This window comes from Oncorhynchus kisutch, linkage group LG17 (assembly GCF_002021735.2).
Source record: "Oncorhynchus kisutch isolate 150728-3 linkage group LG17, Okis_V2, whole genome shotgun sequence".
NCBI classification, from domain to species: domain Eukaryota; kingdom Metazoa; phylum Chordata; class Actinopteri; order Salmoniformes; family Salmonidae; genus Oncorhynchus; species Oncorhynchus kisutch.
Genome location: NC_034190.2, coordinates 18,932,346 through 19,076,524, shown reverse-complemented (window position 1 = coordinate 19,076,524; position 144,179 = coordinate 18,932,346). Strand labels below are relative to the sequence as shown.

Below are 144,179 nucleotides of genomic sequence, written 5' to 3'. Positions count from 1 at the left end.
ATTCACATATGGTGTCGAGGACACAGCTGGGAGCTGAATGTGGTCTATTTCAAGTGGCAGTGGTGAGAGACTTGTTTCCTGAAAGGTGCACTTTTAAAAGTAGAACCTCAAAATGTTTTGGCACAGACCTGGATAGTAAGACAGAACACTGCATGCTATCTCTGCAGTAGATTGCAACTCTGCCCCCTTTGGCAGTTCTATCTTGTCTGAAAATTTTGTAGTTAGGGATGGAAATTTCAGGGTTTTTGGTGGTCTTCCTAAGCCAGGATTCAGACACGGCTAGGACATCCGGGTTGGCAGAGTGTGCTAAAGCAGTGAGTAAAACAAACTTAGGGAGAAGGCTTCTAATATTAACATGCATGAAACCAAGGCTTTTACGATTACAGAAGTCAACAAATGAGAGTGCCTGGTGAATGAGAGTGGAGCTAGGCACGGCAGGGCCTGGATGAACCTTTACATCACCAGAGGAACAGAGGAGGAGTAGGATAAGAGTACGGCTAAAGGCTATAAGAACTGGTCGTCTAGTACGTTCGAAACAGAGAGAAAAAAGATCAGGTTTCTGGGCACGGTCGAATAGATTCAAGGCATAATGTACAGACAAAGGTATGGAAGGATGTGAATACAGTGGAGGTAAACCTATGCATTGAGTAACGATGAGAGAGATATTTTCTCTAGAAACATCCTTTATCCCAGGTGAGGTCACCGCATGTGTGGGAGGTGGAACTAAAGGGTTGGCTAAGGCGTATTATGCAGGGCTAGAGGCTCTACAGTGAAGTAAGGCAATAATAACTAACCAAAACAGCAACGGACAAAGCATATTGACATTAGGGAGAGGCATGCATAGCCGAGTGATCATTGGGTCCAGTGAGTAGCTGGGAGAGCTGGAGACACGGCGATTCAGACAGCTAGCGGGGGTCTAGGCCAATTGGCAAAATAGTCATTGTAGCCCAAGGAGTGGCTGATGGACCTCTTCAGCTAGCTGGGATATGAGCCTACCATAGGTTAGCTCCAGGTTAATATGTGCTTGCTTTGGAACAGAGACGTTAGCCAGGAGAAGCCAATCAGATAGCTGCGACAATCCAGGTGAAGAGGTTCAGAGCTTGCGGTAGGAATCCAGGAATATGGAGAGTAAGAAGTCCGAAACGCTCTGGGTTGAATCGCATTGTGCAGACTGGCAGGAGTTGTATGGACTGGGCTAAAGGTTAGCTGATGACCGCTAGCAGTGGCTAACTGACTACTAGATAGTTAGCTGGCTAGCTTCTGTTGTGGGTTCCGGTTCTGAATGTACTTGTTCTCTTGCTCAGTTGTGCACCGGGGCCTCCCACTCCTCTTTCTTGGCAATTTCTTGCATGGAATAGCCTTCATTTCTCAGAACAAAAATAGACTGACGAGTTTCAGAAGAAAGGTCTTTGTTTGCTGATGCTCTAGCCTAAAGAAGGCCAGTTTTATTATTCTTTAATCAGAACAACAGTTTTCAGCTGTGCTAACATAATTGCAAAAGGGTTTTCTAATGATCAATTAGTATTTTAAAATTATAAACTTGGATTAGCTAACACAATGTGCCATCGGAACACAGGAGTGATGGTTGTTGATAATGGGCCTCTGTACACCTATGTAGATATTCCATAGAAAATCTACCGTTTCCATCTACAATAATCATTTACAACATTAACAATGTTTTTCTGATCAATTTTATGTTATTTTAATGGACAAAAAATGTGCTTTTCCTTCAAAAACAAGGACATTTTCAAGTGACCCCAAACTTTTGAACGTTAGTGTGTATATCATGAGTTAATAAAGCCGCATACAAACATCTATTTTTTGTTTTCTTGAGTAAGACAGCTCCAAAATGCAGGTGTGTCAGCCTTGCTCAGTGCTTTCTGTGGTGGTGGGGCAAGCCAGCAGAAAATACACAGTGCTGCCCCGTGATTGGCTCAGTGTTCTGTCACTCATGGGGACTTTACTTCACTGCCAAGTGTAATAGGAGACATTGAAAATTCGAGCCCTTCGGCTGCTACCATAGAAGTGCACATCCAAGAAGGCTGATCATGTACTGATCAGGTCAACATCATAGTTTCAAAATGTTAGCTAGCAGTCATCATCATGAATCAAGTCAACAATCTACTGACAAATCCTTGTCATATGACGAGAAATAACGAAGAGAAATTATAGATAAAACGTATCAGGGCTCATCAGGCATTGGAAATAAACATTACACAACAATTTGGAAATCGCAAATTCAACAAGTGGTTTGGAAGGAATCAGTGACAGTGGCTGTGTGGTCACAAATCTGGGATTAAGAGGCTGTTTTCAAGTTTAAAATGATAAACATTTGACATTGTGCCGCGCTCAAACAACTCAACAACAACTGATGGCAGTAGCTAACTACTGTAGGGATAGCATTTCTCGAGCCAAAGAAAACATTGTTTTTCTCAATAATAGCTAGCTGGCTGGTTTTTATGAGGCCAGGCAACACGCTCCTCACATGCTAGGAACACATCTGCTCCAATGTTATAATGAAAAGGTGTTTCGCTCCCAAAACACACGTTTTCTGGAGAGGGCTGATGACGTCGCCTACTCTATGCACTTTCAGTAGCCTGATTGCGTACAGGCTGAGGAGAAATCCACACACAATGCATCCCTGACCACCACCTGAAGTGGCCAGCCAGATCTGAACACAATCAGACCAAAAAGCGACTTTTGTGCGTCTAGACCCATCTTTTCAATGTTATCTTTGTGTTCTGACAGCAGAAGTCACATGTAAGTGTCAAGTGTATGGATGACCTCTATCTCTTCTAAACCTCTGCCCTCCAACAAACACACACACACACACACACACAAATCCCCTGACAACTGAGCTTAATAGTATCTTCTGTTCTGATTTCAGAACTGTACTGTAGCTGAATAGCACTGGCCAATAGAGAGTTCAACGCTCTCATAGCAATACTTCTTGATGACCGAGCCAGGCAAGAGCAGAGCCTAATCAGTCAGGAACTCATGCTGTGCTTTTATACTGCAAATAAAGCCTACACTACCCACACACGCACGCACGCACGCACACACACACACACACACACACACACACACACACACACACACACACACACACACACACACACACACACACACACACACACACACACACACACACACACACACACACACACACACACACACACACACACACACACACACACACACACACACACACACATACACACACACACACACACTCTAAAGTCCTTCTGTTATAAACCCACAGTCAGTGTGATATGAGGCTAGTCTGCCTCCTCAGTCACACTGACAAAGTCGCCCAGTTGCCAACACTATCACCATGGTTACAATAGGCTTGAAGAACAAAGCCTCCCCCCACACACAAACACATGAATGCAAGCATGTAAGTAAGCACGGACGCACACATACTGCTCCACCACATCTCCCACTACTCTTATGTGGGCCCTAAACAGCAAATGAATCACTTTAATTGAAATAGTTGATTGCATCACTTCACGTCGCAGCCCAGTTTAAGTGTGTGTGTGTGTGTGTGTGTGTGTGTGTGTGTGTGCTGTAGACATTAAATCTGCAGTAAAAGTGCACTAAGACTTAATAAATACAACCCTGCTGAAGAGCCATTACTCCGGTCGCTTCAGTGGGAGAACACGTGCAGGCATTATTCATGAGACACACACACATATCCATCTATTGCCACATACGCACACACACACACACTTTGCACCCATTATTAATGAGTCTGCTGACATTAACCAACACCTGAGTGGCGGGTTGTAAAGAAGGGACATTTTTACAGAGTGACGGGGTACGCTCTAAGAAGTACAGACAGACTGTGAGCACACACACACACACAGACACAATTTCCGGCTGTAGTCTGTCTTAAGCGTATGAGGGAGTGAGAGCTTGGTCATTAAAAACCTGAGAGAGAGACCATCACGGCATCATTAGCAATTACCACCAGCACACTGCTGCTAACTTTATTACCCCCGCTTTTTATACATAGACACATTAATTCACTCTCACTACACCACAGGCTGTGGGCTTGGCAGCTAACTCACTCTCTTTCCACACACTCTCCCCACACACTCACTCACTCTCTCATTCACTCTATCCCTCTCCACCTCCTTCCCTTTTCTGGAACAAATCAAGCAAAAGAGGAATTTAAAGTGGCTCTTAATAAATGGGCCCCTCCACCCCTGTGATGATTCATCTTCCTGATCCAAGAACATCTATTCTGGCTTAAGTGACAACAATATATATCTCCAAGCTTGTGCTAATAGTCTGCTAGCCCCAGACATAGATAATTAATAACCATTCACTAGTCTGCTAGCCCCAGACATAGATAATTAATAACCATTCACTAGTCTACTAGCCCCAGCCATAGATAATTAATAACCATTCACTAGTCTGCTAGCCCCAGACATAGATCATTAATAACCATTCACTAGTCTACTAGCCCCAGCCATAGATAATTAATAACCATTCACTAGTCTGCTAGCCCCAGCCATACAGAATGAATAATTATCTACTAGTCTGCTAGCCCCAGCCATACAGAATGAATAATTATCTACTAGTCTGTTAGCCCCAGCCATACAGAATGAATAATTATCTACTAGTCTGTTAGCCCCAGCCATACAGAATTAATAACCATTCACTAGTCTGCTAGCCCCAGCCATACAGAATTAATAACCATTCACTAGTCTGCTAGCCCCAGCCATGGAGAATTAATAACCATTCACTAGTCTGCTAGCCCCAGCCATAGAGAATGAATAACCATTCACTAGTCTGCTAGACCAGCCATAGAGAATGAATAACCATTCACTAGTCTGCTAGCCCCAGCCATAGATCATTAATAACCATTCACTAGTCTGCTAGCCCCAGCCATAGAGAATTAATAACCATTCACTAGTCTGTTAGCCCCAGCCATAGAGAATTTATAACCATTCACTAGTCTGCTAGCCCCAGCCATAGAGAATGAATAACCATTCACTAGTCTGCTAGCCCCAGCCATAGAGAATGAATATCCATTCACTAGTCTGCTAGCACCAGCCATGGATAATTAATAACCATTCACTAGTCTGCTAGCCCCAGCCATAGAGAATTAATAACCATTCACTAGTCTGCTAGCCCCAGCCATAGAGAATTAATAACCATTCACTAGTCTGCTAGCCCCAGCCATAGAGAATTAATAACCATTCACTAGTCTGCTAGCCCCAGCCATAGAGAATTAATAACCATTCACTAGTCTGCTAGCCCCAGCCATAGAGAATTAATAACCATTCACTAGTCTGCTAGCCCCAGCCATAGAGAATGAATAACCATTCACTAGTATGCTAGCCCCAGCCATAGAGAATTAATAACCATTCACTAGTCTGCTAGCCCCAGCCATAGAGAATTAATAACCATTCACTAGTCTGCTAGCCCCAGCCATAGAGAATGAATAACCATTCACTAGTCTGCTAGCCCCAGCCATAGAGAATTAATAACCATTCACTAGTCTGCTAGCCCCAGCCATAGAGAATTAATAACCATTCACTAGTCTACTAGCCCCAGCCATAGAGAATTAATAACCATTCACTAGTCTGCTAGCCCCAGCCATAGAGAATGAATAACCATTCACTAGTCTGCTAGCCCCAGCCATAGAGAATTAATAACCATTCACTAGTCTGCTAGCCCCAGCCATAGAGAATTAATAACCATTCACTAGTCTGCTAGCCCCAGCCATAGAGAATGAATAACCATTCACTAGTCTGCTAGCCCCAGCCATAGAGAATGAATAACCATTCACTAGTCTGCTAGCCCCAGCCATAGAGAATTAATAACCATTCACTAGTCTGCTAGCACCAGCCATAGAGAATTAATAACCATTCACTAGTCTGCTAGCCCCAGCCATAGATCATTAATAACCATTCACTAGTCTGTTAGCCCCAGCCATAGAGAATTAATAACCATTCACTAGTCTACTAGCCCCAGCCATAGAGAATTAATAACCATTCACTAGTCTGCTAGCCCCAGCCATAAATAATTAATAACCATTCACTCGTATGCTAGCCCCGGCCATAGAGAATTAATAACCATTCACTAGAAGCAAAAGAAGAGCAAGGAACCCACACACATATACACGTATGAGCATGTAATACACTTTCACAAGAATATACACAACAAGAATGTTGACTGTCATCATGTGCGTCTCAAATGGCACCCTGTTCCCTATATAGTGCACTAATTTTGACCAGGGCTCACTACAGTATACAGGAAATAGGGTGTCAATTGGGACATAGACATCTTCTTACTGCTCTTTGAGTGTTTAACTCCTTATTGAAATAGTGTCCACCTGGTCAGTGCAAATCTGTAGCTAGAAATTCAGCATGTCCCAGAGGGCCCTCACAGTGTGCTGCAGGAGCACCATCGAGAGCAAATTGTCAGGCTGCATCACAGCCTGGTCCGGCAACTCCACCGCTGCTGACCACAAGGCTTTACGGAGGGTGGTACGCTCAGCCGAGCACACCATTAGGTGCACACTGCCTACCTTCCAGGACACCTACAACACCAGGTGTTGCAAAAAGGCCTAGGGCTGTTCACCCCGCTTCCATTACTCAAATGCAGGCAATATAGGAGCATCATGGCAAAAACTGTAAGTCTGGCCAATAGCTTCCACCCCCAGACCTTTATGCTACTGAATAGCTACCACTAGGCAGCTACCTAACCCCTCCCCTCATGCACCCTGGACTTCCTACACCTACTTCTCCTTTAAGTCCATGCTATATCCCTCTGTGAAGAGGAATGAGCAAGAAAGGGGAATAAGGTTGGATGGACAGAGGGGGAGAGGGGGACAGAGGGAGGAGGGGACGATGAGGGAGTCTGAGATGACAGGATAAAGAGGGGGGGATGAAGACTAGATAGACCAGAAAGTGTCATTAATTAACAAACAACCTCTCAGTAAATATTATCTACACACCAGCTGAACCCAGACTACAGCTTGAAATGTCACATCTTCTCCTCAGCTAACACACACAACACATACTGGAGATCACACCCTCACATACAGTGTTGTGCCTCTGTTGTTAGCTGTGAGATCGTCTTCATCGTTGGGTTGGCTGTGTCTGGGTCTAGATAAATACACCTCTCACAGACACCCTTATCATCCAAGCTAGGCCTTGCTAGCTCTAATCCCCCTGACAACTACCTTTAAACTAACTAATAGCTGCCACCAGCATCATTTAATTGAAAATCTATGGATGCATTTATTTTAGAGCAGAGCTGAGGTGTGAGTCTCTGCTTTTATGTATTATCAAACTGCACACAATCACTAAAGGCAAGACAGCGGCAGATACTTGTGGGCAATACCTTTATCAATACAGGAACATGAAGAGGGAGGAGAGGGATGGAAAGGGACTTTTGCATGGGTGTTTGTGTGTGTCTATATGTGTGTATGTGTGTTTGTGTTAAAGAAAATGAAAGTTTATTAGTTGCGTACACAAATATGCAGATGTTATCGCAGATACAGCAAAATACTTGTGTTTCTAGCTCCAACACGGCAGTAAACCTATAATTAATTTTTAAAACTATATAAACATATGCTGAGACATGACTAGAATACATTATACACAGTAGATATAACGTGGGGAAACAGTATGTAACCATTATTATAGTGACCAGTGTTCAATGACTCTATCTACTGTACATAAGGTAGCAATCTCTAAGGTGTAGGAGTGTAGGATAGAGTAGCAGGTGGTAGCCAGCTAGAACAGTGTCTGAGGTTTAGGGCAGGGTCCTGGGTGGAGGTCAGCTATTGGGGACTATTTAACAGTCTGATGGCCTGGAGATAGAAGCTGTTTATCAGTCTCTCTGTAACGGCAGATTTCCTCCTCTTCATCTGAAGAGGAGTAAGGATCGGACCAAGATGCGGCGTGGTAAGTGATCATGATGAATTTTAATAAGAAAAGCCTGAACACTATGAAATACAAAACAATAAACGATAACATGAAATAAATCCAACCGAAACAGTACCGTGTGGTGAAAAACACAGACACGGAAACAAACACCCACAAACCAACAGTGAAACCCAGGCTACCTAAGTATGATTCTCAATCAGAGACAACTAACGACACCTGCCTCTAATTGAGAACCATACTAGGCCGAAACAGAAACCAACATAGAAACACAAAACATAGACTGCCCACCCCAACTCACGCCCTGACCATACTAAATAAAGACAAAACAAAGGAAAATAAAGGTCAGAACGTGACACTCTCGGTCCCAGCTTTGATGCACCTGGACTGTCTCCGCCTTCTAGATGGTAACGAGGTGAACAGGCAGTGGCTCGGTTGGCTGAGGTCCTTGTTTGTGTGTGTGGGTGTCCAAGGGAAGGGGTTAATCAGAGAAAGGTGTAGTACAGGCTTGTGTCTAACAACAAGAGGATATTCACTTTACTATACTTGTGCACGTGACATTAACACTTGAAACTTGTATCCTTGGGTCAAAAGGAAAGAGCATACAATACCTCTATAGTGTTCAGCTCGTCATCAGTTGGGTATGCTGGCATTGTACTGTCCATTCTAAATGATACAATGGTGAATACAACATGCTTGAATGTGGACTACAAATATGTGCGTTAGCGAGGGATGTCATTATTACAGCATAAGGCAAACATTGCTTCTATCTGAGAGCACAGTGGGCAAATCTGAAATGACAAGTCATTGCCCTGGTTAAAAGTAGGGCACTATATGGGGAAAAGATTGACATTTGAGACACAGGCTGTGTATTTCCCTGGTCTATTGGGGTCTCCATGATAGTTGCAGATACCACCGGCAAGAAGGGCAAGTCTCCTAGGATTAGAGAGTCTATGCTCCAAATGACGCCCTATGGGCCCTGGTTAAAAATAGTACACTACAAAAAGTACAGGGTTACAGGTTTGATCGCAAGTACAGATGTAGGATCTTAATTTGAGACAGTTTTCTACAGCAAGAAAATAATCGTGGTAGCAACCTGAAAAGTGAATTATTATGTGAATAATAATTCATGGACATTTCTGTAGGGGTTGACACATTTTCTGTACGAGAAAATGAAGTCTGAAATGTGTAAGTTGAAATTACAAAATGTAGTTTCTCAGCCTTCCTTCTCTGCAGTATGTGGAGGTGAGACAGGAAGGCTGAGAGTTCTCTGCAGTATGTGGAGGTGAGACAGGAAGGCTGAGAGTTCTCTGCAGTATGTGGAGGTGAGACAGGAAGGCTGAGAGTTCTCTGCAGTATGTGGAGGTGAGACAGGAAGGCTGAGAGTTCTCTGCAGTATGTGGAGGTGAGACAGGAAGGCTGAGAGTTCTCTGCAGTATGAAGATGTGAGAAACAATTTGAGCTTCCTATTCTAAAAATGCATCTTTCCAGAAACAAGTCTTACTGTTGCCGCTTGCTATAGACCACCCTCTGCCCAGAGCTGTGCCCTCGATACCATATGTGAACTTTGCCCCCCATCTCTCTTCTGAGCTCGTGCTACTAGGTGACCTAAACTGGGATATGAACACCCCGGCCATCCTGCAATCCAAGCTTGATGCCCTCAATCTCACACAAATGATCAATGAACCTACCAGGTACAACTCCAAATACGTAAACACGGGCACCCTCATAGATGTCAGCCTAACTAACTCGCCTTCCAAATACACCTATGCTGTTTTCAATCAAGATCTAAGCGATCACTGCCTCATTGCCTGCATCCATAATGAGTCTGCGGCCAAATGACCACCCCTCATCACTGTCAAACAGTCCCTAAAACACTTCTGCGAGCAGGCCTTTTTTATCGACCTGGCCGGGGTATCCTGGAATGATATTGACCTCATCCCATCAGAAGAGGATGCCTGGTTATTCTTTAAAAGTGCCTTCCTCACCATCTTAAATAAGCATGCCCCATTCAAAAAATGTACAACTAGGAATAGATACAGTCCTTGGTTCACTCCAGACCTGTCTGCCCTTGACCAGCACAAAAACCTCCTTTGGCATTCTGCATTAGCATCGAATAGCCCCCGTGTTATGCACATTTTCAGGGAAGTTAGGAACAAATATGCACAGGCAGTTAGGAAAGCTAAGGCTAGCTTTATCAAACAGAAATGTTCATCCTGTAGTACAAACTCAAAAAGTTATGGGACACTGTAAAGTCAATGGAGAATAAGAGCACCTCCTCCCAGCTGCCCCCTGCTCTAAGGCTAGGAAACACTGTTACCACTGATAAATCCACTATTATTGAGAATTTCAGAAAGCATTTCTCTATGACTGGCCATGCTTTCCACCTGGCTACCCCTACCCCGGTCAACTGCCCGGCACCCTCCACAGCAACACGCCAAAGCCCCCACCCTTTCTCCTTCACCCAAATGAAGGTGAAGGATGATCTCAAATGATTGTCTCGCCTGGTTTACCAACTACTTCTCTGATAGAGTTCAGTGTGTCAAATCGGAGGGCCTGTTGTCCGGACCTCTGGCAGTTTCTATGGGGGTGCCACAGGGTTCAAGCCTCGGGCCGACTATACTTCTCTGTATACATCCATGATGTTGCTCTTGCTGCAATGAGGCAAGACTGTTCACACCATGTGGAAGCCATAGAAAAAGGAATCTGGTGTATATCACTTTAAATGGAGGGAAGGCATGCAATGGAACAGAGAGGTTTCAGGAGAAACAGTATTTCCTGGTTGGATTTTCCTCAGGTTTTCGCCTGCAATATCAGTTCTGTTATGCTCACAGACAATATTTTGACAGTTTTGGAAACTTTAGAGTGTTTTCTATCCTGATCTGACAATTATATGCATATTCTAGATTCTGGGCCTGAGAAATAGGCAGTTTCATTTGGGTACGTTTTTCATCCAAACATCAAAATACTGTACCCTACACTCAACAGGTTAACTAACCTCCAGACGAGCTTCAATGCCATACAACCCTCCTTCCGTGGCCTCCAACTGCTATTAAACGCAAGTAAAACGAAATGCATGTTATTCAACCGATCACTGCCTGCACATGCCTGCCCGTCCAGCATCACTACTCTTGAAGGCTCTGACTTAGAATACGTGGACAACTACAAATACCTAGGTGTCTGGTTAGACTGTAAACCCTCCTTCCAGACTCACATTAAGCATCTCCAATCCAAAATTAATTATATAATTGGATTCCTATATCGCAACAAAGCATCCTTCACTCATGCTGCCAAACATACCCTCATAAAACTGACCATCCTACCGATCCTCGACATCGGTGATGTCATCTATAAAATTGCCTTCAACACTCTACTCAACAAACTGGATGCAGTCTATCACAGTGCCATCCGTTTTGTCACTAAAGCCCCATACACTACCCACTATTGCGACCTGTACGCTCTTGTTAGTTGGCCCTCGCTTCATAATCGTCGCCAAAACCACTGGCTACAGGTTATCTACAAGTCTCTGCTAGGTAAAGCCCCACCTTATCTCAACTCACTGGTCACTATAGCAGCACTGTTAGGAATTTTATGAATAATGGCTAAACAATATTTACATTTAAATAGAACTATAATTAATTAAACTCTACCCTGTTTTACAATATCTGATTAATAATGAAAGTTCCTAAGAAAGAGGTGATGTAGCATGGACACGGGGTAATTGGAAATTATAACCATTGTGGAAGGAGGTATGTCTGTGTGACTAAAGTAAGCAAAGAGAATCATTAACCTATGTTTGAACCGACTCAGCTATAACTCTGTGGCGATAAAATAAGACAGCGAGAGCCCCTCCAGGTTTTCCGTATCTGGAACTGTCTGCTAAGTGGTAATAAACTATGGTGAGACTTCAGGAGATAATCCAGATATATTGTGTGTCATGTATGTGCTCTAGTGAGTTGGAATGAACTTTTGAACCTGCTTTGTCCTGGTTGAGAGGAGGAGATACATTTTATAACCTATGACATCATATGTAATATATAAACGGATGTACATGTTACTATGATCAGCGTGCTCTGAGACTAAATACTATTGGCTAATTTTGATAGACTGGTCTCTGTCTATTTCATGCAAATAAGGGTCTTGCAAATTATTAGAAACAGACAGAATGATTTTAATTGAATTGGTTAATGAACACATATAGGAATTGTTCAATTCCTTTGACAAGCACCCACTCGTAGCACGCGCTCCAGCAGGTATATCTCACTGGTCACCCCTAAAGCCAATTCCTCCTTTGGTCGTCTTTCCTTCCAGTTCTCTGCTGCCAATGACTGGAACGAACTGCAAAAATCTCTGAAGCTGGATACTCATATCTCCCTCACTAGCTTTAAGCACCAGCTGTCAGAACAGCTCACAGATCACTGCACCTGTACACAGCCCATCTGTAAACCCCCATCTATCTACCTACCTCATCCCCATACTGTATTTATTTATTTATCATGCTCCCTTGCACCCCAGTATCTCTACTTGCACATTCATCTTCTGCACATCTACCATTCCAGTGTTTTAATTGCTATATTGTCATTTCTTCGCCACCATGCCCTATTTATTGCCTTAACTCCCTTATCTTACCTCATCTTCACTCACTGTATATAGACTTTTTGTTTTCTTTTGTTCTACTGTATTATTGACTAAGTTTTGTTATTCCATGTGTAACTCTGTGTTGTTGTATGTGTCGAATTGCTATACTTTATCTTGGCCAGGTCGCAGTTGCAAATGAGAACTTGTTCTCAACTAGTTTACCTGGTTAAATAATGGTGAAATAAAAAAAAAAATTGGGATGTTTAGAGTATAGAGAAATGCATAATGTTGTGATGCCCCACAGTTGGAATACTGGAACTTATGGAGGTTGTGTCACGTTGGTATAAGGGATTGGGAGAGAGGCGCAGGAATGCGTAACAAGGGTTTTTATTTCCTGAATTACAGTGTGCTGTGTAAAAGTACGGGGACAAAGACCAAACAAACACGTATACAAAACACAGGGTTGAACACAAACAAAAGAGCGAGAAGTACCTCAAATAAATACACAATTGCACAATTCTGAACTTCTTTCGGATCAATCTGTTCATTTTTGGACAATAATTCAACCGCATCCCGCTCTCTTAGAAAGATTACGTTGTGTTTGGTTGGAGTCAATTTTACCCTTAAACAATTTTCCACATCAAAATTCACTTTCTTGGCAAATGTATTTAGTGTGGCATTCTGGACGATGGGACAAAAAGTGGACGCTATATTCTGGACGCTATATTGATGATGTTTGCCTGTTTTGGTCCGGCTCAGAAGATGAACTTATTTCCTTCCACCAATACCTTAACAACATTAACCCTAACATCAAACTAACTATGGGGTACAGCAAGGATAACATTCCTTTTTTGGACCTCGACATTAGTAAAAATGACAAAGGTTGTTTGCACACATCGATCTTTAGGAAGCCTACAGATGGGAATACCATTCTGAGGGCAGACAGCTTTCACCCCAAAAGGCTAAAAGAGAATATTTCATATGGCCAATTCCAAAGAGTCCGCAGAATTTGCGATCAGGAAACAGACTACAGTGTCAAACCTGCTGAATTGGAGAATCGCTTCTTGAATCGGGGCTACAGCGTTCAGGTCCTGAAAGATGCCGGTATAAGGGCTGGATTACTTGACAGAGAGAACTTGTTGCGAAGGGGAGAGCCTCGTGACACATCGGAGAGAGTATTCTGTTACAAAATACAGCACTGAAGCAGAGAGCATTAAAATAATCAGTCAAAATAATTGGGGAATCATCCAAAGTGATACACTACTACGCCAAGTCTTTCCTGAGCCACCAGTCATAAGCTTTAAGAGATGTCCTACCCTAAATGACAAATTAGTCCACAGTTATCTTCCGGGGGACTCTGAAAAAACTTGTCTTGACCACAAACCCAAGGGCTCTTTTAAATGTAACCATTGCAACCATTGCAGTAATATTGCACAGAAGAAGTATTTTGTTGACACAGCTTCCTAAATAGAGTATTATGTCAAGCATTTCATTAACTGTAAAACCTCTCATGTCATCTATAGATTGGAATGTCCACAGTGCAAGGTGTTCTACATTGGACGGACAAAGAGACACCTTCAAGATCACTTAGCGGAACACAAGTAAGCCATACGGGAAGGTAATGAAGACTACCCCATGGCAAGGCACTACAAGTCCCTACACCATGGCAACCCTGCCTCCCTACAAGCTATGGGTATTGATCATATTCCGGCCTCTATTAGAAGAGACCGTCTTAAACAGTTAAACCAAATGGAAGGTTTTGGGATTTACAGGCCACTAAATACCCTGGTTTAAATGAAGAAATGGATTTACAAACTACAGGCCACTAAATACCCTGGTTTAAATGAAGATATGGATTTACAAACTACAGGCAACTAAATACCCTGGTTTAAATGAAGATATGGATTTCTCACCCTTCCTGTAGCGTCATGATGGGTCCATTTGCTGTCATCTAGTGGACATTTTGCTCAATTGCCCTCAGCTATGGTTAGACTGTTGTTGTTCATGTTTCGCTGTGTTCTAGTGTACTATATTTTGCTTTCTTATTCTTGACACTTCTCCCAGTCATATTTAAGGTTAGAACTACCTTTTAGTGTTCTGATACTTCTAGCTTGGAGTTGTATTTTTATGTTAACTTAGCTACAGTATTTCACCTTTTAATGTGTATAGTATTGCTTACTAGGTGTGTCCAATCAACTGTGTAACCACTCCCTGTTCCAATTAGGGCTAATTGAAAAGCAGTTCAAAAGAGCACATTGTATTCCTTTTTTTTTTACTCCCTGACGAAGGCCATGCAGCCGAAACGCGTCGGTTTTTTAAAACTTTGTTTCTATTGAACATGCCATATTAATAAAGGCATTTTAATCAATTATATGAAGAGTGCCTTGGTCCTCCTTTCTTTTAGATGACCAATTTACCCCTTTTACCAAAGAGCACCTTCTATCTACCAAAATGTACTATTGTGTACCTTATTAGCGCTTTCCCTTCATCCTCTTTCTACTAATTTCTAAAGACTGTTGACATCTAGTGGAAGCCATAGGAACTGCAATCTGGGTCCTAATTATTAGACTTTCCCATAGAAAAGCATTTAAAAATCCAATGACATCAAAACAAAACATTCCTGGATGGATTGTCCTCGGGGTTTCACCTGCCAAATCAGTTCTGTTATACTCACAGACATTATTATTATATAGAGTGTTTTCTATCCAATACTACCATGCATATGCATATCCTAGCTTCTGGGCCTGAGTAACAGGCAGTTTACTTTTGGCACCTCAGTCATCCAAACTTCCGAATACTGCCCCCTAGCCTTAAAAAGTTGTGATGAGACTTACTTATTTTCCACCATTATTTGCAAATAAATTAATAAAAAATCCTACAATGTGATTTTCTGGATTTTTTGTCTGTCATAGTTGAAGTGTACCTATGATAAAAATTACAGGCCTCTCTCATCTTTTTAAGTGGGAGAACTTGCACAATTGGTGGCTGACTAAATACTTTTTTGCCCTACTGTATCTGTGTGCAACTGTGTGATTTAAAGCTGTGTGGTTAGGGGCCAATTAATCAGTGGTAGCTGTCACCATGAGGAAGGCTTATGTACGTACAGTATGTGTTCGCCTCTCTCTGGGAGACACCAGCCGGGACATAAAGCTTACCTTCATTAAGGGCAAGGTAAAGGGCCCCCTCCATCCATCTCTTCCTCTCTCCACTTTTCTCCTCCTCTCTCATCTCTTCATCTCTATCTAAGATTAATAGAGTGCTTCTGTAGAAGTAGATAGTAGATAAACCCACACATGGCATAATCACACACAAGACAGTCACAGGAAAAAAGTTTCTGTGTGCCATTGTTGTGGCATTGAAAGAAACACTTGAGAGAGAGAGCGTGGTTTTCTTTTGATAGACCTGTCAGTAGTTGCTATGCCGGTAATACAGTATGTTGATTTGTTAGACTCACATGCCCAAAGTAATTGCCTTTAGAGTTTTTTCAATGGAATTATGCACATCAAACATGTTCCAGACAGAAAGATGGCATGACAAAATGCATTGAATAAACATAAAGAACGTCAGACATTTGTTTCCTTGTCATGGAAGACAATAATTTAGTGTGGCAAAGAAAAACAAATTATACTTCAACCAACCTTGAGAAAACCTCCAGAAAACAAAACATAATTTACAATTTCAGAGTCTCACTGCCATTCTTTACCTTCAATTTCACCTCACCTAACATTCAGTTCACACATCTCAGCACATCCAGCCACCTCATTGGACAACCTTATAACGGCTCCTCTTTATTCTGAAACACGAATTGTCAAAACACTCAAAAGCATCGGCTGCTCCTGCTCTGTTTGGCTCCTAGTGGGATGGATTGACCGTGAGTGATGAATTAGCATAGTAATTGATAATTACTCAAAGATCAGCGGGGCCATTGTTCTCTCTGACGGCTCCGCGTGTTCCCGCTCAGATTTAGGTCAGCTAAAAGGAGATGTATAATTGAGTGCCTTGTGACTTAATTAATGATCTTACACTAATTACAGCAGAATGAATGGAGATGGAGGAGAGAGGGAGGCCCCACACTATGTTGTGATTGTCAGAGCAAGTGTTATCGGGAGCTCACCTGGCCTTGATGGAAATCGCTTTTTCTAGAATCTAAAACATAGGCCCTCTATGCACACAAAAGGGCATGTGTACTGGCACGCGCACACACACACACACACACACACACACACACACACACACACACACACACACACACACCCTATTGGGCTTTGAGTCATAATTTAGATCCATCTCTAAATGCATTTGCTGGTGGTGATTTTGCCTTTTTTCTACTTAATTTCTCTTATCATTGTAGCCTATTTTCTACCTCATTTCTCTTATCATTGTAGCCATTTCTCTACCTCATTTCTCTTATCATTGTAGCCTATTTTCTACCTCATTTCTCTTATCATTGTAGCCTATTTTCTACCTCATTTCTCTTATCATTGTAGCCATTTCTCTACCTCATTTCTCTTATCATTGTAGCCTATTTTCTACCTCATTTCTCTTATCATTGTAGCCATTTTTCTACCTAATTTCTCTTATCATTATAGACTTTTTTCTTCCTAATTTCTCTTATCAATGTAGCCATTTTTTTAAACCTCATTTCTCAGTCTCGTTCTCTACACCCTTCTTTGTACAGTACCTTTTTCACATTGCCTTCCCATCACTAACCTCCCCTCTCTCTCACCCTCTCTCTTCCCTTTTTCTCCATTGATCTGTAATTTTCCTCCTCTGTCCCGCCTGTCAGTGTCTCCTGTCTGTCAACTAATCTGACAATGGCAAGCTAACGACTGACACAGTTTCCACTGCATTTAATGACGAGTAAATCATTCCATCACTTCAACACATGCAACTTCACACCATGACACAAGAAAGACAGAAACCCAGAGAGAGAGAAAGAAGGAAAAAAGGATTCCAGCTGTTTGTTAACTGAGGGCAGGGGGGTATATGTTCTTTTTTCTCCTCCTTTCAGAGTGCGTTCTCTTCATCTGTCCCGGTTCCTCCTATTTCTGTCAAGACGAGTGAGAATTCAGGGAGCAGGATCCTGTGTTGGAGGATGCTCACTGGGGCCCTACCGCACCAACCATTAGCATTTCAAAGCCCTCTCCTTTATGGCTATAATTCCATCTAAAGCAATTAATAAATGAACATTCATAAGTACTGACTAGGACTAAGATCATGTTTTTTTTAAATAAGAGTTGCCTGCATTGGTAATGAAGAGAAGAGAAGATAGGGTGAACGGGATCAAAAGTGTGGTAATTCCTATGGTAAAAAGGATGCGAATTTGAGGGGCCTCTAAATGAAATCGTGTTCGTCACATGCTTCGTAAACAATAAGTGTTTACTAGCCCTTCCCAACAAAGCCGAGAGAAAGAAAATAGAGAAATAATAGAAAAACTACTTCTCTGATAGAGTTCAGTGTGTCAAATCGGAGGGTCTGCTGTCCGGACCTCTGGCAGTCTCTATGGGGGTGCCACAGGGTTCAATTCTTGGACCGACTCTCTTCTCTGTATACATCAATGAGGTCGCTCTTGCTGCTGGTGAGTCCCTGATCCACCTCTACGCAGACGACACCATTCTGTATACTTCCGGCCCTTCTTTGGACACTGTGTCCAACATCACTACTCTGGACAGCTCTGACTTAGAATACGTGGACAACTACAAATACTTAGGTGTCTGGTTAGACTGTAAACTCTCCTTCCAGACCCATATCAAACATCTCCAATCCAAAGTTAAATCTAGAATTGGCTTCCTATTTCGCAACAAAGCATCCTTCACTCATGCTGCCAAACGTACCCTTGTAAAACTGACCATCCTACCAATCCTCGACATTGGCGATGTCATTTACAAAATAGCCTCCAATACCCTACTCAACAAATTGGATGCAGTCTATCACAGTGCAATCCGTTTTATCAGCAAAGCCCCATATACTACCCACCATTGCGACCTGTACGCTCTCGTTGGCTGGCCCTCGCTTCATACTCCTCACCAAACCCACTGGCTCCATGTCATCTACAAGACCCTGCTAGGTAAAGTCCCCCCTTATCTCAGCTCGCTGGTCACCATAGTATCTCCCACCTGTAGCACACGCTCCAGCAGGTATATCTCTCTAGTCACCCCCAAAACCAATTCTTTCTTTGGCCGCCTCTCCTTCCAGTTCTCTGCTGCCAATGACTGGAACGAACTACAAAAATCTCTGAAACTGGAAACACTTATCTCCCTCACTAGCTTTAAGCACCAACTGTCAGAGCAGCTCACAGATTACTGCACCTGTACATAGCCCACCTATAATTTAGCCCAAACAACTACCTCTTTCCCAACTGTATTTCATTTTTATTTATTTATTTATTTTGCTCCTTTGCACCCCATTATTTTTATTTCTACTTTGCACATTCTTCCATTGCAAAACTACCATTCCAGTGTTTTACTTGCTATATTGTATTTACTTTGCCAACATGGCCTCCCTTCTCACCTCATCTCACCTCCCTTCTCACCTCATTTGCTCACATTGTATATAGACTTGTTTATACTGTATTTTGACTGTATGTTTGTTTTACTCCATGTGTAACTCTGTGTCGTTGTATCTGTCGAAATGCTTTGCTTTATCTTGGTCAGGTCGCAATTGTAAATGAGAACTTGTTCTCAACTTGCCGACCTGGTTAAATAAAGGTCAAATAAAATAAATAAATAAATAGAAAAGTAAAACACGTAATGATAAAAGTAATAAGAGAAACACAATGAGTAATGACAACTTGGCTATATACAAGGAGTATCAGTACCGAGTCGATGTGCAGGGGGAGAAGAAGGGGGAGAAGGGGGAGAAGAAGGGGGAGAAGGGGGAGAAGAAGGGGGAGAAGAAGATAGGGGGAGAAGAAGGGGGAGAAGGGGGAGAAGAAGGGGGAGAAGAAGATAGGGGGAGAAGAAGGGGGAGAAGGGGGAGAAGAAGGTAGGGGGAGAAGAAGGTAGGGAGGCGATAGGCCTCACTGGGGGAGAAGGAAAGTGTGGGGATCTGGTGGGAGAGAGGAACCTATGTATAGGGTCTGAGAGAAAAGTGTCAGTTACTCTAGAATATAATTCCGGATCACCTGAGAGATACAAGCCCAGGCGACAAAATTCTCTCAACCAGCTTCATGAGGGAGTCACCTGGAATGCATTTCAATTAACAGGTGTGCCTTGTTAAAAGTTAATTTGTGGAATGTTTTTCCTTCTTAATGTGTTTGAGCCTATCAGTTGTGTTGTGACAAGGTAGGAGTGGTATACAGAAGATAACCCTATTTGGTAAAAGACTATGTCCATATTATGGCAAGAACAGCTCAAATAAGCAAAGAGAAAAGACAGTCATTACTTTAAGACATGAAGGTCAGTCAATCCGGAACATTTCAGGAACTTTGAAAGTTCAAAGTGTCGCAAAAACCATCAAGCGATATGATGAAACTGGCTCTCATGAGGACCGACACAGGAAAGGAAGACCCAGAGTTACCTCTGCTCCAGAGGATAACTTCATTAGAGTTAATTTCACCTCAGATTGCAGCCCTAATAAATGCTTCACAGAATTCAGATAAGACACATCTCAACATCAACTGTTCAGAGAGGACTGCGTGAATCAGGTCAAATTGCTGCAAAGAAACCACTACTAAAGGACACCAATAATAAGAAGAGACTTGCTTGGGCCAAGAAACATGAGGAATGGACATCAGACCAGTGGAAATCTCTCCTTTGGTCTGATGAGTCCAACCATCATATCTTTGTGAGATGCAGAGTTGGTGAAAGGATGATCTTCACGTGTGTGGTTCCCACTGTGAATCATGGAGGAGGAGTTGTGATGGTGTGGTGGTACTTTGCTGGTGACACTGTTGGTGATTTATTTAGAATTCAGGGCACACTTAACCATCATGGGCACACAGCATTCTGCAGCAATAAGCCATCCCATCTGGTTTACCCGTAGTGGGACTATCACTTGTTTTTCAACAGGACAATGATCCAAAACACACCTCCATGCTGTGTAAGGGTTATTTGACCAAGAAAGAGAGTGATGGAGTGCTGCATCAGATGACCTGGCCTCCACAATCACCTGACTTCAACCCAATTGAGATGGTTTGGGATAAGTTGGATCACAAAGTGAAGAAAAAGCAGCCAACAAGTGCTCAGCATATGTGGGAACTCCTTCAACACTGTTGGTAAAGCATACCTCATGAAGCTGGTTGAGAGAATGCCAAATTGTGCAAAGTTGTCATCAGGGCAAAGTGTGGCTACTTTCAATAATCTGAAAAACAAAATATATTTTGATTTGTTCTCAATGTTCATTTTCTTTCTATTCACCTTCCCCTTTTAACTCCACCTCAGTACGTATCCCCCCCCCCCCCCCCCCGGTATCCCTCTTCTCCTTCACTCTTCTGTTCTATTTCATTCTCTAGTTATTGTGAACATCATCATTATTTAATGATAAGACAGTTGCGGAGGGGAACCAAAGGGCCTTGGTCTACAGTTGAAATGAAACTACGAGAATGAAACACTAATACTATAACTTTGACAACTGTAAGGAAGAAGTTTGGTTTTAAGGCAGTCCCTAGCTTTATCTAACAGGTAGAGAAGCAGGCAGCAACCCTTGTCTGGTTTATATATTAATGTACAGTACATTGGAGAACAGCATAAAGGTCATTTGGTGCATGTGTACCTTGCTTTAATGATCATCTAACAGACAAATATATTTCAGAAGTGTCTTTGCAAGGTCAGTGAGTAGACAGAGTATTCACTGAGAGAATATTGTTAGAATATTATTTTGCTTGAAACACTGCAATGTACAGTATACACAGCATCTGGGAAAACGTGCTCTGTAAATATTGAATGCTAAATGTTTTTCACAGAATGGCTGTCAATCAATATCTGTGTAGACATAGACCTTAAAATCTCTTAAGGTATAGGGGGCAGCATTTTCACTTTTGGATAAATAGTGTGCCCAATTTCAACTTCCTGATACTCATGCCAGGAATATAAGATATGCATATTATCCGTAGATTTGGATAGAAAACACTCTGAAGTTTCTAAAACTGTTTGAATCATGTCTGTGAGTATAACAGAACTTATGTTGCAGGCAAAACACAGAGGACTAACTGTTCAGAATAAAAAAAATGGCCTCTGTCTGTTCCCTGAGTGTCATTGGCAAGTGATATTTCCTAGGAACCTGTTTTCAGTTCCTACAGCTACCACTGGATGTCACCAGTCTTTGTAATTTGGTTGAGGTTATTCATTTGTGCAATGAAGAAGAAGGCCATCTAGGAACTGGGTAACACTGTTGAGAGTTGCGCAAGACGTGAAAAGGAGCATGGTTTGTTTTCTTCCTGTATTGAAAACAAATTGCCCCGTCTACAATTTGATCGATTATTAACGTTTAAAAATAGCTAAAGTTGTATAACAAAAGTAGTTTGAAATATTTTGGTAAAGTTTATAGGCAACTTTTGAAATATTTTGTAGTGACGTTGTGTTTTTTGGAAGCAGTTTTTTTTTCTGGATCTAACGCGTCAAATAAATGGACATTTGGATATATATGGACGGAATTAATCGAACAAAATGACCAATTGTGATGTTTATGGGACATATTGGAGTGCCAACAGAAGAAGCTCGTCAAAGGTAAGGCATGATTTATGTTTTATATGTTTTATATTTTATTTCTGTGTTTTGTGTAGCGCCTGCAGGGTTGAAATATGCTACTCTCTTTGTTGACATTGTGCTATCATCAGATAATAGCTTCTTATGCTTCGCCGAAAAGCCTTTTGGCTTTTCACAACGAGTGTAGCTTTAATTTAGTATCTTACATGTGTGATTTAATGAAAGTTTGATTTTATATCATTTTAAAAAATTTGCCGCGCTGCATTTTCCCAGTTTTTTTTGCCCAAGTTGGACTGTCCCCTAGCCCCAAGAAGTTAAGCACAGATCTAAGATCAGCTCACCGCCCCCCAATCCTAATCTTCACCATGAGGTGGCGAATCACAAAACTGATCTTAGACCATTGTCTATGTACAACCCCCTCCTTTACACTCTATTGTGTTAATGCAGCGGAAGTGACACCTGCCTACTCCTTTCATCTTGCTTGTCCCTTTCAGCTGAACCTCACCAAGACAACAAAAGCAGTCTGCTTGCTCTCCTGATGCATCCTAAATGGCACCCTATTCGCTATAGAGTGCAGTACTTTTGACCAGAGCTCTATGGGTCTATTAGGGAATGTAAAGGGAATAGGGAGCCATTTGGTGCACAGTCCCTGTCTCGTTTCCTTGTTATTTTTTTCACATTTGCAATTAATGTGTTTACATCTCAGCCTTTCCTGGTTCTTCAAAGCGAACAGCTCTCTCTCCAACCAACAAAGTCCTCCCTCTCTCTTTCTCTTTTTCTCTTTCCATCCCTCACCAACCCATTTCCATCCCTCTCTCTCTACTGTATCACTCTGGCCTGAAAAACAAGTTTTGACACATCAGGGAGGAAAATGGTACAGTATATAGAAATAATTGGGGATCTGCAATCCTCAACAGCAGGTGACACACTTGTGAGAGAAGTCATGAAGATGGCCATGAAGACGTCTCTGTTGAAAATGCCAACAGCACCAACAGCAAAATCGAATTCCCTTAGCAATCCTTCTCTGTGTCTATTTCTATGTATTCATTTGATGATTCCCAAGATACAGGCTGAGCAACACTACCAACTGTTACTCATTTCAGACTTATGATTTGAGCCACTTTACTGGCTCTCGAGAGTCACACCGGTCTCCAGAGTGGTGCACTTTGGGATATGACTACTGCCTCCTCACGGCACTGTGATTTGTCTAATCTGGTATGGCCTCTGGGAGAGGAGTAAGACTCCAACTAGCTGTTAACAATCCTCCCTCCCTCATCTGTCTCTCTCTCTTTCTCTTTTCCTCTGTTGCTCCGCCGCAGTCCCTCTCACACATCATCCTCTCTCTCCCATCATCACAGCACATACAGGTGTGTCCAGTCAGGGAAAGTAGATAGTGTTAGGTTACACACAGGTGTATCCAGTCAGTGAGAATAGATGGTGTTAGATAACACACAGGTGTATCCAGCCAATGAGATTAGATGGTGTTAGATAACACACAGGTGTATCCAGCCAGGGAAATACATGGTGTTAGATAACACACAGCTGTTTCCAGCCAGTGGGAATAGATGGTGTTAGATAACACATTAGATGAGATGGAGCAGCCAGTGGGAATAGATGGTGTTAGATAACACATTAGATGAGATGGACCAGCCAGTGAGAATAGATGGTGTTAGATAACACATTAGATGAGATGGACCAGCCAGTGAGAATAGATGGTGTTAGATAACACATTAGATGAGATGGACCAGCCAGTGAGAATAGATGGTGTTAGATAACACATTAGATGAGATGGACCAGCCAGTGAGAATAGATGGTGTTAGATAACACATTAGATGAGATGGACCAGCCAGTGAGAATAGATGGTGTTAGATAACACATTAGATGAGATGGACCAGCCAGTGGGAATAGATGGTGTTAGATAACACATTAGATGAGATGGACCAGCCAGTGGGAATAGATGGTGTTAGATAACACATTAGATGAGCCCGACCACCCATATCATGGTGTCTCAGTAAACTGATGTCTTTAGAAACCTGCGATGTCAAAAGTAGAGTATCGGCCCAGGTTAAAAATACTGCAGGACAAGATGGCGCCGATAGACATGGACACCCTGTTCTTTAAACTACAGCCGAAAATAACTTTTGGATACTAGAAAGGTGTTCACTCACCAGCATTTTGACCAGAAATGTGACTTTCCTGAATTGGAACCTTTGTTCTTACCCCCGCAGGCAATTACACGCATCCCAGAGGTTGCTCCAGGACTCCGCCGATGGAGAAAAGGTCTATGGAGTAAACTTTTAATCCGAATCAAGAGGCGTGCATACCATCCATCACTTCGGTACACATTACTCGCTAATGTTCAGTCCCTGGAAAATAAAGTAGACAAGCTCAGGGCGAGGATATCCTTCCAGAGAGACATCAGGGACTGTAGCATACTCTGTTTCATGGAATCATGGCTCTCTCCAGATAAACTCTCCCCGTCCATACAGCCAGCTGGGTCCTCAGTACATCGCGCAGACAGGAAGAAAGAACTCCCCAGGAAAAAGAAAGGCAGAGGTGTGTATTTCATGATTAATTACTCATGGTGGGATTGTGGTAAGGTACAGGAAATCAAGTCCTTTTGTTCACCTGACCTGGAATACCTCAATCAAATGGCGACCGCATTAGCTCCCAATTTAATTATCTTCGGTCATCGTCACATCATATATTACCCCTCAAGCTGGTATCATAACAGCTCTCAAGGAAATACACTTGACTTTGTGCAAACTGGAAATCGCATATCCCGAGCCCACATTTATTATAGCTGGGGACACTAATAAAGCAAATCTGAGGAAAATTTTTAATCAACACATTGCCTGCGCTACTGACGCCTCAAACTCTTGACCATTGCTACTCTCCCTTCCAGGTCAGCTACAAGCCCTCCCTTCCTCAAATCAGATCACACATCCATTCTGCTCCTTTCTTCGTATGGGCAGACAAACAGGAAGTACCAGTGGTAAGGACTGTTCATCGTTGGTCTGACCAATCGGAATCTATGCTTCTCGCGAGGATGGTGAGCTCTCGCTCTCTGTGGCCAACCTGAGTAAGACATTTAACTGTATTAACCCTCGCAAGGCTGCCGGCCCCGACAGCATCCCTAGCCACATCCTCAGGGTATGTGCAGACCAGCCGGCTGGACTGTTTATGGACATATTTACTCTCTGCCTATCCCAGTCTGTTGTCCCTAATTGCTTCAAGATGTCCCCCATTGTTCCTGTACCCAAGAAAATGAAGGTATTTTAACTTAGTGACTATCGTCACATAGCACTTACTTATGTCATCATGAAGTGCTTTGTGAGGCTCTTTAATATGACAACAACATTCCGCTGAAAAGGCAGCGAGCGAAATTCAAAAATATTTTTGGAGAATATGTCACTTTTACACATTAGCAAGTACAATACACCAAATGAAAGATAAACTTCTTGTTAAGGATCATATCACCTCCACTTTACCCGACACCCTAGATTGTGACGTGACATTGGAACACAGAAATGATGGTTGCTGATAATAGGTCTCTGTACGCCTATGTAGATATTCCATTAAAAAAACTGCCTTTCCAGCTTCAATAGTCAGTTACAACATTAACAATGTCTACACTGTATTACTGGTCAATTTGATGTTATTTTAATGGACAAAAAATGTTATTTTCTTTCAAAACCAAGGACATTTCTAGGTGACCACACACTTTTGAACAGTATTGTATATATAGCCGGTTGAAGGCTGAGCTCTAGTCAATGAACAAAGATATATCCCGGACTCCAACATTTTTTTCTAATATTTCTATATTTCAAAATTCCATCCTGTATTGTTTTGTGTTGTTAGATAGTACTGCACTGTTGGAGCTTGGAACATAAGCATTTAGTTACACCCGCAATAAGATATCCTAAATATTTGTATGCGACCAATACAATTAGATTTTATTTGATGTTGGGAATCGGGTGCCATTTGGGATACAGGTATTACAAGCATTGAATAATATATATATATTTTTTTGACAGGTGGGCTATAAATGGTAACAACTCTCAACAACTTACCTACTTTAAGCACTTTACCTCTGAATGTGGCACAAACGTAACTTCTTCCCTTCTTCCCCCAAACGTAACCCATCCCACTCAATTTCTCACTTTCCTTTCTACAAACAGTGAGACAGATCAGGTGAGTCCAAAGCCTCATATCTTAACCATCCAGGTAGGCAGCTCTTCACATATGCAATATATTCATGTGACTTAGTTACCCAGCTGCTGAGTTTAAATGACACTCAGACGAAACGTCTGGGAGGGGCAAGGTGAGATCTGTGAATGTATGCCAGGTATGTGCTACACGTGTAAAGCCAGGCAGAAACAAGTCGTACTGATAATACCAGACAGCATATTGATGCATCCGAGCGACCCTTTTCATTTCAGGCTCCATTTGGTTGGCTCCTGTGCAAAAACTATCACTGCTGCTGTGGGACTTCCTGGATAGGGATTGGGTGGCGGGGGGGGGGGGGGGTGCAGAGAGAGAGAGAGAATATACTCTAACCACTTCTTTGAAAATTGGAAAACACAAAACAAACAACACGAAGAGTTATCTATACAAAATGGAGATGTTAGGGTAAACCACTTCTCCAATCTGTTTGGACCTTTAACAAAGAACAAACAGTAAAAACATATACATGTTCAAATACAAATATTAGAATCAACTATTAAAGACCAGAACCCACTGGATTCTCCAATTACATTGAAAGAACTACAGGACAAAATACAAACCCTCCAACCCGAAAAGGCCTGTGGTGTTGATGGTATCATTAATGAAATGATAAGATACAAAGAACACAAATTCCAAATGGCTGTACTTAAACTCTTTAACATCATCCTTAGCTCTGGCATATTCCCCAATATTTGGAACCAAGGACTGATTACCCCAATCCACAAAGTTGAGAAAAATTTGACCCCAATAACTACTATGGGATATGCGTCAACAGCAACCTTGGTAAAAACCTCTGCATTTTCCTTAACAGCAGACTCGTACATTTCCCCAGTGAAAACAATGTACTGTGCAAATGTCAAATTGGCTTTGTACCAAATTACAGACCACGTATTCACAGACCATGTATTCACCATGCACACCCTAATTGACCAACAAACAAACCAAAACAAAGGCAAAGTCTTCTCATGCATTGCTGATTTCAAAAAATCCTTTGACTCAATTTGGCATGAAGGTCTGTCATACAAATTGATGGAAAGTGGTGTTGGAGGAAATACATAAGCATGATAAAATCCATGTACACAAACAACAAGTGTGCGGTTAAAATTGGAAAAGAACACACGTTTCTTTCCACAGGGCCGGGGGGTGAGACAGGGATGCAGCTTAAGCCCCACCCTCTTCAATAAAAATACCAACAAATTGGCGAGGGCACTAGAACAGTCTGCAGCACCCGGCCTCACCCTACTAGAATCTGAAGTCAAATGTCTACTGTTTGCTGATGATCTGGTGCTACTGTCCCCAACTAAGGAAGGCCTACAGCAGTACCTAGATCTTCTGCACAAATGCTGCCAGACCTGGGCTCTGACAGTAAATCTCAGTAAGACAAAAACAAAGGTGTTCCAAGAAAGGTCCAGTCACCAGGACCACAAATACAAATTCCATCTAGACACCGTTGCCCTAGAGTACACACAAAACTATACATACCTCGGCCTAAACATCAGCGCCACAGGTAACTTCCACAAAGCTGTGAACAAGCTGAGAGACAAAGCCAGAAAGGCCTTCTATGCCATCAAAAAGAACATCAAATTTGACATACCAATTAGGATCTGGCTAAAAAAACTTGAATTAGTTATAAAATCCATTTCCTTTTATGGTTGTGAGGTCTTGGGTCTGCTCACCAACCAATAATTCACTAAATATGACAAACACCAAATTGAGACTGCATGCTGAGTTCTCCGTGTACAACGTAAAACACAAAATAATGCATGCAGAGCAGAATTAGGCCGATACCCGCTAGTTATCAAAATCCAGAAAAGAGACGTTCAATTCTACAACCACCTAAAAGGAAGCGATTCCCTTCTGTAACATAGACATCACCTAAAAGACATGAACCTGGAGAAGAGTCCCCTAAGCAAGCTGGTCCTGGGGCTCTGTTCACAAACACAAACAGACCCCACAAAACCCTAGGACATCAACACAATTAGACACAAACAAATCACGAGAAAACAAAAAGATAATTATTTGACACATTGGAAAGAATTAACAATAAAACTGAGCAAACTAGAATGCTACTGGGCCCTATACAGAGAGTACACAGTGGCAAAATACCTGACCAGTGTTACTGACACAAACTTAAGGAAAGCTTTGACTATGTACAGACTCAGTGAGCATAGCCTTGCTATTGACAAAGGCTGCCGTAGTCAGTCCTGGCTCTCAAGAGAAGACAACCTACTCTCCTGCCAAATGTATGACAGTATTAGAGACACATGTTTACCTCAGATTTCACAGATCCACAAAGAATTAGAAAACAAATCCAATTTTGATAAACTCCCATAACTACTGGGTGAAATACCACAGTGTGCCATCACAGCAGCAAGATGTGTGACCTGTTGCCACAAGTAAAGGGCAACCAGTAAAGAACAAACTCCATTGTAAATACCCATATTCATGTTTATTTATTTTCCCTTTTGTAATTTCACTATTTGCACATTGTTACAGCACTGTTTATTTGAAAAAAACATTTGAAATGTCTTCATTCTTTTGGAAGTTCTGTGAGTGTAATGGTTACTGTTTTATTGTTTATTTCACTATTGTTTATTATCCACGTCACATGCTTTGGCAAGGTTAACATGTGTTTCCCATACCAATAAAGCCCTTGAATTGAATTGAGAGAGAGTGACATCGCACCTCCTCTGTGCCTGGACATATGCATATAAGAATATATTTATCTGCTTGTATGTGTCTGCCCCACTACCTGTTAGTTGCCTACAATATAGCCAATATCATGTAAGCCCAAACAATGCACCATGCAGGTGTTGGACACACCTGTATGATATTTTTAAAACTGTCCTTGTGAGTTGTGGTGGCCCGTGTTAGCGGCACTGTGTCCCTGACGTGGTTGGTTTTCCCTTTATAATCCATGCTACATACATCTCAGATCTGATTCCTGGATACAGATTAAGCCTAGTCCTGAACTTAAAAGGCATGTTCAATTGAGATTCTTATAGGAAATTGTTTGTCGAGGACCAGTATTTATCAGTGTCCCGGAAATCAGCCTGTAATGTATAAACATGAACCCTATGTGACCTGAGAATCTATAAACGAACACATCAAATATGTATGACCTTTCCAGGGATCATACTTGCTTCATGCTGACAGTACACCATGGTACAGTAGCGTTAGAGTCAACAACAGGTTTTCAGTGAGTTAAAATTCTTTGCTAAAAGCTTGTTGTGGTGCAAAAGCAAGCGGGAGGGAACTGGATGTACAGATATGTGATACAGAGAAGAGTACACCGTCCCTCCACAATACTAAGCTAATGGATAGAGTGAAAACAAGGAAGCCTGTACAGAATACAAATATTCCAAAACATGCATCCTGTCTGTAAAATTTCACTGAAGTAATACTGCAAAAAAGTAGGCAAAGCTATTTTTTTGTCCTGATTAAAAAGTGTTGAAAATCTGGGGCAAATCCAATACAACACATTACTAATTACCACTCTCCATATTTTCAAGCATAGTGGTGGCTGCATCATGTTATGGGTATGCGTGTAATCGTTAAGGACTGGAATGGAGTTAAGTACAGGCAAATCCTAGAGGAAAACCTGGTTGAGGCTGCTTTCCACCAAATACTGGGAGAATAATTCACCTTTCAGCAGGACAATAACCTAAAACACAAGGCCAAATCTACACTGGAGTTCCTTACCAGCAAGACAGTGAATGTTCCTGAGTGGCTGAGTTATAGTTTTGACTTAAATCTGCTTGAAAATCTATGGCAATACCTGAAAATGGTTGGCTAGAAATGGTCAACAACCCCTTTGAAAGAGCTTGATGAATTTTGAAAATAATAATGGGCAAATGTTGCACAATCCATGTGTGGAAAGCTCTTAGAGACTTATCCAGAAAGACTCACAGCTGTAATCGCTGCCAAATGTGATTCAAACATGTATTGTCTCAGGGGGTTGAATACTTATAGAATCAAGATATATTTGTGTTTCATTTTTCATACATTTTTGACAAATGTTAGAATTGTTCTTCCACTTTGACATTACAGCAGTTTTCTATAAATCATTGTCAAGAAAAACAAAGACAAGTAAATCCATGTTAATGCCACTTTGTAACACAACAAAATATGGAACAAGTCAAGGGGTGTGAATACTTTCTGAAGACACTGTGTAAGGAGATTGACTCTGATGATTAAATTTTGATAAAATCTAGGAGACAGGTAACAGGTAATGTAAGATTCATCTCTGCAAGAGATTAAGATAAGATATTATATCTCTCCATCTGAGCATAGTTGAATTCAGTTCAGCAATCCTTGATAATGTACAGGTAACTGCCAAATTAATGGAAACTTGAGTAATTGAGGGGTACAATTAAGTTTATTGAAAGCAGGTGCTTTCACACAGGTGTGTTTCCAGAGTTAGTCATGCAATTAACATCATGATGAGGTCATAAAAATGCTGGGCAGACTCTTATTTTGTTGGCTACCATGGCTATGCCCCCATAGGATGACAATGCCCCCATCCACAGGGCACGATTGGTCAACGAATGGTTTGATGAGCATGGAAACGCTTTAAACCATATGCCAAGGCCGTCTCAGTCACCAGATCTCAACCCAACGGAACACTTATGGGAGATTCTGGAGCGTTGCCTGTTTTTCACCGCCATCAACAAAACAACAAAGATGGAATATCAATTGTGCCAACTACAACAGGTGTAGACTTTACCGTGAAATGGTTACTTACAAACCCTTTCCCAACAGTGCAGAGTTAAAAACAAAGACAATTTGCAAATAAAGTAGAAATTAGTTACACAATAAATAACAATAATGAGGCAAGGAGTACCTGTACCGAGTCAATGTGCAGGGGTACGAGGTAGTTGGGCTAATTGTTGTAATACATTTTTTTAATTTATTGAATATCCGAAACATACAATATACTTGCAGTGAAGCTGCTCAACAACTACATCATACCAGTCATCCAACAGATTCCCATACAGAGCGACACACAGAAGCATCCAGGGTCAATACCCTGCTCAAGGGCACGTTGACAAATCTACCACCAGGCCTAAAAATGTGAACCCGAACCCTCCAAGATCCCCCTACAGTTCCCCAATAGCTGTCCCTCAACCATTCGAGACCCTTCCCACAGCCCCCTCCCCAAGGAGAAAACTTAAAAATAAAGAATACAATTAATTCCATTCCCCACCCCCAAGAACCCCTCAATGCACCAACAACCAAGATAATGAACCAAAGAGAAAAAAGGAAAAGACAGAAGAAAACAGCAAACAACAATGCAAAAACAATAATAAAATAAAACAATACATGTAAAACAAAGGACATCAAGGACAACTGGAATCATAACAGCAATGTCAACTGTATATGTTTGTGTGCATGTCTGGCACTATTGCATGTATGTGTGTGTTCTTGAATGTGTTTATTTGAATGAGAGTGTGTGTATATGCATGTGTACAAACACCTGCGTTGCATCAGCCTCAGGCAAACATACATTAGTTGTAAAAACAATGCCCCTCAGTGTCATTCAAATGTACTTTTTATTATATTTTATTTAGACTTTAAAAAAAGGTATTCGTTTTAATTTTATCTTTGACTATCATTCTGTCTCCCACACAGCAACCCCACTCCCACTTGTTTCCAATTCCATATCCCAACCCTCAGCCAATCCCATCTATCTCTGCTGGCCACCCACTTCGGGTTTCTGCACAACACATATCTTTCAACTATGCTGTGATGTTTAACATACAATTTCAATCTATCTAATTGAATAGAATCCACAGATTGCGTGTTGAAGATAAATACTTTACTAAGAGTATTAGTATATTAGTAATTGACTGACCTGGTCTCTCCAGATCTCCTAACAGTACTATTTCTAGGGTCAATTTTAGACCAATGCTGTGCATGTCAGCCATTCCTGAACCTGAGACCAGAAACAGGCTGCCTGAGGGCAATACCAAAACAAATGGTCTATTGATTCTGTATCCTCACAACAAAATCTGCCGAGCTTCGATGACTTTATGCCCCAAATATTACAAATTTTGTTGGTGTCAAGAATTATATCTAATAATTTTAGCTGAAAAGCACGAAGTCTTGAATCTTACATTGTTTTATACTGTATATCAACTCATACACCCTGTACCATAGAATCAGTACATCAAAAATCTCATCCCAACTATTTTGCAATCTCTATCGCACAGTTGTTAACACCCTGGTCCTCAGATGAAACTGGTATACTTTCCGATTTATGCTATTTTTATTCTTCCAATAGTTTTGATCCTTTATATTGGCCAGACCAGTTGGGCAGACCAGACCAGACCAGTTTCCTACCTCCTCCCGCTGCCACCTGCCTCCTCCATTTTTGGGGTAATGCTGTATCAATTGGTTGTACTCTTGGATTGAGCAGACCTTCCCGTACACTTCTGATAACTCCATGAAGGTCACAACTCTACCATTACAATTTGCAATATCTTTTAAGAACTAAATATCCTTTTCAAACATCTTCCCATAAAAATAGGTATTTTATCAACCAGCACATTTGAGTTCAGCCATAGTTGGGGTAATTGATTTAATACAGTATAAACATGTAAGTAGGGGAAAAACTGACTAGGCAATCCGGAGATATAATAAACAAAGTAGCAGCATCATATGTGAAGAATCTAAAAGAGTGTGAGAGTTTGTCTTTTTATGTGTGTGTGTGTGTGTGTTTTCCCTTATCTTTATAAACGTATTCATAGTAGCCCTCAATTATATTCAGATATACTTTACCATTACACTACACTACACTACACTACACTACACTACACTACACTACACTACACTACACTGCAAACACTAACGTTAATGGTGCCTTCTGGCCAGGACTGTGTGCTCTGTACTCTGAAGAAGTTGGAGTGTCAATCTAAGTATGTGTGAGTGTGTGGGTAGAGTCCAGTGTGTGCATAGTCAGTGTAAGAGAGTCAGTGCAAGAGAGTCAGTGCAAGCGAGTCAGTGTAAGAAAGTCAGTGCAAGCGAGTCAGTGTAAGAAAGTCAGTGCAAGAGAGTCAGTGCAAGAAAGTCAGTGCAAAAAATGGGTCAATGCAATAGTCCAGGTAGCCATTTGATTAACTGTTCAGCAGTTTTATGGCTCGGGGGTAGAAGCTGTTCACGAGCCTTATGGTCCCGGACTTGGTGCTCCGGTACAGCTTGGCGTACTGAGTGAACAGTCTATGGCCTTGGTGGTTGGGGTCTTTAATCATTTTCCAGGTCTTCTTCTGACACCGCCTAGTATAGAGGTCCTAGATGGCAGGGAGCTCGGCCCATGTACTGGGCCATCGCATTCCTCCAATAGAATCTATGCTAAGGTGCATTGAAGCTGTTCTGGCTCGTGGTGCCCAACACCCTTAAGACACTTTATGTTGGTGTTTCCTTTATTTTGGCAGTTACCTGTATGACAAGGCTTTAAGTCAGAATTGATGTTTTCTAGTCTGGGCCAAACACACAAACAAGGGTACCTGCAGGTCCGATTATGGCGACATGTTCCAGTTGAGTGATTGGCCAATGTTCCTTGAGCACTTCTATTCAAAATAGCTTCAGGTGGACCAAAAATAGGCCATCCGTCAAAGTTTCCATGCTGTTATTGCTTTGGGAGTAGGGAACAGCTAAATTAATTTATTTGATGTATTGCTTGTATATATTTCTTCAGTTGGAATGAGAAAGACTAATAAGTACTAGGAAGTTGACAAATAAATGATTATTTTTAGAAAGAAATACATAGTTATAACCACAGGAAGTTTGATTTTCTGTGGAACTAAATTGTTGTTGAATGACCACAGTGATGTTTATTTAATGCCTTAAAGTATTGATTCTTTATAAATGAAGACATTTTTATTTAAATCACATTTTGAAGGAATATTTTTGCACATCTTCCATCTATTTCCGTAATCCTTTTCTTTATCCAGAATATATTGTATCTGTCATCAAAAACAAAGGAAGACCAAGGCACTCTTCATATAATGGATTAAAATGCCTTTATTTGTATGGCATGTTCAATGGAAACAAAGTTTAAAAACTCTGATCTCTGATTGCATTGCCTTTGTCAGGGAGTACAAAGATATGATAATACAATGTCCTCTTTTAAACAACTTTTTCCAATCAACCCTGATTTGAAGAGGGTGGTTACAGAATTCATAGGACAATACCTAGTAAGCAATACTATACACATTTAAAAGTGAAAAACTGTAGATATTTTATAAAAAAATACAACTCAAGGCTAGAAGCATCTGAACCCATAGAAATGTAGTTCTAACCTTCAATATGACTGGGCAAAGTGCTAAGAATAGGAGAGTAATCTATTTTCTGGTACACCAGAACATGGCCCACAACAGTCTAAACATAGCTGAGGGCAACAGAGCAAAATGGCCACTAGGTGACAGCAAATGGACCTATCACGACCCTAGAGGAAAGGTGAGAAATCCATATCTTCATTTAAACCAGGGTATTTAGTGGCCTGTAGTTGTAAATCCATATCTTCATTTAAACCAGGGTACTTAGTGGCCTGTAGTTTGAAAATCCATATCTTCATTTAAACCAGGGTACTTAGTGGCCTGTAGTTTGTAAATCCATATCTTCATTTAAGCCAGGGTATTTAGTGGCCTGTAGGTTGTAAATCCCAAAACTTTCCCTTTGGTTTAGCTGTTTAAGACGGTCCCCTTTTCTAATTGAGGCTGGAACATGATCAATACCCATAGCTTGTAGGGAGGCAGGGTTGCCATGGTGTAGTCTTCATTTACTACCCGTATGACGTACTTGTATTCTGTTAAGTGGTCTTGAAGGTGTCTCTTTGTCCTTCCAATGTGGAACACCCTGCACTGTGGACATTCCAATCTGTAGATGAGTGGTTTTGCAGTTAATGAAATACTTGACTTGATACTCCATTTTAGAAGCGGTTGTATCTGTATTTAGATTTTTTATTTCAAGTACCGTCATTGAATGGTAGAGTTGCAATAGTATATTTTTGTTCTCTTGAATAAAGTCCTTAAACAGTGTTTTATTCCATACTCTTATCATGAGTGGGGGTCACCGCCTCACGCTGCCAAAAGACACAGGGGAATTGTCTGACCTCTTGTCTTAACTAGAGAGCGAGAAAGTCACTTAGTCTCCTCGCAGCACCCCCACCACCAAAGGTCTTCCCACAGATATGGATCTGAATGCTGTAGTGTACACTAATAGAAAGAAAATATGCCATCTAGAACCTAAAAGGGTTATTCGGCTGTCCCCATAGGAGAGCCCTTTGAAGAAATAGTTTTGGTTCCAGGTAAAAGCCTTTTAGTTGCAGGTAGTACCCTTTTCAGTTCCATGAAGAACCCTTTCCAAAAACCAAAAAATGGTTTTCCTATGGGAACAGATGAAAAACCATTTTGGAACCATTTTCTCAAGGAGTGAACAGATGTGAAGTTAGTGTGTCACTGTGTGTCTCTAATGCCTCGATCACACCAATAGGGTCATTGCATTTTGGAACACCAGAAGTACATTAATTTCCAACAGAACACTACGCTTGCCTTGCAGCGTTGCGTTGCAGAGGCAGTTGCAGTGCGTTCTGTTTGGTGGGTACCTTGGATTTATCCAACGTATGCGTCAAACTGTATGCGTAGACGGCTTGACAGAAATGGTAGCAGAAGGTGAATGTGAACTTTTGTGGCATAGATATCCAGATGATGCTGCTTATTATTTTGCACAATTATGCTGTTGGTGTGTTCGAGGCGTAAGGGCTGTCCAATGTGCTGTATGCTTCTTTTATCAGATTTAACACAACGCACATACGTGCACACACAAACACACATGCGGAAATTGATATTGCATGCATAAACAAACATGGACTAACAATTTCATACTCAGAAAAATATGATTTCTCTCTCTCACATACACACACACACAATCTCCTCCCACACTAATTACCTGGTTTTCAGCTTGGCCCTCAACATTCCCATCAGCAGCTTCAATATTGGGACAGTTTGATAAACAGCCAGATCCAGTCATTCCAGAAAGGGGAGACATGTTGGAGCCGTGACTGCTCAGAAACACAGCTCTACTCTGGGGATGGAATATGCTCAGCGTCCTAAGAGGTTCCAGAGAACAAGGGCCACATAACTGGTTCAGCTCTCTCATACTGACAATGCAAGAAATATTAGTAAGACAGTATGACAAGAATGTCTGAATTGTCTAACAGATATCCAGCTACTTAAGAGGAAAATTGGAGTTGCGTAAATGTGCATTTGTTTTGTTGTTGTTTGTTTTGACATGGAAGCCCTGGTAATGAGGGCTGAAAAAGTACCATCGCTATTGAACTTAACTATAGGAGTGGACTAATATACAGTGGGGTGAACAAGTATTTGATACACTGCCGATTTTGCAGGTTTTCCACTTACAAAGCATGTAGAGGTCTGTAATTTTTATCATAGGTACACTTCAACTGTGAGAGACGAAAACTAAAACAAAAATCCAGAAAATCACATTGTATGATTTTTAAGTAATTAATTAGCATTTTTTGCATGACATAAGTATTTGATACATCAGAAAAGCAGACCTTAATATTTGGTACAGAAACCTTTGCTTGCAATTACAGAGATCACACGTTTCCTGTAGTTCTTGACCAGATTTGCACACACTGCAGGAGGGATTTTGGCCCACTCCTTCATACAGACCTTCTCCAGATCCTTCAGGTTTCGGGGCTGTCGCTGGGCAATACGGACTTTCAGCTCCCTCCAAAGATGTTATATTGGGTTCAGGTCTGGAGACTGGCTAGGCCACTCCAGGACCTTGAGATGCTTCTTACGGAGCCACTCCTTAGTTGCCCTGGCTGTGTGTTTCGGGTCGTTGTCATGCTGGAAGACCCAGCCACGACCCATCTTCAATGCTCTTACTGAGGGAAGGAGGTTGTTGGCCAAGATCTTGCGATACATGGCCCCACCTATCCTCCCCTCAATACGGTGCAGTCGTCCTGTCCCCTTTGCAGAAAAGCTTCCCCAAAGAATGATGTTTCCACCTCCATGCTTCACGGCTGGGATGGTGTTCTTGGGGTTGTACTCATCCTTCTTCTTCCTCCAAACACGGCGAGTGGAGTTTAGACCGAAAGCTCTATTTTTGTCTCTTCAGACCACATGGCCTTCTCCCATTCCTCCTCTGGATCATCCAGATGGTCATTGGCAAACTTCAGATGGGCCTGGACATGCGATGGCTTGAGCAGGGGGACCTTGCATGCACTGCAGGATTTTAATCCATGACGACGTAGTGTGTTACTAATAGTTTTCTTTGAGACTGTGGTCCCAGCTCTCTTCAGGTCATTGACCAGGTCCTGCCGTGTAGTTCTGGGCTGATCCCTCACCTTCCTCATGATCATTGATGCCTCACGAGGTGAGATCTTGCATGGAGCCCCAGACCGAGGGTGATTGACCGTCATCTTGAACTTCTTCCATTTTCTAATAATTGCTGCCTTCTCACCAAGCTGCTTGCCTATTGTCCTGTAGCCCTTCCCAGCCTTGTGCAGGTCTACAATTTTACCCCTGATGTCCTTACACAGCTCTCTGGTCTTGTCCATTGTGTAGAGGTTGGAGTCTGTTTGATTGAGTGTGTGGACAGGTGTCTTTTATGCAGGTAATGAGTTCAAACAGGTGCTTTTAATACAGGTAATGAGTGGAGAACAGGAAGATCCTTAAAGAAACACTAACAGGTCTGTGAGAGCCGGAAATCTTACTGGTTGGTAGGTGATCAAATACTTATGTCATGCAATAAAATGCAAATTAATTACTTAAAAATCAGACAATGTGATTTTCTGGAATTTTGTTTTAGATTCCATCTCTCACAGTTGAAGTGTACCTATGATAACAATTACAGACCTCTACATGCTTTGTAAGTAGGAAAACCTGCAAAATCGGCAGTGTATCAAATACTTGTTCTCCCCACTGTATATATATATACCAGCGCCTGCACCAGCACAACCGGGGTCTCCACTACGTGCCCCTTTTTCTCCTGGTCCCAGTGGGATTCGTCTCTCCCCAGGAATACGATGGGACGGCTGTGAACTTCCAGGGGTTCCTGTTGCAGCTAGACTTATACCTGGCAACCGTCCTCCCGGCTCCTTCGGGCCGTGAGTGGGTGTCCGCCCTCGTCCTGTGCCCTGGAGTGGGCAAATGCCATGTGGAGAGAGGGAGATGTGGCATTGGACCAGTTTGAGGAACGCCTCTTCCATCTGAGGCAGGGGGCGAGGACCGCCCAGGAGTTCAGCCTGGAGTTTCGGACCCTGGCTGCCGGCACAGGATGGAACGACAGGGCCCTGATCGTCCATTATCGCTGCAGTCTGCGCGAGTCTGCGCGAGTTGGCCTGCAGAGACACCACCCTCACATTCGACCAGCTGGTGGACCAGAGGTCACACTGCCGGTCGGTGCCGGGTTGGTTCCTCTGGGTATCGAGGCAGCAGGCAGGGCGTTCTGGCGTCACCCCAGGTGAGTCGGTACTATTCTCACCCGAGCCCTCTGTTGCACATATGTTTTTGTATGTCACTTTTCCTGAGTTTTCCCACATTCCCAGCATAAAGCGCTCGTCGATTCAGGCATGGCTGGGAATTTTATAGATAGATCGTTCGCCCATAATTTAGGGATCTCCATTGTTCCCGTGGCTGTGCCTTTCCCCGTTCACACCTTAGATAGTCGACCATTAAGGTCAGGGTTAATTAGGGAGGCCACCGCTACTCTGGGCATCGTGACGCAGGGAGGTCACATGGAGAGAATTAGTCTCTTCCTTATTGACTCTCCTGCATTTCCCGTGGAGCTGGGCCTACCCTGGTTAGCTTGTCATAACCCCATAACAGCTCTTGGCAGCAGAGGGCAACAGAGGGCTCTCACAGTTTGGTCGCGAGAGTGCTCGGGGAGGTGTTTAGGGGTTTCCGTTGGTCCTACTATGGTGTAAAGTCCAGACCAGGTCTCCACTGTGCGCATTCCCCCTGATTATGCCAATTTGGCTCTCGCCTTCTCCAAAAAGAAGGCGACTTAATTACCACCCCATCGACGGGTCGATTGTGCGATAAATATCCTGGTAGACGCTGCACTTCCCAGGAGTCACACTATCCCCTCTCACAGGGAAGACGGCGGCTATGGAAAAATATGTCTCTGAATCCCTGCATCAGGGGTACATTCGGTCCTCCACTTCACCCGCCTCCTCTAGTGTCTTTTTTGTGAAGAAGAATGAGGGAGGTCTGCGCCCGTGTATTGCCTATCGAGGTCTGAACCAGATCACTTTAAGGTATAGTTACCCGCTACCGCTCATAGCCTCAGCGATTGAGTCATTGCACGGGTCGCGCTTCTTCACCAAACTAGATCTCAGGAGCGAGTACCACCTCAGGGCACTATGACCACCTCGTCATGCCGTGAAGGTTGATGAATGCGCCATCAGTCTTTCAAGCCTTTGTAGACGAGACTTTCAGGGACCTGCACGGACATGTTGTAGTGGTGTATATTGATGACATTCTGATATACTCCGCTACACGCGCCGAGCATGTGTCCCTGGTGCACAGGGTGCTTGGTGGACTTTTCGAACATGACCTGTACATCAAGGCTGAGAAATGCCTATTCTTCCAGCAGTCCGTCACTTTCCTAGGGTACCGCATTTCTACCTCAGGGGTGGAGATGGAGAGTGTTCCAGCCATGCGTAATTGGCCAACTCCCACCACGGTAAAGGAGGTGCAACGTTTCTTAGGGTGTGCCAACTACTACCGGAGGTTTATCCTGGGTTTTGGTTAGGTAGTGGCTCCCATTACCTCACAGCTGAAGGGGGGCCTGGTACGTTTGCAGTGGTCGGCTGAGGCGGAGAGGGCTTTTGGTCACCTGAAGGCTCTGTTTACCTCGGCTCCCGTGCTGGCCCATCCGGACCCCTCTTTGGCGTTCATAGTGGAGGTGGATGCGTCCGAGGCTGGGATAGGAGCAGTGCTCTCGCAGTGCTCGGGTACGCCACCGAAGCTCCGCCCCTGTACCTTCTTCTCGAAGAAGCTCAGCCCGGCGGAGCGAAATTATGACGTGGGGGACAGGGAGATGTTGGCTGTCGTCAAGGCCTTGAAGGTGTGAAGAAATTTGCTTGAGGGGGCTAAACACCCTTTTCTCATCTGGACTGACCACCGCATTCTGGAGTTCATCCGGGCAGCGAGGAGACTGAACACTCGCCAGGCAAGTTGGGCCATGTGTTTCACCCGTTTTGGGTTCACCCTTTCCTACAGACCAGGCTCCCAGAACATGAAGACAGACGCATTGTCCTGGCTGTATGACACAGAGGAGCGGCCCATGGATCCCACTCCCATACTCCCCGCCTCCTGCCTGGCGGTGCCGGTAGTGTGGGAGCTGGACGCGGACATTGAGCAGGCGTTACATGCATAGCCCGCTCCCGTCCAGTGTTCCACTGGGTGTCTGTATGTCCCGTCTGCTGTTCATGACCGGTTGATCTATTGGGCCCACACGTCACCCTCCTCTGGTCATCCTGGGATCGGTCAGAGAGTGCACTGTTTGAGCGAGAGATACTGGTGGCCTACCTTGTCTAAGGACGTGAAGGTTTATGTTTCCTCCTGCTCGTTGTGCGTTCAGTGCAAGGCTCCTAGGCACCTGCCCAGAGGGAAGCTACACCTCTTACCCGTTCCACAATGGCCTTGGTCGAACCTGTCGGTGGATTTTCTTACCAGTCTCCCCCCCGCGTCTTCCGGCACTATGGGGTGCCTGAGGATATAGTGTCTGATCAAGGTCCCCAGTTCACGTCTAGGGCCTGGAAGGCATTCATGGAGCGTCTGGGGGTCTCGGTCAGCCTTACTTCGGGGTTTTACTGCCAGGACCGGCTGGGGGATTGGGCGGCGTTCGTGCCCTGGACCGAGATGGCACAGAACTCGCTTCACCACTCCTCCACTAACCTCTCTCCCTTCCAGTGCGTACTGGGGTACCAGCCGGTTCTGGCAGCGTGGCATCAGAGTCAGACCGAGGCCCCTGCGGTGGGTGACTGGTTCAGGTGTGCGGAGGAGACATGGGAAGCTGTCCGTGTTCACCCTCAGCGGGCCGTGCTGTGCCAAAAAGAGAACGCAGACCGTTACCGCAGTGAGGCCCCGGTGTTCGCACCAGGAGACCGGGTCTGGCTCTCGACCCAAAATCTGCCCCTCCGCCTGCCCTGCCGGAAGCTGGGTCCTCGGTTTTGGGGCCATTTAATGTCCTGAGGAGAGTGATTGAGGTTTGTTATAGGTTATAGCTTCCCCCCGATTACCGTATTAAACCCTCGTTCCATGTGTCTCTCCTCAGGCCGGTGGTGGCTGGCCCGCTCCAGGAGTCTGAGGTGCGGGAGGTTTTTCCACTCCCTCTGGACATCGAGTGGGCCCCGGCTTACTCCGTTCGCTCCATTTTGGATTCGAGGAGTCGGGTGAGGTGCCTTCAGTATCTCATGGAGTGGGAGGGGTACGGTCCAAAGGAAAGGTGCTGGGTTCCAGTCGAGTACATGTTGGACCCTTCAATGCTGCAGGAGATTCACCATCTTCGCCCGGATCATCCCCGAGGCCAGTGTCAGCGCGCTGCTGGTACTGCGCGTCAAGGGGTGGGGTACTGTCATGACTTCCGCCGAAGTTGGTTCCCCTCCTTGTTCGGGCAGCGTTCGGCGGTCGGTGCCGCCGGTCTTCTAGCCATCATTGATCCACTTTTAATTTTCCATTTGTTTTGTCTTGTCTTCCCACACACCTGCTTTCAATTCCAACATTACATGTTGTGTATTTAACCCTCTGTTCTCCCATTGTCCTTGTCCGGAATTGTTTATTGTAAGTGCTTGTGCACGTTATGTCTGGTGTGCGATGGGTTTTGTACCCTTTGTTTAAGGTGATTTTATTATTAAACTGCACTGTTGTAACACAGTTTTTGCTCTCCTGCACCTGACTTCTCTGCCGCCAGTATGCACACCTTACAATATATATATTTTTTCAGGTAGACCAGGTATTTTTTCAGGTAGACCAGTTGAGAACAAGTTCTCATTTACAACTGCAACTTGGCCAAGATAAAGCAAAGCAGTGCAACAAAAACAACAACATAGAGTTACACATGGGATAAACAAATGTACAGTCAATTACACAATAGAACAATATGTATACAGTTTGTGCAAATGAAATAAAGAGGAAAGGCAATAAATAGGCCAATAGTGGTGAAATAATGACAATTTAGCAATGTATACTGGAGTGATGTATGTGCAGATGAGAATGTGCAGTCGAAATAATTTGCAAATAAATTCATTAAAAATCCTACAATGTGATTTTCTGGATTCTTTTCCTCATTTTGTCTGTCATAGTTGAAGTGTACCTATGATGAAAATTACAGGCCTCTCTCATCTTTTTAAGTGGGAGAACCTGCACAATTGGTGGCTGACTAAATACTTTTTTGCCCTACTGTATGTTGTGTTTGATAAAGTTCATATTTATATAAAAAAATCTGAGTTTACATTGGCGTGTTAAGTTCAGTACTTCTTAAACATGCAGTGATATTGCAGAGAGCCACATCAATTTACAGAAATACTCATAATAAACATTGATAAAGATACGAATATTATACATGGAACTTTTGATAAACTTCTCCTTAATGCAACCGCTGTGTCAGATTTGAAAAAAACTATACGGAGAAAGCAAACCATGCAATAATCTGAGTACAGCCTTTAGACAACAAATCAGCAAAAAGATACCTGCCATATTGGGTGGTCAACATTACTCAGAAAAAAAACATTTTAAATATTCACTTACCTTTGATGATCTTCATCAGAATGCACTCCGAGGGATCCCAGTTCCACCATAAATGTTTGATTTGTTTGATAATGTCCATCAGTTATGTCCAAATATCTTCTTTTGTTAGGGCGTTTGGTAAACAAATCCAAAAGCGCATTCAGGTTGCGCCGAACATCGGACGGAATGTTCAAAAAGTTCCGTTACACTCCGTAGAAACATGCCAAACTAAGTATGGAATAAATCTTTAGGATGTTTTTTGTTTTTAACATAAAAGGTCATTAATGTTCCATACAGACAATTCCTTTGTCTGTACAAATGAAGTGGAACGCTAGGTTCCTTTCACGTGAGCGCGCCAGACCGAGGCTGTGGCACTCTGCCAGACCACTCACTCAAAGAGCCCTTATGAGCCCCTCCTTTCGAGTAGAATCCTCAAAACAGGTTCTAAATACTGTTGACATCTAGTGGAAGCCTTGGGAAGTGAAACATAACTAATTTCACCCTGTGGGGGCTGAGTTGAAAAACTACAAACCTCAGATTTCCCACTTCCTGGTTGGAATTTTTCTCAGGTTTTCGCCTGCCATATGAGTTCCGTTATACTCACAGACATCATTCAAACAGTTTTAGAAACTTCAGAGTTTTTTCCGTCCAATACTAATAACAGTATGCATGTATTAGCATCTAGGACAGAGTAGGAGGCAGTTCACTCTGGGCACGCTATTCATCCAAAAGTGAAAATGCTGCCCCGTGTCCCAAAAAGGTTAAGCCCTTAGATCAGAATATATCCTACACTAACATATTGAATTGTTTTAAGATGGTCACAACATTTAGAATTTTGCTATTTTATTTTGAATTTTAGGACCCCTGTATATATAATTATTTGATGAAACATTGACATAGGCCTTTACAGCTATAGCCCATAGAAACACATTGCATTTGTACATGGCAAAATAGACGGTCAGAAATAAATCCTAGGGAATAAGGTGTCTGTCCAATATCTGAGCGATATTAGAAAATTGTTTGGTCCCGTTATTCTTGGCACATTTCAGTTTGTATGGTTCGGTCTGGACTGTCGGTTTTGTGAGAAGACCTCTTCAAATTGAGGTACTTCGCAACATAGAGTTCAGACAACTACCGCAAAGCTTGTGAATGTCGTAGAGCCAAATAACCAACACTGGTGTCATGTTCGTGAGAGTCTAAACTTATTAGCTTGTAGCTCAAACGGTTCAGGTTTTACAGATGATTTCATGACACACTTCTTGTCCAGATCCTCTCATTATATGGAATAAGCGCAAACGTTATATTGGTGGAAAGATGGGAATGAGCTGCAGCCACTAAGATAAACAGTAAGTCTCTAGCATGAACACACAGGGAGCTATTAATAACTCAAAATGAAGTCTCCATGTGATGCCTCTGACTATAAACACTAATTTACCAACATTTCTGAAAATTGACATATAGCGTTTTGGAAAGAAACAGAGAGAGAGAGGATTCCTCCACAATAATTCATGCTTCCAAAAAGTAAACTTTTGTTTCAAAGTCCAACATAATCATTAATATGAAATATTTGAAGACACTTTTCATGTATTCCATCTATAAATCTCACATACTGTAACATATCGAAGGATAAATCACATCACAAGTGTTCCGATGAAAGTCACGACTTACATCAAACTCTAACATTCTTTAATAATAGTTTTTCTTTCTCTATCCTCTTTATTCCAGATAATTCATACTGAGAGCAGATCTTTGGGCTCGTTTGTGATGGTTGAAATTAATCCCTCACCATCGCTCCACTGCACCAGATGAATTAATGATAAAGAGTTAAAGAGTGAAAAAGAGAAATAAAAAAATAAGCAAGAGAGAATTAGAGAAAGAGAGAGGAAGAATGAGAGAGTGAGAGGAAGGAGGAGAGAGATAAATAGAAAGATAGAGTGATAAGGAGGAGGGAGAGAGAGAGAGAGCGAGAGAGACAGAGAGAGGAGTCGCTAAAAGCAGTCAACCATGACATCCTCAGCTCCAGTGCTCTGTTCCACAACAGACTAAAATCATAGAAGTCATTTGAGTAGAATCTCATTTAAAACATGGATTTTAACAATCCATATTGATTTACCAATTTCTATAGCAACAGATTTTTAAATATTTATTTTATTTTATTTCACCTTTATTTAACCAGGTAGGCCAGGTGAGAACAAGTTCTCATTTACAACTGCGACCTGACAAAGATTTAGCAAAGCAGTGCGACAAAAACAACAACAGAGTTACAGATAAACAAAAAACTACAGTCAATAACACAATAGAAAAATGTATGTAAAGTGTGTGCAAATGTAGAAGATTAGGGAGGTAAGGCAATAAGTAGGCCATAGAGGCAAAATAATTACTATTTAGCATTTACACTGCAGTGATAGATGTGCAATGGATGATGCGCAAGTAGAGATACTGGGGTGCAAAAGAGCAAAAAGATAAATAACAATATGGGAATGAGGTAGTTGGATGTGCTATTTACAGATGGACTGTGTACAGGTACAGTTATCGGTAAGCTACAGCTGATGCTTAAAGTTAGAGAGGGAGATATAAGTCTCCAGCTTCAGTGATTTTTGTAATTTGTTCCAGTCAGAAAACTGGAAGGAAAGGCAGCCAAAGAAGATGTTGGCTTTGGGGATGACCAGTGAGATATACCTGCTGGAGCGTGTGCTACGGGTGGGTGTTGCTATGGTGACCAGTGAGCTGAGATAAGGCGGGGCTTTACCTAGCAAAGACTTATAGATGACCTGGAGCCAGTGGGTTTGGCGACGAATATGTAGCGAGGACCAGCCGACGAGAGCATACAGGTCGCAGTGGTGGGTAGTATATGGGGCTTTGGTGACAAAACGGATGGTACTGTGATAGACAGCATCCAGTTTGCTGAGTAGAGTGTTCGAGGCTATTTTGTAAATTACATCGCCAAAGTCAAGGATCAGTAGGATAGTCCGTTTTATGAGGGTATGTTTGGCAGCATGAGTGAAGGAGGCTTTGTTGCGAAATAGGAAGCCGATTCTAGATTTAATTTTGGATTGGAGATGCTTAATGTGAGTCTGGAAGGAGAGTTTACAGTCTATCCAGACACCTAGGTATTTGTAGTTATCCACATATTCTAAGTCAGAACCGTCCAGAGTAGTGGTGCTAATCGGGCGGGTGGGTGCGGGCAGCAATCGGTTGAAGAGCATGAATTTAGTTTTACTAGCATTTAAAAGCAGTTGGAGGCCACGGAAGGAGTATTGTATGGCATTGAAGCTCGTTTTGAGGTTTGTTAACACAGGATACAGGGTAATGACAAGGATATGAATAAGGTACTCTAGCATGACGGTTAAAAGACAAGGGCAGTTTGAAAATGAAAGAGGAAAAGGATGGAACAGAAGATGGAATAGGAGGTCTATGTCATTATGACTCTGTCAATATCATGTAACCCAGGTTGCAAATGGAGCTCACACTCGTTGAATACTGAATCAAATGACAATCGCAATCTGTTCGAGTGTGTGTGTGTGTGTGTGTCTGTGCTTGCGTGTGTGCATATTGTTGTGTGTCTGTGTGTGTTAGTGGGGAGTGTTCATTGTGTTTGCAAAGCTAATTAACTCACCAGGCCCTCCATCATTCATTTCCCCTCTCTATCATTCCTCTCCCCTATTCTCCTCTCTCCATCATTCATCTCCCCTATTCTCCTCTCTCCATCATTCCTCTCCCCTATTCTCCTCTCTCCATCATTACTCTCCTCTATTCTCCTCTCTCCATCATTCCTCTCCCCTATTCTCCTCTCTCCATCATTCCTCTCCCCTATTCTCCTGTCTCCATCATTCCTCTCCCCTATTCTCCTCTCTCCATCATTCATCTCCCCTATTCTCCTCTCTCCATCATTCCTCTCCCCTATTCACCTCTCTCCATCATTCATCTCCCCTATTCTCCTCTCTCCATCATTACTCTCCCGTATTCTCCTCTCTCCATCATTCATCTCCCCTATTCTCCTCTCTCCATCATTCCTCTCCCCTATTCACCTCTCTCCATCATTCATCTCCCCTATTCTCCTCTCTCCATCATTACTCTCCCCGTATTCACCTCTCTCCATCATTCCTCTCCCCTATTCTCCTCTCTCCATCATTCCTCTCCCCTATTCTCCTCTCTCCATCATTACTCTCCTCTATTCTCCTCTCTCCATCATTCCTCTCCCCTATTCTCCTCTCTCCATCATTCCTCTCCCCTATTCTCCTCTCTCCATCATTCCTCTCCCCTATTCTCCTCTCTCCATCATTCATCTCCCCTATTCTCCTCTCTCCATCATTCCTCTCCCCTATTCTCCTCTCTCCATCATTCATCTCCCCTATTCTCCTCTCTCCATCATTACTCTCCCGTATTCACCTCTCTCCATCATTCCTCTCCCCTATTCTCATCTCTCCATCATTCCTCTCCCCTATTCTCCTCTCTCCATCATTACCCTCCCCAATTCTCCTCTCTCCATCATTACTCTCCCCTATTCTCCTCTCTCCATCATTACTCTCCCATATTCTCCTCTCTCCATCATTCATCTCCCCTATTCTCCTCTCTCCATCATTCATCTCCTCTATCATTCTCCTCCCCTATTCTCCTCTCTCCATCATTCCTCTCCCCTATTCTCCTCTCTCCATCATTACTCTCCCCTATTCTCCTCTCTCCATCATTCATCTCCCCTATTCTCCTCTCTCCATCATTCATCTCCCCTATTCTCTTCTCTCCATCATTCATCTCCTCTATCATTCTCCTCCCCTATTCTCCTCTCTCCATCATTCCTCTCCCCTATTCTCCTCTCTCCATCATTCATCTCCCCTATTCTCCTCTCTCCATCATTCCTCTCCCCTATTCCCCTCTCTCCATCATTCATCTCCCCTATTCTCCTCTCTCCATCATTCCTCTCCTCTATCATTCTACTCCCCTATTCTCCTCTCTCCATCATTACTTTCCCCTATTCTCCTCTCTCCATCATTCATCTCCCCTATTCTCCTCTCTCCATCATTACTCTCCTCTATTCTCCTCTCTCCATCATTACTCTCCCCTATTCTCCTCTCTCCATCATTACTCTCCCCTATTCTCCTCTCTCCATCATTCCTCTCCCCTATTTTCCTCTCTCCATCATTCCTCTCCCCTATTCCCCTCTCTCCATCATTCCTCTCCCCTATGCTCCTCTCTCCATCATTCCTCTCCCATATTCTCCTCTCCATCATTCCTCTCCCCTATTCTCCTCTCTCCATCATTACTCTCCCCTATTCTCCTCTCTCCATCATTCATCTCCCCTATTCTCCTCTCTCCATCATTCATCTCCTCTATCATTCTCCTCCACTATTCTCCTCTCTCCATCATTCCTCTCCCCTATTCTCCTCTCTCCATCATTCATCTCCCCTATTCTCCTCTCTCCATCATTCATCTCCTCTATCATTCATCTCCCCTATTCTCCTCTCTCCATCATTCCTCTCCCCTATTCTCCTCTCTCCATCATTCATCTCCTCTATCATTCTCCTCCACTATTCTCCTCTCTCCATCATTCATCTCCCCTATTCTCCTCTATCCATAATTACTCTCCCCTATTCTCCTCTCTCCATCATTCATCTCCTCTATCATTCTCCTCCACTATTCTCCTCTCTCCATCATTCATCTCCCCTATTCTCCTCTCTCCATCATTCCTCTCCTCTATCATTCTACTCCCCTATTCTCCTCTCTCCATCATTACTCTCCCCTATTCTCCTCTCTCCATCATTCATCTCCCCTATTCTCCTCTCTCCATCATTCATCTCCTCTATCATTCTCCTCCCCTATTCTCCTCTCTCCATCATTCCTCTCCCCTATTCTCCTATCTCCATCATTACTCTCCCCTATTCTCCTCTCTCCATCATTCATCTCCCCTATTCTCCTCTCTCCATCATTCATCTCCCCTATTCTCCTCTCTCCATCATTCATCTCCCCTATTCTCCTCTCTCCATCATTCCTCTCCTCTATCATTCTCCTCCCCTATTCTCCTCTCTCCATCATTCCTCTCCCCTATTCTCCTCTCTCCATCATTCATCTCCCCTATTCTCCTCTCTCCATCATTACTCTCCTCTATTCTCCTCTCTCCATCATTACTCTCCCCTATTCTCCTCTCTCTACCATTCCTCTCCCCTATTCCTCTCTCTCCATCATTCATCTCCCCTATTCTCCTCTCTCCATCATTCCTCTCCTCTATCATTCTACTCCCCTATTCTCCTCTCTCCATCATTACTCTCCCCTATTCTCCTCTCTCCATCATTCATCTCCCCTATTCTCCCCTCTCCATCATTCATCTCCTCTATCATTCTCCTCCCCTATTCTCCTCTCTCCATCATTCCTCTCCCCTATTCTCCTCTCTCCATCATTACTCTCCCCTATTCTCCTCTCTCCATCATTCATCTCCCCTATTCTCCTCTCTCCATCATTCATCTCCCCTATTCTCCTCTCTCCATCATTCATCTCCTCTATCATTCTCCTCCCCTATTCTCCTCTCTCCATCATTCCTCTCCCCTATTCTCCTCTCTCCATCATTACTCTCCTCTATTCCCCTCTCTCCATAATTAATCTCCTCTATCATTCTACTCCTCTTTTCTCCTCTCTCTCATTCTCCCTCTCTCAAACATAATTTCACTGTTTAAACATGAGGAGACCTCTCGAGACCTAACAGAGACACAGGTAGGTGTTAACATCAACACCTGTTCTTAGCTAACCCCTTACACATAAATACAGGCGTGCAGACACAAGAATATATGTAGGACCGCAGACACACACATACAAACCTTGTTTGTCGTCTATCCATCCGTGTGTGTGTGTGTGTGTGTGTGTGCAGGCAAAGACGTCAAAACACTGTTTAAACAGACGGGAGTAGGCAGAGAGCTGGACAGAGGAATGATATAAAGGATGAAAATCAGGGCTGCTGTTTAAAAGAGTCTCTCTCTCTCTTTCTCTCTCTCACCCCCCTTGTCTGCATATGATACAGATTACCTAAGCAGTAGAGCTGAGTGTACTCAGCTAATTGATGAAGAAGGGAATTATGTTAATCCCACCATATTTCCTCATCACAGACACTTACTGATACAGGTGTGGGTATACATGAGTCGCACACTAAGCCAGCACACATATACAAAAACACACACACACACACTCAGAGTAGTCAAAGAAGTGGGTAAGGCCAAGAAGAGGGTCTAACACCAACAGAAAGGATACAGTTGAACACATTTGTAGGTAGAAATTTAATTCTGTATCCACGGTAACCAATTTTTCCTAACCACAATCCATGAAAGCCAGTCTCCACAATAATGGTGGAATATGAGGGGCGTGATGATCACACATTCAGTTCAATTCTTCAATTCTGTATCAGGAACGCTGTACTAGCAGAGAAGGGAAAGCAATAAATAGATAACCAGATATGAACAACTGTTCTAAACCTGTCAGCCCACTGTGTCTTCTGTACCACTGAGGTTATTGAAGAGTGTGTGTGGCCTTGTGTGTGAGAGACAACATCTATGCTAGAGAGAACCAGAGGATGTCTCAGGGTGGTAATGACCTCCAAGTCTCTACTTCCACTGATGATCACAGTGGGTGTCCGCTAGGCCTTCTTGGAAAAGTATCTCTCTCTCCCTCTCTCTCTCTCTCTGTGTGTGTGTGTGTCTGTGATTGATTCATGATTCAAGTCCATATCAGATACCTAGCTAATTGCTGAATCACCCAACCATAGCGAAAAGGGCCCATTGAAACCCCCAGGCCCCACCTCTGAGGCCAAGATTAGAGCTCCGTCACTGGGGTGGGGGGTGGGGGGTGGGGCAGACAAAGCTGGCAGAAAACCTGGAGCTTGATGCCAAAGACCCTCAGTCCACAGTCATTGAAATCCAATACGGTATGTGTGTGTTAAACCCCATGGGAGTAAAGAGATTGCTGTTGCCAATCAGAAAAAGAAACACAAACACACATAAACACAAACTCACTCAATACAATCAGACCTTTGCTGTTAGATAAAAAGGTGCCATATATAACCTAAAAGGGTTCTTTGGCTGTCCCCGTATGAGAACCCTTTGAAGAACCATTTTTGGTTCCAAGAAGAACCCTATTGGTGGTTCTACATGGAACCCAACAAGTTATATCTGGAACCAAATAGGGTTATCCTATGAGGACAGCCAAATAGCCCTTTTGGAACCCTTTTTGTAAGAGTGTTGGCTACCTTTCAGAGTTTGTTTGATTTCACTGGAGGACATTTTGGCATTATAGACATGTGGAATTCCACAAAAAAAATGTCAAATCAAGGCCTGGAGTCTTCTAAAAATGATTTTTAAATGAGAAAAGCATTACTTTAGGTAGTCCCAAATAGCTCTGCTAGACAACTGCAGGTAATAAAGATGTGGGATGCTTGACAAAAAGAGGACTTAGGTACAACTGCGATGGAGATGAGTAGGTTTGTGTGTGTGTGTGTGTGTGTGTGTGTGTGTGTGTGTGTGTGTGTGTGTGTGTGTGTGTGTGTGTGTGTGTGTGTGTGTGTGTGTGTGTGTGTGTGTGTGTGAGAGAGAGAGAGAGAGAGAGAGAGAGACATGTGTTGGAAGGATACTCTACTTAATATATAGGATCTTCGGGGTGCACAAAATTAGCCAGGCTGCTCTTGTTGCCATGGCGATGACATGCAGAGGAGAGGGTTATTATCCCCAGATCATTCAGGATATTTTAGACACTGGAGACTCAAGCAAGTCCTAGGTAGAGTACAGATAAATTTAGACACTTGAGTCTACATAGAGTAGTGGGTCGAGTACAGGATCATTTAGTCACTGGATACAGCAGCAGAGTACTGCGTAGATAACAGGATCATTTAGTCACTGGATACAGCAGCAGAGTACTACGTAGAGAACAGGATCATTTAGAAACTGGAAACAGCAGCAGAGTACTAGGTAGAGAATAGGATAATTGAGTCACTGGATACAGCAGCAGAGTACTACGTAGAGAACAGGATCATTTAGACACTGGATACAGTAGCAGAGTACTAGGTAGTGAACAGGATAATTTAGTCACTGGATACAGCAGCAGAGTATCAGGTAGAGAACAGGATAATTTAGTCACTGGATACAGCCGCAGACTACTACGTAGAGAACAGGATCATTTAGTCACTGGATACAGCAGCAGAGTACTACGTAGATAACAGGATCATTTAGTCACTGGATACAGCAGCAGAGTACTACGTAGAGACAGGATCATTTAGTCACTGGATATAGCAGCAGAGTACTACGTAGAGAACAGGATCATTTAGTCACTGGATACAGCAGCAGACTACTACGTAGAGAACAGGATCATTTAGTCACTGGATATAGCAGCAGAGTACTAGGAAGAGAATAGGATCATTTAGTCACTGGAGACTGCAGCAGAGTACTACGTAGAAAACAGGATAATTTAGACACTGGATACAGCAGCAGAGTACTAGGAAGAGAATAGGATCATTTAGTCACTGGATACAGCAGCAGAGTACTAGTTAGAGAACAGGATCATTTAGAAACTGGATACAGCAGCAGAGTACTAGTTAGAGAACTGGATCATTTAGACACTCGATACAGCAGCAGAGTACTAGTTAGAGAACAGGATCATTTAGTCACTGGATACAGCAGCAGAGTACTAGTTAGAGAACAGGATCATTTAGAAACTGGATACAGAAGCAGAGTACTAGTTAGAGAACTGGATCATTTAGACACTCGATACAGCAGCAGAGTACTACGTAGAGAACAGGATCATTTAGTCACTGGATACAGCAGCAGAGTACTACGTAGAGAACAGGATCATTTAGTCACTGGATACAGCAGCAGACTACTACGTAGAGAACAGGATCATTTAGTCACTGGATACAGCAGCAGAGTACTACGTAGAGACAGGATCATTTAGTCACTGGATATAGCAGCAGAGTACTACGTAGAGAACAGGATCATTAAGTCACTGGATACAGCAGCAGACTACTACGTAGAGAACAGGATCATTTAGTCACTGGATATAGCAGCAGAGTACTAGGAAGAGAATAGGATCATTTAGTCACTGGAGACTGCAGCAGAGTACTACGTAGAGAACAGGATAATTTAGACACTGGATACAGCCGCAGAGTACTAGGAAGAGAATAGGATCATTTAGTCACTGGATACAGCAGCAGAGTACTAGTTAGAGAACTGGATCATTTAGACACTGGATACAGCCGCAGAGTACTAGGAAGAGAATAGGATCATTTAGTCACTGGATACAGCAGCAGAGTACTAGTTAGAGAACAGGATCATTTAGTCACTGGATACAGCAGCAGAGTACTAGGTAGAGAACTGGATCATTTAGACACTCGATACAGCAGCAGAGTACTAGTTAGAGAACAGCATCATTTAGAAACTGGATACAGAAGCAGAGTACTAGTTAGAGAACAGGATCATTTAGAAACTGGATACAGAAGCAGAGTACTAGTTAGAGAACAGGATCATTTAGACACTGGATACAGCAGCAGAGTACTAGTTAGAGAACTGGATCATTTAGTCACTGGATACAGCAGCAGAGTACTAGGTAGAGAACAGGATCATTAGTCACTGGATACAGCAGCAGAGTACTACGTAGAGAACAGGATCATTTAGTCACTGGATACAGCAGCAGACTACTACAAAGAGAACAGGATCATTTAGTCACTGGATACAGCAGCAGAGTACTAGGTAGAGACAGGATCATTTAGTCACTGGATACAGCAGCAGAGTACTACGTAGAGACAGGATCATTTAGTCACTGGATACAGCAGCAGAGTACTAGGTAGAGAACAGGATCATTTAGTCACTCGAGACTGCAGCAGAGTACTACGTAGAGAACAGGATCATTTAGTCACTTGAGACTGCAGCAGAGTACTACGTAGAGAACAGGATCATTTAGTCACTGGAGACTGCAGCAGAGTACTACGTAGAGTACAATTACTTTAGACAGAGGAGACTGCAGTAGAGTAGTTTGTAGAGTACAGGGTAAATTAGACACTGGAGACTGCAGCAGAGTACAAGGTAGAGTACAGGATCATTTAGACACTGGAGACTGCAGTAGAGAACTAGGTAAATTACAGAATGATTTAGACACTGGAGACTGCAGCAGAGTAGTGGGTTGAATGCAGGATAATTTAGACACTGGAGACTGCAGCAGAGTACTACGTAGATAACAAGATCATTTAGACACTGGAGACTGCAGCAGAGTACTACGTAGAGAACAGGATCATTTAGACACTGGATACAGCAGCAGAGTACTAGGTAGTGAACAGGATAATTTAGTCACTGGATACAGCAGCAGAGTACTAGGGAAAGAGAACAGAATAATTTAGTCACTGGATACAGCAGCAGAGTGCTAGGTAGAGAACAGGATCATTTAGACACTGGAGACTGCAGCAGAGTACTATGTCGAGAACAGGATAATTTAGTCACTGGATACAGCAGCAGAGTACTAGGTAGAGAACAGGATCATTTAGACACTGGAGACTGCAGCAGAGTACTATGTCGAGAACAGGATAATTTAGTCACTGGATACAGCAGCAGAGTAGTGGGTACAGAACAGGATCATTTAGAGACTGAAGACTGCAAAAGAGTAGTGGGTTGAGTACTGGAAAATTTAAACACTAGAGACTGCAGCAGAGTACTAGGTAGAGTCAATTATAATTTAGACACTGGAGACTGCAGTAGAGAACTAGGTAGAGTACAGGATATTTTAGAAACTGGAGACTGCAACTGAGTGTTAGGTAGAGTACTGAACAATTTAGACACTGGAGACCGCAGAAGAGAAATAGGTAGAGTACAGGATAATTTAGACACAGGAGACTGCAGTAGAGAAATAGGTAGAGTACAATTACTTTAGACACAGGAGACTGCAGCAGAGTAGTTTGTAGAGTACAGGGTAAATTAGACACTGGAGACTGCAGTAGAGAACTAGGTAAATTACAGAATGATTTAGACACTGGAGACTGCATCAGAGTAGTGGGTTGAGTGCAGGATAATTTAGACACTGGAGACTGCAGCAGAGTAGTGGGTTGAGTACAGGATAATTTAGACACTGGAGACTGCAGCAGAGTAGTGGGTAGAGTACAGGATCATTTAGACACTGGAGACTGCAGCAGTGTTAGTGGGTAGAGTGCAGGATAATTTAGACACTGGAGACTGCAGCAGAGTAGTGGGTTGAGTACAGGATAATTTAAACACTGGAAGCTGCATCAGAGTAGTGGGTAGAGTACAGGGTCATTTAGACACAGGAGACTGCAGCAGTGTTAGTGGGTAGAGTACAGAATAATTTAGACACTGGAGACTGCAGCAAAGTACTAATAGAGTACAGAATAATTTAGACACTGGAGACAGCAGCAGAGTACTAATAGAGTACAGAATAATTTAGACACTGTAGACTGCAGCAGAGTACTTGGTAGAGTACATGATAATTTACACACTGTAGACTGCAGCAGGGTAGTTTGTAGAGTACAGGATAATTTAGACACTTGGGACTGCAGCAGAGTAGTGGGTAGAGTACAGGATGAAGGTAATTAATATACCTGTATTTAAAGCCCCCATGCAGTATTTTAATAGAAATAGGATAAATAATCACTGTATGTCTAATAAATCACTTTGTTTTTATTTGATGCCATGATCATCATCATTCCTATTTTACATGTCAGAGAGGCATTTCTCTTCTACACAACACTTTTATTTATGAATGTTCCAAAAACTTTGCTTCCTGCTTCCTGCCGCCTCTTAACCGTTCAAAGTAAGTGGATACTTATGCAAATACAATATGACTGGTCAGAATAATCAGATTGTGATGTCACGATCTGACCCAAAAACTTCATCCCACCAAAACATTGTGTAACTCCACTTTTGTTTTACATCTCTTACACACAAAGGGTATTATTATAATTTTCTGATTTCCACAATGTTATTTCGACCTTATAGTGTGGAAATATCATAAAAAGCAGGTACATTTTGTTTTTGACTGCACTGCTTCTATAAACAAGCTCACACTGTCACTGGATATTGAGGGGGAGAGCGAAAGAGAGGGAGAACGAAAGAGAGAGAGAGACAGAGAGAGAGAGAGAGAGTGTGAGAGAGGGAGGCACGGAGGAAGAGAGCATAGCAGGGAGAGAGAGAAAACTGATAGGGAGTGAGAGCAGGATTTGGGTGCTGAGCCTGATCCCACTCACAAAAGCAGGACAGATAATCAGCTTCCTCTCTCATCCAGGCTGATTCAGTCCTATACGGAATTCCCACGCGACGTAGGCCTTCCAAACCGGACCGCCATCCTCTCATCCCTTCTCCTTTATACTGTGATCCCCTCTTCTCCAAGCCTCCCTTTTCTCTGAGCCTGTGACACACATTCCGTATTCCCCCCACTTGAGTCCCATCAGTCACCCTGAGAGTTTTTGCTCCTCTTTCTTATGTTTCGTCCTCTTTATTTTCACTTCCTTTTGTTCATTTCAAAAAGAAAAGGATGTTTGTTTTTGATTACCTTCTAATTCATGTGTCTCTCCTTTGTCCTCTGCTCTGTCATTTTATTTATGCTCTCTCTTCTTTCTCCTCCAGCAGCATCTCACTAGTCTGTCACTGATGATGCAATCACACCATTCTCTGTAGTGATGAAACTGTCTGTTACTAATTAGAAAACTAAACTAAACTATTTCCCTCTCAAATTATGGGTGGAAAAGTTCATTCAATGGAATATAGGAAAAATAAAGATGATATATGCATGTCTGTTGGTTACAGGTGTGTGTATGTGTTTGTGCGTTTATGTGTGTGTGTTTTATTGCATATGTCTAAAATAAATTACCTTTCTAAATGCATTCAAGCTATCCCTCTAGCCTCCTCCCATCCAGTAGATCTTAAGATGTTCATACTGTATCTTCAGATTTGTTTTCAATATGATGTTTGAATATGGATGGTAATGTAGTGTGTGTATCTGACACAAACATAAGTCCATTTCAACCCAACATGATCTTATAGAACGGAAACATACAGCTTTACGTACATACTTATACACCAGTGGGGTTCAGTGCCACTTAAGTTTTTTTTAGCATTGTTTCTATTGAAGCATATTGGATGTCTGTTATTCTAATTACAATCACCCAGCTCAATGTGACACCAATAGGTTTTAGGCTACTATATGATATTAAAGTTGTCCCTGTACCCATCATGAGGTTGCTACAACCTATGAATGTAAGTTTACAATGTACGCTAGGTGCACAGGTCGAGAGAAATGTCAATAATCAAGGTGACAGACATTGACACATTCAATGCCGCCTTGCATCCTCCTGCTTGCATCTAGCTGATCTAGGGAGTTTATTTTGGACAAATGCAGGTATGTTTATCCCAGTTTTGTTCCTTTTGCTTCCCTTTAAGAACAGTTTTTCTACAGAATCAGCGGAATGAATATACCCCTGATCACAAGCAAACACAGTTCACTTTCATAGCAGCCACACACATATACATATACAGTGGGGGAAAAATGTATTTAGTCAGCCACCAATTGTGCAAGTTCTCCCACTTAAAAAGATGAGAGAGGCCTGTAATTTTCATCATAGGTACACTTCAACTATGACAGACAAAATGAGAAAAAAAATCCAGAAAATCACATTATATGATTTTTTATGGATTTATTTGCAAATTATGGTGGAAAATAAGTATTTGGTCACCAACAAACAAGCAAGATTTCTGGCTCTCACAGACCTGTAACTTCTTATTTAATGGGCTCCTCTGTCCTCCACTCGTTACCTGTATTAATGGCACCTGTTTGAACTTGTTAACAGTATAAAAGACACCTGTCCACAACCTCAAACAGTCACACTCCAAACTTCACTATGGCCAAGACCAAAGAGCTGTCAAAGGACACCAGAAACAAAATTTTATGAGAAGACAGACTTCTCTAGGATAGGGGGCAGCATTTGGAATTTTGGTTGAATAGTGTGCCTAAATTAAACTGCCTTCTACTCAGGCCCGGAAGATAGGATATGAATATAATTGGTAGATTTGGATAGAAAACACTCTAAAGTTTCCACAACTCTTAAAAAATAATGTCTGTGAGTATAACAGAACTGATTTGGCAGGCGAAAACCTGAGAAGAATCCATCCAGGAAGTTGGATTGTTTTTGTTGTTGTAGCTTTCTATTCAATGCCATTACAGTATCCATTGACTTAGGACTTAAATTGTTCTATTGTCCCTACAGTCTTTTGAAATTGTTTCAGGCTTGTGTTCTGAAAAATGATGGAGTAAAAGCAGTCTGAATGAGTGGAACCTACCGTGTCACAGAGCTTTTTCATGCGCGGGACCGAGAGAGTGCCTTTCTTGTTCACCATTTATATTGACGACGTTATTGAAATGTTATCAATTATTTAGGCTACAACCAACCTGAGGATTGAATGTAAACATCGTTTGACATGTTTCTATGAACTTTATGGATACAATTTGGATTTTTTGGTCTGCCTGTTGTGACTGCGTTTGAGCCTGTGGATTACTGAAGAAAACAAGTGAACAAAACAGAGGTTTTCAGATATGAAGAGAGACTTTATCGAACAAAAGGAACATTTATTGAATAAATGAATGTCTTCTGAGTGGAATAATATTAAGATCATCAAAGGTAAGTGATTAATTTTATCTCTATTTCTGACTTGTGTAGCTCTTCTACTTGGCTGGTTACTGTTTGTAATGATACTGAGAATATGTCTTCTGAAAGAAACTACTGGTATTCAAAACTTGCCATAATATTTCTGTCATGCTGCTTTGTTGACAACGCCAACCCTCTTGCACCCTGGGAATTCAGCCATACAGTAGCTGCCGCTGCAATTATTTATGAATATTATTAAACTCTGTGTTGTCTGAATTTAAAGTCAGGACTAGTTAGTTAAAGAAGGTATGTTAGAACAAGGTTGGGACAACAGCCTGCTTACCCCCAGGCTCTCCAGGACTAAAGTTGCCATAATCTGCCCAATGCTAATGCTACATTGTGTATTTATTTACAGGACGTAAGTCATTTTTGTTAATAGAAGCTATGTTACTAAGTTTACCTCATGGGTGAGCTCCTATTGACACAATGACAGAACCATCAAAACATAAGTAAGTACTACATTTTCAGTGAATATCTTATTTTTCTGTTTCATGAACAGTAGTTGTTATTCAGGACTCAGGGCAGGGATCAGTGTGTTGGAGGTATGCATATGTTAACACACATAATTACTTGAATTATTACTTTGACAGGTTCTCATTACTTCTTATTGTGTAGCTGTTTCTCTCCCGGCGAAGCATATTGATTTTCCCAACCTCTAATTCCAGTACTGAAATTGAAATGGATGGATTGCCATGACTGCTGTTGTCTTGCATCATTTGAAAGAGACATGCACCAAATTGTTCCGTGGTAATTTTGCAATATTACAGTACATTTTCCTTTTTCCACAGACAGACTGTCATTGTCATATACTAAGCCAAGCAGAAACAGATAGATAGATCATTCAATATCCCAATAATATTGATAGACATACAGTATCAGTATTGGTCTTCCCATGGGTTTATACAATATGTCTGTACCTGTGTATGTATTTATTCTAGGTATCTAAATATAAGCCATGTATGACTGCTGTACATGTTTGTGCACCATATATGTCAGACTTGGAGAAGTGAGTGTGTGTGCTTGTCATCCTTATGGGAGCTATGGAAGATAATCCTAATGGATTTGCTATCACATATGTGTCATTGCATTTTTATATACTCATATAAAAAAGTATTTATTATACTATGGTCTAAATACTCTAGAATTACTACATGTATATATTTTAGCATTCACTATAGTGTATTTGCATACTTTACAGAAGTATTCAATGTAGTGTTTTGTAGTAAGTACTAGAATACTGTAGTATTTACCAGTGTTTTGTTTTATTATCTTTGACATAGAAGTGGAGGCTTTCTCCTTGAGGAAACCGACTGGAGAAATACTAAAAGAGCAAATGTTCCATAGCCTGTAGGTAGGTATCTAGGTAGGGAGGTAGGACTGGGGTCTGAATGGATAGTTCTGAGCTTCTACTCGTTTCTATAACCTGTATGGTCTATACGTATGGGTGGCACAAAATGACATATGGGAGAGGGGAATGGCAAGGGTATCCAGGACTTCAGAAAGTATTCATACCACATGATTTATTCCACATTTTGTTGTTACAGCCTGAATTCAAAATGGATTAAATTTTTTTTTCTCATCCATCTACACACAATACCTCACAATGACAAAGTGAAACATTATTTTTTATTATTCCTATTGTATGTAGGACAGTGACACAAATTCGAAATGTAATCCATTTAAATTCAGGCTGTAACACAACAAAATGTAAAAAAAACCAAGGGTAGTGAATACTTTCTGAAGGCGCTGTATACAAATTAAATAATGTAGTATTTACTATAATAAAACAAGTTAAGTGTTTTGCAGACTGTAGTGTTTTAACAGACATTACCGTAGTATTTACTATAGTATTCTATAATATACTTGTCACGCCGAAGTCGGTCCCTCTCCTTGTTCTGGCGACGTTCGGCGGTCGACGTCACCGGCCTTCTAGCCATCGCCGATCCACTTTTCATCTTCCATTTGTTTTGTCTTTGTTTTACACACCTGGTTTCAATTCCCCAATTACATTGTCATTATTTAACCCTCTGTTTTCCCCATGGTTTTTGTGCGTGTTTGTTTATTGTAAGTTCGGTCCGTTGTTTGTGGGCCTGGTGTTACTTCATTGTATTTTTTGTATTCTGAGTAAAGTTCCTTGTGTTACTCATCTCTGCTGTCCTGACTCCTCTGCACCAGCTACACCCAGATTCTTACAATACTTAATATATTTTAAGTGATACACATGATTGAGAAATACTACAGTGTGTAGTATTGTATTCTACAGTATACTACAGTTTACTACATAATTCTATAGTAAGTACTGTATTATTCTATAGTAAACTGTAATATTTTGTCATGTGGGTACCCCTGGCACATTCAGTGCCATTAGATAGAGCTACGCTATATAATGCTAACTTGCTCCTTTCTCTGTCTATGTGGGCTAACAGATACTAGCGACTAGCCCCCTGGCCCCCATCTGTCTCTGATACCTGCCCTGTGTGATCTTACCCGCAGGCCATACACATACCTCAGGTCTCTCTAGCCCACAGCACTATGATTAAATGAACATCCCTTGAGTGGCAAGAGACCCCCGAAAGACAAACGGAGATGGATCAACGTTTTAACCAAAGTATTGTATCTTTCTCTCTCTCTCTGTTTCTTTCTCTCTGTTTCTTTCTCTGTCTCTCAAGTGTCCCCCCAAAGCATCTTTGATAAGAAGATGTATTACTTTATTAGATCACTAGTGTGCCTCAGCCCTCAGGCAAACAGCTGATTGGAAGAGACAGGCGCACAATGCTGAGAAATGCCAGGGCTGACTGTTCAGGCCGCCACGGAATACCAGGAGTTCTAGGAACAAAGCAGGCCAATTGTTTGGAGCACTACGGAATTCTATGATTATAAGTAACTGCTGGCAGGTAGCTAGAAATTCTGGGCCACCATGGGATTCCAGGTGTTCTTAGAACAAGGACTGGTATCAGAGAGACAGGGAGAGAAAGGGTAGAGAAGTAAGGGAAAAACGTTTTGTAATTTACTTTTTTCCTACTATTTACATTTCTTCTCTACTTGTACTCTTTCCTGAAGAAAATAAGAGACATGATTTCAATTTTAGTCATCAATTAAATATGATATTTCCATTAATTACAGATTTATTTGTCTTTCTTTAGATTTTTTCTTTAGTAATGAGGTGGAGATTTTTTGGAAATTGGTTGAGAACTTGTTGCATTAACGTACCTGAGAAAAGTAAAAACTACCCTGGGGTTGACCTACTAAAAGTTACTGTGGGTGGTGGTGTGTGTGTGTGTGCCACACTTCCCCTCTTAGAGAGTCGTTAGGTGCACTGTAGGATGATGTTGAGAATCGACAACTCTAGACAGTCGGCAACCACTCACAGATGACATTTCACAGACAGAACAATGACTTTCTAGTAACCCTCTGCTCTTTTATGTGCTCCACAAGACTGGCTCATTGAACACACACACACACACACACACACACACACACTGAACACCAGACCTGTTCTCTCCTGGCCTCCTCAAGACCTGCTGTTTGTTGGAGGCCCAGATGAAGGTGTAGGAAGTAAGAAACCAGAAACATCTGTCTGGTGGAGGCCCAGATGAAGGTGTAGGAGAAGAGAAACCAGGAGTAGTGGAGGAAATAGGATTTGCTGCCGTGTGTGTGTGTGTGTGTGTGTGTGTGTGTGTGTGTGTGTGTGTGTGTGTGTGTGTGTGTGTGTGTGTGTGTGTGTGTGTGTGTGTGTGTGTGTGTGTGTGTGTGTGTGTGTGTGTGTGTGTGTGTGTGTGTGTGTGTGTGTGTGTGTGTGTGTGAGAAAGAGAGAGTGATCAGTCTTATCCCTCTTCTCATTTTCTCTTCCCATTTTATATATATATATATATATAGAGAGAGAGAGAGAGAGAGAGAGAGAGGTAATATGTTTTGTCAGTTTGGCTGGGATTTCTCCCAGAGAACAGCCTGAGTTCAGCTTCATGTGACGTTTGGCTGTTGGACTGATTACAGAGTACTGTAATTCCTTTCTCTCTGACCTGACCTAAATAATGCACACACTATCACCCTCTTGTGTACACTACCACCCTCTCATCTACATAATTTATTTGAGCTTATATTTCCTTCATCACATTCCCAGTGGGTCAGAAGTTTACATACACTCAATTAGTATTTGGTAGCATTGCAATTAAATTGTTTAACTTGCGTCAAACGTTTCAGGTAGCCTCCCACAAGCATCCCAAAATAAGTTGGGTGAATTTTGGCCAATTCCTCCTGACAGAACTGGTGTAACTGAGTCAGGTTTGTAAGCCTCCTTGCCTGCACATGCTTTTTCAGTTCTGCCCACAAATGTTCTATGGGATTGAGGTCAGGGCTTTGTGATGCCCACTCCAATACCTTGACTTTGTTGTCCTTAAGCCCTTTTGCCACAACTTTGGAAGTATGCTTTGGGGTCATTGTCAGTTTGGAAGACCCATTTGCGACCAAGCTTTAACTTCCTGGCTGATGTCTTGAGATGTTGCTTCAATATATCCACAATATTTTCCTGGCTCATGATGCCATCTATTTTGTCCCCATGTGCAGTTGCAAACCATAGTCTGGCTTTTTTATTGCAGTTTTGGAGCAGTGGCTTCTTCCTTGTTGAGCGGCCTTTCAGGTTATGTCGATATAGGACTTGTTTTACTATGGATATAGATACTTTGTACCTGTTTCCTTCAGTATCTTCACATGGTCCCTTGCTGTTGTTCTGGGATTGATTTGCACTTTTCGCACCAAAGTACGTTCATCTCTAGGAGACAGAACACGTCTCCTTCCTGCGTGTTTTGAAGGCTACGTGGTCCTGTGGTGTTTATACTTGCGTACTATTGTTTGTACAGATGAACGTGGTACCTTCAGGCATTTGGAAATTGCTCCCGAGGATGTTCCAGACTTGTGGAGGTCTACCATTTTTTCTCTGAGGTCTTTGCTGATTTCTTTTGATTTTCCCATGATGTCAAGCAAAGAGGCACTGAGTTTGAAGGTGGGCCTTGAAATACATCAACATGTACACCTCCAATTAACTCAAATTATGTCAATTAGCCTATCAGAAGCTTCTAAAGCCATGACATAACATTCTGGAATTTTCCAAGCTGTTTAACCTCTCCTGGGTAGGTGAGACACTAACGTCCCACCAGGCCAACATCCGGTGAAACTGCAGAACTAACATTCTAAATACACCATTTGTTATAATAAACATTCTTGTAAACACATGTAACTTACAGCATTTAAAAGATGAACGTCTTATTATTCCAGCCGCTGTGTCGGATTTCAAAAAGCCGTTACTGTAAAAGCAAACATGCGATTTTCTGAGGATGGCGCCACACACACACACAAGTGTCACTAGCATTTTCCAACCAAGCATTAGCATCACGAAAGTCAGAAATAACAATAAAATAAATTGCTTACCATTGAAGATCTTCCTCTGGTGGCAATGACAAGTGTTCTAACTACACAGTGAATGTTCGTTTTGTTTGATAACATCCATTTTTATAGCCTAACACAAAACATTTGTAAACCGCTTGCGTCATGATTTCCGTCTCATTCAACTTTGGAAGATGCGTTCGTGGTAATTACACACACAAAACAAACGTTTATCCAGTCATGGTTGGTTTCATTGCAATCCTCTGGTTGTTACTAACACAACCATAATTGATGGTTCTTTTCCCGGGAAGTATTGACCGAAACAAACCGATTTGAAGACACCAATCTGGGGGCGTCCGTCAGGAAGTCCAGGATCCAGTTGCAGAGGCAGGTGTTTAGTCCCAGGGTCCTTAGCTTAGTGATGGGCTTTGAGAGCACTGTGGTGTTGAATGCTGCGCTGTCGTCAATGAATAGCATTCTCACATAGGTGTCCCTTTTGTCCAAATTGGAAAGGGCAGTGTGGAGTGCAATAGAGATTGCATCATCTGTGAATCTGTTGGTGCGGTATGCATATTGGAGTAGATCTAGCCTCTTATGGCTGCATCCCTTGTTCTCAATTTCTGCCTGAATACATTCCCTAATCTAACTGCCTGTATCTCAGCCCCAGAGGCAAGGATATGCATATTCTTGGTATCATTTGAATGGAAATATTCTGAAGGTTGTGGAAATGTTAATTGAATGTAGGAGAATATAACACAGTAGATCTGGTGGAAGAAAAGAGAAAGAAAGAGCATACGTTTTCTGTTTTTTATTGTTGTAGCATCATCTTTCACATGTACTAGAATAGCCACACAGTCAGATAGGATGCTGGAGAGAATGTTGATGGATAACACAAGAGGGCAACTGTAGGTGTGCAAAGTTTCAGACTGATAACTTCAGGAATGGGTGAGCTACATGACATTTAGCATGAAGTCACCCAGGTGTCCCACACAAGTTGCCCAAATGTACCCAGGAGGCCGAATTGGTGAAATGACCTTTAACTATATACAAAAGTGCAAATAACTATATACAACATATCAAAAAGCAATTCTAACACACACACACACACACAAAAAAATGTGATTTTTTTTTTAGAAAATATATATATTTTTTTTAACTGTACACCATTTGGATTTCCTCTACACAATGTTTTGCTGCCTGTGCCATGTCCCATAGCAGTCTCTTTCTGATGTAAAGCAGAGGCAAACTGAACAAGTGGTGCAGTTCATGCAACACAGAACACAACGATGCTGTACCCTTTTGGCCCTGAGGCACAGTCATGCCTGCAGTAATGAACTGTGGCATATGAACACCACTGGAGGCAGGGGTAGAGGGGGCAGAGGTAGAGCGGGCAGCTTGGCACTGGGGACTCCCAGTCGGAGTCGCTATTACTGTGAAAGAAAACATAAAAAATATGTTTTGTATTGTATGAGCCTTTTATCATCACATAAAATAAACAGATATGTATTGTATAGAGCAGAGGGAACAGTCACTAAAGTGAAGTGCTGTTCCATTCAACTCCGGACATTGTTGTGGGCCTGCCCTCCCCTGAACAGCATGGCTATTTCATATGGAAATGGAGAGGAGTAGCAGGTGCAGTGGCCATGTGTGTGCTTGCTGTTCTACTCCATTCCATTTGAATAAAAAAATGGAAAATATAATCTGACATGGAAAATATATATATAATTATATATACAGTGGGGCAAAAAAGTATTTAGTCAGCCACAAATTTGTGCAAGTTCTCCCACTTCAAAAGATGTGGCCTGTAATTTTCATCATAGGTACACTTCAACTATGACAGACAAAATGTTTTTTTTTTCCAGAAAATCACATTGTAGGATTTGTAATTTATTTATTTGCAAATTATGGTGGAAAATAAGTATTTGGTCAATAACAAAAGTTTATCTCAATACCTTGTTATATACCCTTTGTTGGCAATGACAGAGGTCAAACGTTTTCTGTAAGTCTTCACAAGATTTTCACAGTATTTTGCTATTTTGGTCCACTCTTCCACACACACCTTCTCCAGATCCTTCAGGTTTCGGGGCTGTTGCTGGGCAATACGGACATTCAGCTCCCTCTAAAGATGTTCTATTGGGTTCAGGTCTGGAGACCAGCTAGGCCACTCCAGGACCTTGAGATGCTTCTTACGGAGCCACTCCTTAGTTGCCCTGGCTGTGTGTTTCGGGTCGTTGTCATGCTGGAAGACCCAGCCATGACCCATCTTCAATGCTCTTACTGAGGGAAGGAGGTTGTTGGCCAAGATCTCGCTATACATGGCCCGATCCATCCATTGACCAGGTCCTGCCGTGTAGTTCTGGGCTGATCCCTCACCTTCCTCATGATCATTGATGCCCCAAGAGGTGAGATCTTGCATGGAGCCCCAGACCGAGGGTGATTGACCGTCATCTTGAAGTTCTTCCATTTTCAAATAATTGCACCAACAGTTGTTGCCTTCTCCTCAAGCTGCTTGCCTATTGTCCTGTAGCCCATCCCAGCCTTGTGCAGGTCTACAATTTTACCCCTGATGTCCTTACACAGTTCTCTGGTCTTGTCCATTGTGGAGAGGTTGGAGTCTGTTTGATTGAGTGTGTGGACAGGTGTCTTTTATACAGTTAACGAGTTCAAACAGGTGCCTTTAAAACAGGTAATGAGTGGAGAACAGGTGTGCTTCTTAAAGAAAAACTAACAGGTCTGTGAGAGCCGGAATTCTTAGTGGTTGGTAGGTGATCAAATACTTATGTCATGCAATAAAATGCAAATTAATTTCTTAATAATCATACAATGTGATTTTCTGGATTTTTGTTTTATATTCCGTCTCTCACAGTTGCAGTGTACCTATGATAACAATTACAGACCTCTACATGCTTTGTAAGTAGGAAAACCTGCAAATCGGCAGTGTTTCAAATTCTGGTTCTCCCCACTGTACATTCAAAACTACTTTCTGCACATTTCTGCTACTTTCTTAGGCTATACGAATGCAGAAACTTTAGCAATAATAATAATAATAAACCACTTTCGTAAAGAAAAAAATGATGACAGGTTTGTTGTAAAAAAAAACGAGTGATGTCCACTGATTAACTTCTTGGTGACAGCAGGCAGTATTTTCACGTCCGGATTAAATGCATGCCCAAATTAAACTGCCTGCTACCCATCCCCAGAATATAATATATGCATATGATTAGTTGATTTGGATGGAAAACACTCTGAAGTTTCTAAAACTGTTTGAATCATGTCTGTGAGTATAACAGAACTTATGTAGCAGGCGAAATCCCAAGGACAAACCATTCAGATTATTTTTAGGTCACTCTCTTTTCAATGGGATTTCATTGGGAATCCAGATTTCTAAGGGACCTTCTTGCAGTTCCTACCGCTTCCACTGGATGTCACCAGTCTTTATAAATTGGTTGAGGTTTTTCCTTTGTGTAATGAAGACGTAGCCCTGTTCAAAACGAGGGTCACTTCAAAGTGTACTGTTAGATAGAGGCGCGTGACCAGAAAGGTAGCGTCAGATTATTTTCTTCCTGTATTGAACACAGATCATCCCGTCTTCAATTTGATTGATTATTTACTTTAAAAAATACCTAAAGTTGTATTACAAAAGCAGTTTGAAATGTTTTGGCAAAGTTTACAGGAAAATTTTGAGATATTTTCTAGTCATGCTGCACAAGTTGATAACGGTGTTTTTCTGGATCAAACGCGCCAAATAAATTGACATTTTGGATATATATTGACGGAATTAATCGAACAAAAGGACCATTTGTGATGTTTATGGGACATATTGTAGTGCCAGCAAAAGAAGCTCATCAAAGGGAATGCATGTTTTATATTTTTTTCCTGCGTTTCCTGCAGGGTTGAAATATGTTTTCTCTCTTTGTTTACGGAGGTCCTACCCTCAGATAATAGCATTGTTTGCTTTCCCCGAAAATCCTTTTCAAAATCTGACATGTTGGCTGGATTCACAACACGTGTAGCTTTAATTTGATATCTTACATGTATGATTTCATGAAAGTTAGATTTTTATAGTAATTTATTTGAATTTGGCACTCTGCATTTTCCGCTAGCGTCCCACATATCCCAGAGTGGTTAAAACAGCTTTCCAAAACACAACGTCATTACAAAACATTTCAAAAGTTGCCTATAAACTTTGCCAAAATATTTCAAACTACTTTTGTAATCCAACTTTAGGTATTTGTAAACGTTAATAATCGATCAAATTGTTGATGGGGCGATCTGTATTCAACAACAGCAAGTCAACAATACATGCACGATTTTCCCTCTTACATAACTATCAACAGTGTAACGTCTGCCCAGAAGTGCCTCTTCTTCGTTTCACCAATGATTAACTTCAACCCAATTCCAAAGACTGGTGACATCCTGTGGAAGTTGTAGGAACTGTAAAATGGGCACTATCTAATTTCCCTTGACAAAGACAATTCAGGGAACTGTCAGAGGGATTTTTTTCTTTTTCTGAACAGTTTTTCCTTGGGGTTTTGCCTGCTACATAAGTTCTGTTATAGTCACAGACATGATTGAACCAGTTTTTAGAAACTTCAGAGTGTTTTCTAACCACACCTACTAATCATATGCATATAATATATTCCTGGCATGAGTAGCAGGAAGTTGAAATTGTGCACGCTTTTTATCAAAAAGTAGAAATGCTGCCCCCTATCCTTAAGAAGTTTTAATCTAACTGCACTATCCGATTTAAAGTAGCTATTTCAGCGATGGCGCCGCACATCAAAATATTTTTCCACCGGCACAGGTTTCATAAATTCACAAATAGCGATGAAATATTCACTTACTTCTTGAAAATCTTCCTCTGATTTGTTATTCAAAAGGGTTCCAGCAATAACATGTAGTGTCATTTTGTTAGATAAAATCGTTCTTTATATCCCAAAAAGTCTGTTTAGTTGGCGCCATCGATTTGAGTTATCCACTCGTTCAACATGCAGAGAAAGGATTCCGAAAATCTACCCCTAAACGTTGTTTCAACAAGTCAAAATACGTTTCGATACACTCCTCAGATACCCTAAAATGTAATCAAAGTATACTATTTCTTACGGAAAGATGTATATTCAATAGGAAACAGCAGGTGCATCCTGTCTTCATGGCACATTACAAGTTACAAGCCTGAAACCTTGAACATAAACTACTGACACCCTGTGGAAGCAATAGGAATTGCATCCGGGGTGCAAATTTCAGTATGCCCTTGTACTTGCCATTGTAAGAGGATGGTCTTTCATCAAAATAAACATTTCCCGTTGTTTTTCTTTGGATTTTCTCCAACCATATCTTTTGTGTAATATTCTCCCACATTATGTTAACATTTCTACAAACTTCAAAGTGTTTTATTTCCAATGGTACCAATTATATTCACATCCTGGCTTCAGGGGCTGGGCAACAGGCAGTTTACTTTGGGTGGAAATTGAGAAAAAAGGGCCTAGCCCTAAGACGTTTGAATTAATGCGTTTGAGCCATTCAGTTGTGTTGTGACATGGTAGGGGGTGTTATACAGAAGACAGCCCTATTTGGTAAAAGACCAAGTCCATATTATGGCAAGAACAGCTCAAAGAAGCAAAGAGAAATGACAGTCATTCATTTAAGACATGAAGGTCAGTCTATACGGAAACTTTTAAGAACTTTGAAAGTGCAGTCGCAAAAACCATGAATCTTTATAAAGAAACTGGCTCCCATGAGGACCTTCACATGATTGGAAGACCCAGAGTTGCCTCTGCTGCAGAGGATAAGTTCATTAGAATTCCAGCCTCAGAAATTGCAGCCCAAATAAATGCTTCATAGAGTTCAAGTAACACATCTCAACATCAACTGTTCAGAGGAGACTGTGTTAATCAGGCCTTCACGGTCAAATGTTTGCAAAGAAACCACTACTAAAGGACACCAATAAGAATAAGTCTTGCTTGGGCCTAGAAACATGAGCAATGGACATTAGACCGGTGAAAATGTGTCCTTTGGTCTGGAGTCCAAATTGGAGATTTTTGGTTCCAACCATGTGAGATGTGGTGTGGGTGAACGGATGATCTCCACATGTGTATTTCCCACCGTAAAGCATGGAGGAGGAGGTGTTATGGTGTGGCGGTGCTTTGCTGGTGACACTGTCTGTGATTTATTTAGAATTCGAGGTACCATTAACCAGCATGTCTACAACAGCATTCTGCGCCATCCCAACTGCTTTGGGCTTAGTGGGACTAACATTTGCTTTTCAACTGGACAATGACCCAACACACTTCCAGGTCTTATAAGGGCTATTTGATGAAGAAGGAGAGTGATGGAGTGCTGCATCAGATGACCTGGCCTCCACAATCCGCAAACCTCAACCAAATTGAGATGTTTTGGGATGAGTCAGACTCCAGAGTGAAGAAAAAGCAGCCAACAAGTGTTCAGCATATTGGGAACTCCTTCAAGACTGTTGGAAAAGTACTCCAGGTGAAGCTGGCTGAGAGAATTCCAAGCGTGTAAAAAGCTGTCATCAAGGCAATGGGTGGCTATTTGAATATTTTTTTTGAACACCTACACGATTCCATTACGGTTATTTCATAGTTTTTGATGTCTTCACCATTACTCTACAGTGAAGACAATAGTACAAATAAAGAAAAACCCTTGAATGAGTAGGTGTTCTAAAACTTTTGACTGGTAATGTATGGTATGCTAAAAGCATTTGTCACACCCTGATCTGTTTCACCTGTCCTTGTGCTTGCTTCCACCCCCCTCCAGGTGTCACCCATCTGCCCCATTATCATCTGGGTACTTATACCTGTGTTCTCAGTTTGTCTGTTGCCAATTCGTCTTGTTAGTCAAGTCAACCAGTGTTTAGTCTCAGTTCCTGCTTTTCCCCAGCCTCTCATTTTCTTGCCCTCCTGGTCTTAACCCTTGCCTGTCCTGACTCTGAGCCTATCTGCCTGAGTCTGCCTGCCGTGCTGTACCGTTGCCCACTACTCTGGGGTGGGCAGAGTAATGGGCAACTAAGAGTATCGAACCCTGCCTGCCTTGATCTATCGTTTGCCTGACCCTGTTGCTGTAATAAACATTGTTACATCAACAAAGTCTGCATTTGGGTCTTACCTGAAACCTGATAATATTAATGGACATATAGTGAACTAGGGCAGTGGAGAAATTTCTCTTTAATGCTCCAGCTGACGTGTTTTTTCTGTGTTTCTGTTTGTTGTTAATATCTCTTTGTCTGTGACAGTAGGGGAGATGACAGAGGTGTGTGTGTGTGTGTGTGTGTGTGTGTGTGTGTGTGTGTGTGTGTGTGTGTGTGTGTGTGTGTGTGTGTGTGTGTGTGTGTGTGTGTGTGTGTGTGTAAGAGAGAGTGATCATGTAGAGAGTGTGTGTGCCCGCATGTGCATTCATGTATATGTGTGCATCCAGACGCCCCACAGTGTAAAGACGTGAGGCTGGTGACCGTATCCAGTCTGTGTGATAGTGTTCATGTTAATTTTAATGAGTGAACAGGAGACTCAGCAGGGGGTGGTCACAGTATTACAAAGTCAAATTAAAAGAGTTTATAATTAGGCCTCTGATGTGAACAACTTAATCAAAATCAATAAGACACGAGTTTGAGGGAAGTCATGAGCAGAACAGACTAAGATTGTGCAGGGCACTTGTGGATTTGAAAATCAATATATTACAAGGAGAAATGGGAAATAAAAGACCACACATGCCAATGATATTCAAGGTCACAGAAATTCGTCGTTTCTTGTCATGTGTGAATGTAGAACGATTTAGCCATCAGTATCTGTGTTTTTTTTTTTGGGGGGGGGGTATTAAAACATACAATCTACCTGCAGTGAGGCTGCTCAACATTTACATTACATTCAGCCATCTAACCGGCCCCTGTCCAGAACGACCCACAGGAGCAAGTGTTCCGCCCAAAGGCACGTCGACAGATCTGTTTTCTTTATTTATCTAGACCTAAATATAGTCAGGTATGTAATTGACTAATAAGCACATTAAAAGGGATGTTGAGGGAAATTACATGGCGGCAAATTCTGAACACAAGTCGAGATGATGGGCGGCGACTAACGTAAGCACTCATTCTATCAACACTAACTACATTTACATAGATGTGTAAATGTTAAAGCAACGTCAAGTGTTCATTGATGATATTATTGCTTTGAAAGGAAAGCATGCTTGATACAAGACTCTACTACCCCACTGAGCTAAAGCATGGATATTAGCACTGGAAACTAACATATCTTCAGGTCCAAGGGAATCCATAACACACAATTTCAATATGGAAACTATTTGAATGTGTACTTTATTTCCCATTACAACTAACTCCATATTTAGCTCTTCTCCAAGGATTCAGCAAATGCTCAATGTCACTCTTCTCCCTTGCATGAAAAGTCCTTCAATTCCATCTGAGGTCAAGCAACTTCAGCCTTGCGTTATGTGTAATTGCATTGTTTTGTCCCATTCTCATTGTTTGTGTTTTTGTGGGTAAGTTGAGATGGGGGACCCAAGGGATAGTAAATAGAGCCTAGGAGCCTTGGGAATCATCAAGATGATAAACAAAACAATAAGGAAAGTAAATGTAAGTAAACAGCATGATGACACTGTGTGAAAACAAACAATAAAACTCATCTCATCCCACAGATGGGACATATGCACAAACACACCCATTGCATATGCACACATTAACTGATTTTACGTAAAACTGACTACAACCTTGGTCTCAGATTCAAGGGGAATGGAAATGAACACCATCCTCGTCTCTGACAAGTTAGAGACACACATGTATGATCAGTGGTGGGAAAAGTACTCAATTGTTCTCTCTCTCGCTCTCTCTCTCATAGAATATATATATAATAGTCTCTCTCTCATTCTCTCTCTAAAATGAGGGGTTGCTGATGTTGCGCATTTGATTAAGGCTTTGGTTGTCACGGCGACAGTGTAATTACAGGAATTGATTATAATAAGAGGGGAGGTTGCAGTACAATGAAAGTACATCTCAAACACACACTTCGATACACAAACCCTGCAGACACAAGGGTAGTACATAATCTGCAAAAGGCTGCTCTACCTCCCCATATTGAAACGTAATACAATATATTAACATGTATTTCAAATACATAAATGTAATATCTGTACTTATATTTGAAATACATATATCTAAATTCCAATGCATGAAAAAGTACTCAATTGTCATTCATTCCTTTAAAACCTGTTTGGGATAGGGGGCAGCATTTTCACGTTCGGATGACAAGCATGCCCAGAGTAAACTTCCTGCTACTCAGGCCCAGAAGCTAATATATACATATCATTAGTAGTAATGGATAGAAAACACTCTGAAGTTTCTAAAACTGTTTGAATGATGTCTGTGAGTATAACATAACTCATATGGAAGGCAGAAACCTGAGAAAAATCCAACCAGGAAGTGGGAAATCTGAGGTTTGTAGTTTTTCAACTCATTGCCTATTGAATATACAGTGTCTATGGGGTCATATTGCACTTCCTAAGTCTTCCACTAGATGTCAACAGTCTTTAGAACTTTGTTTGAGGCTGCGACTGTGAAGTGGGGGCAAATGAGAGCTGATTCAACCAGAGGTCTGCCAGAGTGGCATGAGCTGATCACGCACGCACACGTGAGAGAGACCTGCATTCCATTGCAATTCTAAAGACAAAGGAATTCTCCGTTTGGAACATTATTGAAGATTTATGTTAAAAACATCCTAAAGATTGATTCTATACATCATTTGACATGTTCCTCGAACTGTAATATCAATTTCTGAACTCTTCGTCTGAACTTTCGCCTGGACTTGCCCGGTCCTTGTGAGTTTGGATTTGTTTACCAAACGCACTAACAAAAGGAGGTATTTGGACATAAATTATGGACTTTATCGAACAAAACAAACATTTATTGTGGAACTGGGATTCTTGGGAGTGCATTCTGTTGAAGATCATTAAAGGTACGTTAATATTTATAACGCTATTTCTGACTTTTACTAACTCCACAACATGGCGGGTATCTGCATGGCTTGTTTTTGTGTCTGAGCACCGATTATTGCATGGTTTGCTTTTTCCGTAAAGTTTTTTTGAAATCTGACACAGCGGTTGCATTATAGGGGAAGTATATCTATAATTCTGTGCATAATACTTGTATCTTTTATCAAAGTTTATTATGAGTATTTCTGTAAATTGATGTGGCTCTCTGAAAATTCGCTGGATGTTTTCGAGGCACAACACTACTGACCATGAAGCGCCAATGTAAACTGAGATTTTTGGATATAAATATGAACTTTATTGAACAAAACATACATGTACTGTGTAACATGAAGTCCTATGAGTGCCATCTGATGAAGATCATCAAAGGTTAGTGATTAATTTTATCTCTATTTCTGCTTTTTGTGACTCCTCTCTTTGGCTGGAAAATGGCTGTGTGTGTTTTTGTGACTATGCTCTGACCTAACAATCATATGGTGTGCTTTTGCTGTAAAGCCTTTTTGAAATCGGACACGATGGGTAGATTAACAAGAATTTAAGCTTTAATTTGGTGTATTGCACTTGTGATTGTAATGAAAGTTACATTTTTCCCAAAAATATTTTTGAATTTCGCTAGCGGAACCCCTAGTCGTAAGACGATAATGTAATTGTTGTGAAATTGTTCGATTACTTGTTGGATATTACTGCATGACCGGACCTAGAGGCACAAGCATTTCGCTACACTCACATTAAAATCTGCTAACCATGTGTATGTGACCAATACAATTTGATTTGATTTGAAATAGCACTTCAAAGTATTTTTAATTTAAGTACTTTACACCACTGCGTATGATGCGTACAGTTCCGCCTGCTCTGACTCTGGTCCCTGTCTCCAATCCCACGTCTCATCCTGCTACTCTGTCATGGATTCCCCACTCTACTACTCCCTTGGATTCCCCTCCGGACCTGCTTACCCTGTCTCAACCCATCTCGTTCCAGCCTCCACCCTTGGTTTCCAGCAACCCTCCCAAGGTTCCCTTGACTTGCTCTCTATCTCCCCGCTGTGTTTTAATAAATACCTTGGTTACTTCATCCCAGTCTCCTCGTTTGAGTCTGCTCCTAGGTTTCCCTGTTCCACTCCGTGTAACACTTTCTCTCCAATTGTCACTAACAATGGCCACAATCCCCAAGGGGTGTCGACCTGTCTGTTTTTTTCTGTCTACTTTTGTGTCCATCTGTCTGTCTACTTGTCTCTCTGTATGCAACTGTCAGAATAAGTATTTCCACATTTCTTTGGTTTCCTGTCTACATCTTCACGTAAAAAAAACATAAATTGACACACGCCCCAAAATATGGACTAACGGAATAGTAAACGGTGTAAAACACATATATCAAGGCACACATAAACACACGTCTTCCTAAACGTGGACACACAAATACTGTGCATTCACAGACACACACAGAACGTTAACATGCAAACAGGGGATGCACAAATGTACAGACATATTACGGGTTATCGTGTATTTTTTGACTGAGGAAATCACTTTTTCATTCAGGTGTTTTTTGTGAGATGTATCACTAACTACCATTAAACATCAAAGCAACTGCTTGAATAGACACAGAGTTCTCTAAGTAAATCACATTATTCTGAATCAATAAAATATTTTCCTCACAACCTATATATCCTGACTCATACCGGAAGAGAGATGTCTGAGAAAGAGTGGAGGAAATAGAGAGATAAAGAAAAAATGAAAAAGAGTGGCAGGGTGTGAGAAGGATTGTCCAAAAGGAGGGAGGGCTTCAGAGGAGGGCAGATAGAGGAAAATAACACCCTCCAAAAAAGAAAGAGAGAGAGGGTGATAGAAAGAGAAAATACATTGACAGTGTCCATCAAAGTCACAGCCACCACTGTGCACAGCATCTCAACACACAGAGGAGATGGAGTCGGGAAACAACAGCAGAAAACAACAAAAGAGAAGCAATGAAAAATGAATAGGGGATACAAAAAAAAACACTGACTTTCCTTTTTTGTCGGCCCGAGGAGAATGAATGATCAGTATCTCAGTTTTACATCATCAGGTAATGAGCATGAGGGCCAGTGGACCTCTCCTGTCTCCTCTCCTACACCCCTTCTGTCTTTCTTTCCTCTTCTCTCTCTTTCTCGCTCTCTCTCTCTCTTAAGTTCTCTCACCCGCAGGCTGCTGTGGTAATTGGCTGTCCAACAGAGCTGGAGTGGAAATGTGTAAGGGTTGAAATTGTGTCTGTGTGTGTGTGCGTGCATGCATGCATGCGTGTGTTTGTGATTAACATCTACAAGTGTATGATGTATCTTTATGACTATTGATGACGAAGATGGAGATTATTTAAGAAGAAAAACATGTCGAAATGTCCATGGTTGCTACAGGTCTCCACTAAACTATGTTTTGATAGCAACCAAACATGTACAGTAGAAGTCAGAAGTTTACATACACCTTAGCCAAATACATTTAAAATCAGTAAAATTCCTGATATTTAATCCTAGTAAAAATTCACTGTCTTTGTCACGTTCTGACCTTAGTTATTTTGTTATGTCTTTGTTTAGTATGGTCAGGGCGTGAGTTGGGTGGGTTGTCTATGTTCATTTTTCTATGTTTTGTGATTTCTGTGTTTGGCCTGGTATGGTTCTCAATCAGAGGCAGCTGTCAATTGTTGTCCCTGATTGAGAACCATAGTTAGGTAGCCTGGTTTCACCTTTGGGTGGTGGGTGATTATTTTCCGTGTTAGTGCCACACGGGACTGTTTAGTTTGTTTCAATTTTCACTTGTTCTTTCACTTTGTTATTTTGTATTTTGTAGTGTTCAGTTTTACATCTTAAAATGGACACTTACCACGCTAAAAATTGGTCCGATATCTCTTACTCCTCGTCGGAAGAAGAAGACGAGCGCTACAGTCTTAAGTCAGTTAGGATCACCACTTTATTTTAAGAATGTGAAATGTCAGAATAATAGTAGGGAGAATTATTTATTTCAGATTATATTTGTTTCATCACATTCCCAGTGGGTCAGAAGTTTACGTACACTCAATTAGTATTTGGTAGCATTGGTTCTAAAATTGTGATCTTGGGACAAACAATTTGATTAGCCTTCCACAAGCTTCCCACAATAAATTGAGTGAATTTTGGCCCATTCCTCATGACAGAGCTGGTGTAACTGAGTCAGGTTTGTAGGCCTCCTTGCTCGCACATGCTTTTTCAGTTCTGCACACAAATGTTCTATAGGATTTGAGGTCAGGGCTTTGTGATGGCCACTCCAACACATTGACTTTGTTGTCCTTAAGCCATTTTGCCACAACTTTGGAAGTATGCTTGGGGTCATTGTCCATTTGGAAGATACATTTGCGACCAAGCTTTAACCTCCTTACTGATGTCTTGAGATGTTGCTTCAATATATCCACATCATTTCCCTTCCTTTTTCCTCCAAACATATCGAAGGTCATTATGGCCAAACAGTTCTATTTTTGTTTCATCAGACCAGAGGACATTTCTCCAAAAAGTACGATATTTTTCACCATGTGCAGTTGCAAACTGTAGTCTGGCTTTTTACGGCAGTTTTGGAGCAGTGGCTTCTTCCTTGCTGAGCGGCCTTTCAGGTTATGTCGATATAGGACTCATTTTACTGTGGATCTAGATACTTTTGTATCTGTTTCCTCCAGCTTCTTCACAAGGTCTGCTGTTGTTCTGGGATTGATTTCCAGCTTTCTCACCAAAGTACGTTAACTAGGACACAGAACGCGTCTCCTTCCTGAGCAATATGACAGCTGCGTATTCCCATGGTGTTTATACTTGCGTACTATTGTTTGTACAGATGAACGTGGTATCTTCAGATGTTTGGAAATTGCTCCCAAGGATGGACCAGACTTGTTGAGGTCTACAATGTTTTTTTTTGAGGTCTTGGCTGATTTTTTAGATTGTGTCAAGCAAAGAGGCACTGAGTTTGAAGGTAGGCCTTGAAATACATCCATAGGTACGCCTCCTATTGACTGAAATTATGTCAATTAGCCTATCAGATGCAGCGTGGTTAGTTCGGTACATCTTTAATAGACGAAAAAAACACGAACAATACAAAAACAAGGAACGGAACGTGAAAACCTATACAGCCTATCTGGTGACAACTAACACAGAGACAGGAACAAATCACCCACAAACACACAGTGAAACCCGGGCTACCTAAATATGGTTCCCAATCAGAGACAACGATAATAACCTGACTCTGATTGAGAACCGCCTCAGGCAGCCATAGACTTTCCTAGACAACTCTACTCAGCCACAATACCAATACCTACTAAAAACCCCAATACAAAAACACACCACAAAATAAACCCATGTCACACCCTGGCCTGACCAAATAAATAAAGAAAACACAAAATACTAAGACCAAGGCGTGACAATTATATGTTGCTTCTTGCTTTGTATGAAGACACAAGCAGTCATTATGTTAGCCCTGGTCAATGTTAATATGGGGTTGCGTGTGTCTAGAGAGGAGTTGTTTTCAGCCCAGTCTGTGAAAATTGCCAAAATGTGTTTTCTTTTCACCTTTACCCTCTTCTTATTTATGAAAGATAACTCTTAGCAGCATCTGACACTTAGAGTTAATCTGAGACTTACAAAACACTACTGTTGAGTTGCATCCCCTTTTGCCCTGAAAACATCTTCAATTCGTCAAGGCATAGACTACAAGGTGTTGAACGCATTCCACTCAGAACCACATGAATACATGTGCAGTTCTTGACACACCCAAACCGACGCCCCTGGCACCTACTACCATAGCCTGTTCAAAGGCACTTTGAAGGTTCAATACATGCCTTAATTGTCTCAAGGCTTAAAAATCCTTCTTCAACCTATCTCCTACCCTTCATTTTCACTGATCGAAGTGGATTTAACAAGTGACATCAACAAGAGATCATAGCTTTCACCTGGATTCACCTGGTCAGTCTATGTCATGGACATTTTTTGTATACTCTATACACAGCTCTTTTTTCTCTACATCTATACTTACACGGCTATAACATGTGGTATTTCATAAATATATTATTAAGCATCTATAGGCAATAATACATGCACCAATCTTATGTTCAAGTAATAGTTTTGGGATAATATTTTAAACTTCTTGATGCATTAAGACATTAATTACAGGCCTGTGTGTGGTCTGCACCTAATTGCTGCTTTTCCTCAGCTTTGTCCATGAATAAAACCCAGTGTCCCTGCACTCTTTAACAACCCCTGAATATGAATCTACAGATCTCTTCTTTAATAGAGACATACAGGACATAGACTACTGAATGTGCCTTAACTCCCTATTAACTTCTTTGATATAGGGGGCGCTCTTTTAATTTTTGGATAAAAAAACATTCCCATTTTAAACAAGATATTTTGTCACGAAAAGATGCTCGACTATGCATATAATTGACAGCTTTGGAAAGAAAACACTCAGTAGCTGTCTACTTAAAACCACAGACCAAGGCTGGCACTAAAACCACACTCAATGAGCTGTATTCCACCATAAACAGGCAGGAAAATGCTCACCCAGAGGTGTCGCTCCTAGTGGCCGGGGACTTTATTGCAGGCAAACTTAACTTAATTTTGGGATGAAAAATGTTCCCGTTTTAAACAAGATATTTTGTCACGAAAAGATGCTTGATTATGCATATAATTGACAGCTTTGGAAATAAAACATTCTGACGTTTCCAAAACTGCAAAGATATTATCTGTGAGTGCCACAGAACTGATGCTACAGGCGAAACAAAGATGAAATCTCAAACAGGAAATGCCCCAGGTTTTGAAGGCGCTGTGTTCCAATGTCTCCTTATATGGCTGTGAATGCGCCAGGAATGAGATTACACTTTCTGTCGTTTCCCCAAGGTGTCTGCAGCATTGTGACATATTTGTAGGCATATCATTGGAAGATTGACCATTTTACAATACATCTACCAGGTGCTCGCTTGGTGTCCTCCGTCGCAATTAATGCGTAATTTCCAGCTGCGTGTATTTTTCCATTTGCTTCCGAGGAGAAACCCAACTGCCACGAATGATTTATCATCGAATAGATATGTGAAAAACACCTTGAGGATTGATTCTAAACAACGTTTGCCATGTTTCTGTCGATATTATGGAGTTAATTTGGAAAAAAGTTCGGCGTTCTAATGACTGAATTTTTTCTTTTTTTTCTTAGCCAAACGTGATGAACAAAACGGAGCGATTTCTCCTACACAAATAATATTTTTGGAAAAACGGAACATTTGCTATCTAACTGAGAGTCTCCTCATTGAAAACATCCGAAGTTCTTCAAAGGTAAACGATTTAATTTGATTGCTTTTCTGATTTCCGTGACCAAGTTACCTGCTGCTAGCTGGACAAAATGCTATGCTAGGTTATCGATAAACTTACATAAATGCTTGACTATCTTTGGCTGTAAAGCATATTTTGAAAATCTGAGATGACAGGGTGATTAACAAAAGGCTAAGCTGTGTCTCAATATATTTAACTTGTGATTTTCATGAATAGGAATATTTTCTAGTAATATTTATGTCCGTTGCGTTATGTTAATTACTGTCAGATGATGACAACGGTCCCGTTCAGGGGATGGGGTGTCACTAGAGGTTTTAAGAGCAGTTGGAGGCCACGGAAGGAGTGTTGTATGGCATTGAAGCTCGTTTGGAGGTTAGTTAGCACAGTGTCCAAGGAAGGGCCAGAAGTATACAGAATACTGTCGTCTGCGTAGAGGTGGTTCAGGGAATCACCCGCAGCAAGAGCGACATCACTGATATATACAGAGAAAAGAGTCGGCCCGAGAATTGAACCCTGTGGTACCCCCATAGAGACGGACAACATGCCCTCCGATTTGACACACTGAACGCTGTCTGCAAAGTAGTTGGTGAACCAGGCGAGGCAGTCGTCAGAAAAACCAAGGCTATTGAGTCTGCCGATAAGAAAACAGTGATTGACAGAGTCGAAAGCTTTGGCCAGGTTGATGAAGACGGCTGCACAGTACTGTCTTTTCTGGCGGTTATGATATCGTTTAGTACCTTGAGCGTGGCTGAGGTGCACCCGTGACCGGCTCGGAAGCCGGATTGCACAGCGGAGAAGGTACGGTGGGATTCAAAATGGTCAGTGATCTTTTTATTAACTTGGCTTTCGAAGACTTTAGATAGGCAGGGCAGGATGGATATAGGTCTGTATCAGTTTGGGTCCAGGGTGTCACCCCCTTTGAAGAGGGGGATAACCGCGGCAGCTTTCCAATCTTTAGGTATCTCGGGCGATACGAAAGAGAGGTTGAACAGGCTGGTAATTTTAGAAAGAGAACTTCCAGATTGTCTAGCCCAGCTGATTTGTACTGCTCTTGTTCTCCATGGACATTACAGTGTCCCAAAACGTATTGGAGTTAGGGCTACAGGATGCGAATTTCTGCTTGAAAAAGCTAGTCCTTGCTCTCCTGACTGACTTCGTGTATTGGTTCCTGACATCCCTGAACAGTTGCATATCGTGGGGACTGTTCGATGCTATGGCAGTCCGCCACAGGATGTTTTTGTGCTGGTCACGGGCAGTCAGGTCTGGAGTGAACCAAGGGCTATGTCTGTTCTTAGTTCTGCATTTTTTGAACGGGGCATGCTTATCTAAGATGGTGAGGAAATTACTTTTAAAGAATGACCAGGCATCCTCGACTGACGGGATGAGGTGAATATCCTTCCAGGACCTTCGACCTGGTCGATTAGAAAGGCCTGCTCGCAGAAGTGTTTTAGGGAGCGTTTGACAGTGATGAGGGGTGGTCGTTTGACAGTGGACCCATAGCGGATACAAGCAATGAGGTAGTGATCGCTGAGATCCTGATTGAAAACAGAGGAGGTGTATTTGGAGGGCAAGTTGGTCAGGATGTCTATGAGGGTGCCCATGTTTACGGATTTAGGGTTGTTCCTGGTGGGTTCCTTGATGATTTGGGTGAGATTGAGGGCATCTAGCTTAGATTGTAGGACTGCCTGGGTGTTAAACAGTTTAGGTCACCTAACAGAACAAATTCACAAATAGTGAGTACTGAGTCCATGATTTATTATTGGAGCTGTTGATGATATTGGAGAAGTAGATAGACCTGGCAGACCTGGCAGCACTGAGGGCATCTCTGTAGGCAGGGGTGCTAAATGTTAGGACGATTCTAAGGGCCTGTGGCTGACAGGGGCCCTAAAAAATTATTAGAACATTAGGTAAAACATTTTCAATATTAAATTATTAACCTATCATCATTAACATAATATTTTATTCACAATTTACAAATCAAATTGACGGTTTCTTTTCCTTTTCTTTTCTTGTTTTTGGCAAAAAGTAAACATCCAGAGGGCCTCTGTATATCAAATAAAATGTTATTCGTCACATACAAATAGTTAGCAGATGTTAATGAAAGTGTAGCAAAATGCTTGTGCTTCTAGTTTCGATGCAGAAATGCAGTGCAGTAATATAATAACAAGTAATCTAACAATTTCTCAACAACTACCTAATACACACAAATCTAAAGGGGTGAATGAGAATATGTACATATAAGTATATGGATGAATGATGGCTGAGTGGCATATGCAGGGTGCAGTAGATGGTACAAAATACAGTATATACATGTGATATGAGTAATGTAAGATATGTAAACATTATTAAAGTGGCATTATTTAAAGTAGCATTGTTTAAAGCGACTAGTGATCCATTTATTAAATTGTCCAGTGATTGGGTCTCAATGTAGTCAGCATTTTCATTTAGTTTTCCATTTTCCATTTTCACTTTTACAGCCACGTATGTTCTAGTTGGTATGTATATTTAGTTCAAAAATCGGCTGCTGATTTTATTATTTTGTTTGTTATAACATTTTGTAGATGATAATGTTAATACATTTTAATTGATGGTTATATTTATTTTAAGTTATTTTTTAATTTTAAGAGAATTATCCATTCAAAATGTTACCATTAAAATTACATTTAAACTGTAAAAGACAGCCTTTAGCACATTTCTTATAGAGGGTATCAGTCTTACGTCAAATAGTGATTTCCACTGTATGCAGAATGTTGCATGCATGTCCGCACAGTGTTATATTTTCACAGCTCACTGTCAGTAAAAATTGTACAGTAAATATTGGACTACAAGAAAGTTGCAAACCTGCAAAGGTAGAGTTATTTGAAGCTTTGAATGGGCCGATTGAGTTCTGGAAGTGTGTGGTTACAGCAATTGCAATTGGTTGGTGTGGCCTGTGCTGGTGGGGCCCAATGTGATATATTTTCATGGGACCCAAAATCCTTGGTGGAGAGGTAAAGTTTGTTGGCCTCACGGTACGTTTCGACCAGAAATGATGCCTCCTTGACAATTCTTTGCTGCAAAAAATTGAGCGTGAAGCTATTCAAGCAAGTAAATACATTTTGAAAATAGCTAGCTACAGCAGGCCACCGTGTGTAGGCTAATGGCCTGCGTGTTAGCTAGTTGGCTAGCCAGCTTTACATACAATAGCGAAGTGAAATATCATCAGCTAGTTCACTTCATACTAGCTTGTTATCTTGATGTAGGCCTATTTATCAGTGTAAGTTAAAAACTCACAATCCAAATGTATTTCTAGAAAACAGCCATGGAAGAGGGTGAAAGGATGTTCTGCTCCAGCTGTCAGAAAAGGGAGTAGGTTTACTAGTTAGACAAAGCAGGTTGTGGGAGGACATTATGAACATATTCTCCAGTTTTAGTCCCTAGAGAGGAAAACTATGAAAAAAGACAGAGATAATAGTCAGGGCTGTCTAATTGTAATACAATGAAGCCTGTTTCTTCGTGATGTCTGTCCTCAGATACGGAGAGCTGCGGAAGCCTGTCTGCAGATGAAGGTCCCAGTGAATGTCCCAAGAGACTGCTGGCACATCCTTGTATGCCATGGGTTGTATACCATAGGGTATAGCTGAAGTTAAAAGCATTAAATAAATACAAAATTAGTATATGCGTCATACTTGTCAACAAACTCGTAGTCAACTCAACTAATTTCTACAGAGATACAGTATCTGAGCCTTTTGACTGGAATGTTGACAATAATTATTCTAAGCAAACACGGTGCTCTCTTGTCTGTTGGCTTAGACGAACAAAGTTTAGGTCAGAAGAGAGAAACATGGGGGAAAATCTAAATGGCTGCCACATAGTCTCTCCATTAACTCAACAATGACAAAGCTGTATTGTAACTTTTTATCAGTGCTATACTAACCTTTATGAATGATTACCTAATCTTTCAACAACAACAAAAAAACACTCATCTTTTCACAATCCAAAACCCTGTCTTTGACACAGAACAAATGCAATGTTTTATCATGGTCCAAATCTGCGAGTTAGCTCTCCACAACACCTTATCTTTTTTTGTCTCCTCAATGACTATACAGAAATGTACCATTTTATCAATACTGTAAACACACACAGTGCTGGTGGATTGCAAAGGAGAGGATGGATGTTGCATATAAATCCACAGAGGGTTTGTGTCAGTGTGGAAAGAATTCCACACTGTCTTCAATCCACAGTCCCCTAGACTATTGATAAACTATCTTCAAAGTAATGATTCAGAACATTATTTCTGATATAAAAAGGTTATTATAGTGAATTAAATCATTCATGTTACATTTTACAACTATAGGTTGAGTAAAACAATAAAGGAAAGGTAGTTAGTGGAGAGGTTAGGCAGTTAGTTAGAATGGTAGGTAGTGCAGGCATTGCTAATAACTTGCTGGATTCACAGGCGGGGTTACATGATGTTGCGGATATTATGTCTGATGATCAATGGGGAAGAAGGTCTGTTATGATACGCAATGGTCAGATAGCTAGCAACAATGACAAGAAGCTGCCTTGTGGAGCATAGTAGGTGGCTTGTTTTAGCTAGTTTGATCTTATTATTGACGTGTTTTGACTGATGTCACGTCTATGCTCATATGGCAAAAATTAGCTAATTGTGTAAGTTTATTTATGCTTTCAATAATCATTTGGAGACAACTCTGGGATGCTGGCCTTCTAGGCAGAGTTACAAAGAAAAAGCCATATCTCAGATTGGCCAATAAAAATAAAAGATTAAGATGGGCAAAAGAACACAGACACCGGACAGAGTAACTCTGCCTAGAAGGCCAGCATCCCAGAGTCGCCTCTTCACTGTTGACGTTGAGACTGATGTTTGCAGGTACTATTTAATGAAGCTGCCAGTTGAGGACTTGTGAGGATTCTGTTTCTCAAACTAGACACTCTAATGTACTTGTCCTCTTGCTCAGTTGTGCACCGGGGCCTCCCACTCCTCTTTCTATTCTGGTTAAGGCCAGTTTGCTCAGTTCTGGGAAGAGAGTTGTACACAGCGTTGTACGAGATCTTCAGTTTCTTGACAATTTATTGCATGGAATAGGCTTCATTTCTCAGAACAAGAATAGACTGACGAGTTTCAAATGAAAGTTGTTTCTGTAACGTCCGGGGTGTAGTGGGTGAGAAGTCAGGCACAGGAAGCAGAGAGTTCAGGGTAGTGCTAATACCTTTTAATGCACAAGAACGGTGAACATACGCCAACCCCACAAAACACGGGCGCCCACCAAAACAAATGCCCCAAACACGGGGGACTTAAAGTCCAGCAAAAACCCAAGCAAATGGGAAAACCATGACACAGACGTGTACACACGTACATCGAACAATCCCGCAAAGCCCAACCAATCAGCCTAAAACAAACACAGGTGAAACCAATAAACAGAAAAGGGGAAAATGGATCAGTGCCAGCTAGTAGGCCGGTGAAGACGACCGCCAAGCACCACCCGAACAGAAAGGGGAGCTACCTTCGGCAGTAGTCGTGACAGTTTCTGGCCATTTTGAGCCTATAATCGAATCCACAAATGCTGATGCTCCAGATACACAACTTGTCTAAAGAAGACCAGTTTTATTGTTTCTTTAATCAGAACAACAGTTTTCAGCTGTGCTAACATAATTGCGAAAGGGTTTTCTAATGATCAATTAGCCTTTTAAAATTATAATTTTGGATTAGCTACCACAACGTGCCATTGGAACACAGAAATTATGGTTGCTGATCATTTTCCTCTGTACGCCTATGTTGATATTCCATAAACAATCTGCCGATTCCAGCAACAATAGTCATTTACAACATGAACAATATCTACACTGTATTTCTGATCAATTTGAAATGTTAAGGACATTTCTATGTGACCCCAAACTTTTGAACAGTAGTGTAGGTTTCACAGAAAGAGATCAGCATGCCTTGTGAGGATCAGTTGACAAGTGGCTAATCTGCCCTTGCCATCCGCTCTGCTAGCTAACATTCAATCACTGGAAAATAAATGGGACGAACAGAAAGCACGTATATCCTACCAACGGGACATTAAAAACTGTAACATTGTAACGTTCATCATTGGGAGAAAGAGAGGAGGACCAAGGTGCAGCATGGTAAGTGTTCATCTTGTTTTAATAAGAAATACTGAACACTGAACAAAACAACAAAACGACAAAACGAACAGTCTTGAATGGTGAAAAAAAGACAGAACAGAAAATAAACACCCACGAAAAGGAAAGGCTACCTAAGTATAATTCTCAATCAGAGACAACTAAGGACACCTGCCTCTGATTGAGAACCATACCAGGCCAAACGCAAAACACAACATAGAAAACGGAACATAGACAACCCAAACAACTCACGCCCTGACCATACTAAAACAAAGACATAACAAAGGAACTAAGGTCAGAACCTGACAAACAGCTTATTTTTCACCGAGTCATGGCTGAACAACGACATTAAGAACATACAGCTGGCGGCTTATACACTCTATCGTCAGGACAGAACTGCAGCTTCTGGTAAGACACAGGGCAGGGGCCTATGCATATTTGTAAACAATACCGGCAGCATGATATCTAAAGAAGTCTCAAGGTTTTGTTCACCTGAGGAAGAGTATCGAATGATAAGCTGTAGACCACACTCTTTATCTAGAGAGTTTTCATCTGTATTTTTAGTAGCTGTCTACTTAAAACCACAGACCAAGGCTGGCACTAAAACCACACTCAATGAGCTGTATTCCACCATAAACAGGCAGGAAAATGCTCACCCAGAGGTGTCGCTCCTAGTGGCCGGGGACTTTATTGCAGGCAAACTTAACTTAATTTTGGGATGAAAAATGTTCCCGTTTTAAACAAGATATTTTGTCACGAAAAGATGCTTGATTATGCATATAATTGACAGCTTTGGAAATAAAACATTCTGACGTTTCCAAAACTGCAAAGATATTGTCTGTGAGTGCCACAGAACTGATGTTACAGGCGAAACCCAGATAAAGATCCAATCAGGAAGTGCCGCATTTTTTGAAACAGCCTCAGGCCAATGACTCCTTATATGGCTGTGAAGGAGCTAGCAGTCAGCTTACATTTTCCACGTTTTCCCCAAGGTCTCTGCAGCATTGTGACGTCTTTTTAGGCATTTCCATTGGAGAATGGCTGTAAGAGACCATATAGGGCGAGTGGACACATGGTGTCTCCCGGAGAAAACGTTGCGTAAAATACTGAGGTAGCCATTTTTCCAATAATTTCTTATGAGAAACCGACTGCCTCCACGGATATATTATTTAATACATATGTTAAAAACACTTTGAGAATGGATCCTAAACAACGTTTGCCGTGTTTCTGTCGATATTATGGAGCAAATTTTTTAAAAAGTTTGGCGTTATAGTTGAAGTATTTTCAGTTGATTTCTCAGCCAAGCAGGATGAACAAACGTGACGTCTTTCGCCTACAAAAATATTATTTTTGGAAAAAAGGAACATTTGCTATCTAACTGGGAGTCTTCAAAGGTAAATTATTTAATTTGGTTGCTTTTCTTATTTTTGTGAAAATGTTGCCTGCTGCCAGCACAGCCTAGCATAGCATTATGCCATGCTAAACTTTTTTATATTTTATTTCTGCGTTTTGTGTAGCGCCGGCTACGCTAATTCTTTTGTTTACGTCCCCTTCAGGTATTTTGGGGGGGGGGGGGTGCATGCTATCAGATAATAGCTTCTCATGCTTTCGCCGAAAAGCATTTTTAAAATCTGACATGTTGGCTAGATTCACAACGAGTGTAGCTTTAATTGAGTACCCTGCATGTGTGTTTTAATGAAAGTTTGAGTTTTATCGAGTACTATTAGCATTTGGCGTTGCTCATTTCCATTTCCTGTTACCTTGCTCTAAGAGGTCATTAGCAAAAGGCTAAGCTTGTGTTTGAATATATTTATTTCATTTCATTTGCGATTTTCATGAATAGGAAACGTTGCGTTATGGTAATGGGGATGAGGTAGGTGAGAAAGGGTGGGCTATTTACCAATAGACTATGTACAGCTGCAGCGATCGGTTAGCTGCTCAGATAGCTGATGTTTGCAGTTGGTGAGGGAGTTAAAAGTCTCCAACTTCAGCGATTTTTGCAATTCGTTCCAGTCACAGGCAGCAGAGTACTGGAACGAAAGGCGGCCAAATGAGGTGTTGGCTTTAGGGATGATCAGTGAGATACACCTGCTGGAGCGCGTGCTACGGATGGGTGTTGCCATCGTGACCAGTGAGCTGAGATAAGGCGGAGCTTTACCTAGCATCGAGGATAACATTCCCACAGTCACTGTACGTACATACTCCAACCAGAAGCCATGGATTACAGGCAATATTAGCACTGAGTTAAAGGGTACAGCTGACGATTTCAAGACTGCTATGCCCTCTGACGAACCATCAAACAAGAAAAACTTCTATACAGGACTAAGATCGAATCGTACTATATCGGTGCCGACGCTCGTCAGTTGTGGCAGTTGTGGCAGGGCTTGCACAACTTGCCCTACAGACTACAAAGGGATGCGCAGCCAATGCCCAGTGACACGAGCTTACCAGACAAGCTAAATAACATATATGCTCGCTTCGAGGCAAGCTACACTGAAACTTGCATCAGAGCATCAGCTGTTCCGCATGACTGTGTGATCACACTCTCTGCAGCCGATGTGAGTAAGACCTTTAAACAAGTCAACATTCACAAGGCCATTGGGCCAGACGGATTACCAGGACGTGTACTCCGAGTTTGCGCTGACCAACTAGCAAGTGTCTTCACTGACATTTTCAACCTTTCCTTTTCTGAGTCTGTAATACCAACATGTTTCAAGCAGACCACCATAGTCGCTGTGCCCAAGAACACTAAGGTAACCTGCCTAAATGACTACTGACCCGTTGCACTCATGTCTCATGTTGCACTCAAGTTGGTCATGGCTCACATCAACACCATTATCCCAGAAACCCTAGACCCACTCCAATTTGCATACCGCACCAACAGATCCACAGATGATGCAATATCTATTGCACTCCACACTGCCCTTTCCAACATGGACATAATAAACACTTATGTGAGAATGCTATTCATTGACGACAGCACAGCATTCAACACCACAGTGCCCTCAAAGCCCATCACTAATCTAAGGACCCTGGGACTAAACACCTCTCTCTGCAACTGGATCCTGGCCTTCCTGACCGGCCACCCACAGGTGGTATGGGTAGGTAACAACACATACGCCAAGCTGATCCTCAACACGGGGCCCCTCAGGGGTGCGTGCTTAGTCCCCTCCTGTGCTCCCTGTTCACTCACGGCCAGGCACGACTCCAACACCATCAATAAGTTTGCTGATTACACAACAGTGGGAGGCCTGATCACCGACAACTATAAGGAAAAGGTCAGAGATCTGACCATGTGGTGCAAGGACATCAACCTCTCCCTCAACGTGATCAAGACAAAGGACATTTTTGTGGATGACTGGAAAAGGAGGACCGAGCATGCCCCCATTCTCATCGACATGGCTGTAGTGGAGCAGGTTGAGAGCTTCAAGTTCCTTTGCGTCCACATCACCAACAAACTGAAATGGTCCAAGCAAACCAAGACAGTTGTGAAGAGACCACGACAAAACCTATTCCCCCTCAGGAGACCGAAAAGATTTGGCATGGGTCTTTAGGTCCTCAAAAGATTTTATAGCTGCACCATCGAGAGCATCCTGACGGGTTGGATCACTGCCTGGTATGGCAACTGCTCGGCGTCCGACCGCAAGGCACTACAGAGGGTGATGCGTATGGCCCAGTACATAACCGATGCCAAGATCCCTGCCATCCAGGACCTCTATACCAGGCAGTGTCAGAGGAAGGCCCTAAAAACTGTCAAAGACTCGAGCCACCCTCGTCGCAGACTGTTCTCTCTGCTTCCGCAAGGCAAGCGATTCCAGAGCGCCAAGTCTGGGTCAAAGAGGCTTCTAAACAGACTCCTGAACAGCTAATCAAATGTCTACACAGACTATTTGCATTGTCCCCCCGCTGTTGCTACTACTCTCTGTAATTATCTATGCAAAGCCAATTTAATAACTCTACCTACATGTACATAATTTCCTCAATTACCTCGACACTCTTAAGTGAATATTGTTTCAAACCAGGGCAGTTTATTGATGCAACTGAAAATCTAGAAAAATAAGGCACAATCACTAACGTGAACGAAAAATCTCTCCCCCCAAAAATGTAATTGACACATTGACTCTGTACCGGTACCCCTGTATATAGCTCCGCTATTGTTATTTACTGCTGCTTTTTAATTATTTGTTATTTTTTATCTCTTACTTTTTTGTATTTTCTTAAAACTGCATTGTTGATTAAGGGCTTGTAAGTCAGCATTTCACTGTTGTATTCGGCGCATGTGACAAATACAATTAGTCTCTTATTAAATCCACTTCAATCAGTGTAGATGAAGGGGAGGAGCCAGTTTAAATAAGGATTTTTAAGCCTTGAGACAATTGAGACATGAATTGTGTATGTGTGCCATTCAGAGGGTGCCTTCGAATGGGGTATGGTAGTAGGTGCCAGGCGCACCAGTTTGTGTCAAGTACTGCAACGCTGCCAGGTTTTCACACTCAACAGTTTCCCATGTGTATCAAGAATGGTCTTCCACCTAAAGGAGAACCAGCCAACTGTGTTTTGTGCACTCAGTGTAGTTTACATGTTGTCAACAATAGTTGAATTCTAAGCAAACCCTGTATGTTTTGCCCCAAAGTTGTGCAGGCATCAGTCTTGTTGTTAAACAATCAATCTGTCTATTCACAATCTTGTAGCCCAATAAGGCAAAATCCATAATTATGTTTCCTGGTCGCCTGTTGCCTACCCAACCAAAGAACAATGCAAATAATACATAGTAATTAGCATTATTAAATACTTTTAGGTTTTCCACCCAGACATTTTTTAATCCACAGTCAAGATGTCACAAAATTCAACATTGTCCTTGAACAATAAAATAAATGCTCCTCGGTAAGTGAAGTATGTTGTCTTACACAACACTTGAACTTTGAACATTTCACTTTGTTAACCTCTGATCTTCTACTAATAAAGCCTTTCAGAAATCACTGCTTCATAATGAGTGTTTACAGTATACACCACATACAGGCTTCCTCTCAGGCATGTCTGCAAGTATTTATCTGCTCTGGCTGTTATCTGTCTGTCTGGGTTTTTCTGTCACACACACACAAAGTCACGACGCGCACCTCAGGGACATGGGAAATGCATTACCATGACACCAGCGTATGAAGACTCACACACACACACACACACACACACACACACACACACACACACACACACACACACACACACACACACACACACACACACACACACACACACACACACACACACACACACACACAGCGTCCAAGTAACTTAGAAAAGCATGCAGTAGCTGAGGGAATTCAGAGGCAGAGCAAAAATAAAACAATGACAACTTTGTCTAGCCAGCGTGAACTTACCGCCCTCAGAACAGGATGTAGATTCCTCCTGAGAGGAGTGGAGTCGGAACAGTGATGACAGCAGGTCCTCTATATTCCTGTGCTGTGTGTGTGTTTGTGCGTGCGTGTGTGTGTGTGTGTGTCCAACTTCATGGAGAGCCACGGTTTTAGATTTTTATTTTATTTTACAGTCCTCTGCCTACCACAGACGTGTTTATTATCCCAAGTGCAAGGTATTGCACACTGAGACACATTTCATGCTGCTTGAAATGGCTCAATTTGTGTGTGTCCAGTGAAGAGGGTGCAGTGCAAGACTAGTCTGTGTGTGTGCTGTAGATGTTTCCATTCATTCCACTATAGTACATACTCTGCTGTTCAATGATGTTGAGGGAAAACAACTGTTTGAAATAATTTCTTTGTTGTAGTAATATTGCAAACGGAAGTGGCAGTTTCACCGCTATGGATTCCAGCTTTAAGGACAGGTTTTCAAGGAAGGCAAACTGATCCTGGATCTGTGTCTTTGCTGAACTTCTAACTGCAGCCAGTGAGAAAAATAAAAACGGCGTACTTGTATTTGGCTCTGTGATGTAAATAATTGCTGCTGCTGTAACCCTGATAGGACCAGGAACCACCTAATCAATTCCTTGCTTTAATTTAGTTGTGTCAAGTGGACTAAAATGTTACTACATTTTTTTCTCAAGATTTTTTGGGGTGATACTTACAGCCCCATCTTGCTATAAATATGAGGGAGAGGATTATGGCCTCATTTTACTATCAATATGGGGGTGAGGATTATAGCCCCATCTTGCTATCAATATGGGAGAGAGGATTATGGCCTCATCTTGCTATCAATATGGGGGTGAGGATTATGGCCCCATTTTGCTATCAATATGGGGTGAAGATTATCAAATCAAATCAAATGTATTTATATAGCCCTTCGTACATCAGCTGATATCTCAAAGTCCTGTACAGAAACCCGGCCTAAAACCCCAAACAGCAAGCAATGCAGGTGTAGAAGCACGGTGGCTAGGAAAAACTCCCTAGAAAGGCCAAAACCTAGGAAGAAACCTAGAGAGGAACCAGGCTATGTGGGGTGGCCAGTCCTCTTCTGGCTATGCTGGGTGGAGATTATAACAGAACATGGCCATGTTCAAATGTTCATAAGTGACCAGCATGGTCCAATCATAATAAGGCAGAACAGTTGAAACTGGAGCAGCAGCATGGCCAGGTGGACTGGGGACAGCAAGGAGTCATCATGTCAGGTAGTCCTGAGGCATGGTCCTAGGGCTCAGGTCCTCCGAGAGAGAGAAAGAAAGAGAGAATTAGAGAGAGCACACTTAAATTCACACAGGACACCGAATAGGACAATTATAGACCCATCTTCCTATCGATATGGGGGTGAGGATTATAGCCCCATCTTCCTATCAATATGGGGGTGAGGATTATAGCCCCATCTTCCTATCAATATGGGTGTGAGGATTATGGCCCCATCTTCCTATAAATATGGGGGTGAGGATTATGGCCCCATTTTGCTATCAATATGGGGTTGAGGATTATAGCCCTGTTTATGTCTCTCCTGCGGTCCTCATCTGCAGTTCCCCTTTTCTCTTATTGTAAAGAGAGATTTAATTGTGGTTAGGAAATCTCCTCCCCGTCCTCCTCCCCTCCCACTCCTACTCCCCCTCTCTACCCCCTCCTCCTCACCATTTTCCTCACCCCTCCTCACCATCCCCTTCCCCTCACCCTCTCCTCCCACCTTCCAGCCCTGCTTACTGACTTTATCTCCCCCTACTGTGAAGAGAGAAGAAACTCCTTTCTCTATCTTTCTCTTGATCTCTCCATCCTTATCTCCTTATCTCCCCTACTCCTTATGGTTGCTCATCTCTCTCTCTTTCCTTCCTTATCTCCCCTACTCCTTATGGTTGCTCATCTCACTCTCTTTCCATCCTTATCTCCCCTACTCCTTATGGTTGCTCATCTCTCTCTCTTTCCATCCTTATCTCCCCTACTCCTTATGGTTGCTAATCTCTCTATCTCAATTCAAATCAATTAAAGTGGCTTTATTGGCATGGGAAACATATGTTTACATTGAAAAAGCAAATGAAATTGTTACGTCCGTTGTTGGAATGAGACCAAGGTGCAGCTTGGTAAGCGTACATCTTTTTTATTGTGATGAACACCAAAAAAACACCAAAAGATAAACGAACATAACGTTCTGCAGGCTACACAGTAACTGTACAAAAACAAGATCCCACAAACTCAGTTGGAAAACAGGCTGCCTAAGTATGATCCCCAATCAGAGACAACGATAAACAGATGCCTCTGATTGGGAACCATACTAGTCCAACAAAGAAATAGAAACATATATTTGCCAACCCAAGTCACACCCTGACCTAACCAAATGGAGAATAAAAAAGGCTCGCTAAGGTCAAGGCGTGACAGTACCCCCCCCCCTCAAAGGTGCGGACCCCGTCCGCAAACCTGAACCTATAGGGGAGGGTCCGGATGGGCATCTCATTTCGGTGGAGGCTCCGGTGTGGGATGCAGACCCCACTCTGCTTGAGGCTCTCACCACTTCGGTGGCGCATCTGGGGCAGGGAACATCGCAGGGCACTCTGTACCGTAGATCGCGTCGTCGCGGACTCTGGACCGTAGATCACTGCTGGAGGAACCGAACCACCGATCGTCGCTGGAGGCTCCGGTCTGGGGAACGTTGCCGGAGGCTCCCGACCGGGTCCGTCGCCGCAGGCTCCCGACCGGGTCCGTCGCCGCAGGCTCCCGACCGGGGACCGTCGCCGCAGGCTCCCGACCGGGGACCGTCGCCGCAGGCTCCCGACCGGGGACCGTCGCCGCAGGCTCCCGACCGGGGACCGTCGCCGCAGGCTCCCGACCGGGGACCGTCGCCGCAGGCTCCCGACCTGGGACCGTCGTCGCAGGCTCCGGACTGGGGACCGTCTCCGGAGTCTCCGGACTGGGGACCATTGCTGGAGGCTCTGGACTGGGATCCCTCGCAGGCGGTTCTGGAATGGGACCCCCCGCTGGTTGCTCTAGACTGCAGACCTTCGCTGTAGACTCCGGACTGCAGACCGTTGCTGGAGACTCCAGACTGCGGTTCGTCACTGGAGGCTTTGTGCCATGGATCATCACTGGAGGCTTCATGCCATGGATCATCACTGCAGGCTCCGGGCCATGGATCATCAATGGAGGCTTCGGGCCGTGGATCATTACTGGAGGCTTCGGGCCATGGTTCACCACTGGAGGCTGGGTGCTTAGAGCTGGCACAGGACGCACCGGGCTGGAGAAACGCACTTGAGGCCTGGTGCGTGGAGCTGGCACAGGGCTTATCGGGCTGGGGAGACACACTGGAGGCCTGATGCGTAGAGCTGGCACAGGGTTTATTAGGCTGGGTAGACGCACAGGAGACCAGGTGCGTGGAGCTGGCACAGGATATACTGGGCCGTGGAGACACACCAGAGGTCTGGATCGCAGAGCTGGCACAACCCGTCCTGGCTGGGTGCTCACCCTAGCCCGGCAACTGCAGGCACAGGACACACTGGGCTTTGAAGGCGCACTGGAGACACAGTACGTGAAACCGCAAAGCATGGTGTCTGAAGGGTCACACGCTCCTCAAAGCGACTGTCTTGCTCCAGACTCCAAACCCTCCAAACTATTTTGTCACTCTCCACTGCCAACCACTCCTCGCTCAAACGGTCCAACAATTCCTCTTCGGTCTCGGACTCACCCCTCAGCACCAATGCCACGTCTTCTGCCCCCCTTTTTGCGGCTGCCTCTCGGGTTTTCTGTTGTGTTCTCTTCTCCTGACCACGCTGCTTGGTCCGTTTGTGGTGGGATCTTCTGTTACGTCCATTGTTGGAATGAGACCAAGGTGCAGTGTTGTAAGCGTACATCTTTCTTTATTATGATGAACACCAAAAAAAAAAAGATAAACAAACGTAACGTTCTGCAGGTTACACAGTAACTGTACAAAAACAATATCCCACAAACTCAGTTGGAAAACAGGCTGCCTAAGTATGATCCCCAATCAGAGACAACGATAAACAATTGCCTCTGATTGGGAACCATAGTAGTCCAACAAAGAAATAGAAACAGATTTTCCCACCCAAGTCACAACCTGACCTAACCAAATAGAGAATAAAAAAGGCTCTCTAATGTCAGGGCGTGACAGAAATAGATAATAAACAAAAGTGAAATAAACAATAAAACATTTACAGTGAACATTGCACTTACAAAAGTTCCAAAAGCATAAAGACATTTAAAATGCCATATTATCGATATACACAGAATTGTGATGATGTGCAAATAGTTTAAAGTACAAAAGGGAAAATAAATACTGTAAACATAAATATGGGTTTTATTTACAATGGTGTTTGTTCTTCACTGGTTTCCCTTTCCTTGTGGCAACAGGTCACAAATATTGGTGATGTGATTGCACACTTTGGCTTTCACCCAACAGATATGGGAGTTTATCAAAATTGGATTTGTCTGTGTAATATGAGGGAAATATGTGTCTCTAATATGTTCATACGTTTGGCAGGAGATTAGGAAGAATAGCTCAAATTCCACCTCAATTGTGTGGGCAGTGTGCACATAGGCTGTCTTCTCTTGAGAGCCAGGTCTGCCTTTGGCGGCTTTTCTCAATAGCAAGGCTATGCTCACTGAGTCTGTACATAGTCAAAGATTTCCTTAATTTTGGGTCAGTCACAGTGGTCAGGTATTCTGCCACTGTGTACTCTCTATTTAGGGCTAAAAAGCATTCTCTGTTTTTTTGTTAATTATTTCCAATGTGTCAAGTAATTATCTTCGCTTTGTCATGATTTGGTTGGGTCTAGTTGTGCTGATGTCCTGGGGCTCTGTGGGGTGTATTTGTGTTTGTAAACAGAGCCCCAGGACCAGCTTGCTTAGGGGACTCTTCTCCAGGTTCATCTCTCTGTAGGTGATTGCTTTGTTATGGAAGGTTTGGGAATTGCTTCCTTTTAGGTGGTTGTAGAATTCAAAGGCCTGTCACGCCCTGACCTTAGAGAGCTTTTTATATCTCTATTTTGGTTTGGTCAGGGTGTGATTTGGGTGGGCATTCTATGTTATTTTTTCTATGTTTTTGTATTTCTTTGTTTTGGCCGGGTATGGTTCTCAATCAGGGACATCTGTCTATCGTTGTCTCTGATTGGGAACCATACTTAGGTAGCTTTTTCCCACATGGTTTTTGTGGGTAGTTGTTTTCTGTTTAGTGTTTTGCACCTGACAGGACCGTTTCGGTGATTCACTTTGTTTTTTTGTTTAGTGTTCTTTGTTTAAAGTCCTCTTCTTCATACGACAAAAACTGTTATTATGATCATTAGCAGGTATCGGCTTAATTCTGCTCTGCAGGCAATATTTGGTGTTTTATGATGTACACAGAGGATATTTTGGCAGAATTCTGCATGCAGAGTCTCAATTTGGTGTTTGTCCTATTTTGTGAACTCTTGGTTTGTAAGTGGACCCTAGATCTCACAACAATAAAGGGCAATGGGTTCTATAAGTATTTTTAAGCAGATCCGAATTGGTACGTCGAATTTGATGTTCCTTTTGATAGCAGTGCTTCCCAAACTTTTTATAGTCCCGTACCCTTTCAAACATTCAACCTCCAGCTCCGTACTCCCTCCAGCACCTGGGTCAGCGCGCTCTCAAATGTTGTCCTAAATGTTGTCCTATATCGGTATAACCTGAGAGACCACTCAGCAAGGATGAAGCCACTGCTTCAAAACCGCCATAAAAAAATCCAGGCTACGGTTTGCAACTGTACATGGGGACAAAGATTGTAATTATTGGAGAAATGTCCTCTGGTCTGATGAAACAAAAATAGAACTGTTTTGCCATATTTACCAATTGTTATGTTTGGAGGAAAAAGGGGGAGGCTTGCAAGCCGAAGAACACCATCCCAACCGTGAAGCACGGGGGTGACAGCATCATGTTGTGGGGGTGCTTTGCTCCAGGAGGGACTGGTGCACTTCACAAAATAGATGGAATCATGAGCCAGGAAAAATATGTGGATATATTGAAGCAACATCTCAAGACATCAGTCAGGAAGTGAAAACTTGGTTGCAAATGGGTCTTCCAGAAGGACAATGACCCCAAGCATACTTCCAAAGTTGTGGCAAAATGGCTTAAGGACAACAAAGTCAAGGTATTGGATTGGCTATCATAAAGCCCTGACCTCAATCCCATAGAACATTTGTGGGCAGAACAGAAAAGCGTGTGCAAACAAGGAGGCCTACAAACCTGATTCAGTTACACCAGCCCTGTCAGGAGGAATGGGCCAAAATTCCCCAAACATATTGTGGAAAGTTTGTGGAAGGCTACCCGAAACTGTTGACCCAAATTAAAGAATTTAATTAAAGGCAATGCTACCAAATACTAATTGAGTGCATGTAAACTTCTGACCCACTGGGAATGTGATGAAAGAAAATAAATCTGCAATAAATAATTCTCCCTACTACTATTCTGACATTTCACATTCTTAAAATAAAGTGGTGATCCTAACTGAACTAAAACAGACATTTTACAGGGATTAAATCAGGAATTGTGAAACTGAGTTTAATTGTATTTGGCTAAAGTCTATGTAAACTTACAACTTCAACTGTAAGACTGAATCGTGATGGTTGGTCACATACACCTTGAGACATGCCATTAGACATCCTGAAAATCTTCTCACAAAAACATATGTAGTGTCTGAACGGTTTTGCCTACCATTATGACCACTCTATTGTAAGATGAAACTCTTGAGACACGATAACATTCTCTGTTTTGCTCTAGGATGCACACAAGCCTCACAAGACTAACCTGAAGGTCCCCGGTACCAGTTAGCATTTTTATGGAATGATATATGGACATAGTTTAGAGCCTAAAACAAATATATATCCTCAAAAATATAAATAGTTTCCTGATCTTTGTTAAATCTCATCCTCTCTGTGAGCCAGGGCCTCTGTCTGGCTGCCACTGGGGCTGCTAGATTATATTTCTCCAAACAGACACACATAAATCCAAGATGGCGTAGTAGTCGGACATGTTTACCTTGTCCCGTCTTGTCCCATGTAAATAGTTGATCTCAGTTTTTTTTCGTATTTATTTTAATCTCACTTTCCACCTAGAATCTAAATATACTTTCCTGCAACCCGCCTCACCCGATGTGGTACGGATCTGCTAATTTTATACATTATAACAGGAACCTCAATCAGCAGCTAGCCAGCTAACTAGCTACTAGCTGGTAGTCACTGTTAGCCACGGCTAGCGGTCTTCACCTTCAGCTCGGTCACCAGCCAACTTAGTCAATACCTGCCAGTCTGCACAGCGCAGAGCTGGTAGCTGGTAGTCACTGTTAGCCACGGCTAGCGGTCTTCACCTTCAGCTCGGTCACCAGCCAACTTTAGCTTAGTCAATACCTGCCAGTCTGCACAGCGCAGAGCTGGTAGCTGGTAGTCACTGTTAGCCATGGCTAGCGGTCTTCACCTTCAGCTCGGTCACCAGCCAACTTAGTCAATACCTGCCAGTCTGCACAGCGCAGAGCTGGTAGCTGGTAGTCACTGTTAGCCACGGCTAGCGGTCTTCACCTTCAGCTCGGTCACCAGCCAACTTTAACTTAGTCAATACCTGCCAGTCAACACAGAGCATATCACCGGGTTCTTGCCACAAGCTCTGGGACATTACACCGGATCATCGCAGCTAGCTAGCTAGCTGCAACTGAGTGGCTACCCCTGGCTAACGCCTCTGTCCTGAAGAAAGCACCAGTTAGCCTTGAGCTAGCCTCGAGCTAGGCCCATCTCCCGGCTAGCCGAAGAAGCATACCCGCTAATTCGTGGGCTACAATACTTCTTTTACCAATTGGCCTGGACCCGTTATTGCCGACACGGACCTCACCGATGCATCACGACTGGTCTGCCGACGTAATTGTCCGAGGTGGTTTCAACAGGCTTTTCCGTTGCGATGTTACTGAAGACCCATCTGCTATTCCCGACCAGCTAGCTTTCTGAACGCCGTGCCTTCCACTCACTCGCCTAGCATAGTAGCGACTACAAAAACAGCTCCCGAACCCACAAATTGCTGCTCATTGGAGCCTATGATCAATCGAATACAAATGCCTCTCTCTAATTCAATATGCCTTGTCTTCTGCTGTTTCGGTTAGTTATTGTTTTATTTCACTGTAGAGCCCCTAGTCCAGCTCAACATGCCTTAGATAGCTCTTTTGTCACACACCCCACAGATGCAGAGACCTCACCTGGCCTAGCTGGTGTCTCCAGAGATGCAAGATCTCTCATCGTCACTCACTGCCTAGGTTTACCCCCACTGTACTCACATCCTACCATACCCTTGTCTGGACATTATGCCCTGAATCTATTCTACCACGCCCAGAAATCTGCCCCTTTTATTCTCTGTTCCCAACGCACTAGACAACCAGTTCTTATGGCCTTTAGCCGTACCCTTATCCTATGCCTCCTCTGTTCCTCTGGTGATGTCTGGTTAATCCAGGCCCTGTAGCCCCCAGCATCACATCTATTCCCCAGGCACTCTCATTTGTTGACTTCTGTAACCGTAAAAGCCTTGGTTTCATGCATGTTAACTTCTTGGTGACAGGTGGCAATATTTTCAATCCCAAATTCAACTGCCTACTACTCATCCCCAGAAGATAAGATATGCATATTATTAGTAGATTTGGATATAAAACACTGAAGTTTCTAAAACTGTTTGACTCATGTCTGTGAGAATAACAGAACTTATGTAGCAGGCGAAACCCTGAGGAAAAAACATTCAGATTTTTTTTTTGAGGTCACTCTCTTTTTAATGGGATTTCATTGGGAATCCAGATTTCTAAAGGACCTACCGTTTCCACTGGAACTCACCAGTCTTTAGAAATTGGTTGAGGTTTTTCTTTGTGTAATGAAGAAGTAGCCCTGTTCAAAACGAGGGTCACTTCAAGTGTACTGTTAGATATAGGCGCGTGACCAGAAAGGTAGCGTCAGTTTGTTTTCTTCCTGTGTTGAACACAGATCATCCCGTCTTCAATTTGATTGATTATTTACTTAAAAAAATACCTAAAGTTGTATTACAAAAGTAGTTTGAAATGTTTTGGCAAAGTTTACAAGTAACTTTTGAGATATTTTGTAGTCACGTTGCGCAAGTTGGAACCGATGTTTCTCTGGATCAAACGCGCCAAATAAATGGACATTTTGGATATATATCAATGGAAGTAATCGAACAAAAGGACCATTTGTGATGTTTATGGGACATATTAGAGTGCCAACAAAAGAAGCTCGTCAAAGGTAAGGCATGATTATATTATTAGAGTTGAAATATGCTTCTCTCTCTATATTTACGGAAGTGCTATCCTCAGAAAATAGCATTGTTTGCTTTCGCCGAAAAGCATTTTTGCTTTAATTTGGTATCTTATATGTGTGATTTCATGAAAGTTAGATTTTTATAGTAATTTATTTGAATTTGGCGCACTGCATTTTCACTGGCCTTAACCCAGAGAGGTTAACTCACCTCTAACCAAGCTTCCATAGTCCACCTGGCCATGCTGCTGTTCCAGTTTAAACTGACCTGAGCCCTAGGACCATGCCCCAGGACTACCTGACATGATGACTCCTTGCTGTCCCCAGTCTACCTGGCCATGCTGCTGCTCCAGTTTCAACTTCCACCTGACTGTGCTGCTGCTCTAGTTTCAACTGTTCTGCCTTATTATTATTCGACCATGCTGGTCATTTATGAACATTGAACATCTTGACCATGTTCTGTTATAATCTCCACCCGGCACAGCCAGAAGAGGACTGGCCACCCCACATAGCCTGGTTCCTCTCTAGGTTTCTTCCTAGGTATTGGCCTTTCTAGGGAGTTTTTCCTAGCCACCGTGCTTCTCCACCTGCATTGCTTGCTGTTTGGGGTTTTAGGCTGGGTTTCTGTACAGCACTTTGAGATATCAGCTGATGTACGAAGGGCTATATAAATAAATTTGATTTGATTTGATTCAATGCCATACAACACTCCTTCCATGGCCCCCAACTGCTCTTAAATGGCAGTAAAACTAAATGCATGCTATTCAACCAATTGGTACCCGCACCTGCCATCCCGCCTAGCATCACTACTCTAGACGGTTCTGACTTAGAATATGTGGACTACTACAAATACCTAGGTGTCTGGTTAGAATGTAAACTGTCCTTTCAGAATCACATTAAGCATCTCCAATCCAAAATTAATTCTACAGTCTTCGGGGATGTCATTTACAGAATAGCCTCCAACACTCTACTCAGCAAATTGGATGTAGTCTATCACAGCGCCATCTGTTTTGTTACCAAAGCCCCATATTCTACCCACCACTGCGACCTGTATTGTGACGGCCCTTTCTGAACCGTCTCAGTGCAGCTCCTTCCAATAGGGCGCTTTCCCTTTAATTCCCAATTAAATAGCCAGCATCAGCTGCGCAAAAGTGGGGTTGTGATGGAGACGTGAATGAGGATGTGTTCAACCCTCAGTTCCGAAGCTTCTCTATTCCGTTGTTTTGTTGCCGTTAAACGTGTGTTTTGTAGCCTAAGAGAGTTTACCCAGGATCGGATCCACTCTTTGCGTCCGTGGACTACACCTTTCCGTTCTTCGTGGCCTTTCTCCGCTGGAGATCTGTTGGCGGATTGGATTGTCTGACTGACCGACTGACTACAACCTTTTTGTATACGGTATTTCATTTGTTTTGATGTGAGGTATACTGCGATGATTTATGTAGTTAGTTGTAGTTGAGGACTTAGTAAGAGTTGATACGCTTTAAAGTTCTGTGGTAAAATAATTGTTATATTGATTGTATGATTAATACTGGGTTTACGCTACACTTGAATGAACGGACAAACATTGCGTGACTAAGGTCACGGGAGTTCCCTGAACTCCTTTACCGGGCTGGACTCTTTAGGCCCGAGGTACAGGACATTTCTGGAGGAACCAGAACTCATTGTGATATTATTATATGTGTGTGTAATCATTGTTGTTGCTAATACAACCCACGCAAAAGAATATAGTTGTTTTTGAAGTTCTTTCCAATGTTTTAAGGGTTTATGAAAAGTTTATTTCCATCCTGACTTTTACATAAGTCCTTTGTATTGGTGTAGACTTGACGGACCAGATGGGACTCATTCCCACCCAAACTAGAAGGAGAAACCAATGTTTTCTCTGGTAGGCACAACCTACCTGGCACCCCTATAAATAATAACCTCAAGTCAAAACCGTTACAGTATGCTCCCATTGGCTGGCCCTTGCTACATATTCATCTCCAAACCCACTGGCTCCAGGTCGTCTATAAGTCTTTGCTAGGTAAAGCCTCACCTTATCTCAGCTCACTGGTCTCCATAGCAACATCCACACATAGCAGGTACTCCAGCAGGTACATTTCACTGATCACCCCCAAAGCCATATCCTCCTTTGGCCGCTTTTCCTTCCAGTTCTCTGCAGCCAATGACTGGAACAAATTGCAAAAATCACTGAAGCTGGAGACTAATATCTCCCTCACTAACTTTAAGCATCAGCTGTCAGAGCAGCTTACCAATCATTGTACCTGTACACAGTCCATCTGTAAATAGCCCACCCAACTACCTCATTCCCATATTGTTATTTCTTTTGTTGCTCCTTTGCACCCCAGTATCTCTACTTGCACATCATCTGCACATCTATCACTCCAGTGTTAATGCTAAATTGTAATTATTTCACCACTATGGCCTTACCTCCCTAACCTTACGACATTTCCACACACTGTACATAGATTTTTCTATTGTGTTTTTGACTGTACATTTGTTTATCCCATGGTTAAAGAAATGTGAAGTAAAAAATAAAAATGTAAAACTCAAACATGACAAGCATTCATTTAGACATGCACGTACACACAAACACACACAAATCCCCAGTAGGATGTCAAATGTACGCATATACTCACACACACAGGCTGACAAATGAAAACGCACCACACAAACACACACAGATGAAAATGTACGCTTAAACAAGCTAATGTATAGAATTATTATAAAAGAGAAATTCACAAATTCAACTATACAACGGCAGAGTCACGTTTTAAACTAATAATGACTCAATAATCCATACTTTCTGGGAATTCTATAAAGTCCGTTAGTTGTGGGCAGAGCTGGAAAGCTGGCAAACAGAAGTATTACAATGTAAAATTTGAATCCATCTGTCTGCATATTTCAAGAAACGGCATAAAGGGTCGTGAGATACCCGATGGTTTGGACAATCCTCTTCTAATCACTCATCTTGAAAAAAACTAAACTTGGAAATCAATCAATCCGCAATCATTAACAAAATACAAAAATCTATTTATTTAAATATTGAAAGTGCGGTTACAAAGAGAAACAAAAGTTTTTAGTGGAAAGTGATTCAGGCATTGGAGATGGGGGTTGTGCTAGTGGGTCTGGGCAGGTGTGATGTAGTTGCTGTTTGTGTGATGTTGTCGGCGCACTCGTCCAAGGCACTGCATCTCAGTGCTAGAGGCGTCACTACAGACCCTGGTTCGATCCCGGACTGTTTCACAACCATTCGTGATTGGGAATCCCATAGGGTGGCGCACAATTGGCCCAGCGTCGTCCGGCTAATCACAACAACTCTCTATCCATCAGTTACCCCCCCTGTCCAGCTACCTACTGAATGATGTTTGTACTCCAAATGGACCTGTTTCTTCTAGAAGAAAACTCCTATCTTCATTACAGACAGGCAGGCTAAAACACTGTTTTAATGGCAGTATTTATTGTCTGTCTTCTACCCTGCGGTTTACTGCTAGGTGAGGACTGAATTTAAACATGAACACACACACACACAGAAACACTAACATACACATGGACGGGTGCATGTAACCAGTCTCACATGCAAAAATACATACAGTGCCTTGCGAAAGTATTCGGCCCCCTTGAACTTTGCGACCTTTTGCCACATTTCAGGCTTCAAACATAAAGATATAAAGATGCATTTTTTTTTGTGAAGAATCAACAACAAGTGGGACACAATCATGAAGTGGAACGACATTTATTGGATATTTCAAAGTTTTTTAACAAATCAAAAACTGAAAAATTGGGCGTGCAAAATTATTCAGCCCCTTTACTTTCAGTGCAGCAAACTCTCTCCAGAAGTTCAGTGAGGATCTCTGAATGATCCAATGTTGACCTAAATGACTAATGATAAATACAATCCACCTGTGTGTAAACAAGGCTCCGTATAAATGCACCTGCACTGTGATCGTCTCAGAGGTCCGTTTAAAAGCGCAGAGAGCATCATGAAGAACAAGGAACACACCAGGCAGGTCCGAGATACTGTTGTGAAGAAGTTTAAAGCCGGATTTGGATACAAAGATTTCCCAAGCTTTAAACATCCCAAGGAGCACTGTGCAAGCGATAATATTGAAATGGAAGGAGTATCAGACCACTGCAAATCTACCAAGACCTGGCCGTCCCTCTAAACTTTCAGCTCATACAAGGAGAAGACTGATCAGAGATGCAGCCAAGAGGCCCAGATCACTCTGGATGAGCTGCAGAGATCTACAGCTGAGGTGGGAGACTCTGTCCATAGGACAACAATCAGTCGTATATTGCACAAATCTGGCCTTTATGGAAGAGTGGCAAGAAAGCCATTTCTTAAAGATATCCATAAAAAGTGTTTAAAGTTTGCCACAAGCCACCTGGGAGACACACCAAACATGTGGAAGAAGGTGCTCTGGTCAGATGGCAACAATGCAAAACGTTATGTTTGGCGTAAAAGCAACACAGCTCATCACCCTGAACACACCATCCACACTGTCAAACATGGTGGTGGCAGCATCATGGTTTGGGCCTGCTTTTCTTCAGCAGGGACAGGGAAGATGGTTCAAATTGATGGGAAGATGGATGGAGCCAAATACAGGACCATTCTGGAAGAAAACCTGATGGAGTCTGCAAAAGACCTGAGACTGGGACGGAGATTTGTCTTCCAACAAGACAATGATCCAAAACATAAAGCAAAATCTACAATGGAATGGTTCAAAAATAAACATATCCAGGTGTTAGAATGGCCAAGTCAAAGTCCAGACCTGAATCCAATCGAGAATCTGTGGAAAGAACTGAAAACTGCTGTTCCATCCAACCTCACTGAGCTCGAGCTGTTTTGCAAGGAGGAATGGGAAAAAATTTCAGTCTCTCGATGTGCAAAACTGATAGACATACCCCAAGCGACTTACAGCTGTAATCGCAGCAAAAGGTGGCGCTACAAAGTATTAACTTAAGGGGGCTGAATAATTTTGCACGCCCAATTTTTCAGTTTTTGATTTGTTAAAACAGTTTGAAATATCCAATAAATGTCGTTCCACTTCATGATTGTGTTGATTCTTCACAAAAAAATACATCTTTATGTTTGAAGCCTGAAATGTGGCAAAAGGTCGCAAAGTTCAAGGGGGCCGAATACTTTCGCAAGGCACTGTATGTACACACACACACACACATGCCTGTGCCCCCCATGCGAAGGATATTTAACAAATAAAGCCCTGAGACAGATGGGATATGTATAGCTAATAGATAGAGGTAATTTGTAACTGTTAACTGATGCGAGAATTATGTTCTCAATGTTCATAAACCCAATTCAATGAACTACTCAGCCTGAAGCCCAGAATTAGTAAGAAACTGGTTGAAATTAATCAGACGGAGGCCCAGCTACGATAGTCAGAAAGTTTATTTACGAGAGCGCTGGTCTGTTGTACAAGACAATTAATTTTATACTGGCTTCTCACGCACACACATTCACACTAACATATGTACCCACATTCACACTAACATACGCGCACACATTTGCACACAAACAAAAGTAGGTATGCACACACGGTCCTGCTACCCAGCTGACAAAGATTAGGGACGGTGAGAATCTCTCCCTGTCCTTTCCCAAATCTCTCAGTGGCCCCTAGCCAAGGTTGGCACCGAATTCTGCTCAGACAGTCTGTTTTTAAGACACTATAAAGACAAACTTTAGCTATATTGTATTACCCTAATTCTGACTAGAACTACACATTCATTGATTATAATTTTATACATTCTAATCAATTCCATACAATTATATGGTTTCAGGGTGGAATATTCTAATCATTCAATTAACTTCTTGACGCACCCATCCCGTTACCGGTATCATTTCCATCAACAACCGCTGAATTGTAGAGCTTCAAATTAAATTACTAAACATATTTAATTTTCATGAAATCACAAGTGCAATATAGCAAAACATAGCAAAACATAGTTTAGCTTGTTGTTAATCCACCTGGCGTGTCAGATTTTAATTCAGCTTTTCGGCGAAAGCATAACAAGCGTTTATGTAAGAACATCTCTCTCAGTAGACAAAATATTACAAATACCTAGCAGCCAAGTAGATTGGTCACGAAAGTCAGAAAAGCAATCGATTTAAATCGCTTTCCTTTGATGATTTTCGGATGTTTGCACTCATGAGACTCCCAGTTACACAATAAATGTTCCTTTTGTTCCATAAAGATTATTTTTATATCCAAAATACCTCCATTATGTTCAGAAATCCACAGGCTCGAGCGGTCATGACATCGCAGACGAAAATTCCAAATAGTATCCGTAATGTCCCCAGAAACATGTCAAACGTTTTTTATAATCAATCCTCAGGTTGTTTTTAAAATATATAATCGATAATATATGAGCCGGGACTGTCGCTTTTTCAATAGGAGAGGGAGAGACAATGGCTGCCCCACTCGGTTGCGCAAGCAAAACTCATGCGAACACCCAGCTATACAATGATGCGATATTATCTTTCTCGCTCATTTTTCAAAATAAAAGCCTGAAACTATGTCTAAAGACCATTGACACCTTGAGGAAGCGATAGGAAAAGGAATCTGGTTGATATCACTTTAAATGGAGTGAAGGGAGGCTATGGAACATGGAGCTTTCAAAGTAGAAGCCACTTCCTGGTTTGATTTTCCTCAGGTTTTCGCCTGCAATATCAGTTCTATTATACTCAGACAATATTTTGACAGTTCTTTAAACTTTAGAGTGTTTTCTATCCTAATCTGACAATTATATGCATATTCTAGTTTCTGGGCCTGAGAAATAGGCTGTTTCAAATGGGTATGTTTTTTAGTCAAAAACCAAAATCCTGCCCCCTACACTCAAGAAGTTAACAGATAAATCCCATTAACATTAACCTTTAATGCAGTGGGATAAATCAGGGTCACACAGAGTGTTTCTATGTAGTCGTAAACAAATCTACAGTACTTTGAAGCAAAAGTATAAACCTCACACATGGTTATTTATTGTAGAAAAAAAAGAAGACAACTGTACCATGTCAGATATAGAGTTGAAATGTATTCCATTTTGAGTTTGCGTCCCAATTTTACACTTGCTATACATCACAGAAGACTGTATAATAACAAAACCATTTTGCATAGAAACACCGGATTTTCGCCATTAAAAAAAAAGTGTTTATTAAACATTTTCTTAGGGCAGCAATCCCATTAGCGGGATGATATGACAACAGCCAGTGAAAGTGCAGGGCGCCAAATTAAAAACAACAGAAATTTCATGATTAAAATTCCTCAAACATACATGTATCTTATATTGTTTTAAAGGTCATTTTGTTATTAATCCCACCACAGTGTCTGATTTCAAATAGGCTTTACAGTGAAAGCACGGATTATGTTAGGTCACCACCAAGTCACAGAAAAACACAGCCATTTTTCCTGCCAAAGAGAGGAGTCACAAAGCACAAATAGAGATTAAATTTATCACTAACCTTTGATGATCTTCATCAGATGACACTCATAGGACTTCATGTTACACAATACATGTATGTTTCATTTGATAAAGTTCATATTTATGTAAAAGTTTCCATTGGCGCGTTACGTTCACTAGTTCCAAAAACATTCAGCGATTTTGCATAGCCACATCGATTCAACATAAATTCTCATCATAAACGTAGATGATAATACAAGTTATACACATGGAATTATAGATATACCTCTCCTTAATGCAACCACTGTGTCAGATAAAAATAAAAATAAAACTTTACGGAATAAGCAAACCATGCAATAATCTGAGACGGCGCTCAGAAAAATAATCTAATTAGCCGCAATGTTGGAACAGAAACCAGAAATCACATTATAAATATTCCCTTTGATGATCTTCGTCAGAATGCACTCCCAGGTATCGCAGTTCCAAAATAAATGCTTGATTTGTTCGATAATGTCCGTTATTTATGTCCAAGTAGCTACTTTTGTTAGCGTTAGCTTGTGCAGGACTTCGGACAAAAACTTATATTACAGATCGAAGAAACATTTCAAACTAAGTATAGAATCAATCTTTAGGATGTTTTTATCATAAATCTTCAATAAAGTTCCAACCGGAGAAATCCTTTGTGTCTAGAGGAGCAACGGAACGCAGGGCAATATCGTGTAAAATGCGTGTGACCAGGAAATGACTCTCTGCCAGTAACCTGACTTATTCAGCTCGTATTCAGTCCCACAACACAGTAGAAGCCTCATTCAAGTTTCTACAGATGGTTGACATCTAGTGGAAGCTATAGGAACTGCAACTTCCTTCATATCCCACTGTGTATTCAATAGGGCCTGAGTTGAAAATCGACCAACCTCAGATTTCTCACTTCCTGTTTGGATTTATTCTCAGTTTTTTGCCTGCCATATGAGTTCTGTTATACTCAGACATCATTCAAAGAGTTTTAGAAACTCCAGAGTGTTTTCTATCCAATACTACTAATAATAATATGCATATATTAGCAACTGAGACTGAGGAACAGGCCGTTTACTCTGGGCATCTCTGGGCACCTTTCATCCAAGCTACTCAATACTGCCCCTGCAGCCATAAGAAGTTATTTGTTAAATTAGAAAAAATATGAATAACATTCCACCCATTTGATTGCAGGAAAGGGGTACGCTTGCTATGTGCTTCCCGTGCATTCTAGCTTGCATGGCCCCCTGAGCGAACCACCCCTTCAGCCCCCCCCCCTTAACGAATTCAGCAATATGTCTGTGAAACTATTTATTCACAGGATTATGAATAAATTGTGGCTTATTTGGTTGCATCTCATAGTGACTGATTTTACTAATTGCATTAGTTCTGTACAAAGTTAGAGGTGCACTATTTGATAGAATCCCCCACTCCCCCTACCCCAGGCTTCCAGTAGGGAGACCTGAGGTCAACCTACCCCCGCCCCCCTCCCCATCTCGTACTTCTGAGTGGGAGACCTTCCCAGGCCGTAGCCTGCCTATCTCACAAACTAGAATCAGGTTGCCCACTCAGACAAGGTTAATTGACCCACAGTCCCAAACAGTGACATGATATCATTAACTTCTTATGGTATAGGGGACGCTTGCGTCCCACTCGGCCAAAAGCCAGGGAAAATGCAGCGTGGCAAATTCAAATAAAATTATATAAAAATCTAACTTTCATTAAATCACACATGTAAGATACTAAATTAAAGCTACACTCGTTGTGAATCCAGCCAACATGTCAGATTTTAAAAAGCACAAGAAGCTATTATCTGATGATAGCACAACAGTAAACAAAGAGAGTAGCACATTTCAGCCATGCAGGCACTACACAAAACGCAGAAATAAAATATAAATCTTGCCTTACCTTTGACGAGCTTCTTTTGTTGGCACTCCAATATGTCCCATAAACATCACAATTGGTCCTTTTGTACGATTAATTCCGTCCAAAATGTTCATTTATTTGGCGCGTTTGATCCAGAAAAAAACTGCTTCCAAATCATGCAACGTCACTACAAAATATCTCAAAAGTTGCCTCTAAACTTTGCCAAAACATTTCAAACTACTTTTGTAATAGGTATTTTTAAACGCTACTTTTCAAGTCTTGCGCAATTCTCAGCAGTGTTACCCATTTCCTAGATGGCCATACTTCTTCATTGCACAAAGGAATAACCTCAACCATATTCCAAAGACTGGTGACATCCAGTGGAAGCGGTAGGAACTGAAAACAAGTGCCTAAGAAATATTGTTTCCCAATGAGATATCACTGAACAGACAGAGACCTCAAAACAAAAATCTAAACGGTTAGTTCTGTTATACTCACAGACATTATTCAAACAGTTTTAGAAACTTCAGAGTGTTTTCTATCCAAATACACTAATAATATGCATATCTTATATTCTTGGCATGAGTAGCAGGAAGTTGAAATTGGGCACGCTATTTATCCAAAAGTGAAAATGCTAATGTCACCATTCCAAATATTTTGTGCGGGCGCCCCGTGCAATGCAAGCTAGCCTTTTTAGCTTTCCACAACTCCTCCATTTGAATTAATGATTTATAAATTATTAGCCCTAGCAAATATTGTTATTGCCTATTTGCCAGTGTAACCTACAACATCATCCCAAATTCATATGCTGCTTCAATTTTTCAGCTAAAAATAGAATGTCATCATATCAAAGAGAAAAGGCGCTTGACAACCAGCTTTTTTTACCATGCAGCAATAGTTAGCAATTACTCAACAAAATACATTTTGGGGAGATTCTAATGAGGCTACAATGTTATTTGGTTCATTGTTTGAACAGTCGCTGAGATTATATTTGGTTATCAATGCAAAATAGGGCTACTTTGATGCATAGCCTATAGATCCGATTAAATAAAGGTGAAATAAAAAAATTCTAAACAACTCTACCCTCCCCATACACTGGTACATCACACTCTTCGTTATCCCTGAGCTCACTCCTCTCTTTACTCATGTTGTTTCGTCTGATGTTGTTTTGTTTTGACTCTTACATTGTTTAGAAAAGCGACTTTGGGTCTTTGAAAAGTGCTATATAAAAATAAAGTGCTATGTATTGTTGTTATTATTATTATTATTATTATTATTATTATTATTATTATTATTAGAATTTCCTTGCGTGGATTTTCTCTCAACTTGTTTAAAGACCCTATTTTCAAATACAGATAGGTGCACAATGTAGTTTGTACATTATATTTTGTTTTTCAAATTCAACCTTCCAGTGACTTTCTGAGCTGACAAAGCGATACATTTTGTTTTGTGCGCCTTTTCTCTTTTGCATTTTACATGCATTTCAAAAACATTAGTGCACACATATCACCATATATTATGAACTATGTATTTCTCATATATACAAATATACACTGATTTATAAATATATTGACCATAAATAATCTGCATACAGTTAAATATATTTGAAACAAATACATGTAAATATATGAATAGCACATGTATGTAAAATGTATACTATTACATATGGATAATAAATACATGTACATATATTTACATATTTGTAAATAATATTTAAACATATTTAGAAACAGATATATATATATATATATATATATATATATATAACAATTATATGTGAAATATATGGGCATAAATGATTCATAAACGTATTTAGATATATTTATTTCAAATATGGGCTTATGTATTAAAAAATATAAGTTAATGTACTGTATTTGTCACACCCTGATCTGTTTCACCTGTCTTTGCGCTTGTCTCCACCCCCTCCAGCTGTCACCCACCCCCCCCACTTATCCCCTGGGTATTTATACCTGTGTTTTCTGTCTGTCTGTGCCAGTTCGTCTTGTTTGTCAAGTCAACCAGCGTTTTTGCGTCTCAGCTACTTCTTTTTCCAGTCTCTCTTTTTCTCGCCCTCCTGGTTTTGACCCTTGCCTTTCCTGACTCTGAGCCCGCCTGCCTGACCACTCTGCCTGCCCCTGCCCCTGAACCTGAGTCTGCCTGCTGACCTGTTCCTTGCCCCCCTCTGGATTATCGACCTCTGCTTACCCTGCCCCTGAGCCTGCCTGCTGCCCGGTACCTTTGCCGCTACTCTGGATTATCGACTCCTGCCTGCCTTGACCTGTCGTTTGTCTGCTCCTGTTGTTGCAATAAACATTATTACTTCAGCACAGTCTGGGTTTTCCCTTCATATCTGATAGTATTAGGCTTCAATATGGGGAGTTAGAGCAGCCTTTTGCAGTGTAATTGCTATAGCGTCTGCAGTACACTGTGCAAATTATGTACGCCCATTGTGTCTGCGGTGTGTTTGTGTGTATCGAAATTTGCATTTATTTTCACTGCAGCTATACCCTATGGTTTTATATGACACATTATAATTTTCAAATAACTTCAATAACTCATTTAGACTATTCCTCCAATGCATTCCTTCCAATTACATGGGGAGGGTTCCAGCTTCTTTGATGTGGTGGGGGTGGTTAGGTTGAGTTGAGGTGGAGCAGCATTTTGCTGTTGTGTCTGCGGTACACAGTGTAAATGATGGACCATCAATGTGTCTGCAGGGTTTGTGTGTCGAAGTGTGAGTTTGAGATGTACTTCCATTGTACTGCACAACCCCCCCCCCCCCCCCCCACCCCGCTCTATAATCAATTCCTGTAATTACAAAGTCGCTTGCTACAACCAAAGCCTTAATCAAATGGTGCAACATCCACATCCCCTCATTCTAGAGAGAGAAAGAGAAAATGAGAGGGAGCCTGTTAGAGAGAGAGAGAGAATTTTATATATATATATATATATATATATGAGAGAGATCAGGTCATCAGGTCAGATGAGCTCCTGCATTTTTCTGCATTTTCTTTAAAAAATACCGATTTAGAGTTAGATCAACTCAAAAAAAAAATTTGTCAGGAACATATACAGGATGCTACTCTCTACAACTTAACCTTCACTCCAAATCAAAACTCAAAACCTTCAACCTGATTTTGGACGGAATTACAGAATCACCTGGAAGGCCTTGCAACTACCAAAGATTATTATTCCAATGCTATACAGCAAATTCTCTGGCAAACAGAAACCTGAAAACACCATCCAACCTGGAACTGAGTGAGCAATGTTTAGTCTAAAGCTATATTTCATTTCCAAAAGCCAAGAAGAAAAATACATTACTTTACTTTATAAGGACGGAATGCTAAATTAAGGCTGCCAAGCTTGATACAACTTCAATTAGCAAGTGAGAGGTGTGAAAGCCCTTTATCCCAACAATGGCAGGAGAGTCAAACGGTCTACTCCAACCAAATGGAGAGGCTTTAGAAGTTACCTCCCGCTGTTCAGAGGTAATTAAAATACAGTACCCTGTGTATGTCAAGAATGAAAAGGCATGAAAAGATCACAAAATTAAGCTACTTATGGAAAATCAAGAGACTTTTTGCTGACTATTATAAAAAAAGGGAACATCGGCAACCTCATCTTCCACACTAACCATCCCCTGGCATGGCACATTGCTATATTAGCACACTACCCTTTTGCTAAGAGAGGGGGTGTTAACAAGGGGTGGAAACTCAGGATACTTGACAACGAGGACTCTGAGTCAGCTAATATAAATCTCTATACGTCTGGAACAGTAATGGTACAGGGCAACCCCAACCTTTTCAGCTGGATTTACTCCTAATCAAAGAATTATCCCAGGAGAAGCTCTCCCTTGTGAAAGATACCCCCACCCCGAGCAGGTCAGACCAGACCTCTTCATTATATAACCCCACAGATGAGCAACCCCAAGTGGAAAGTCAACCTCCCAACACAGAGTACTACCCCCTCATTGAAATGAAGGATGAATTGACCCAGCTGGAGGTAAGGCAGGTGGAGCTGGAACAGCAGGTGATTACACTCCAGTCAGCACAGACCCAGACAACAGTCCAGCACAACAACACCCCCTTAACCAGACCCGGAGAGCTGGAGGTGGAGAGAGACATATCTGCACTCTGGACTGTGGTGAGACAACTTCAACAATATAAAAAGCAAGAGCAGGAGAAGAACGGAGCACTAGAGGAGAGGATCAGACTGCTGGAGGAGAGGTTGAGGGGGATGGTGTGTGACAGAGAACAACCCACTAGAGAGGTGGCCACCCCCGCAGAGAAGTCAGCGGAACAGCCCACCCCAGCTCCCAACAAAAGTCTCGACACCACAGCAGAACAGTCCACACCAGACCCTGACCATAGCGTCGACATCACAGCAGAACAGACAAATGAAGAACCACAAACCCAGGGGCTCTTACCCCCTTTGGGCCACCCTGATAGCCCTCCTGACCCCCCCCCCCCCACACACACACACACACACCCACTGAGGACATACACAAGACTCAGATTGTATTCCTTAAATTTGTACAAGAGAAGTTTTTTTTATCCCAAACAGAGTGTGTCTAAACTCTGGTGTCCAAACACCCAGCGCGCCTGTCTGAGGACAGAATAATAATACACACAGGCACAAACGACCTGAGAACACAGCAGGAAAGGGTGGCCACAGCACTGAAGGGAGTGATTGTAAAAGCTTCTTCTACTTTACCCAATGCACAAGTAGTTATCTCCATCCTGCTACCACGAAAAGACTTCTACCCTACCACCATACAGCGGGTAAACGCAAGTATTTCCTGTGACTGTGCCTCAAAACCAAATTCTTTCCTGGCCCACCACTCCACCCTGGACCTGAACAGCCTCTATGACCAGGTCCACCTACACAAGGCAGCAGTGCCCACCTTCGCCCGTACTCTAAAAAACATTGAAAAAACAAAGATAGCCGCAACACTTCACACAGGAGAAACAGATCAATAAACACCCTGCCCAGACCAGCGAAACACTCTCCCAGACCTATAGAGGACCCATGTGGAGAGGACTTACATCCAGACCACAACTCCTCCAGCCACATACACACCCCCACCCCAACTAATCAACATCCCCCCCCCCCCCCCAAGTCAACAATGCCCACACCTCATTTAGGCCCCCTCAGATCAGACCTATGCCCCTCCTGCCCACCACATGCACCTCACCCCCGCAAAGAGGGCCCCAACATGGAAGTCATACATATGCCCAGGCCGTGAGCAGACAAACAGGCCCAACCCCCAGTCTTACACTAGCCCAAGCCAATGGCATGTATCAGATGCTCAGTAGGCTCTGCTCACACTTACTGGCCTGAGGCCAAACCAGACAACCAACAACATCGAACACTTTATGGAACACAAAGCCTTCAAAATCTCCCATCCTAGGCACAACTATGACAATATAACCAACAATAACGGGTCACAACTCCTGCAGCTCTGTCGCACGCTGGTTATGTACGTAGTCAATGGTGAGCTTTAAGGGGACTACTATGGTAGGTACACCTATAGCTCATCTCTTGGCAGTAGTACTGTAGACTACTTTATCACTGACCTCAACCCAGAGTCACTCAGTGTTCACAGTCAGCCCACTGACACCCCTATCAGACCACAGCAAAATCACAGTCTACTTGAACAGAGCAATACTCAATCATTAGGCATCAAAGCCAAAGGAACTGAGTAACATTATTAAGAAATGCTATAGATGGAAGGAATGCAGTTTACTGGGTGAAATACCAACGTGTGCAATCACTGCAGCAAGATTTGTGACCTGTTGCCACAAAAAAAGGTCAACCAGTGAAGAACAAACATTGTAAATACAACCCATATTTATTCTTATTTATTTTCCCTTTTGTACTTTGACCATTTGTAAATCGTTACAACACTGTATATAAACATAATATGACATTTGTAATGTCTTCATTATTTTGAAACTTCTGTGAGTGTAGTGTTCATTTGTATTGTTTATTTCACTTTTGTATATTATCTACCTCACTTGCTTTGGCAATGTTAACATATGTTTCCCATGCCAATACAGCCCCTTGAATTGAATTGAGAGAGAGATTGAATGAGAGAGAGAGAGCCTATTACAGAGAGAGATCTTATTATAGAGAGAGAAAGAGAGAATTAGAGTGCCTATTACAGATAAAGATCCTATTACAGATGGAGATCCTATAACAGAGAGAGATCTTATTATAGAGAGAGAAAGAGAGAATTAGAGTGCCTATTACAGATAAAGATCCTATTACAGATGGAGATCCTATAACAGAGAGAGATCTTATTATAGAGAGAGAAAGAGAGAATTAGAGTGCCTATTACAGATAAAGATCCTATTACAGAGAGAGATCCTATGACAGAGAGATTTGGTCTGGGAACCAACAACACAATAAAAACTCAAACAAAACCATAGTTACACATCAATTAAAAACACATCACCAAATCCTCCTCCACAGTAACTAAACACAACAGACTCTGAATACCCCATATACTCATAAACAGATCAATATTGTTAACCCATTTGTAATAGGCTGTCCCCGAATGCTGTTCTTTCAGGTCTTCCATTTTGCTAATTTAGCTGCCCCTAACACAAAATTAAGCAAAATAACTACACCCCTTTGACTAAACCTGTACTTTGGCCAGGCTTTCCTCCTGGCTATCCCAACCCCGGCCAACAGCTCCGCACCCCTCGCAGCTACTTGCCCGAGCCTCCCCAACTTCCCGTTCACCCAAATCCAGATCGCAGATGTTCTGAAAGAGCTGTAAAACCTGGACCCGTACAAATCAGCTGGCAATCTGGACCCTCTCTTTCAAAAATTATCCGCTGCCATTTTTGCAACCTCTATTACCAGTCTGTTCAACCTCTCATTTAGTCCGAGATCCCTAAAGATTGGAAAGCTGCCGCGGTCATCCCTCTCTTCAAAGGGGGTGACACTCTAGACCCAAACTGTTACAGACCTATATCCATCCTGCCCTGCCTTTCTAATGTCTTTGAAAGCCAAGTTAATAAACAGATCACTGACCATTTCGAATCCCACCGTACCTTCTCCGCGGTGCAATCCGGTTTCCGGGCTAGTCACGGGTGTACCTCAGCCACGCTCAAGGTACTAAACGATTTCATAACCGCCATCGATAAAAGACAGTACTGTGCAGCCATCTTCATCGACCTGGCCAAGGCTTTTGACTCTGTAGTGACTTCTTAGTCGACCCCCACTTCCCCTTTTGTCTAACAAGCCGCCATGCCGGTTTAGCCCACTAGGGCACATTCTCCTATCATTTCATGTAACCACATTTACCTTGTTTGTTTATGCATTTCTGTGAATTACTTAGTTAGTAATAAATAAATGATTTAAGGCAATTGATGTATGGATGACTAATAGTGAAGACTGGGTTCGTGCAGATAAACTAACGTAAAGTAAAAAATTCATTAATTCGAAGACTAATTGATCAGATAAAATATCTGAAAAGTTATTTTAGGAAATGATAACATTGTAATGTGAATATTTTTTCTTGGTGCCCCGACTTCCTAGTTAATTAGTTACGTGACTAATCAGGTGATCGCGTAGTAACTAATTACAGAGAATCTTTGATAAAAACTATCAGTCTTCAGTTAATGATAGTAAAGACATGACAACTGCGACCTGTATGCTCTGGTCGGCTGGCCCTCGCTACATATTCGTCGCCAGGCCCACTGGCTCCAGGTCATCTAGAAGTCTATGCTAGGTAAAGCTCCGCCTTATCTCAGCTCACTGGTCACGATAACAACACCCACCCGTAGCACGTGCTTCAGCAGGTATATCTCACTGGTCTTCCCCAAAGCCAACACCTCCTTTGTTGGCCTTTACTCCCAGTTCTCTGCTGCCAGTGACTGGAACGATTTGCAAAAATCGCTGAAGCTGGAGACTTACATTTCCCTCACTAATATTAAACATCAGCTAACCGATCGCTGCAGCTGTACATAGTCCATCTGTAAATAGCCTACCCAATCTACCTACCTCTTCCCCATATCGTTTATATTTACTTTGCTGCTCTTTTGCACACCAGTTTCACTACTTACACACCATCTCATCATCATCTGCTTATCTATCACTCCAGTGTTAATCTGCTAAATTGTAATTACTCTGCTACTATGGCCTATTTATTGCCATACCTCCTCATGCCATTTGCACACACTGTATAACGATTTTCTATTTTTTTCTATTGTGTTGACTGTACGCTCGTTTATTCCATATAACTCTGTTGTTTCTGTCACACTGCTTTGCTTTATCATGGCCAAGTCGCAGTTGTTAACTCTTAGAACTACCCATCCCGGATCCGGTATATTTGTCATCAGCAACCGCTGAATAGCATAGCGCAACAGTCAAAAAATATTACTAGAAAATATTTATATCCATGAAATCACAAGTGAAACATAGCGAAACACAGCTTAGCCTTTTGTTAATCACCCAGGCGTCTCCGATTTAGAAATTATGCTTGACAGCGAAAGCAATACAAGCGTTTGTAAGTTTATCGATAGCCTAACATAGCATTATGTACACTAAGCATCAGTAAGCTTGGTCACGAAAATCAGAAAAGCAATCAAATTAACCGTTTACCTTTGATCTTCGGATGTTTTCACTCACGAGACTCCCAGTTAGACAGCAAATGTTCCTTTTGTTCCATAAAGATATTTTGTATATCGAAATACCTACGTTAGTTTGGTTGCGTTATGCCCAGGAATCCACCGGAAATAGCGGTCACGATAACGCATACAAAAAAATCCAAATTATATCTATAATGTCGACAGAAACATGGCAAACGTTTTTTATAATCAATCCTCAAGGTGTTTTTCAAATATCTATTTGATAATATCTCAACCAGGACAGTTGGCTTTTCACTAGGACCGGGAGGAACAATGGCCGCCTCTCTCTTTTGCGCAAAAAATCACTCAGAGCCCCCACCTGACCACTTACGTAATGTGGTCATTCACGCTCATTCTTGAAAATAAAGGCCTGAAACTATGTCTAACTGCTGCAGACACATTAGGGAAGCCATAGAAAAGGAATCTGGTTGATATCCCTTTCAATGGTCAATAGGGATGCATAGGAACACATAGGTTTCAAAATAAGGGTAACTTCCTGATTGGATTTTTCTCAGGCTTTCGCCTGCAATATCAGTTCTGTTATACTCACAGACACAAATTTTACAGTTTTGGAAACTTTAGTGTTATCTATCCCAAGCTGTCAAATATATGCATATTCTAGCATCTGGTCCTGAGAAATAGGCCGTTTACTTTGGGAACGTTATTTTTCCAAACATAAAAATAGTGCCCCCTAGCTTCAAGAGGTTAAAGACAACTTGTTCTCAACTAGCTTATCTGGTTAAATAAAGGTGAAATAAAAATAATAAAACTTTAGCCGAAGTATAAACAGATGGGAAGAGAGAACCTCTCCCAAAGCTGAGAACCAGGTAATTCATCCCGACCAACCTGGGACACTGTAAAAACAGATGTGCCAGAGTTTCAGACTCAGCACAGAATGGACACCCTTCCCCAACTGTCGGATCCAGGTGTACCAGATCCATATTGGTGGCTATGGCTCCATGTATTATCCTCCATTGGAGTTCAGCTGTCCTCTTGTCAATAGGCAGTTTGTGAAAAAGAGGCTCTTCAAAAAGCCACATCCCTGGTGGCGTGCCGGCCTTTCGGGACTTGACAAGAACTCTCCAAGCCTGCATTACAGACTCATAAATTGGAGTCAGGCCAGGCAAATCACCCCCTCCAGCTTTAAGAGGAAAAGGTGCTTGTCTAAGCCCAAACAGCCTGCTCTCCTCATCAATGTATAGGTGTCGAACCAGCTAGAACCGTCACTGTACAACAGTCTCTGGGCTGCTTGAAGTCGGAAAGCCATTGATCCTGGAAGAAATGTCCACCAGGCCTTGCTCATCCTCGTGCAATAGCAGGTACAGGGCTGCAGCTTTAATCCAGTGTTGTCCAGACCAGAAGAAATGGACAAGGGTCCTCTGAAGCTCTTGTATCAGACCCCCCGGTAGTCTGTGCCACAGGGTAGAGGCTGCAAGATTATTAGCTACCAGTACCCTTCCCCTATAAGACAACTGGGATAGCACCCATTTCCACCTTGACAGTCTGGCACACACTTTCTCCACTACAGCCTCCCAAAACATGACATCATGTAACAACTTAACATTAAAATACCAGTAAGGTGATGACCTTCGTGGACAGGACAAGTGAATATCAACAGTAACAATATGGTGATCAGAGAAACCCACAGGAGTAATATCACACCTTCCAACCCTAGCCATGTGTACTGCCTAACTTTTGCGTTCCTTACTCTCCACACATCAGAAATCTCAAACTCAGTTAATAGACCAGACAGGCAAGTGGCTGACCACAGATGAGGTCAACAGTAAAAATCTACTGTACAATTCCAGTCCCCCCCCTAAAACCGTACACCCCTCTTGGTCACACTGTCTTAAGGCTTACTTTATTTTATCAAATACAGCAATACACTCTGTACCCTCATTAGGAGCGTAAACATACAAATATTTTTTTTTTAAACATAACATCCACATTGACCAATAAAACCCGTCCCTTGACAATCTCTGTTGTAGATACCACAGTCACCCCTAAGCCTGAGGAAAACAAAATTGCCACCCCAGCACTGAAATTAGTACCATGACTGAGTATATGCTGCCCCTCCCACCACATACCCCAGTCAACCTCATTACTCATCACTATGTGTCTCCTGTAGAAAAACGACATGAAGTATTTTCTGTTTTATTACTTCTAATACCCAAGCCCTTTTATTCCTGTCCCTTCCCCCGTTAATATTGAGAGAAGACAGACAGTTAAGATACAGAGAGCATCTGTGATTGCTCTATTAGCATCTCTCAATATGTATAATCCTTCTCTTGTACTTGTCTTTTTTGCTGTATCTAACTAAGAGTGTTTTTGTTAGTTTCCAGAGGGAAGGGAGAGGAATAATATTCTTGCTGACTCAGTCTGGAAGGTATATTTCTGGCTGAAAGGTGAAATTGTGTGTGTGTTCTTATTCATTAACACTAATGTGAGGCCTGTGGGTATACACTAGCTCTGGAGGACTTGCTGATAGTGCACACTAGGGCTGTTTTAGGCTGCTAGCCCCAGGCCTTGAACACTCCTGTTACTTTACTTTTGGTCACTCCTAGCTCTAAGTTCCCTTAGGCAGACAATGATGGGACTGCAATCATTTTGTTATTGTTGTCCTTGCTTGCATGATAATTATTTATTGTTGTTGCCCTGTGCATTGAAATCAACCAAGCAGAAATAAAGAAATACACAATGGGGTTCAAAGGGTGTATATGGGAAAGAGTGGAAGGATTACACAGAAAAATACTAAATCGAAACAAAAAAGCACATACACACTCACACTCTCTCACTCAATCACTCATGCATGCTACACACACACACACACACACAGGCGCTCACACAGGTGCACTCACTCACTCACTCACTCACTCACGCACACGCCTGGGGAGAGGTCATTGTTCTAGTTACAATTGTGGGTGTTGAATATTCCAACACTGTTTCCAACACCTCTGGAAAAAGAATTAGAGCAGCAATAACAGAACAATAATAAATTATATATATCTCATTATAAATTCTCAGAGAGCAGAAAGGACAAGTGTTTGACCTCTGGGGTCAACAACTCAGCTTCCTAAAAAGCGTTGTTGTACATTTGTAAATTATGGATGTTTTTGTTTTACATGATTTAATTAACAGACCGTCCAGGAAATTTCATACTTTTGCTATGTGTGAGCGTCCATATGTCTAATTGTGGATATGTATACATCAAGCTGTTTCTCTGTGTGTGAGTATACCATATAACAGGTAGTTTTTGCTCAGCAGCAAAATGTTATTTGTTGATTTTCATCAGGCTGTTTACTCATGCTGGTTGTGCTGTTTCTATACACTGTCCTTCTGGCTGATGAATTTCTACGACGGTGAGCAGCTGACTGAAAGAGAGAAGAGAAATTGCTACAAATGGGTTACTGATATTTGCAATCTGACATAATTTCCATACGGACATCTGCAGCCAATCACGGGAGAATAGAGGTAGGGGAAGCTCAGGTGTAAGCAAAGGCTTCATAATACAGAAAGACAATCATGGTTTGGCTCATACATGCACAGTGGTGGAAGAAGCATTCAATCGTCATACTGTCACGCCCTGACCTTAGAGCCTTTTTATTTCTCTATTTGGTTACGTCAGGGTTTGATTAAGGTGGGCATTCTAGTTTTTCGTTTTCTATGTTGGCCTGGTATGGTTCCCAATCAGAGGCAGCTGTCTATCGTTGTCTCTGATTGGGGATCATATTTAGGCAGCCTTTTCCTGCCTGTTTTGTGGGATCTTGTCTTTGTGTAGTGCCTGTTAACACTGCAATTACTTCATGGTTCATTTGTGTTCTGTATTTGTTTAGGTGAGTTTATTTGATTAAAACGTGGAACTCTATGCACGCTGCGCATAGAGTTCCACGTTTCATTATAACGAACGTGACACATACTGGAGTGAAAGTAAAGATACATTATTAATAGAAATGCATGGAGTAAAAAGTAGATATTTTCTTTAGGAATGTAGTGGAGTAAATGTAAAAGTTGTCAAAAATATAAATAGTTAAGTACACATACACTAAAAACGACATTAGTAGTGCTTCTGCTCTCTGACCCAGAAGTGCCAGTATTTTTAAATTAAGTACTTTACAACAATGCACATGCATACACACATGGATACACACACACATAGCCCTAATGCTCTCTGACCCAGAAGTGCCACGGAGAAGAGAAGGGCTTTAGCAGCTGTGATGTATAATGCACCTTTGATCAAGTTTGATCAGATTCACTGACACTTCCTGTTTCTCTTCCATGCTCCCTACAGCCTCTCTGCCGACAGCTTTGAATAATACAAAACACCTTTTAAAAGGTTCTTTTAGTTCATTCATTTTCCCTTTCCCAACCCAGAGGCAACTATCTAAATCACTAATCCTCTACCGTAATATTACTTTTTAAAATTGTTTTCCAATATAAAAACTCTTTAAAGGTTACAGCATTTCTGAAATTTTCTAAGAAAAAAAGGTAAATAAGAAACTATTTACGTTATCTACCATATGGGGGAGTGACAGGCTATTTATGTTATCTAACATATGGGGGAGTGACAGGCTATTTACGTTATCTACCATATGGGGGAGTGACAGGCTATTTACGTTATCTACCATATGGGGGAGTGACAGGCTATTTATGTTATCTACCATATGGGGGGGTGATACGTTATTTATGTTATGTAACATATGAGGGGGTGATACGTTATTTATGTTATGTAACATATGAGGGGGTGATACGTTATTTATGTTATGTAACATATGAGGGGGTGATACGTTATTTATGTTATGTAACATATGAGGGGGTGATACGTTATTTATGTTATGTAACATATGAGGGGGTGATACGTTATTTATGTTATGTAACATATGAGGGGGTGATACGTTATTTATGTTATGTAACATGAGGGGGTGATACGTTATTTATGTTATGTAACATATGAGGGGGTGATACGTTAATTATGTTATCAAACACATGGGGAAGTGATAGGCTATTGATGTTATCTAACATATGGGGGAGTGATAGGCTATTGATGTTATCTAACATATGGGGGAGTGATAGGCTATTGATGTTATCTAACATATGGGGGAGTGATAGGCTATTGATGTTATCTAACATATGGGGGAGTGATAGGCTATTGATGTTATCTAACAAGTCAAATCAAGTTGTAGAAACATCTCAAGGATGATTAATGGAAACGGGATGCACCTGAGCTCAATTTATAGTCTCATAGCAAAGGGTCTGAAAAGTTCTGTAAATAACGTGTTTATATATTTATGTTTCAACATTTGCAAACATTTCTAAATACCTATTTTTGCTTTGTCATTATGGGGTATTGTGTGTAGATTGATGAGGATTTTTTAAATTTAATCCATTTTAGAATAAGGAAAACGTGAAGAGGTCTGAATACTTTCTGAATGCACTGTATTATCCCAATATGTGGTTCTGCAACAAGAATAACAAGAACAATTTCGGGTATTTCCTTTGTAAAAGAATACTGCTATAATTCAAGGTGTAATAATAATAATAATAATAATAATAATAATATTAATTTGAGGAGCTTACATTTGTCTTGTTTCAAACAGGTGTGTCGTGAGAATGTGTTTTTTTTTGCATATCCCAACTCCCCTGAGACCCCAGCAAGGAGCACGGTCCATTGTACAGCTCCCCTGGAGCAATACTGGGTAAAGTGCCTTGCTCAAGGGCACAGCAACATCTTTTTTTACCTTGTTTGCTCTGGTATCTATCCTCGAGGCTACGTGCTCCTACCGCAGTGTAGGCTATTCCATCTCTTGCTTGGCTTAATCATAGCTGTCTCTATGCCAGTTCTACTGCAATAAGTAATGAATGCACTCTGTAATTCTGCTTTGGACATGGCTAGGTCACACAAATTCATTTACATGGTATTCTCTGAGTGCGTGTGTGTGAGTGTGTATGCGCGTGTGTGTGTCTGTGTGTTTCATCTCCCTATGTTGTGTAGGGTGGGAATGATGGGCCACTTTCATATTTCTTCTCGAGAAAAGAGAAAGGTCAAAGCTAGGAATATTACATTTACGCGTTGCAAATGCCACAGGACATTAACTTAATCCCCATCATTTTTCATCCACATGCCTCAGATCCTTCGCTCTGTGTGTGTGTGTGTGTGTGTTTGCGCGTATGTGTGTATGTGTGTTTGATTGCCGCATAGTGGTCTTTCGATGAAGGAATACAAGGATCTTGGGAGTTATTTTTGAGGAGATGGGTCCGTACACTACCCAAGCACGCACGCATGAATGCATACGCGCGTACACACACACACACACACACACACACACACACACACACACACACACACACACACTGTTTAATTAATGAGGCTGACAAACTGGGTTTGAGTAATTGATAATAGATCAGGGCTAGGCCCTCTGAGGTAATGTGGTTATCAACTGAGAGGGGTGAGGAAAATGATGATCTACCTGTAATCATAACAGTACCCTGTCAAAAAATTGAGAGGAGAGAGAGGGTGGGGTGGAAGGGACATATCATAGATATTCAAATAACAGCATACCCATTTTAAGTAGGACTTGAATGGCATTAAAACCCTCTTTGTCACTGAAAGAGACTTGTCCATGACCTGTAAATCCTGAAGGTTATACATTGTGAAGTAATGTGCCAGGTATGAGAGTGTATCTAAAATTACTACCTTGTTCCTAATTTAAATATTCCATTACAAACATAAAGGGTAATGTATGTGTGCTGGTCTCCAACCAAACTACAAGTCAGGAATGATGCAAAACTATCAGCATAGCTACCCTTCAGAAGGGTCTTGCTGACATCCAATGTTGGATGTCAGAATTTTCTCCAGCTCGATGACAAAAATCCGAGGTTGTTGTATTTGGCCCCCACCTTGCTAAAACTCAGATTGTGGATAAGATTGGTCATTTGTCCACAAATGTAAAGCATACAGCCAGAAACCTTGGTGCTTACATTTTTATAGCCCATCTCTTCAAAAACGCACACAGTTTTCTTGGGCCCAAGCAGGAAAATTGAACATTCAGACATCCTTGTGACGTTTATTGATAACAACCTATAGCCCTTGACCAGTGTAAACAACAAAAAACAGCATAGACTACAGTCCATTTGAAAACTATTCAGATCCCTTGACTTTTCAAATCAAATCAAAAAAAATAAAAAAAAATAATGATTTGTCACATGTGCCGAATACAGCAGGTGGAGACCTTACCGTGAAATGCACATTTAAGAAAAATAAGAGTTAAGAAAAAATATTTACTTAATAAACTGAAGTAAAAAATAAGAGCAACAATAAAATAACAGTAACGAGGCTATATGCAGGGGGTACCAGTACCGAGTCAATGTGCGGAGGTACAGGATAGTCCAGGTAATTGAGGTAATATGTACATGTAGGTAGGGCTTATGTGACTATGCATAGATAATAGATAATAAACAGCGAGTAGCAGCAGCATAAAAAAATGTGAGGTGGGGTCAATGCAAATAGTCCAGGTAGCCATTTGATTAGCAGTTCAGCAGTCTTAATGCTTGGGGGTAGAAGCTGTTCAGAAACGTTTTGGACCTAGACCTTTTGGACCGCATGGCAAGCTCTCCGGTACGGCCTGCCGTGCAGTAGCAGAGTGAACATGGTTGACTATGGTTGCAGGAGTCTTTGGCAATTTGTAAGGCTTTCCTCTGACACCACCTGGTATAGAAGCACTGGATGGCAGGAAGCTTGGCCCCACTGATGTACTGGGTAGTACACACTACCCTCTGTATCGCCTTGCGGTTGGAGGCCGAGCAGTTGCCATACAAGGTGGTGATGCAACCAGTCAGGATGCTATTGACGGTGCAACTGTAGAACGTTTTGAGGATCTGAGGACCCATGCCAAATATTTTCAGTCTCCTGAGGGGGAATAGGCATTGTCATGCCCTCTTTACAACTGTCTCGGTGTGTTTGGACCATGATAGTTTCCTGGTGATGTGGAGACCAAGGAACTTGAGGCTGTCAACCTGCTACACTAAAGCCCCATTTATGAGAATGGGGGCCTGCTAAGCCCTCCTTTTCCTGTAGTCTACGATCATCTCCTTTGTCTTGATCAGGTTGAGAGAGAGGTTGTTGTCCTGCCACCACACTGCCACGTCTCTGATCACCTCCCTATAGGCTGTCTCATCGTTGTCGGTGATCAGGCCTACCACCGTTGTGTTTTCGACAAACTTAAGGATGGGTTTGGATTCGTGCTTGGCGACGCAGACATGGGTGAACAGGGAGTACAGGAGGAGACAAAGCACACACCACTGAGAGGCCCTGGTATTAAGGATCAGTGTGGCTCACGTGGTGTTGCCTACCCTTACCACCTGGGGCTGCCCATCAGGAAGTCCAGGATTCAGTTTCAGAGGGGGGTGTTTAGTCCCCGCGTTCTTATCTTAGTGATGAGTTTGAGGGCACTATGGTGTTGAACCCTGAGCTGTAGTCAACGAGCATCCTTATCACTTAGGTGTTCCTTTTGTCCAGGTGGGAAAGGGCGGTGTTGAGTACAACAGAGATTGCATCATCTGTGGATCTGATGGGGCGGTATGCAAATTGGAATGTGTCTATGGCTAGAGTGATCACACAGTTGTCTGGAAAAGCTGGTGCTCTCATGCATGCTTCAGTGTTGCTTGCCTCAAAAAGTCCTGTAGCTTTGCATCTGAATTCTCTGACCACTTCTGTATTTAGCGAGTCACTGGTACTTCCTGCTTTAGTTTTTGCTTGTAAACAGGAATCAGGAAGATAGAATTATGGCCAGATTTGCCAGATGGAGGGCAAGAGAGAGCTTTGTACGTGTCTCTATGTGTGGAGTACAGGTGGTCTAGAGTTGTTTTGCCCTCTTGTTGCACGTGGAACATGTTGGTAGAAATGAGGTCAAACAGATTTAAGTTTACCTGCATTAAAGTCCCTGTCCACTAGGAGCACCACCTCTGGATGAGCATTTTCTTATTTGCTTTTGGCGTTTTACAGCTCGTTGAGTGTGGTCATAGTGCCATCATCGGTTTGTTGTGGTAAATAGACAACTACACACAGTATAGATGAAAACTCTCTTGGTAAATAGTGTGGTCTATAGCTTATCATGAGATATTTTACCTCAAGCAATCAAAAGCTCGAGACTTTCCTAAAATTTTGATTTTGCGCACCAGCTGTTGTTTACAAATGGACACAGACCGCCACCCCTTGTCTTATCGGAGGCAGCTGTTCTGTCTTGCCGATGCACGGAAAAACCAGCCAACAGTATATTATCAATGTCGTCGTTCGGCCACGACTCAGGAAATACATAAGATATTACAGTTATTAATGTCCCATTGGTAGGATAGTCTCCAAATATTGCACGTCGGCCAACAGGACGGAAGGTAGATGCAGATTACCCACTTGCCAACGAATTCTTACAAGGCACCCGGACCTGCGTACCCTCTATCTGCATCTTCTCTTACGCGAATGACGGGGATTTGGGCTAGGTCGGGTATCTGGAGTAAATCCTTTGCCTCCGACTCATAAAAACAAAAGTCTGTCCTGTTCGAGGTGAGTAATCGCTGTTCTGATATCCAGAAGCTCTTTTCAGTCATAAGAGACAGTGTGCAAAATAAGTTACAAATAACTTGAAAACGCACAAAATATCACAATTGGTTAGGAGCCCATTAAACGGCAGCCATCTCCTCCGGCGCCATTATCATTTATTTTCCACATTTTGTTACGTTAGTCTTATTCTAAAATGGATTAAATAAAAATAAAAATAAAATTTCCCATCATTCTATGACCTGAGTAGTGAACCTATCGAACCCTTATCACACAGAATCTACAGTAACAGCTAATCTCTGAAATGGTAAACACCTGAATCTCAAGGTCTATGCAAAGCTAGGTCACTGGGTGAATCTTTAACAACAATACAAGATGATCTGAAAGTTTAAGATTGTTCCGCCTGAACGAGTCTGACCACAAGTCAGAGACCACTATGAAGACACACCAAATGTGTTTGATGGATTGTCTACATAACATTTTGGAGAGGTATGTAGTAACTGTAACGGATTACATTCAGAAAGTAACCTAAGCAATGTGTGTGTATGTGTTTTCATGGATGCATTCCTGCAGTGTGCATTCATGTGTCAGTGTGTTGGATGTGTGTGTAATGCCCATCACTCTCTTCATTCACATCAACCACTGTCATTCCCTGCCATTACCCACCCAGCTAGCCAGAGTGATTGCATTACCTATTCTGTAATTGCATTACAGCCTACCAAAGGTAAATTGCTGTCTTTGAGCAGGTTGCTGTGTTTTGTAGTACCTTAAAGTGCTCCTTCTCTGCCCACGACTCAGTCGGTCTCTGTCTCTGCATACAGTTTAGTCAAATTTGGCTTTTTCGATCACAGTTCTGACCGTTTTCAGGAATTCATGTTTAAATGTGGTGACTCAATTCACACAGCGTATACAGGCCAGCCTCAACAGGAAAAAAACCTGCTCATGTCTCCCACCATCTATGAACTTTTCACTTTTATTCTGATGCCTAATATGTCTGTCAGTCAGCCTCTGAACCTCAAGTAGAGAAGGACATCAATTCTCTATGCTCATGAAACAGGGAGAATTTATAGAAATTGCTGACAAAGATCCACCTGGGATTGAAATGTTGTCAGTGAAAGCTGCTATAGAACTACTGTAGGTATCTAACTGGGAATTAAATGTCAGTGAGTGTTGCTATAGAGGTACTATAGGAATCTACCTGGTATTGAAATGTTGTCAGTGAATGGTGCTATAGAATACTATAGGAACACTTGTGAATAAGGCAGGAGAAAAAAAGGAAGTTAAGGAGTAAAGAACGAAATTGAAGATACGAGGCCCAAGGAGGCTTTTCCATAATGAAAAGTATTCAAACTGAGTGAGCGAGTGAGAAACCCCATTTACTCTGCTCATCTACCTGCATAATAACACAGCAAAAAACGTTTGTTTTCTTGTGAATGACATGACTACATTGACCTCTGAACCCTTCTTCCCCCCTCCTCGCATCATATGTGCGTAGACAGCGAAGCCAATGCATGACCTCTAACTTTAAACTCCTCAGGAAGCCAGATAACGATGGATATTGCTGACTGTTCATACCGTAGATTCTGACAGCTTTCTTTTGATTCCGAGCCAGAGAAAAAAAATATAGAAAGAAAAAAGGAGAAAAGAGAAAAAGGATTAAACACAAAAAGAAATAGGTTTCACCGCAGTCTTCGCGAAGTCAAGATTGCCAACTCGGGAGTTTTTTGTATTATTTTTCCCGATCAGAGGCAATGAAAGGTTGTCTTTGAAACACCTTGCAGTGACAGAGAGAGCGAGACACCTTTCAAAAAAGAATCATCACTTTTACTAAAACTCAGAATGTTATCTCACATATTTCTCAACAGGAGTTGAATTCATGTCCCCCCTTTTCTGTTTCTTAAATGTCTTCTTCCTCTTATTCTTCTCAATGTCATGAATATTTAATGCCGCTATTACTTTTGATGGCGGGTGATCCTCCCAACAGGAACTAACTGTAATGGTTACCCATTACTCTACAGTAAGATTTGTTTTATTTACATGGAATACTGGTTCAGTTTGATTGGCAAAACATAAACCAATCCCAGCAGTTCCCCTAGGGAAGGAAGGCAACTGAATAAAAAAAGTACTGTATTCACAGTTGAAGTCGGAGGTTTACATACACTTCAGCCAAATCAATTTACAGTTTTTCACAACTCCTGACATTTAATCCTAGTAAAAATGCTTAGGTCAGATAGGATCACCACTGTATTTTAATAATGTAAAATGTCAGAATAATAGTAGAGAATTTTATATCTCAGCTTTTATTTCTTTCATCACATTCCCAGTGGGTAAGACGTTTACACTGTTTCATTTGGGTCAAACGTTTCGGGTAGCCTTCCACAAGCTTCCCACAATAAGTTGGGTGAATTTTGGCCCATTCCTCCTGACAGAGCTGCTGTAACTGAGTCAGGTTTGTAGGCTTCCTTGCTCGCACACGATTTTTCAGTTCTGCCCACAAATTTTCTATGGGAATAAGGTCAGGGCTTTGTGATGGCCACTCCAATACCTTGACTTTGCTGTCCTTAAGCCATTTTGCCACAACTTTGGAAGAATGCTTGGGGTCATTGTCCATCTGGAAGACCCATTTATGACCAAGCTTTAACTTCCTGACTGGTGTCGAGAGATATTGGTTCAATATATCCACCTACTTTTCCTTCCTCATGATTCCCTTTATTTTGTGAAGTGTGCCAGGACCTCCTGCAGCAAAGCACCCCCACAACATGATGCTCCCACCCTGTGCTTCACAGTTGGGATGGTGTCTTCAGCTTGCAACCCTCCCCCTTTTTCCTCCAAACATAACAATGGTCATTATGGCCTAACAGTTCTATTTTTGTTTCATCAGACCAGAGATCATTTCTCCAAAAAGTATAATCTTTGTCCCCATGTGCAGTTGCAAACCGTAGTCTGGCTTTTTTATGGCGGTTTTGGAGCAGTGGCTTCTTCCATGCTGTGCGGCCATTCAGGTTATGTCGATATAGGTCTTGTTTTACTGTGGATGTAGATACTTTCATAACTTTTTCCTCCAGCATCTTCACAATGTCCTTTGCTGTTGTTTTCAGCAAAGAATCTTCTAAAGCCATGACATAATTTTCTGGAATTTTCCAAGCTGTTTAAAGGCAGAGTCAACTTAGTATACGTAAAACTCTGACCCACTGGAATTGCAATACAGTGATTTATAAGTGAAGTAATCTGTCTGTAAACAATTGTTGGATATATTACTTGTGTCATACACAAAGTAGATGTCCTAACAGCCTTGCCAAAACTATAGTTTGTTAACAAGAAATGTATGGATTGCTTGAAAAATGAGTTTTAATGACACCAACCTAAGTGTATGTAAACTTCCGACTTCAACTGTATACAGTAACGGTCAACAGTTTGGACACTATTCATTCAATGTTATTCTTTAAGTTGACTAATTTGTACATTGTATAATAATAGTGAAAACGTCAACTATGAAATAACACATATGGAATCATGTAGGAACCAAAAAAATGATTTAAAAAATCTATATATATTTCATATTTGAGAGTCTTCAAAGTAGCCACCCTTTGCACACTCTTGGCATTCTCTCAACCAGCTTCACCTGAATGCTTTTACAACCGTCTTGAAGGAGTTTCCACATATGCTGAGCGCTTGTTGGCTGCTTTTCCCTCACTCTTCAGTCCAACTCATCCCCAACCATCTCCATTGGGTTGAGTTTGGGTGATTGTGGAGGCCAGGTCATCTGATGTTGCACTCCATCACTCCTTCTTGGTCAAATAGCCCTTACACAGCCTGGAGGTATTTAGGGTCATTGTCCTGTTGAAAAACAAATGATAATCCCACTAAGCGCAAACCAGATGGGATGGAGTATTGCTGCAGAGTGTTGTGGTATTCATGCTGGTTAAGTGTGCCTTGAATTTTAAATAAATCACTGACAAAGCACCCCCACACCATCACACCTCCTCCATGCTTCACAGTGGGAATCACACAAGCAGAGATCATCTGTTCACCTACTCTGCATCTCCGAAAACACGGGGGTTGGAACCAAAAATCGCAAATTTGGGCTCATCAGACAAATGGACAGATTTCCACCGGTCTAATGTCCATTGCTCATGATTCTTGGCCAAGTAAGTCTCTTTATTGGTGTCTGTTAGTAGTGGTTTATTTGCAGTAATTCGACCATGAAGGCCTGATTCATGCAGTCTCCTCTGAACACTTGATAAAGAATTTAGAAAATAGTAAATATTAAAGAAAAACTCTTGAAAGAGTAGGTGTGTCCAAACTTTTCACTGGGACTATATATATATATATATATATATATATATATATATATATATATATATATATATATATATATATATATATATATATATATATATATATATATATATATATATATATTAGTCATAGTCACATACTGCACTGGTGCAGTGAAATGTGTTTTTTCACAGGGTCAGCCATATCGTCTTACACATCATGGGTCTGTGGAGATAATGATTTAGAGACCGTTGGAGATGATCTCTCTCTGTCTCTCTCTCTATTCATCTAGCTGTTCCGAACTTTGAATTCAAGTGTGCATACGTGTGTGTGTGTGTGTGTGTGTGAGCATGCTCTGTGTGTGTGCCTCACTTATTACATAGAAGCACTGATAAGGACTATTTTGACTCTGCGTTTTATCAGGCCTCATTCAGCAGCACTCTGCCTAAATCACATCAAGGAAAGATCTAATACAGTCTAATGAGTCATTACTGTCTAGTCATACTGCTGAGCCTACCTCCAGTGATGAATGATATACTGGAGTTATATTTATAGATCATTAAAGAGCAGTGACGTACCGTCACTCAGGACAGGCATTTTTTTGGGCTTGCCGGTTTTGCATGTTGTTTTGGCATTAATACGTGTCACATACAAATTTGCAAACAATGTAAAAAAATATGTATCATTGAGTTAATAACGCCGCATACAAACATGGTCTCTTTTTTGTTTTCTTGAGTAAGGCAGCTCCAAAATAATGCTAGTACGAACTTGAACCCAGGCACAGAGAAACACAGCTAGCAGATGTAAGGATAAATCCAGAACTTTTACTTAGAGTCTTAACAGAAATAAGGCAACTGCACAAGAGCACACTAATAAAACATGAGACCTAAGCAAAGATACAGGCCAACTGAGGAAACTAAATAACAAGGCAACCAGGGAAGCAGAGGAGGTAATTAAACACAGGTGAATCCTATAAGTCATAGGACTTGGCCTGTCGTTGAACCCGAGCTGAGGAACTCAGGAGCGCTGACCGAGCGCTCTAGGGGGCCTGGCGGCAACGAGAGATGGGACGTTGAGTGGATGGAACTACCACTTCAATCTCCTGCTCTGGAAACAGGATCTGTATCTGTACAAATCCTGGAATGGGGACAGGCCGGTGGAGGAACACCGGAGACTGTTGTGTGCGTACTCCAACCAGGGAATATTCTGACTCCAAGTGGCAGTGTTAGCGGACACACAGCACCGTAAAGCGTTCACCAGATCCTGGTTCACCCGCTCCGTTTGACCGTTGGACAGAGGGTGATAGCCTGAGGACAAACTGGCTGATGACCCCAGAAGATTTTATTTGGATTTCATGTAATGGACATACACAAAATAGTCCAAATTGGTGAAGTGAAATTAAAAAAATTACTTAAAAAAAAAAAAAAATGGTGCATATGTATTCACCCCTTTGTTATGAAGCCCCTAAATCAGATCAGAAGTCACATAATCAGTTTGAGCTAGGGGGCAACATTTTCACTTTTGGATAAAAAGCGTGCCCAAAGTAAACCGCCTCCTACATTGTCCCAGATGCTAATATATGGATATTATTAGTAGTATTGGACAGCAAACACTCTGAAGTTTCTAAAACTGTTTAAATGACATCTGTGAGTAAACCAGAACTAATATGGCAGGCAAAAACCTGAGAAAAAATCCAAACAGGAAGTGGGAAATCTGAGGTTTGTGGTTTTTCAACTCAGCCCCTATTGAAGATAAGGTGGGATATTGGTTATGTTGCACTTCCTAAGGCTTCCACTAGATGTCAACTGTCTTTAGAACGTTGTTTGATGAAGGGGGTTGAATGAGAGGGGAATGAGTTAGAGGTCTGCCAGGTCAGTCACGCGCATTCACATGAGGTTGCTCCCGTTCCATTGCTTTTCTACAGACAATGGAATTCTCCGGTTGGAATATTATTGAACATGTATGATAAAAACATCCTAAAGATTGATTCTATACATCGATTGATATGTTTCTACGACCAGTAATATAACTTTTTGGAATTTTCGTTGGAAGTTGCACGCGCGTTTTGATTTGTTGACCAAACGCCCTAACAAAAGGATGTATATGGACATAAATGATGAACTTTTTCGAACAAATCAAACATTTATTGTGGAACTGAGAGACCTTGTAGTGCATTCTGATGAAGATCATCAAAGTTAAGTGAATATTTATAATGCTATTTCTGACTAATGTTGACTACGCAACATGGAGGATTTATTTTGGCTGGTTTGGGCTCTGAGCTCCGTACTCAGTTCATTGCATGGTATGCTTTTTCCATTAAAAAAATCCATTCCATTAAAAAAATCTGACACAGCGGTTGCATTAAGGAGACATTTATCTAAAGTTCCATGCATAACTTGTTTTTTCATGAACATTTATAATGAGTATTTCTGTAAATTGATGTGGATCTCTGCAAAATCACCGCATGTTTTGGAAGCAAAATATTACAGAACATAACACGCCAATTTTTGGATATAAATATGTACTTTATCAAACAAAACATACATGTATTGTGTAACATGAAGTCCTATGAGTGTCATCTGATGAAGATAATCAAAGGTAAGTGATTAATTTTATCTCTACTTGTGCTTTTTGTGACTCCTCTCTTTGTCTGGAAAAATGGCTAGGTTTTTCGTGACTTGGTGGTGATCTAACATAATTGTTTGTGGAGCTTCGCTGTAAAGCATTTTTAAAATCAGACAACAGACCCTTGTTGGCAAGGGGTTCCTCTAGTGGAATGGGGTTCCGTTCCCAGACAGGTTAAATAAAGTCCACCTGTGTGCTTTTTAAGTGTTACATGATCTGTCACATGATCTCAGTATATATATATATACACACCTGCTCTGAAAGGCCCCTGAGTCTGCAACACCACCAATCAAGCAGCACTATGAAGACAAAGGAGCTGTCCAAACAGGTCAGGGACAAAGTTGTGGAGAAGAACAGATCAGGGTTGGGTTATAAAAAAAGATCTGAAACTTTGAACATCCCACAGAACACAGTTAAATCCATTATAAAAAAATTGAAAGAATATGGCATCAACGCAAACCTGCAAAGAGAGGGCCCCCCACCAAAACTCACGGACCAGGCAAAGATGGCATTATTCAGAGAGGCAACAAAGAGGCCAAAGATAACCCTGAAGGAGCTCCACAGCGGAGATTGGAAAATCTGTCCATAGGACCACTTTAAGCCGTACACTCCACAGAGCTACAGAGCTGGGCTTTACAGAAGAGTGGCCATAAAAAATAATCAAACATGTTTGGTGTTTGCCAAAAGGCATGTGGGAGACTCCCCAAACATATGGAAGAAGTTACTCTGGTCAGATGAGTCTAAAATTGAGCTTTCTGGCCATCAAGGAAAATGCTATGTCTGGCACAAACCCAACACATTCATCACCCCGAGAACACCATCGCCACCGTAAAGCATGGTGGTGGCAGCATCATGCTGTGGGAATGTTTTGTCATTGGCAGGGATAGGAAATTTGGTCAGAATTGAAGGAATGATGGATGATGATAAATACAGGGAAATTCTTGAGGGAAACCTGTTTCAGTCTTCCAGAGATTTGAGACTGGGACGTAGGTTCACCTTCCAGCAGGACAATGACCCTAAGCATACTGCTAAAGCAGCACATTTAATTACCTTCGAATGACCTCAATCCAATTGAGAATCTGTGGTATGACTTTTGATGGGTTCCGCTGTACACCGGAACCCATCCAACTTGATGGAGCTGGAGCAGTTTTTCCTTAACCTCTTATGGTTGCAATCCCGTTAACGGGAGCGAAATGACAACAGCCAGTCAAAGTGTAGGGCGCCATTTTCAAAACATCAAAAAAACATAGTTAACAATCCTCAAACAGTCATGTATATTATACCATTTTAAAGCTATTCTTGTTGTTAATCCCACCACAGTGTACAATTTCAAATATGCTTTACAGCAAAAGCACCACAAACGATTATGTTAGGTCACCACATATAGCCACAGAAAAACACAGCCATATACTTTTTCCTAGCCAAAGAGAGGAGTTTCAAAAAGCAGAAATAAAGATAAAATGAATCACTAACTGTTGATGATCTTTATCAGATGACACTAATAGGACTTCATGTTACACAATACATGTATGTTTTGTTTGATAAGGTTCATATTTATCAAAATATGAGTTTACATTGACTAGTTCCAAAAACATTCAGTGATTTTGCATAACCACATCATTCAACAGAAATACTCATCATAAATGTAGATGATAATACAAGTTATACACATGGAATTATAGATATACCTCTCCTTAAAACTTGTTAAGGATAGGGGGCATTATTTCCCCTTTGGATGAATTGGGTGCCCATTGTGAACTGCATCAAAATCTGTCTTAAATTGCTAATATATGCATATTATAATTAATATTGGATAGAAAACACTGAAGTTTCTAAAACCATTTGAATTATGTCTGTGAGTATAACAGAACAATCTTGCAAACTAGTTTTGAAATCCTGAAAGTTGGGGCAAATTTGACCTCATCGCCCCCTCCCTTCCCAACAAGTTATGGATCTGGAAACACTTCCTATGTCTTCCATTAGATGTCCTCATTCAGTAGAAAGTGTAATCGAGCATTTGCTGTGAACCTTGACCTAATGAGGAGGAAATTGCTACAGTGTCGCAAAAGATTCATGTGCTTGAGGGCACGTATGCGTTTGGAGTGCTTCGTCTGTTCCAATCAGCCCGGGATGAACTAGGATTGCCCGGTTAGAATGCTATTATGTACGTTTATAACATCCTGAAGATTGATTCTGCACTTAGTTTGACCAGTTTCGTCGACCTGTAATATGTAATTTGGAAGTTTTGATGCAAAATTATCCTGGACCAGAAGTAATTTTTTGGGCATTTGAGCTGAAAGTGGTAGCAGATGCTGCTACATGGACACTAGAATTGAACATTATGAAACAAAACGATTTATTGTTGAAGTAGGACTCCTTGCACTACATTCTGATCGAAGACCATCAAAGGTAAGGGAATATTTATGTTGTAATTTTGTATTTCTGTTGACTCCAACATAGCGGAGAAATATTGTTTGTCTCAGATTATTGCAATGTTAGGCTTTTTCCGTAACGTAAAAAAAAAGTGACACAGCGGTTGCATTAAGAACCAGTGTATCTTTTTAATTATATGTAGAACATGTATCTTTAGTCAAAGTTTATGATGAGCATTTCTGTTATCTGGCGTAGCTTTCTATAATTCCCCCGGACATTTTGGAGAATTTTCTGAACATGGCGTCAATGTAAACCGAGATTTATGGATATAAAATGCATATTATCGAACAAAACATAAATGTACTGTGTAACATGTCATATGACTGTCATCTGATGAAGATTTTCAAGAGGTTAGTGAATGATTTTTTTTTAAAATCATGCTTTTGTCATTTTATCTTTTGTGGTACAAAATGGCTGTATTTTCTTTGTTTTGGTGGTGGTCTAACATAAATATATGCTGTGTTGTCGCCGTAAAACATTTTTAAAAATCTGCCACGCTGGGTAGATGAACAAGGTGTTTATCTTTCATTTGAGGTATTGCACTTGTTAATGTGTGGAGGTTAAATATTTCTAAGAATATTTTTGCATTCCCGTTTCAGCTGAACGGGGGGGTGTAGTTCCTGTAGGGGAACCCATAGGCTTAACAAGTTTTAATGCAACCGCTGTGTCTGATTTCAAAATAACTTTACGGAATAAGCCAGCCATGCAATAATCTGAGACGGCGCTCAGAAACATTTGTCACAATAGCTGCCATGTTGACGTCAACATAAACAAGAAATTACATGATACATATTCCCTTACCTTTGATGATCTACATCAGAAGCACTCCAGGAATCCCAGGTCCACAATAAATGTTTGTTTTATTAGAAAATGTCCAATATTTATGTCCAAATACCTTCTTTTGTTGTTAGCGCGTTTGGTATACATATCCAAATGCTCATTCTGGTCAGGATTACATCGAACAAAAACTTCAAAAAGTTATATAGCAGGTTGAAGAAACATTTCAAACTACGTACAGAATCAATCGTTAGGATGTTTTTCACATATACCTTCAATAAAGTTCCAACCGGTCTATTCCTTCTTTTCTTCATGAGCCATGGAACGCAAGTGACTACCATGAGGAATAAGCATGATTAGAAAATGGCTGACTGCCAGACACCTGACTGATTCTGCTATCATTCACTCCCACAACACCATAGAAGTCTCATGTATATTGATGGTTGACATCTAGTGGAACCCCTAGGCAGTGCAACATCATTAATATCTCAAGGGGATTTCATTGGGGACAAAGCTCAGATTTCTCACTCCCTGTTTTGATTTCTCCTCAGGATTTTGCTTGCCATATGAGTTGTGTTATACTCACAGACATAATTCATACAGTTGTATAAACTTTATAGTGTTTTCTATCCAATACTAATAATAATATACATATATTAGCAACTGAGACTGAGGAGTAGGCCGTTTACTCTGGGCAACTTATTCATCCAAGCTACTCAATACTGCCCCCCAGCCATAAGACGTTAAAGAATGGGCAAAAATCCCAGTGGCTAGATGTGCCAAGCTTATAGAGACATACCCCAAGAGACTTGCAGTTGTAATTGCTGCAAAAGGTGTCTCTACAAAGTATTGACTTTGGGGGGGGGGATAGTTATGCATGCTCATGTTTTCATTTTTTTGGGTATTATTTCTTGTTTGTTTCACAATAAAACATATTTGGATCTTCATAGTGGTAGGCATGTTGTGTAAATAAAATGATACAAACACCCCCAAAAATCCATTTCAATTCCAGGTTGTAAGGCAACAAAATAGGAGAAATGCCAAGCGTGGTGATTACACACTGTGGCTGAGCAGTCTCAGGTGCAGATTGAAGCTTAGAATTAAATGTGAAGCCTTGGAACAGCAGTCCACAATGACGAGGATGACATTATGGCCCACTGAGGATGGAATACCTGTGATGAAATCCATAGAGAGATGAGACCAGGGTCAATAAGGCGTTGGCGCAGGATGAAGAAGAACAAGAGTCGTGTTCCGAGTGCATGTTGGACAGGCAGCCACAAAGGAGTGTCTGCCTCTGCTGAGGGCCACCAAAACCTCCTCCTCAGAAACTCTAGCGTTCACTGCCCTCTCAGATGAGAGGTGAGACGCGACGACTGAGCCCACTGAAGTACCTTGAACCATGCCTCAAGAGGAACACAAAGTCTGTTAGATGGACAGCCGTCAGAAACTTCCCCTCTACCTTGCGCCCTCTCACTACAGTCTATATAGCCCAGGACACCGGCGCAAGGATGAGCAACCTGTGAATGATGGATCCATGTGGCCGATCCTCACTGGAGCTGGGGAACTGGCGAGAAAGGTCATCCGGCTTCCTGTTCTTAGTATGGTAAGATAAAGTGAATCTGAACCTAATGAAGAAACGAGCCTGTCAGGGATTGAGGCGTTTAGTCACCTGGATGTAGCCCAAGTCCTTGTGGTCAGTCCAAACCATGAATGGATGTTCTGAGCCCTCCAAACAGTGCCGCAACTCCTCCAAAACCAGTTTGACCGCAAGAAGCTCCCGATTGCCAACATCATAGTTCCTCTCTGCATAATTGAGATGCCTGGAGAAGAAGGCACAGGGATGAAGCTTTTGGTCTTTAGCCGAGCGCTGACACAACCACACCCCTGTCAACGTCAAAGGTATCCACCTCTACCACGAAGGGAAGATAAGGATCTGCATGAACTAGCTGCAGAAAAAAATAAACGTTTCAGGTCCTGGAACGCCTTCTTAGCAGCAGGGGTCCAGCTTACATGCCCAGCCGAGCCCTTGGTGAGCTCTGTCAATGGCGCACCCACGAAACTAATTTCTCACAAATCTCCAGTAGAAATGAGCAAAAGCCCCAAAATGCTGTACTTGCTTGACTGTGCTGGGCCGCGGCCATTTGACCACCACTTCTACCTTTTGGGAGTCCATCTGTACACAGCCCTGAGACACAATGTACCCCAGGAAGGAGAACTGAGGAACGTGAAACTCACACTTTTCGGCCTTCACAAACAAGTGGTGAGAGCCTGGTGAACATGTTGGATATGTTCAACCATGGACCTGGAGAAGATGAGGATGTCATCCAGGTACACAACCTGAACTGGTGAAGGAAGTCGTGCAGCACATCATTAATCAGGTATAGGGGGCAGCATTTTCGCTTTTGGATAAATAACGTGCCCAATTTCAACTTCCTGCTACTCATGCCAGGAATATATATATATATATATTAGTGGATTTTGATAGGAAACCCTCTGACGTTTCTAAAACTGTTTGAATCATGTCTACGAGTATAACATAAGTTATGTAGCAGGCAAAACCCAGAGGACTAACCGTTCAGAATTATTTTTTGAGGTCTCTGTTTGATCACTGGGGTCGCATTGGCAAATTTATATTTCTTAGGAACCTGTTTTCAGTTCCTACCGCTTCCACTGGATGTCACCAGTCTTTGGAATTTGGTTGAGGTTATTCATTTGTGCAATGAAGAAGTAGGCCATCTAGGAACTGGGTAACACTGTTGAGAGTGCGCAAGACGTGAAAAGTTGAGTTGGTTTGTTGTCTTTCTGCATTGAACACAGATAGACCCGTTGATAATTAACATTTAAAAATACCTAAAGTTGTATTACAAAAGTAGTTTGAAATATTTTGACAACGTTTTAGGCAACTTTTGAAATATTTTGTAGCGACGTTGCATTTTTTGTAAGCTGTTTTTTTCTGAATCAAACACGTCAAATAAATGGACATTTGGATATATATGGATGGAATTAATTGAACAAAATGACCAATTGTGATGTTTATGGGACATATTGGAGTGCCAACAAAAGAAGCTCGTCAAAGGTAATGCATGTTTTATTTTATTTCTGTGTTTTGTGTAGCGCCTGCAGGGTTGAAATATACTACCCTCTTTGTTTACTATTGTGCTATCATCAGATAATCGCTTCTTATGCTTTCACCGAAAGGCCTTTTAAAAATCTGACATGTTGGCTGGATTCACGAGTGTAGCTTTAATTGAGTATCTTACATGTGTGATTTAATGAAAGTTAGATTTTTATATAATTTTTTTGAATTCTTTTGAATTTGCCGCGCTGCATTTTCCCTCTTTTTTGCCCAAATTGGACGCAACCGTCCCCTATACCATAAGAAGTTAATTAATCTTAAACTCCACATGATAATCCAAAAGTCGTAGCTGAATAGGCATGTTGAGTAGCTTCACCTTCCCAGACCCTAAAGGTTGACCATCCAGCGCAGTAACCAACAATGGAATGTCCAACTTAATGAGAGGCAGCCCCTGTTGGCAAGCTAATGTGCGAACCAGAAAACAGCTGGTAGCCCCAGAGTCTATGAAAGTTGTTGTTTGCCGGAAGTAAGGTGGGTACCCTGTCAGCAGCTGGAGAATGTATCTGACTCACCAGTATTCTCCCGTCTACCGACGAGTTATCCCACTTCCCGTCAGCTAGGGACAGGAGGCACAGAAATGCCAAGACTGTCCACATTAAAGACAACATTGCTTGTTAATTCTGTGCCTTCTCTCCAGAGCGGAAAGTCTGGTGCATCCCAATTGCATCGTCTCTTCTGAATGATATGAAGGAGAACCAGAGCCAAATTGAGAACTTTGACGGGATACAGGCAAAGCAGATGCAGCATAAGGCAGTGGAAGAAACAAATAATTATCTCCCTCACTGGAACCCGAAACACTGGAAACAACTTGGAAACCCTCCATCCTCTCCCAACGTTGTTCCCGAAGCCGGTTGTCAATCCGGATGACCACAACGATAAGCTCATCCAGAATGTCAGGTTGTCCCAGGAAGTCACTTCCTCCTTGAGAACCTCGCTGAGTCCATTCAGAAAGACTGAGGGAAGTGCCTCTGTATTACACCGCTATCAGTGGCTAGTGTCCGAAAGTCAATGGAGTAATCAGCTATGCTCCGGCTGCCCTGCTGAAGCACAATGTGTATTTGAGCAGTGTTCCTGCCACTGATGGTGGTGATCAAAAACCCTCTTCATCTTCTAGATAAAGCTTTGCCAATTAAAACAAATGTCTGAGAGCAAGGAGATGACGTATGCCACTCTGGAACGCTCGGTGGGAAACGTTGACAACTGAAGTTCGAAAGCCAGTGAGCATTGGAGCAGAAACCCAGATGCCCCTCATAGCGCTCCGGTGCCGGGAGATGAGGCTCCCGAAGGGAGGAAAACGCTGAGCTTGTAGGGAGTGGAGGATTAGGAACAGCCACAGGTGCAGCAGCTGTTTCACCCATCTGTCTTGTCCGCAGAGCGGACACAAGAGTTCTTAAATCATATGACACTGTCTGCAACCGCTCCTCATGGCGACCAATCACAGTTCCATGGTGGGTGAGAGCCGAACGTAAATGGAGTAGTTCGGCATGTTCCTCGGACGACTGAAAAATCCAGGGTAGGCTTAGGTCTTCTGTAACAATTATGCTAGTATGAACTCGAACCCAGACGCAGAGAATCACGGCGAGCAGAGGTTCGGGTAAATCCAGAATGTTTACAGAAACAAGGCAACCGCACAAGAGCACACTAATAAAACATGCAAAGATACAGGCCAACTGAGGAAACTAAATAACAAGGCAACCAGGTGAACAGAGAAGGTCGTTAAATACAGGTGAATCCTATAAGTCATAATCAGGGTAACTTGGAAACTGTAAAACAGGGTAAGGGTGCCCTCCAGCGGTAACCTAAGGAAACAACAATCAAATAAGACAGAAAAGGTGACAGCCTAGCTCAGTGCTTTCTGTTGTGGCGGGGCAAGCCAGCAGAAAATACGGAGCATTGTGCCGTGAATGGATCAGTGTTCTATCACTCATGGGGACTTTACTTCATTGCCAAGTGTAAGAGTAGACCTTAAATTCTATCTCTTTCGGCTGCTGCCATAGACGTGCCCATCCAATATGTCTCAAGGTCATTGGCCATAGATAAAATTATGTCAAATCATGTTGCATGTAGAGTAGCTTTGATTGGACTTATCATGTCAATATCATACTTTCACAATCTTAGTTAGCAGTCATCATCCTGAATCAGGTCGACAATCTAATCACAAATTCAACAAGTGGTTTGGAAGGAATCA

At 41.9% G+C, this 144,179-nt stretch overlaps 1 non-coding gene across 1 annotated transcript; it reads right to left on the bottom strand.

Annotated features, from left to right (window-relative positions):
- Positions 1 to 60,064: 60,064 nt before the first annotated feature.
- LOC116354529 (U7 small nuclear RNA) lies at positions 60,065 to 60,119 on the bottom strand. Its single transcript, XR_004203865.1, has one exon. It is a non-coding gene; the product is annotated as a U7 small nuclear RNA (small nuclear RNA).
- Between the last annotated feature and the right edge of the window lie 84,060 nt (positions 60,120 to 144,179).